General features: G+C 53.9%; 4 protein-coding genes across 11 annotated transcripts; 2 read left to right on the top strand and 2 right to left on the bottom strand.

Annotated features, from left to right (window-relative positions):
* Positions 1-13,403: 13,403 nt before the first annotated feature.
* On the bottom strand, positions 13,404-70,904 carry PRRX2 (paired related homeobox 2). The gene is made up of 4 exons (XM_030919876.1): positions 70,418-70,904; positions 16,483-16,670; positions 15,292-15,470; positions 13,404-13,860 (listed from the first exon to the last, which is right to left on the bottom strand). The coding sequence occupies exons 1-4, from the start codon at positions 70,680-70,682 to the stop codon at positions 13,725-13,727; spliced, it is 768 nt and encodes a 255-aa protein (XP_030775736.1). The 5' UTR covers positions 70,683-70,904; the 3' UTR covers positions 13,404-13,724.
* A 24,430-nt stretch (positions 70,905-95,334) lies between these two features.
* Positions 95,335-103,155, top strand: ASB6 (ankyrin repeat and SOCS box containing 6). Of its 3 annotated transcripts, none has more exons than XM_030919648.1 (6): positions 95,335-95,906; positions 97,060-97,241; positions 98,278-98,384; positions 98,476-98,584; positions 99,120-99,206; positions 99,388-103,155. In XM_030919648.1, exons 1-6 carry the CDS (start codon positions 95,794-95,796, stop codon positions 99,987-99,989), a joined length of 1,200 nt encoding a protein of 399 aa, XP_030775508.1. In that variant the 5' UTR covers positions 95,335-95,793; the 3' UTR covers positions 99,990-103,155. The 3 variants fall into 3 exon arrangements, with proteins under 3 accessions (XP_030775508.1, XP_010359230.1, XP_030775509.1); XM_010360928.2 differs by having other exon boundaries at positions 99,322-103,155; XM_030919649.1 differs by lacking the exon at positions 97,060-97,241 and having other exon boundaries at positions 99,322-103,155.
* Positions 102,154-118,478, bottom strand: NTMT1 (N-terminal Xaa-Pro-Lys N-methyltransferase 1). 6 transcript variants are annotated; one of them, XM_030919652.1, is made up of 4 exons: positions 118,371-118,478; positions 104,916-105,131; positions 103,449-103,701; positions 102,154-102,546 (listed from the first exon to the last, which is right to left on the bottom strand). In XM_030919652.1, the coding sequence occupies exons 2-4, from the start codon at positions 105,075-105,077 to the stop codon at positions 102,290-102,292; spliced, it is 672 nt and encodes a 223-aa protein (XP_030775512.1). In that variant the 5' UTR covers positions 105,078-105,131; positions 118,371-118,478; the 3' UTR covers positions 102,154-102,289. The 6 variants fall into 6 exon arrangements, with proteins under 6 accessions (XP_030775512.1, XP_030775510.1, XP_010359231.1 ...); XM_030919650.1 differs by lacking the exon at positions 118,371-118,478 and adding an exon at positions 112,274-112,441; XM_010360929.2 differs by lacking the exon at positions 118,371-118,478 and adding an exon at positions 112,300-112,441.
* C16H9orf50 (chromosome 16 C9orf50 homolog) lies at positions 118,144-125,676 on the top strand. Its single transcript, XM_010360926.2, has 7 exons — positions 118,144-118,624; positions 118,884-118,974; positions 119,078-119,194; positions 122,369-122,532; positions 124,408-124,570; positions 124,754-124,902; positions 125,573-125,676. Exons 1-7 carry the CDS (start codon positions 118,144-118,146, stop codon positions 125,674-125,676), a joined length of 1,269 nt encoding a protein of 422 aa, XP_010359228.1.
* Positions 125,677-127,001: the final 1,325 nt, after the last annotated feature.

Raw genomic sequence — 127,001 nt, 5'->3', positions numbered from 1 at the left:
GTGGGCCTAGAAAGGAGGTGGAGGTGTGGGAGGGTTAAAGGGATCAGCAGTGTGGGGTCACTGGAGCCTCTGGCCCTTATCAGGGAGTCTGGGGCTGGCGCTGTGGGTCACGCTAGGGTGGGCTTCGCATGGCTGGCTTTGTTTCCTAAGGGGACCTCTGACTCTGCCATGGGAGGACGAGGGTGTGGACAGCCGAGCAGTGGACACAGTGGGCAGTGGCATGGCTGTTGCTTCCACAGTGGCTCGGACAGTGCCCTGGCTGCTCACCCAGGAGCTGGAGGACCCAGGTGGGAGGAAAGAAGGGAGAGGCAGTACCCAGGATGGTGTCTGGCCTGCTATCAGGAGCCCACTGAATTTTTTAAGGGAGAGAAGGAAGCCCTGGAGGCCTGTGCTGCTCCCACCCAAGATCAGACCCAACCCTCGGGGATGGAGAGGGCTGGGGAGAGGACTCCTGGCTCCACAGCCAGGGTTCCAGAGAGCCAGTGCCCATCTCCCGGGCAGCAGTGGAGCACAGTGGGCCAGCGAGGCAGGGAGGGCATCTCATGGTTTTTTCTTTTCTTTTTCTTTTTTTGAGACAACAGTCTAGCTCTAGCCCAGGCTAGAGTGCAGTGGCATGATCTCGGCTCACTGCAACCTCTGCCTCGCGGGTTCAAGCGATTCTTCTGCCTCAGCCTGCCAAGTAGCTGGGATTACAGGCGCCTGCCCCACCACCGCACCAGGCTAATTTTTGCATTTTTAGTAGAGACGGGGTTTCACCATCTTGGCCAGGCTGGTCTCGAACTCCTGAACTCAGATGATCCACTTGCCTCGGCCTCCCACAGTGCTGGGATTACAAGCATCTTTTTCTTTTTTTAACAGGTGGGGGCAGGGAGAGTCTTGCTCTGTCATCCGAGTTGGAAAGCAGTGGCACGATTGCAGCTCACTGCAGCCTTGAATTCCCAGGCTCCGGCAATCCTCCCACCTCAGCTTCCTGAGTAGCGGGGACCACAGGTGTGTGCACCACGCCTGGCTAAAGCACCTCATGGTTGATCGAATCTTCTGAACTGACCAGAGGTAGAGTGGGAATTGGCCCAGAATGCAAGATGACCTCAGGCACCAGCGGGGTTCTTCTTGACCTCATCCCCACTCCTGCAGCCCATCTTCCTCCCAACTGCCCCCAGATTTATCTCAACCCCTGGGGTTGGGGGGTCTGGGAAGGGGGGCCTCAGCTGTCTATGGCTAGGAGGCAGAGGGCACTGAGCAGAAGCCTGGTGGGCCCAGAGCCTCGATTCAAGGAGGTAGGCAAGGACTTTTTCCTCTTGGGGGCAGTGAATGGGGCCAAGGTCCAGGCCTGTGAACTGAAGCCGCCCTGGTTGGGGCCAGTGTCTGGGGCATCTTCTCCTAAGCTCTGAGTGAGCAGGGGTGCCAGAGCTGAGTTGCAATTCATGTACACCCAAGGCCCAGGGAACAGGATAGCAATCTGGGGGCCTCTTCATGATATGCCGATGAGATCTCATGTTACAGAAGCCTTCATTCCCACCCCACACGCCTTCTTAGGAGGAAGCCCAAGGCAGGTGACAGCGGCTGTGCCCTGCCCACCTGAGCTCCCGCATCTCCTGTGACACCCCACTGAGGACCTCTTGGGGCTCCGTAGTCAAACAGGTTAATAAGTCTAATGGCTTAAGGCGTCTGAGAACCTCCCTGGTGTGTGAGGACCTTGTGGGTATGAATAAGGGCAGGCAATGATGACAGTGGACAGAGGGGCCTGCTGTTCACAGCCTTGGATGCTGGTCTGCGAGGCAGGGACCGAACCTGGGGACCCCCTGGGGAAGCAGAGTCCACAGGATTGAGGGGATTCCTGGGCCTCTGTGAGTGTATCCCAGGAGGATGCTGCGGTTGGGAACAGGTTTCCAGGTAGGCCAGGCGGGAAGGTTGCACTGTTTCTAATTCAAGGCAGTCCAAAGAGGGGATTATCTGTTGGGGCTGCTGAGAATCCAGGCAGGAGAGGCATCCCAGGAGAGGCATCGCTTGAATTGGAACGATGGGATATTTAAAACTTGTTTACGTTTTTAGGCTGGGCGCGGTGGCTCACTCCTGTAAATCAATCCCAGCACGTTGGGAGGCCTGACCAGGCAGATCATTTGAAACCAGTTCGAGACCAGCCTGGCCACCATGGCAAAACTCCAGCTCTACTAAAAATACAAAGATTAGTTCGCGCACAGTGGCCCATGCCTGTAATCCTGACACTTTAGGAGGCCGAGGCGGGCGGATCACGAGGTCGGGAGATCGAGACCATCCTGGCTAACACGGTGAAACCTCATCTCTCCTAAAAATACAAAAATTAGCTGGGCATGGTGGTGCATGCCTGCAATCCCAGCTACTCGGGAGGCTGAGGCAGGGGAATCACTTGAACCCGGGAGGTGGAGGTTGAAGTGAGCCGAGATCGCACCACAGCACTCCAGCCTGGGCGACAGAGGAGACTGCCTCAAAAACAAAAGAAAGACTTGTTTAAGTTTCTGAACTTGTTAATTATATGTACTTGCAAGTCATGGTCGATGTCACAGGTTTAGAAACCACAGGAAAGCTCACAGAGGAAAATCTGCCCCTCCGGGACTCACCACGCGGAGGCTGACCCAGGCCGGGCTCCGGGCGCTCTGGGACTCCTGTTCAGGCATCTTGCGGTGAGGCCCTGGGTCACTGCAGTACCTCCCAGCTGGATCTCTGAGTCTACCCTGGGCCCTTACGGTCACTCCCCACCCAGAGTCAGAGGCTCCCATCACTCCTGTGTGCAAAGCCCTCAGGCGGCTTTGATCCCGCTTGGAGGGAGGCCAAGTTCTCAAGAGGCCAGCGAGGTCCCTTGAGGTCGTCAGTGTGCAGAACCCCTTTACCTTCTGTGTCTTTATCTCATTGCCTGTGTCCCCCTGGGATGTGCACTTGAGGAGTACCGGGATTTAGGTCTGTGCTGTTCTCTTGCCCGTGTCCCTGGCTCCCTAGGGCAGATCTGTTAAGTGAAGAAACGGATGTGAACAATGAGTATGTACACACACGTGTGTATGGATATAATCAGAGGGGCTACAGGGAGGTTCAGGTTGATTTTTCCCCCACCGGACCAAATTGAACACTAGAGGGTTGTTTACATTCAGAATGGAATTCCACAGCAAAAGATATTTACAGAGGGTTTCTCAGCACCGGGGAGACGCCACTGTGTCACAGAGGTGGGTGCTGTCTGTGCTCGGGGCTCACAGCCTTGAAGAGACACCTTGGACTTGCTTTTTTGTCATCGCTTGAGAATTTCCTCCGATCATACATCTGCACGTACTCCTAGGGGTCTCGATGGTCAGTAGCATGAACTGCGACAGTGCCCTGGCATGGTACGCCATCATCCTGGAGACCCTCATCATTTATTTAATCAGCCCTTGTTGTTGGATACTTAATTCATCGGGGTGCCTGAGCGCTCCATGCTTTCAATGGGCGTCTTCGCACATCAATCTCTGTGCAAAGCGGATGCAGGACAGGCGAGCCCCAAAGCAGGGCTCAGTCCGTCATGGTTCTTGGCTTTGCCCAGGAAATAATTCAAGGGCAAGCCATGGTACAGCAGAAGAAAACAGCTTTATTGAAGCAATGGTGTCACAGCTCCGTGACTGCTCCTGCAGAACAGGGCTACCCCCGTGGGTAGAGAGGGGCAGCTCAGGGCAGTTTTGCGGCCATATTTATACCTACTTTTAATTAGATTTTAATTAATGTAGATTAAGGGGTAGTTTATGCAGAAATTTCTAGGGAAGGGGTAGTCACTTTTGGGTTGTTGGGTCACTGCCATGGAAATGGGGTGTAACTCCTGGGTGTTGCCATGGCAATAGTAAACTGACATGGTACACTGGTGACCTGTGTTATGGAAAGCTGCTTCTGCCCCCGTCCCTGTTTTAGCTAGTCCTCAATTTGGTCCGGTGTCTGAGCCCCACCTCCAGAGTTGAGTTCCACTTCCTACCTCACAGCCATTTCATTAAAATATGTTTCTTTCTCTTCCTTCCTTCCTTCTTTCCTTCCTTTTCTTTCCTTCCTCCCCTCCCTCCCTCCCCATCTCTCTTTCCTTTCTTGCTTTCATTCGTTCTTTCATTCTTTCTTTCATTTTCTTTCGTTCTTTCTCTCCCCTTCCTTCCTTCCTTCCTTCCTTCCTCCCTCCCTCCCTCCCTCCCTCCCTCCCTTCCTTCCTTCCTTCCTTCCTTCCTTCCTTCAAGACAGGGTCTTGCTCTGTCATCCAGGCTATAGTGCAGTGGCACAATCATAGCTCACTGCAGCCTTGACCTCCTGGGCTCCAGTGATCCTTCCACCTCAGCCTTCCAAATAGCTGGGACCACAGGCATGCACCACCACACTTGGCCACGTTTTTGACTTTTTTTGTAGAGACAAGGTCTTGCTCTGTTGCCCAGGCTGGTCTCAAACTCCTGGACACAAGCGATCCTACTGCCTCAGCCTCCCAAAATGCTGCAGGCGTAAGCCACGTGCCCTACCTAAAATATGTTTCTAGAAGTAAAATTGCTGGGTCAAAAAGGCATGTCTGATTGTAAGACGTGTAGTACATATTGTCCTCCAAAAAGATGGTTCCAATTTGGACAGGATTTTTTAGAGTGTTGTCAATTTTCAGTACCCAAGTAGAGAAATTTACAAGCCTATATATAAAGAATAGGGACCACCCAGAATCCCACCTCCCTGAGAAAATCACTGGTCACATTATGGTTTATGACTTTCCAGATTCTTTTACTATACATGTTAAACATATATAATGTAATATGGATATATGTGGATATATATATCTAAAAGAGAGAGTGGGCCTGGGAGGTAGGCAATGTTTCTCCACCTCTAAGCCCCTTTTGATGATGTTATTGTGATGGTCCCTGGAGATGCGGGTTTGAGGCCACCCAGGTGATGGTAGCTGCCGCCTCAGTATCTACACCAGCCAAGAATACTTTGAGTAGCTTCACTTTTAGAAGTTTGAATTATTTGAACTAAGGCTTTTTTTTTTCCATTTTCCAAATATAAAATTATAACACAGTTATTTTTTTTTATTATATTTGCTGACTGTCCAGAATTGAACTTGTCCAGGCGCAGCGACTCACACCTGTAATCCCAGCAATTTGGGAGGCTGAGGTGGGTGGATCACTCGAGCCTGGAGTTCGTAATTAGACTGGGCAACATGGTGAAACCTCGTCTCAAAAAAATATATAGATAGATATAGATATAGATGATATAGATATAGATATGTAAAAATTAGCTGAGTGTGGTGTTGCATGCCTGTAATCCCAGGTATTTGGGAGGCTGAGGCAGGAGGCGGAGGTTGCAGTGAGCCCAGATCACACCACTGCACTTCAGCCTGGGTGACAGAGTGAGGTCATGTCTCAAAAAATAATAATAATAAATAAAAATAAATTTAAAAGGTGACACTACATTGCAACCTCATTGGAGTGGATTTTTGCTGGCAAAGGGGTTGGATGGGAAGGTGTTGCTGCAGGGGGACAGGGAGGAGGGACACAGTGGAAAGAGGGGACCGAATTGTTCGGACTGTCTGAAGAATCTGGCCAGGCGCAGCGGCTCACGCCTGTAATCCCAGCACTTTAAGAAGTTGAGGCGGGCGGATCACCTGAGGTCAGGAGTTTGTGACCAGCCTGGCCAACATGGTGAGACCTTGTCTCTTCGAAAAATACAAAATTAATCGGGCATGGTGGCATGCGCCTGTAGTCCCACCTACTCAGGAGGCTGAGACAGGTGAATCGCTTGAACTTGGGAGGTGGAGGTTGCAGTGAGCTGAGATTGTGCCGTTGCACTCCAACCTGGGCGACAAGAGCAAAACTCTGTCTCAAATAATAGTAATAATAATAATAATAATAATAATCGGGGTGGGGGACAAGGCGGGGTTAAGGTTGGATGGTGGCACTGTGGACACCTGGCCTGGGTGATTGATCTTTGCTGCAAGGGCCCTGGGGAGCCAAGGGAGGCTTTAGGCAGGGAAGAGATGTGATCAAGGCTGTGGTTTGACAGCTGGCCTGTTGACTGTGCAGAATGGCCAGGAAGGAGATAAATAAGACATGAGGCTGTGACTGTGGCCTGGCAAGTAATTAGAGCAGGGGCCTACCATCCAGTCTGCTCTGTGGCAGGTCTGGGGGTTATCTGGGTGTTCCGTGGGCCAAGGGAGGCCAAGCTCAAGGTGAACTTTCTTTTTTTTCTTTTTGGAGAGACAGTCTTGCCCTGTCAACCAGGGAGAATGCAGTGGGGCAGTCTTGGCTCACTACAACCTCTGCCTCCCGAGTTCAAGCAATTCTCCTGTCCCAGCCTCTAGAGAAGCTGGGATTACAGGTGTGCACCACCACGCCCGGCTAATTTTTGTATTTTTAGTAGAGACGGGATTTCACCTTATTGGCCAGGCTGGTCTCAAACTCCTGACCCTCAAGTGATCCTCCCGTCTTGGCCTCCCAAAGTGCTGAGATTACAGGTGTGAGCTATTGTGCCTGGCCAAGGTAAACTTTCAAGCTTCATTCTCACCTGTGTTAGTTTTTTTTATTGCTGTGTAACAAGTTACCAGCTTAAAACTACACACGCTTATGATCGTACAGTTTCTGTAGGTCAGGAGTCTGGGCAGGGCTCTGCTCAGGATCTCTCAGGGCTGCAATCAAGGTGTCATGCAGGCTGAGTCTCACTTGGAGCTCAGTGTCTTCTTCCAGGCTCGTTTGAATTGTAGGCAGAATTTGGCTACTTGTGGTTTTGAAGCTGAAGGCCTTAGCTCCTAGTGGCCTCCCCTTCTGCAGGCACTTCACAGCACAGCTGTTTGCGTCTTCCAGCTCAGCCGGAAAGTGGCTTTCTGCTTGGAATCTCTTCTTTCAGGGACAACCTGGATCTTTCAAAAGGCCCGCCTGATTAGGTCAGGCCTACCAGGGAGAATCTTCTTTTTGCTTACATCAAAGTCAACTGATTGGAGACCTTAATTACATCTGAAACATCCTTTCACCTTTGGCGTACTCTATTCATCAGAAACAAGCCACAGTTTTCCACTCAAGGAGAAGGGATTACACAAAGGTGGGGCCACCTGGGGTGGGGATCAGAGGGCCATCTTTTTTTTTTTTTTCTGTTTTGAGACGGAGTCTTGCTCTGCCACACAGGCTGGAGTTCAGTGGTGTGATCTCGGCTCACTGCAACCTCCACCTCCTGAGTTCAAGTGATTCTCCTGCCTCAGCCTCCTGAGTAGCTGGGATTACAGGTGTGCACCACCACGCCTGGCTAATTTTTTGTATTTTTAGTAGAGACGAGGTTTCACCATGTTGGCCAGGCTGACCTCAAACTCCTGACCTCACGCGATCCACCTACCTCGGCCTCCCAAAGTGCTGGGATTACAGGTGTGAGTCACCACGCCCGGCTGGCAAGGCCATGTTAGAATTCTATCTACCACACCGTCTCTCTTTTGAGTCCCCCTTCTGATTTCAAGGTGCACATTCCTGACTGCCTTATATCCCAAGCTCAATCCATTCCCACTTTTTCTAAGGTGTGAACTAAGAATTAGGAAGCTCTTGGAGAGGCATTACGCAGTGGCTCACATCCCAGCAGTTTGAGAGGCCAGAGCAGGAGAATCATTTGAGCCCAAGAATTTGAGGTTACAGTGAGCAAGGATCTCACCACTGCACTCCAGCCTGGGAGACAGATGTTCTCAAACACACTGTTTCCAGTACCTCCACTGACCAAGTATCCAGGGGACACGTCCAGCTCTGTGAGAGGCACCAGGGGGACACAAAACACGGGGAAGAAAGCATATATATATATATATATATATATTTTTTTTTTTTGAGATGGAGTCTCACTCTGTCGCCCAGGCTGGAGTGCAGTGGCATGATCTCAGCTCACTGCAACCTCCGCCTCCTGGGTTCAAGAAATTCTCCTGCCTCAGCCTCCTGAGTAGCTGGGACTACAGGTGTATACCACCACGCCCGGCTAATTTTTGTATTTTTAGTAGAGATGGGGTTTAACCATGCTGGCCAGGCTGGTCTCAAAATCCTGACCTTGTGATCAGCCTGCCTCAGCCTCCCAAAGTGTTGGGATTACAGGTGTGAGCCACCAGTCCCAGCTGAAAGCACATTTTTTTAACCTCTGAAGAGCTTATTACGTACTTGAGGCTGTTACATTGACCCGATTTCTTTTTAAAGATTGTTTATTTTTCTATAAAGTTATTTTAAAAATATGGAGACTGGTAGATTGTGAGTCACCATAAAATTTAAGCTATTTGGCCTGGCGGGGTAGCTCACCCCTATAATCCCAGCGCTTTGGGAGGCCCAGGCAGGTGGATGGCCTGAGGTCACGAGTTTGAGATCAGCCTGGCCAACATGATGAAACCTCGTCTCTACTAAAAATACAAAAAATTAGCCAGGCGTGGTGGTGCACACCTATAATCCCAGCTACTCAGGAGGCTGAGGCAGGAGAATCACTTGAACTCAGGAGGTGGAGGTTGCAGTGAGCCGAGATCACACCACTGAACTCCAGCCTGTGTGGCAGAGCAAGACTCGGTCTCAAAAAAGAAAAAAAAAAAAAGATGGCCCTGTGATCCCCACCCCAGGTGGCCCCACCTTTGTGTAATCCCTTCTCCTTGAGTGGAAAACTGTGGCTTGTTTCTGATGAATAGAGTACGGCAAAGGTGAAAGGATCTTTCCTGACCAACATGGTGAAACCCTGTCTCTACTAAAAATACAAAAAATTAGCCGGGTGTAGTGGTGCAGGCCTGTAGTTCCAGCTACTCGGGAGCCTGTGGCAGGAGAACCAATTGAACCAGGGAGGCGGAGGTTGCAGTGAGCCCAGATTGTGCCACACTCCAGCCTGGGCGAGAGAGTGAGACTCAGTTTAAAAAAAAAAAAAAAAAAAAAAAAAAAAAAAAAATTTAAGCTATTCACATTTTGGCTTGTGTCTTTCCAGATTTTTTACATTGCACATATAAAATATGTGATAAACATTGATGTGCACATTCCTTCCCCCGCCCCCCGATTTTAAGCTTTTGATTATTTTTCAAAGTAGAGCTTAGAGATGGGTTTGCTGGGTGAAACATGCGAAAGTCTTCACGGCTCTTGGTCCCTGTTCCCTAACGCTTATGCTGATCTTTACGCTGTAACCCCTGCTGGTGGTTTGGGATTTGCTTGTTTCTTTGTCTTTCCAGAGGAGGCTGGGTCAGCAGCCCGCTGCCAGCCCTGGAGATCTTCCAGGAGAGCAGAGAGGATGGGGTGTGTTCCGCCACATCGCGGGAATCCAGCCCAGGGCCCTGCAGCGGCCCCCACGGCGCCCTCCAGGGGCGAGAAGCAGAGGTGCAGGAGCCGGAGGTACCATGTTGATTTTGGTCCCCAACTGGGGCTCCTAAGGCGGGTGGGCATCAAAGGAACGAGGGAAGAGCCTCTGGACCGGGTGTGCCGCTTCTCTGGAGAGGGAAAGTGCCATTTCACCCCAGGAAGGGGAATACATACATTTTCTCAAACTCCATCCCTCACCCTGTGCTCCTCCACCGTAAACACTGAGGCACCCATTTATGGGCGGGAACTCTGTGCCAACAGCCCTGTGCAGTGGGTTCTGTAATTATCCCCATTTTACAGACAAGGAAACCAAGGCCCAGAGAAGTGCCTTGTCCAGGGTCACAGGACCAGAAACGCTAGTCTTTATGTCTCTGGTTTGGGTTTTTGCAAGAGCTGACTGTCTTTCCTTCAATCTCTCTCTCTCCTTCCCCCTCCCTTTCTCTCTTAAGTTCTTTTATTTCATATAAAAAAAATAAAAGCAGACACAGGCAATGCCGTCTCCCAAGCTCAAGCTCACTTAGCCAAATGGGCAAAGGCAGCAAGTTCTCCAGCCCAGGGCAGGGCCTTGGGTACCTTGTCCTCATGGAAAAATGATATCCTGGGACGGGTGCCCAGGAAGCTGCGCACACAGCCCTGCAATTAGGTCTACAATAGCGACAGCAGTGTTTGAATATTTTCTCTTTTATAGGGAGGGCCACCTCGACCCCTCCCTCAGCTTCCCGGAGCAGCATGTGTAAACGATTAAGCCGGTTTGTTTTCTCTAGAGCGCTGGGAGGAAGTGACATTGACATCCTCATGGTCCAACGGCAGGGCCAGCGCCTCCATGGGAAGGGCCCCGGCTTTTTCTGAAGCCAGCCTTCCTGGAACGGGCCTCCCAGGCCCCCACCTGGTGTGACCTCATCGCTGCACAGGTAGCCTCAGCCTGGCATTTCTTCAGGGTGGCCTCCCTTTGGGTTGAAAAGTAGAAAGGCATGAGATGCCTGCACCAGGCCTGGAGCACTGGCCAGGGGCCTGGGTTGGGGGTGGTGCTGTCCACTCATGAGCTCCCAGGTTAGTGCTTCTTGGGGGAAACAGCCTGCTCTTCCTGGCTGCCCATGAGTGCTCTGCTCTGGGCCCCCATGCTCTGGACCAATTGCAGGTACAGATCCCCCAGATGGGGAAAGGGAGCAAGCTTTGTGCCTAGGAGGACGCTCAAGCCAGGTTGGACCCCAGCGCTTGTCTGGGTGGGAAGACAGGCCTGCATCTTCCAGAGGCTTCCACCAGGCAGGTCCCATGGCCAGGGTCCGCTCTTCTTGGGCACTTCTGTGTTTCTAAGCCCAAACCGGCTTTTTTTTTTTTTTTTTAAGACAAAGTCTCGCTCTATCAGGCTGGAATGCAGTGGCCTGATCTTGGCTCACTACAACTTTTGCCTCCCGGGTTCAAGTGATTCTCCTGCCTCAGCCTCTCAAGTAGCTGGGATTATAGGTGTGCCCCACCATGCCCCGCTTTTTTGTGTTTTTAGCAGAGACGGGGTTTCATCATATTGGCCAGGCTGGTCTTGAACTCCTGATCTCAAGTGATCTGCCCGCCTCAGCCTCCCAAAGTGCTGGGATTACAGACGTGAGCCAACATGCCCGGTCCCCAAACTGGCTTTGAAGGCTCCCAGTCTCCCCAGCCCATCACCAAGTCACCAATTCCTGTTTTTTGTTTTTGTTTTTGTTTTTTTGCTGCATCTGGAACATCTCCCAGGTTCACCAACTCTGTCCCCATCTGGCTCAGGCCACAGCCCCTCCCACCTGGACACCTGCCCTGGCCTCCTCAAGGGGCTCTCTCCTTCACTCTCAGCCCGCAGTCCCTCTTCCACATGGAGGCTCAGGGCACGGTCCTCCACCAAGCAAATCCCCTCCATGGCTCCCCACAGACAGGGTGACATCCAAACATCTAGTCCCGGCCACACAGACCTCGTTTGAGCCAGCTCCTGTTCCCCTGTTCCTTTCCACCTTCGCCCGGCACCAGGAGATCCAGCCGGGGAACAGCTCTCACTTGTCCAAAGAGACAGCTTCTGGCCTGCCCCAGGGCTACACTCACACAGTCCCCTCAGCCAGAAACAGAAACACTGTTGCCCCTCCCCCTCTGTCTGTTGAACTCTTCATCCTCCCAGGCACACCTCCTCCAGGAAGCCTGCCCAGATGCCTTCAACAAGGTTTGGGGCCCCCTTTCTGTCCTCCCTGGGCCCCTGCAGCATCCCCTCATAGCCTTAGTGGTGCTGTAATTATTCCTTTGCCTTTGCTTACTCGTAGCATGATGCAGCCTCTGTGGCCAGGAACCTTGTGTTTCATAATATTTTTTCAGTGCAAGAATGGCAAATGGAAGTCCAGAAAGCACTTACCTGAGGCAAAGGTCAAACTGAGTCAGAAAACACAAATCTGACTCCCTCTCCTCTCCCAGTCCAGGTCACAGGCCTGGCCCTCACAGTCGGGTGGGCCTGAGCAGCTGAAGACCTCAGTAGAATCCCCCTCCCCTCCACCCCAGCCCTCACTGGTGCCCCAGGCTCTCCTGCTGGTCAGAGTCCCTGATGCGGCCAGGGAGGAAGCCGTCCAGCCACCAAAGAAGAGAAGTTACACAGCGACCGGGCAGTCACTCTTCCCCAGGTGTGTCTGCACATCTGAAGGGGCCAGGTCCTGTGGTGGAAATCCGGATGGAGTACAGGGAAGAGTATTCAGGCGTGTACTGGGGGCAGGTGGGAGACGGTCCTCACTTTACTCACAAGCGTAGCTGCTGTACCTTCTAACTAAAGTTGGGGCCAGGCATGGTGACTCACACCTATAATCCCAGCACTTTGGGAGGCTGAGGTGGGTGGATCAGGATCACCTGAGGTCAGGAGTTCGAAACCAGCCTGGCCAACATGGTGAAATCCTATCTCTACTAAAAATACAAAAAAATTAGCTGGGTGTAGTGGCTGATGCCTGTAATCCCAGCTATTTGGGAGGCTGAGGCAGAAGAATCGCTTGAACCCCTGGAGGTGGAGGTTGCAGTGAGCTGAGCTCACGCCTGGGCAACAGAGCAACGCTCTGTCTCAAAAAAAAAAAAAAAAAAAAAAGATAAATAAATAAATAAAGGTGTGCCCGTGCGGGCTACTCATGTGTGGAGCCCCATGGCTGGTGCTTTAGGGGCACGGCGAAGCTGCGTGGGCAGGGCGGGATATGGGAGAATCAGCCCAGCTCATTGACTCCATTGAGATTCCTTGCTGTGCCACCTGCCACCCCACCACCCCAAGGGCCAGGGTTCTCACCCACCGCTGCCCAGGGCTGACCGTCTTTGTGCCCTCTGGGATGGGGGAGTGTTGTCCTGCCTCCTGGGGGCTGGACTGGGGTGACTCTGAGCGGAAAGGCTCTCCTGACTTCCCTGGTGGATGTGGGGACAGGTAGAGGGGCTGGCTTCAGACCTTCCCTCACCCTGTTTTCTGCAGACCCCTCGTAAGTGGTGTCATTGGCTGGTGGCACCCCCAGTTACTGGCTGCAAATGGGTGGGTTGAGGGACTTGGATCTTCTGCTGGCCTCAACTGTCATGGAGTACACCACTGTCCTGGGAGCCTGGCTGGGACCTGCAGTCTGCACCTCAGTTTTCCGGGCCATTTCCCCAGCCCCTCCGTGGTCAAATGATCAGAGATCCCACGTCTTCTGTGTGCCCAGAAGCAAGGGACTGAATGTCCTTGCATCTGTCCCACATACCGTCTGGCCAGTCTAGGAATCCATGATCACCGATCCTGCCCCGCAATAGGATGGGGAGACGCTCCCTGCCCAGGGTCACATAGCAAGGCTCTGCCCAAACATCTGGGTGTCCCCTTGGGCCTCAAGGTGGGAGATGGGGTCTAAAGTGGGTTTCTGTCCTCCTCTCCCAACCCGCACCCCCCAGCCCCCACTTCTGGGGGCTCTGCAGGGTGACCGAGGATTTTGTTCCCGGGAACAGTACAGATATGAGGGCGGTAGGCCTCCCATGGCTGCTGGTCTCAGCCAGGCCAGGGCAGTCCCCATGCCTGCTGCAGGGGGCCCAGGAAGGCCATCCAGCCCTGTGGGGTCCCAGCTGTCATCTCAGTCACCAACATTGTTTGCAGCCCTTACCCACCTTCCTGCAACCTTTTGGGTCTTAAAAAATGGTTTTATTTCTTAAAGACAAAAGCTTTTTGGTTTTAATACACAAACTAAATGAGGTCCTTGGCAGGCTCTTCCACCTTCCGGCCCAACCCCTCCAAGGGTTGTCGGCTGCAGTCTCTGGCGGCCGAGGACAGAAGAGCTGGGCCCGGCTGCGGGGGCCTCAACAGCCTCGTGGGCTCGGGAGTCCAGGCTGGAGAGACGGGCCAGGAGAGCCCATCCAGGAGAAGGTCACTTCCTGGGCGTCTGCCCCCTTTTCTGTTGCTGTCCACCCAGGGAGGTGGCTGGGTCCTGGTGGGACTGGACGTCAGTTCACCGTAGGCACCTGGCTGTGGTGCAGGCTGAACTCCTTGGCCTTGAGACGGAGGCTGGCGATGCTGTTGGCCATGTTGACCCCCGGGGTTGCGGGGCCTGAGCTCCCAGGGCTGTAGGGTGGCACTGTGCTGGGGGTGACATGAGACACAGGACACATGGGTGCGGGTGGCTTCTGGGTGTCAGTGCGCGACCCCAGCCTCTGGTCCTGCCACCCCCCTCCTTAGCTTGCTCTCCTGGGCAGACTTCACCCAGGATTGGGGGGGGTTTGGAGCTGCAGGGTTTGGGCAGGAGTCAGAAGTCCGCCCAGCTTGGTGCTGGGACACAGGAGTCTCCCTGTGAACCATGAGCTTCCTGAGGGTGGGGCCTGGGTGGGTCCTGTTGCTCCCCTCCATGAGTACCCTGGGCCTGGCTCACAGCAGGAGGGAGGTAGAATGAACAGGCACCTGAATTTAAGGATGCCCCTTGGGGCCCAGCATGGTAGCTCACGCCTGTAATCCCAACACTTTGGGAGGCCGAGGTGGATGGATCACCTGAGATCAGGAGTTCGAGACCAGCCTGGCCAACATGTTGAAACCCGGTCTCTACTAAAAATACAAACAATTAGCTGGGCGTGGTGATGGGCACTTGTAATCCCAGCTACCCGGGAGGCTGAGGCAGGAGAATTGCTTGAGCCTGGGAGGCGGAGGTTGCAGTGAGCCGAGATTACACCACTGCACTCCAGCCTGGGTGACAGAGTGAGACTCTGTCTCAAAAATAAATAAATAAATAAATAAATAAATAAATAAATAAATAAATAAGGATGCCCCTTGGTTTTCCTGCCCCATGTAAGGATGAACAGGGAGGGAAGTCAGGAGGGCGGTGAAGGCTAAGATCCCTTAAGCCGACCCACAAAATCCCTGTCCCCCTGCAGGACTATGGCTCCAGCAGAGCCACCCTCACAGCCCAAGGAGCAGATGGTGCTTCTGGAGCCGTGGGGTATGGTGGCCCGACTCTTGAGCACCTCCTGCCCACCTTGTCAGAGTCTTTCCAGCTTTGAGTCAGACAAAACTGCCCCAGAACTTGGCTCTGGGCCCCAGCCATGCCCACGGGCCAGGGAGACCATTTCCTCAGCCCTCCCAGCCTCAGTTTCTCTCCTGGAGGGTGGACACAGGGCACTGGGGCCCCCGTGCCAGCCTAGGAATCTTCCTGCAGGTTTTCTGTTCCCCCAGAGTGATGCCTGTACTTTGCTCCCCCTCCAGATAGGCCTGTTTTCTCCCGGCTCCAGGCACGCATGCTTGCACACTCCTTGGCACACGCAGGCACGTGCATGCACACTCACAGTCATGTGTGGACACATGCACATTGACACACACACGCAAACTTACAACATGCGCGTGCAGGTGCTCGTGAACACCCACTCACGGGCACACTTGCCACACATCACTTGGTGTGTACCCCAGATCCCAGGGGTCGTGGACAACATTCAAGCTCTCTCCAGACCCTCAGAATCCAGGCTGGAAAAGCCTCTCTGGAATTCCCCCAGCTGCCCCCTCCCGGCCTAAAGGTGTTCCCGCTCTCACCTGTAGGGGGAGGAGGCTGTCCAGGAGAGATAATCTGGACTCAGGGCAGTGGGCCGGGGAGCCACGGGCTGCTCGATGGCGGCCTCCTGGCTGTAGGACTTGAGCAGCGAGGCGGAGCGGCTGGCCAGCATGGCCCTTTCATTCCTGCGGAACTTGGCGCGGCGGTTCTGAAACCAGACCTGTGGGTGGGAGGGTGAGCAGGGTGCAGCATGGGCAGGGGGGACCCAAGTCCTTTTGGACCTGGGTGTGTGCCTGCTCTGTCACCAGCCCTGGGCTGGCAGCGTCACCTCTCTGAATCTCAGTGTTTTCATCTGTAGAATGGGGATGACAAATGACGCCTGCTGCTGGGTGTGTGTTGGAGAATGAGAACACCAATAAATGAAGGAACGAATGGAGGGGCACTCGGCCACTGGGAGTGAGGTGCTTGCTGAGCCCTCGGCGGGAGAGGTGCTTGCTGAGCCCTCGGCGGGAGAGGTGCTTGCTGAGCACTCGGCTCAGTGCTGGCACAGAGTAAGAACTTGAAACTGGAAAAGGACTTCTTTATCAGAACGCTTTGTGCCAGGCATTGCTCTAAGCACTTTACGAAAACTTATTTTTATTTATTTGTTTATTTATTGAAACAGGGTCTCGCTCTGTCACCCAGGCTGGAGTGCAGTGGCGCAATCTCGGCTTACTGCAACCTCTACCTCCCGAGTTCAAGTGATTCTCCTGCCTCAGCCACCCAAGTAGTTGGGATTACAGGTGCACGCCAGCGCACCCAGATAATTTTTGTACTTTTAGTAGAGATGGGGTTTCATCATGTTGGCCAGGCTAGTCTCAAACTCCTAGCCTCAAGTGATCCACCCGCCTCAGCCTCCCAAAGTGCTGGGATTACAGGCATGAGCCACTGTGCCTGGCTGCTTTATGAAAATTTTAACTCTAATTCTTGAAGGACCCCTATAGCAAAGACCTACGTGATCCTTATTTTCCAGGGAGGCAGGAGCCTGCAGCACAGAGAGCTTAAGTTACTTGCTCAAGGTCACACAGCCAATAAGTGACAGGGCGGGGATTTGAACCCCCATCCTCCTGGCCTCAGATGCTCCTGCTCTTAAACACCCCTCCTGGGCAATTGTGTAATCCTGGGAGAACAGTGTCTGTGCGCTCCCAGGCGCACGCTCCTACGGGAGGCCCTTCCCGGGACTGAGCGCTCACCTGGACACGCGCCTCGCTGAGGTTGACGCGCCGGGCAAGCTCCTCGCGCACAAAGGCGTCGGGGTAGTGCGTGCGCTCGAACACGCGCTCCAGCGCCTGCAGTTGGCTGCTGTTGAACGTGGTACGGTTCCGCCGCTGCTTCTTCTTCCGCTTGGCGGCGCTACCGCGCCCCGGGCTGGGACACTCACCTGTGGAGGTGGGGCGGGGGAGGATGGTCAGCAGGGTGGCCAGTGGCTACCTCACGGTTCAGCCCCCAACTCCGCAGTTTGCTCTGAGTGCTTTAGTGCCTTCCTCTGAAGAGGGATGGTCCAGCCCCGCAGCCCGGAATGCATCCCTTTAATTCACTCCCTCATTCCTTCCGGCATCCACCCATCCATTCACTCTTCAACACATACTTACTGAGCACCTACTATGTGGCAGGCCCAGTGCCAGACTCCGGGGAGATAATGGTGAACAAAAGCAGCCACACCCCTGCCCTGTGGAAACCCCAGTCTGAGCCAATTGAGATGGGACCACGGCAAGAGCCCTGGGGACAGGTGTCCCCTCCACCAGGGACAAGTGACCTGCTCAAGGAGGGCCCAGGAAACACCTGACTGTCCTCAGCACCCGGCCCAGGCTGTGGGGCATGGCACATTCTGCATGGACACCTGTTGCTGACGTGTAATAATAATAATATGTCATAAAGAGCAGTGGGAGTCAAGGCTCAGGACCCACAGATTCTAGGAAGCTCCCAGGAGCCCTAAAGATAGGTGTCGCGATCCTCATCTCTCCTAAGGAGGAAGAGTCAGAGAGGCTATGGTCTCGGGCCCAAGCCCAAGGGCCCAGTGGAGTCATTGTTGGGGGAGGGTTCTGAATCCACCAATCGGGTACCAGAGTCCTCATCCTCTCCTATTTAGCCAATCTGGCAGCTGTTGAGAGCAGCCTTCCTTTCCAGAGGGCCTACTAAGCCAGAGCTGTGCTGGGGCTGGGGAGAGACGAACCAGACAGATTCATCAGCAGGAGAGGCAGGCCCCGAATAAGCTTTGGTGGGGCCGTGAAGTGGGTCAGGGGCAGGTGTGGGCCAGGGCATGGGAGGATGCTCAGCTCTGGTGGGGATGAGGAGCTGGCCGCGAGGCCCCTCAGGAGAGGTGCAGCTTGCAGAGGGTTTGAAGGATCCCCAAGAGTTCTCCCATCCGCCAGAGAGTGAGGGAGGGTGTCCAGCCAAGGCCCAGCAGGGGTGGTGGAAGATCCCAGCAGCAGACCTGACCGAGGGTGGCACTGGCCTGTGGTACAGAACTAGCAGTTCTGGTAAGGAGGGTCCAGCAGAACCCTGGGGAGGTCCTGGGGTGGCAACCTCTGGGACCAGCCTGTACCTGGGGGGATGGGGTGGGGCATCCAGCTACCGTTTCCGCATTTAAACTTTATCCAGGGACCAAACCTCTGACCTTTCATCCTCTAGGGCCCAGCCCACTGGCCACTCCTCCAGGGCGCCCTCTCGATCCTGAGTCCACGTGGAACCCCCTTCCCTCCAGCACTTAGAATCAACCAATGCTGCCCGTTCAGCACCTCCCTGTGTATCTGATTTTCTCATTAAAAATGTCTATTTTAATAACCAGGTAACCACACTGGTTGTCACAGTAACAGATTCAAACAACACAGATGGGTATAAAGTAAAACAAAATACTTTCCCCTCCCCTATCCCACTCCCCACATTTTCTTTCTTTTTTATTTTTCAATTTATTTTTTGTTTTTTTGAGGTGGAGTCTTGTTCTGTCCTCCAGACCAGAGTACAGTGGCACGATCTTGGCTCACTGCAAACTCTGCCTCTGGGGTTCAGGTGATTCTCATGCCTCAGCCTCTCGAGTAGCTGGTATTACAGGCGCCCACCACCATACCTGGCTAATTTGTGTATTTTTAGTGGAAACAGAGTTTCACTATGTTGGCCAGGCTGGTCTCGAACTCTTGACCTCAAGCGATCTACCCGCCTCGGCCTCCCAAAGTGCTGGGATTACAGGTGTGAGCCACCATGCCCGGCCCCACTGCCCACATTTTCTAAGATTACAAATACAAGTTTAAAAAATGGCCAGGCGTGGTGGCTTACACCTGTAATCCCATCACTTTGGGACGCTGAGGCAGGTGGATCACTTGAAGCCAGGATTTTGAGACCAGCCTGGCCAACATAGTGAAACCCTATCTCTACTGAAAAAAAAAAAAGAAAAAAAGAAAAGAAATTAGCCAGGCATGGTCGCAAGTGTCTGAAATCCCAGCTACTCCAGAGGCTGAGGCACAAGAATCACTTAAATGCAGGAGGCGGAGGTTGCAGTGAGCCGAGATTACGCCACTGCACTCCAGCCTGGGTGACACAGCAATATTCTGTCTCAAAAATAAATCAATAGAAGTTTAAAATAAAATAAAAAAATTGACAAGCACACACTGGGGCTTCAACTTGCCTCTTTTTTTTTTTTTTTTTTTTCTTTGAGACGGAGTCTCGCTCTGTCACTCAGGCTGGAGTGCAGTGGCCGGATCTCTGCTCACTACAAGCTCTGCCTCCCGGGTTTATGTCATTCTCCTGCCTCAGCCTCCCGAGTAGCTGGGACTACAGGCGCCTGCCACCTCACCCAGCTAGTTTTTTTTGGTATTTTTTAGTAGAGACGGGGTTTCACCACTTTAGCCAGGATGGTCTCGATCTCCTGACCTCGTGATCCGCCCGTCTCGGCCTCCCAAAGTGCTGGGATTACAGACTTGAGCCACCACACCCGGCCACCTCTTTTTATTTAATAATATTCTGGATACTCTTCCATCTCAGTGAAACAAACCTAACCATCTTTATTGTGATTGTTTTTCCAAAATGTATTTTCCCTCTTGTTCCCTCTCCCCTACCTTCAGGAACCATTTTAAGAGTGAGTTTTTCTTTTATCCCTCCAGCATTGCTTTTTGCAAATATAACAAAATATGTGTAATATTTTCTCCCTTTCTTCTATCAAAAGAAAGCATAGCAGCCGGGCATGGTGGCTCATGCCTGTAATCCCAGCATTTTGGGAGGCCGAGGCAGGTGGATCACCTGAGGTCAGGAGTTCAAGACCAGCTCGGGCAACACGGCAAAACCCCATTTCTACTAAAAATACAAAAATTAGCCAAGTGTGGTGGCATATGTCTGCAATCCCAGCTACTTGGGAGGCTGAGGCAGAAGACTCACTTGAACCTGGGGGTTGTAAGTTGCTGTGAACCAATATCATACCACTGCACTCCAGCCTGGGCAACAGAGTGGGACTCTGTCAAGAAAAGGAAAGAAAGAAAGAGAGAGAGAGAGAAAGGAAGGAAGGAGAGAGAGAGAGAGAAAGAAAATAGCATGTACTGTTCACTTTTCGCCTCACCTAAAGATATTTCCCAGGGATTCTACCATTCAGCACACCGGAGCTCTCCATGTTCCTTTTCACAGCTGCATAGCAGTCTGCTGTGCGATTCTGCTGTTTATTCAACCAGAGCCCTATTGATGGGCATTTGGAGGGTTTCCAATCTCTTGGAACTAGAAGAATGCCACAGTGCATAACCTCATGCAAATATGGTTTTCTATTTTTGCCAGTGCATATTTAGGACAGATTCCTAGAAGTGGAATTTCTGGGCCAATGAGTGAATGCCAGATGTGGCCAAACTCCCCCGTATGTCTGGTCTTATTTTGCGTTCCTACGGCCAGGTTTGGGGCGACGTGTTTTGCCTACAGTTTAGCCAACAGAAGAGCTTTGCATTTTAGTCCATACCTTGTATTTTTGTTTCCCCAGTTACATGTTTCCATGTTACACCCGATGTTCTTTGCACAGTACTAGGCATTTGTTCAGTGAACTGTTACTGAGCTTCTGGAACATGCCAAGCCCAGTGATGGCTACTGCTTAATATCTGCTTTTAATCAGTTCCCAGGTTAGGGGGGTTTACTGACTCTTGAGCAACCAACTGATTTGATGTAAGGTTAAATTGTTCCATGAGACTGTAAATGAGTCTGTGTGTGTGTGTGTGTGTGTGTGTGTGTGTGTGTGTGTGTGTGTGTGTAGGGTTGTCAGACAGGAATCAAGGAGGTGTCTGGGAGAAAGATGACCCTGAAGCAGCGTTTGGAACACTGCTTCTCAACCAAGGGCTATTTTTCCCCATGAGACATTTATGATCGTTAGGACTGGGGAAGGGGTGCTAATAGGATCTAATGGTAAAGAGGCCAGGAACACTGCTAAATATTTTATTTTTTGAGACAGGGTCTCCCTCCATCGCCCAAACTGGAGTGCGGTGGTGCAATAGTAACACACTGCAGCCTCGACCTTCTGGGCTCAAGCAATTCCCCCACCTCAGCCTCCCAAGTAGCTGGGACTACAGGTGCCTGCCACCATGCCCAGCTAATTTTTCTTTTAATATAGAGATGAGGTCTTACTATGTTGCCAAGGCTGGTCTTAAACTCCTGACCACAATCCTCCTGCCTCAGCCTCCCAAAGTACTGGGATTACAGGCGTGAGCCACCACGCTTGGCCTTGCTAAATACCTTTCAATACAGGCTCCCATGTCAATGAATTATTTTGTCCAAAATGTCAATAGTACTGAGGATGAGAAACCCTGGTTTAGAGGGATGACTAGGAGGTTATGTTCAGCAGTTTCCCCCTTTGGGAAATACTTGCAAACACACGGGACCAGGTGGGGGCTGGGGGGCAGTGGTGAGGGAGCACGCGGTGGCCCTGCGCGAGCTGTTCTCATTGCCAGGACCGCTTCACTCTTCACTCCTCAAGCAAAGGTGAGGATGGATGAGAATGTCTGCTGCCTGTGGATGTCTTTCCACCCCCACCGCCTCGATGAGGAAGAAACTTTAAACCGAAACAAGAGCTCTTGCGCTGAAAACTGGGTGGTGATCAATAGCCTGAAAGCAGGGATGGAAGCCTCTGGAAAGCCCGTCATTGCAGGGATGATTTCCACCCCCTTTCAGGCAATTCCTCTTGGGCACACACCCAACACAGGAGGCATTTCAGCCAAAAAAGGAGACATTTTCGGGAAGTTTCTGAGCAATTCAAACCTGGGGGTGTTTAAATGAAAACCATTTTGCAGCCTTTGCCTCGCCCAGCGAGCGCCTGAAGAAACAGCTCCACTTTCACACCAGTTAAGCTGTGTGGCGACGTGGAGCCAAAACCCTCACGCAAAGGCATTTACCCCCACCCCAGCCAGCCCCAGACCGCCCCCAACACCGGCTGGCGTCCCCACTGCTTCCCAAGTCAGCTCTGCCCAGGGTCGTGCCAAGGCAGCTGTGATGTGATGCGCTCAGCCAGAGCCAGTTGGGCCAGGAGTGGTGCCAAGTGCTCCACGTGTGGCCACCCACCATCCCCCTGCATCCACCCTAGGAGGCACTGTGCCATTTTATTTTATTACTTTTTTAAATTTTATTTTTGAGACAGAGTATCTCTCTGTCCCCCAGGCTAGAGTGCAGTGGCGTGATCTTGGCTCACTGCAACCTCTGCCTCCTGGGTTGAAGCGATTCTCCTACCTCAGCCTCCCGAGCAGCTGGGATTATAGACTGGAGTGCAGTAGCACGATCTCGGCTCACTGCAACTTCCGGCTCCTGGGTTCAAGCGATTCTCCTACCTCAGCCTCCCGAGTAGCTGTGAGTACAGGCGTCCGCCACATGCCTGGCTACTTTTTTTGTATTTTTAGTAGAGATGCGGTTTCACCATGTTGGCCAGGCGGGTCTCGAAATCCTGACCTCAGGTGATCCACCGGCCTTGGCCTCCCAAAGCACTAGGGTTATAGGCGTGAGTGACCAACTGCATCATTTTACACACAGGGAAACTGAAGCTGGGAGAGTGTCTTGCCCAAAGTCATACATCTGGGATTGAAATCAATGTCTGTTGGCCATGCACAGTGGTGGGGACCTGTAATTCCAGCTACTTAGGAGGCCAAGGCAGGAGAATCACTTGAACCCAGGAGGCAGAGGTTGCAGTGAGCTGAGATCATGCCACTGCACTCCAGTCTGGGCAACAAGAGTGACATTCCGTCTAAAAAAGAAGAAATCAGTGTCTGCTAGGAGGCTTGGTGAAGCCAAGGCTGCGAACCCCTCTTCACAGGGTTTCCTCCCTCTTCTACCTCGCTCCCAGGCCCCGCAGCGTAGGGGGCCTGTCACACGCTTGGTCCCAGCTCTCTGAACCCATGGGTGGGTGGGGTCAGGAGATGCCACGGTGGGAGGCCTCCAGCCTCCCGTCACCCCTTCCATCTAAAGGAAGCCCTCACCCCTGGGAGGGTGTGGGAAGCAGCTTGCTGAAGGACACACCAAGCTGCTGTGAGGAGTTGAGTGCAGCTCAGTGCCAAGGACATAGTAATTGCTCAATAAATGTTCACTCCCCTTAACATGATTGCTTTTGTGCAGCCAGCTTTGTATGAGAAGACAAGGACCTTTCTCCCAGCCTACAGCAGAAAGATGGGGCTGCACCCTGCCGTGGGCTGAGGCTGGAAAGGAACGCTGACGGGGAGAAGGACCCAGGCAGCACCTCCCCGGGGACCAGAACTCGAACCCACAGCTCTGGACTTAGCCGGGGGCTCTGGTGCTAGCCTCCGCCTCCGAGCGGATGTGCCGGATATGTCGCCCTAAGTTCCTGAACCACCTCCTGAGAAATGCATTGTGGTGGGCGTCTGTGTGCCTCTGGGGACTCCGGGCTTGGGCTTAAAGCATTTAGGAAATAAAGAAAATAAATACTCTCGAAGCCTCAGGCCATTGGCGCCGGGTCCCTGCCTTTTCACAGGGCCCCTCTCCTCTGGCCAGCAAGTCCTGGGTCTGCACTCTCCAAGGAGGGCTGTGCCCAGAGTTTCTTTGTGTTCAGGAAAAGTTCTGCTTTTCCCTGAGACTGAAACAAAGCATGAAACCGCTTCCCTTTGACCAGGCTGTTGAGCTGCTTTTGTGGAGGCCTGGATCCCGGAGAAGAGAAACGAGCTCAGATGGGGGAGGCCTGCCTCGCGCTCTCTCCTCCTTAAAACCAAAACGACATCGTCCCCGATTACATTACAATGAAAAAATGACTGGTGCACAGTTTTCTGCCATTAAATTATTTCACACGTACCATTTATTTGGCTGACTGGGGGTTAAAGACATTTAAAAACTCTGCTCTCAGCCAAATGACCAAGTGTTCCCACCACCCTCCCCTGTGCCCTGGTTTTTCTTATTCCGTGTAATTTAAGGGTCTAAATAGTCTGGAGGGAATTAACTGCAAATTCTTCCTAAGACAAATAAACTCAGCCTCTTCGTTCCTGCCTTTCTCAAGCTGTTGAGAGACACACTCTGTTTGTTTTTGCTTCAAATAGTCAGTTTGCGCCTGACCCCAGGGCTGAGGTGAGCTCCAACCCAAATAAATAACTTTTATTAATTAGCATTTATTCTGACCAAATAAGCAGCCCTCCCCACCACCCCCAACGTGATCTCTGCCAACAGGATCGCAAAACAAACAACGGGTCCCTGGGACCTCGATGTGGATTTAACAAATTAACACTGGGCCTTCTCAGAGGAGCCTCAGAGCTGGAGAAATATTTACAGCTTGGAAACGTCTTAGGCAGGAAGTGGAGGTGGGGTAGGGTGGAGAGGCCGGGAGGCTTGTTTCCCCCTGGGATTTCTTGGTAGAGATTTGGGTTCCTTTGAAGGGCCCCTGGGAGAAGGGCTCAGGCAGGAACTCTGAAACCACATCCTTAGCCACTGCCTGGCAGCATCAGCAAGGACACAAGTGGCCCTGAGGGAGGCTTGAGGGATGATTCTCACCTCTCCCAGTAAGGAATGGAAGGCAGTACCGCCTAGTGGTTAAGGAGGTGGCCGGTCTGGGTCTGGCTCTCAGGCAGGTTCCCTTCAGGGAAGGGAGCACTCACCCCAGGCAGAGTGCTGGGGGTGAACCTTTAACCGCTCCCAGCCTCAAGAATCTCGCCTGAGGCCGGCACGGTGGCTCACGCCTGTAATTCCAGCACTTTGGGAGGCCGAGGCAGGCGGATTGCCTGAGGTTAGGAGTTTGAAACCAGCCTGGCCAACATGGTGAAACCCTGTCTCTACTAAAAGTACAAAAAATTTAGCCGGGTGTGGTGGTGTGTGCCAGCTACTCGGGAGGCTGGGGCATGAGAATTCCTTTAACCCGGGAGGCGGAGGTTGCAGTGAGCCAAGATCTTGTCACTGCACTCCAGCCTGGGCAACGAATCAAGACTGTCTCCAAAAAAAAAAAAAGAAAAAGAAAAAAAAAAGGGAGACAGAATCTCACCTGAAAAATGGGAATAACAGGAGCTACCTCATTTAACCCTCAAAACAATCCGACACAGTTGGTCCCTAGTTCAATTTTACGTAGGAGGCACAGAGAGTTAAATGATATGCTGATGCCACATGGCCAGGAAAGGCCAGAGCTGGGATTGAAACTCAGAGACCAGCACATAGTCCGGCGTCTTAGCCACTTCCCTACACTGCTGTCTGAGTCACCTCGGCATGGACAGCCAGCCCCAAGAGTCCCCCTGCCCTTGGCCGGGCGCGGTGGCTCAAGCCTGTAATCCCAGCACTTTGGGAGGCCAAGACGGGCGGATCACGAGGTCAGGAGATCGAGACCATCCTGGCTAACACGGTGAAACCCCGTCTCTACTAAAAAAAAAATACAAAAAAATTAGCCGGGCGAGATGGCGGGCGCCTGTAGTCCCAGCTACTTGGGAGGCTGAGGCGAGAGAATGGCGTAAACCCGGGAGGCGGAGCTTGCAGTGAGCTGAGATCTGGCCACTGCACTCCAGCCTGGGCGACAGAGCGAGACTCCGTCTCAAAAAAAAAAAAAAAAAAAAAAAAGAGTCCCCCTGCCCAAGATCCTCACGGTGCTGGGATTCTGGAGGGGTCTCCCTGGTGGCTTAAGGGTATATGGAACAACCAAAAGGAAGGAGGCTGAAGGCAACAGAAACATTCTTGGGGCTGCAGCACACGGCTTCAGGCATGCAGGCAGCAGGGCAGCGAGGATGAGAGACACATGCAGGCCTAGCCCCAAGTCCTTTGAGGGTGGGCCACAGTCAGGCTGGGCACAGAGAGGGCTCAACAACATTTGAAGACAGAAAAGAAGGAAGAGAAGAAGGGAGGATAGAGAAGAAACATGGTCCCTGGGGCCTTATGGAGAAGGATGCTGGGGCTGCTAGGCTATTCCAATCCCAGGAGTACAGCCCTGCCCCAGCCAGCACCCCGACCAAGGGGCCCAAGAGCTGACTTTCATTTTTTTTGTTTTGTTTTTTGAGATGGAGTGTCGCTCTGTTGCCAGGCTGGAGTGCAGTGGCGCGATCTCTGCTCACTGCAACCTCCCAGGTTCAAGCGATTCTCCTGCCTCAGCTCTCGAGTAGTTAGGACTACAGGTGTCCACCACCATGCTCAGCTAACTGTTTGTATTTTTAGTAGAGATGGGGTTTCACCACGTTGGCCAGGATTGTCTCGTTCTCTTGACCTTGTGGTCCACCCACCTCGGTTTCCCAAAGTGCTGGGATTACAAGTGTGAGCCACTGCACCCGGCCAAGCTGGCTTTCAATCAGGCCAAGCTGGCCTCAGCCCCAGAAATTCAGGGACCAGGGGTAAGGCACAAAGGAGGGTCTCAGGTCCTCTAGTGCGAGTTACAAGGCACAGGTCCATCTTCACCTCAATGGACCATTGCTGGATGGGGCCATCTAGGCCACTCCAGTAGGCAGAGCCAGGGCAGGTGGCCTCAGGGCTGCACAGCCACTGTTCCAGGTCCCTGCCTCTTTGGGGTCACTGCTCGAATCACACACACCACGCCCTCTCACCATAGACCCCTGCCTGAGCTGGCAACGTCTCCTCCCTCTGTTGCTCACTTTCAGGTCTCAGCAGAGATGCTTCCTCCTCCCAGAAGCCATCCTGGACCCACAGCTCCCAGAAAGCCCTGTGCCTCTCCCATTGTAACTCTGTCACACTGTAGGGTAAGTGTGGGGTCATCGGTCCAGTAGGGGCTGGGACTTACTGTTTTCTGTCTCCTTGGAATGCATCACAGGGGCCGGCACAGGGAACCTCTCATCAATCTGCATTGAGTGTTGAGTGTTGAGTGAAGGAGGAGACATGGGAAGGGCCAGCTGAGCCTGCAGAGCCCGCCCTCCTGTGCAGGGGTCTAGGTTCCTCCCTTGGAGCCATGGAGGCCTGGCGAGGACACGTCCTCCGAGTGAGGAAGGGGCTGGGGGAGGCCAGCCACCACCAGCCACTGCCCTGCCACACTTTTAAGAATGTTTCACCTCATTAATTTTGAACAAAAACCCGTGACGCTGACACATTTTTATAGCTACCAGCCTGGAGAAGGAGAAACACATCCCGGGAAGGAAGGTGATGATGGAAGCCGCAGTGGGGTCCGAGGACAGGTCCCCGGGGGGCCCCATCCTATGACTTCCCCAGGTCTCTGCACAGCACACAAGAGCAAGAGGCATGGGCCACCCCACCTGGGACTGCCATGCTCTGACCTGCTCCCAGCCCTGGGGGCCGGTGGCCAGTGTGGCTGCAAGAATGGTGGCTAGTGTGGCCTCCGCAGGCTCAGAATGACCCTGGAGTTTGGAGGAGTCTAGAGGAGGTTCCCTCATGTCCCCCATAAACCTCAGCAGAGCCTTGCTTGGAGACAGTTGTGCGGTATCTGGGTCTCTCTGGGATCGGGAGCCTCACCCCTAAATCCATGACATGCACACATTTCCATGGGGCCACCAGACCCGCAAGAAACCCTAGTGGAGGGGCCAGTGACCCAGCAGGAGCTGCCCCTGGCAGGGAGCACAAGCATCTTCCCACCTCTGGGCCTTGGTATCTGCTGTTCCCTCTAGCTAAGGCACCCTTCCCCCGTCCCCACTGCACCGGTTAAAGCTAACCCGGCCCTAGATTTCAGCCTACATGCTCTGCCCTGAGAGGCCTTCCCGGCTCCCAGACAAGCGCAGGTCTCCTTGTTACGGACTCCTAGGCCTTCTCCCTCTCCTGCACATCTGTAATTAACTAAAACAGAGAAATGACATGTTTTGGTTATCTGCTTCATGCCTGTCTATCCCACATTTGACTCCAAGATCAAGACGGGTAGCGACTGGGTTTTCCTTGTCAGTGCTGTATCCCCAGGACCAGGCAAGAAGTTTGATTTCAAAAATATTTCTGGCCGGGCGCGGTGGCTCAAGCCTGTAATCCCAGCACTTGGGGAGGCCGAGACGGGCGGATCACGAGGTCAGGAGATCGAGACCATCCTGGCTAACACTGTGAAACCCCGTCTCTACTAAAAAATACAAAAAACTAGCTGGGCGAGGTGGCGGGCGCCTGTAGTCCCAGCTACTCGGGAGGCTGAGGCAGGAGAATGGCGTAAACCCGGGAGGCGGAGCTTGTAGTGAGCTGAGATCCGGCCACTGCACTCCAGCCTGGGCCACAGAGCCAGACTCTGTCGCAAAAAAAAAATAAATAAAAAATAAAAAAATAAAAAATATTTCTGAATGAATGACTATGTAAATGACGGAGCGGCTCACTCCAGAAAAGGATCTGAAATCTCAACTTCCAAAGCCAGGTCCCTTTATCTTCAAAAGGGCCAGACGATGGCTGTTAGATGTGACACCAAAAACACAAGCAACTAAAGCAAAAAAGATAAATGGAACTTCATGAAAGTTAAACAGTTTTGTAACTTTTATAACCATTAAGAAACTGAAAAGACAGCCCACAGAATAGAAAGGTTATTTACACATTACATATTTGGTAAGGGACTTACGTTTAGAAAATATAAAGAACGCTTACAGCTCAATAAAAAGACAAATAATCCCATTTTAAAATGAGTGAAGGATTTGAAAAGACATTTCTCTGAAGAAAATACACAAATGGCCAATAGGCACAAAGATGCTCAAGATCATCAGCCAGCAGGGAAGTGCAAATCAAAACCATGATGAGATAGATTTCACACCCACTAGGATGGTTAGAATCAAAAGACAAGACAACAGCCGCACATGGCGGCTCAGGCCTGTAAGCCCAGCACTTTGGGAGGCCGAGGCAGGTGGATTGCTTGAGGTCAGGAGTTCGAGACCAGCCTGACCAACATGGTGAAACTCTGTCTCGACTAAAAATACAAAAATTAGCCAGGCATGGTGGCAGGCTCCTGAAATCCCAGTTACTTGGGAGGCTGAGGCAGGAGAATGGCTTGAACCTGGGAGGAGGAGGTTGCAGTGAGCCGAGATCATACCACTGCACTCCAGCCTGGGCAACAGAGCCTCCAGTAGGCAGAGCCAGGGCAGGTGGCCTGATAACACCAAATGTTGGCCAGGAAGTGGAGAAACTGGAACCCTCATACACTGCTGGTGGGAATGCAAGGTACAGCTGCTGTGGAAAACAGTTTGGGAGTTGCTCACAAGGTGAAACACAGACTTACCATCTGACTCAGCAATTCTACTCTAGGTACAGACGCAGGAGAAATGAAACATTTGTCCACACAAAAACCTGTACACAATGACATGTCCATAGCGGCATTTTTTTTTTTTTTTTTTTAGACATAGTCTCCCTCTGTCACCCAGGCTGGAGTGCAGTGGCACAATCTCGGCTCACTGCAACGTCCTCCTCCCATGTTCAAGCGATTCTCCTGCCTCAGCTTCCCTGGTAGCTGGGACTACAGGCGCATACCAACGTACCAGGTTAATTTTTATATTTTTAGTAGAGACGGGGTTTCATCATGTTGACCAGGCTGGTCTTGAACTTCTGACCTCAGGTGACCCACCTGCCTTGGCCTCCCAAAGTACTGGGATTACATGCATGAGCCACCGCGCCTGGCCATAACGGCATTATTTATTATAGCCAAAAAGTGAGAGCAACCCACATGTCCCTCAACTGGTGAATGAATAAATAAAATGTGGTCCATTCATACAATGGAATAGTATTCAGCATCAAAAATAAAAATAGTATTCAGCAATAAAAATAAATGAAACACTTAGAGAGGGTAACTGTGGATTAACCTTGAAAACATGATGCTAAATCAAAGAAGCCAGCCAGAAGGGAATACATGGTGCATGATTTCTTTTATTTATTTATTTATTTGAGACAGAATCTCACTCACTATGTCGCCCAGGCTGGAGTGCAGTGGCGCCATCTCAGCTCACTGCAACCTCTGCCTCCTGGGTTCAAGCCATTCTTCTGCCTCAGCCTCCCCATTAGCTGAGATTACAGGTGCCCGCCACCATGCCTGGTTAATTTTTGTATTTTTAGTAGAGATGAGGTTTCACCATGTTGGCCAGGCTAATCTCGAACTCTTGACCTCAAGTAATCTGCCTGCCTGCGCTTCCCAAAGTGCTGGGATTATAGGCTTGAGCCACCGCGCCAAGCCCTAGTGCATGATTTCTTTTATATGAAATGTCCAGAATAGGCAAATCCACAGAGATGGGAAGTAGACTGGCAGTTGCTGGAGCTGGGGGGACAGCAGTGAGGATGCTGGAGAGCAACAGCTAAAGAGTGCAGGGCTTCTTTTGGGGGTGTGAAAATGTTTTAACATCGATTGTGATGGTGGTTGTACAACTGAATATACTAAAAAATCACTGGACTGCACATTTTATCTTTTTAATTAAATTTTACTTTTTGAGAGGGTCTTGCTCTGCATCAGGTTGGAGTGCAGTGTTGCAATCATGGCTCACTGCAGCCTTGAACTCCTAAGCTCAAGTGATCCTACCACCTCAGCCTCCCCAGTAGCTGAAACTACAGGCATGCGCCACCATGCTCAGTTAATTTTTTTTTTTTTTTTTAGATGGAGTTTCGCTCTAAAAAAGCCTGTTGCCCAGGCTGGAGTGCAGTGGCGTGATCTCAGCTCACTGCAACCTCCGCCTCCCAGGTTCAAGCGATTCTCCTGCCTCAGCCTCCCAAGTAGCTGGGATTACAGGCACATGCCACCACACCCGGCTAATCTTTGTATTTTTAGTAGCGACAGGGTTTCACCATGTTGGCCAGGCTGGTCTTGAACTCCTGACCTCAAGCGATCTGCCCACCTCAGCCTCCCAAAGTGCTGGGATTACAGATGTGAGCCACCGCATCCGGCCCTGGACTGCGCACTTTAAATGGGTGATTGTATAGTATGTGAAATACACGAAATAAAATCATTCCTAAGAACACACAGAAAAAGGAGGGAGGGTTGAGAGAAGCATTGAGATTGGAGAGAATGGCAAACAAAGGATATCTCCTGAGTCTCTGGGGGTGCCACAGGTAGTGGAGTGACAGGGGGTGAGGAGTGAGGTGGGCTGGGGTGCCAGGGAGGCCCCAAGAGACTAGGGGCCTCTGGGTTAGGGTCTTTGGGGAACCCTCAGTGACAGAGCCAGCAGGAGTGGCTCTTGAACTCCTGACCTCAGGTGATCCACCTGCCTCAGCCTCCCAAAGTGCTGGGATTATAGGCATCAGCCACCGCGCCCAGCCAGGAGTGGCTCTCGCACAGAGTGTCCCCATGTGGCTCTGTCACAGCAGCAGGCTCACGGTAGAGGGGAGGCAGAGTTGGGGACAGGTGAGGCCAAAAGTTCTTCTGAGCCCAGGAGCCTTGAGAAAAGGGGTCTTCAGGGCCAGGCACAGTGGCTTGCGCTTGTAATCTCAGCATTTTGGGAAGCCGAAGCGGGCAGATCACCTGAGGTCAGAAGTTCAAGACCAGCCTGGCCAACATGGTGAAACCCTGTCTCCACTAAAGATAGCCAGGTGTGGTGGCACCTGCCTGTAATCCCATACTTGGGAAGCTGAGGCAGGAGAATCGCTTGAACCCGGGAGACGGAGGTTGCCATGGGCCGGGATCGAGCCAGTGTACTCCATTTGCCTCCTGTTCACAGGCAATCAAAGGGTCAGGGGGGCTAAGGCCAGACGCAGCCAAGCGACTCTGAGGCCCTGGCTCCCCAGTGTGGCCCTAACAGGAGCCTCCCCTCATATCCCTCAGTCCCTGAGTTTTGGTGCCTGACTACCTCCCTCTGCACTAGGAGCCAGGGGTCCTAAGTCCAGCTCGGTCTCTCCTCTACTCCTGAGACCCCAACACCAAGCTCCAGAGAGTGGGGGCACCTGCTGGAATGGGGTGCGGGGTGGGTGGGAGGCACGGAGTCAACCAGAAGGAAGGGGAGCAGCCCTCGGCTCGCGATTTGGTCTAAGAGAGGGGTTCGTGTCTGTTCTGTCTGGTTTTAATCTAAGGTTGATGGCCAAATGCCAGGTTTATTGTAAAGCCTACATTTTAATAAGGGGCTGGTATCGGGAGGAAAGCTGCCCTCGTTAACTGTTTCCAGACCACGATGAAGTTTTCTGCTTAGGGCCCAAGGTGGGTTTTTCTCTCCCATTTAAGAGCTCCTGGGCCTCCCAAAGCCTGGAGCCAGTTGGGAACCTGGGGTGAGGGCTGAGGCCCGGGCACAAAGACGTTCTGATTTCGTGTGGCTTGGTTTTGCAACAAACCTGCAAACAGCTCTGCGGTCTCAAACTTGTCATTCTTGTCCTCTCAAGGACTCAGGGTCTGAAGGGATCTTAGAGATCATCTGTCAAGGCCCCTCATTTTGCTGATAGGAAAACTGAGGCCTGCAGGAGCAGTGACTTGGCCATGCGCTCACAACAAGGCAGTAGGTCCCCAAGATCTGACAGCTGAGATGTGATGCCTACACATGCCCTTCCTTCCTGCTCCCATCTCTGTTCCCAGGTTTCCTGGGAGGATGCAGGAGAGAATATTCCCGATGTAGCAACTGGGTTACAGGGGCTACCAGCAGCCCACCCAGACAGCAAACTCCTGCCTTCCCTGAGCATCTGAGAATGAGAAAAACTGCCCCATGTGTCCTCAGACAAGAGGTGTCTCCTCTTGCATTCTTGGTTTCACCATTTGTATTAGGACAAAACAGTATCTCTCCCTCCCTCTCAGGTGGCGCAGCGAGGATGGCACGGCCCAGGGCTCTCCCAAGGACATGCTCAAAGTGGTGCTTCAGAAATGACAGCTAACCCCACTGTTATTTGTCCCACATGAAGGCTAGGCCTGGCCTGGTGGTTCTTCCCCATTTTAATCATGAATCCCCCTTGAGAACTCTGAGGAACTCTACAAACCCTTCCCGAGAAAAACACAGGCGTGCAGAAAAGTTTGCATGCAATGTTGTGGGGAGAGGTGGTTCACACACTTTGAATCCTGTCCACAGACCCCACCCTAAAGCACCAGCTCCATGGAAGAGTTCTCTCTGCCCTGGAAGAACCTGCCCTTCGGCCCCATCTTGGGGTCCCCTGGCCAGCCCTTCATGGCAAGCAGCCCAGACAAGGGCAGTGCCTGAGAGGCTGACGGGACCTGCTGTGACCCTGGCTCTGGGCAGTGCTGCGCTCCCAGAGAGGCCCAACTTTAAACATCACTGGAGGTTTCTATGACCCATTTGTGAGTTCCGGGCAGTGCTGGAAAATGTGAGTCTGAGCCTCGCTCGGCGAAGCTCCAAGGGCGTCCTGAGTGTTTCTGCCGCGCCCCTCACCGCAGCGTGGGACTGTGGTGAGGCGAGAAGGGCTTCTTCTTCCACACCCTTAATTTTTTTTCTTTTTTGGTTTCCATTTATCCCACTTTATTATGCGCCTGGCACTGGGTTATGGAGCCCTGCCTCCTACAATGCGGAGGGCGCTGTTATTAAGCCCTGTTCACAGTCAGGGGCAATGAGATTCAGAGAGGTAAAGTACCGAACCCAGGTCACACTGCCAGTGATCAGGGCGATTTATGTCCAGACTGTCTGTCCTCAAAGTGGCTGGTATCTGGATGAAAGGTGCCCTTGGAAAAGTTAACCATTTCCAGACCAGGCGAAGTTGCTGCTAAGGGTCCCGTGTGGGAGATGAGCTCTTCCCCATTTAAGAGCTCCTGGGCTGCTCAAAGTCTGCAGCCAGGACCTGCAGGGAAGCCAGGGCGAGTGCTGGTGGCCAGGCACAGAGACCGTTCAGACTTCTGTGGCTTAATTGGCCACGCCTCTCTACCTGAACAAGTCGGAATGCTCGGCCCACACCCACCCACCTGGCTCCCCTGCTGTCTCAGCCTCCACCGGGTACCCACCAGCTGCTGTGCCCCACCCAGGACAGCCTCACCAGTGGGGTGCACGTCAGAGTCTGGGCACAGGGCCATCTTCGACATCTCCAACATGTTTCCAATCACATCGTTGCACAACAGCCAACCCTGGCTCTAGAAAATTCTCCATTACAGTGGGTCCTAGTCCATCTCCCTGTGGTCCCCACGATATGCTGTGCTTACACTCTGAGGGGCAGCATACAGGACTCTCTTCCTGAAGACCACCTTGCTAACCTCTGAGGGCAGCTGTTCCGGCGCCTTCAGCCACAGCTCTGGGAGCTGACCTGCCCCCCTTGCCACACTTTGCCACGTGGAGACGTTGGCGCCAGATCTTCCGCATTTCTTAAAGGGGAGTCCACTGACAATTTGCCTGGGAATTCCCCGGGAAATTTGTTAAAGACAGACATTCCCAACCCAAGGGTCCAGCTGGGAATCTGCAGTAGACACTCCCTTACCCGAAAGTTTAGGAACCACAAGCTTCACAGAAGACATCTGGGAATGACATGGCTCAGAATGAAAAGACACCAGTCCACACTCTAGCTCTGTACCATCCAACATGGAAGCAACGAGCTGCATGTGGCCATCTCAATGAAATTCTCATGGATTAAAATGAAATAAAAATACAAATTCCATTCCTCAGTTGAACAGGCCGCATTTCAAGGGCTTAATATCCACACATGGCCAGCGGCCGCCACATTGGACAGCACAGATAGGAAACATTTCCATCATTGCAGAAAGTTCCAGAAAGTTTTGAGACGGAGTTTCACTCTGTCACCCAGGCTGGAGTGCAGTGGTGCGATCTTGGCTCACGGCAGCCTCTGCCTCCCAGGTTCAAGCGATTCTCCTGCCTCAGCCTCCTGAGTAGCTGGGATTACAGGCGCCCGTCACCAGGCCTGACTAATCTTTTTGTATTTTTAGTACGGATGGGGTTTCACCATGTTGGCCTGGCTGGTCTCGAACTCCTGACCTCAAGTGATCCACCCACCTTGGCATCCCAAAGTGCTGGAATTACAGGCGTGAGCCACCTCGCCCGGCCTAAGGATATTTCAAAGGAAAAAATCTCCTATAAATCCCACAACACCAGCATATCTGTTTCATTCTTTGCATACTTTTTGTTGCATGTCCACATGTATCTAGCTATCACATGAACCCATTTACAGTGTGCATGAATATTATTTTCTGTTTTGGATGGGGCATGGATTAAGAGCCTAGGATTGTGATCAGACACACCCAGGCATGCTGCATATGGTTGCACAGGTTGTGCACTGCACAACTTCAGGAGTGCCATTCCCACAGACTCCACAGACTCCAGTGTGACTGGTGTCCTCTGCAGTTATGCAGTGGACAACCTGCCCAACCATATCCCACTTTCCTGGAAATAGCTGCATTCCAGTTCTGGCTTTCCATGCCAGCTCTGTAAGCTCTGTGAGGCTCAGGGTCGCCACTATAAGTGGGAACAGCGATACTAAAGTGCTTCGACAACACCTGGCACCCAGTCAGTGGTCAAGTAACATCAGCTATCGTGTTGGTGACTGCCATGACCTCACCATTTTATGGAGCAAAGTCAATGTGATGGTGCAGGTAGAGTGCTTCCCGCTGTGAGTGACACACAGTGAACGATGGTCCCTCAAGCCCCATCCTAAACCCTCTGCTCTATTTCCCATCTTCTTCCTTACGTCAGCGTGAGTGGCTGCATCACTTCCCCTAGTGGGGATGCCAAAACGGCCTTACCAGCCCTTCCCCTCTTGTGGGATATTTAGGTCTCTTGCGATTTTCCTCTATTGTAAACACTGTGAAAAACGTCTCATTTATTTGTGCTTCCGCTAGATTTCAAGACCCCAAATACTTCACAGACATTCTTCTAACAGTGCTCTCCTCTCCAGAAGGAACCTTCTTGCCACCAAGTTGGTCAGAACAGGCCAGTCCACAAAAGAATACAAGGTGACACACTGGCTAAGCACTGTGGCTCATGCCTGTAATCCCAGCACTTTGGGAGGCTGAGGCAGGTGGATCGCTTCAGGACAGGAGTTTGGGACCAGCCTGGACAACATGGTAAAACCCCCATCTTTTTACAAAAAAATACAAAATTAGCCAGGCATGGTGGCACGCACCTGTAGTCCCAGCTACTCAGGAGGCTGAAGTGGGAGGATCACTTGAGCCTGGGAGGTGGAGGTCACAGTGAGCCACAATTGTGCCACTGCACTCCAGCCTAGGTGACAGGTTGAGACCCTGTCTCAAAACAACAATACTGGCCAGGTGTAGTGGCTCTGAGATTATGGGAACATAATCTCAATTCTCTGTAATCCCAGCACTTTGGGAGGCTGAGGTAGGCAGATCACTTGAGGTCAGGAGTTCAAGACCAGCCTGGCCAACATGGTGAAACCCCGTCACTACTAAAAATACAAAAATTACCCAGGCTTGGTGGTGTGTGCCTGTAATCCCAGCTACTCGGGAGGCTGAGGCTGGAGAATCGCTTGAACCTGGGAGGTGGAGAGCCGAGATTGCGCCACTGCACTCCAGCCTGGGCGACAGAGTAAGGCTCCATCTTAAAAAAAAAAAAAAAAGACGCCAACAATAACAAACCAAAAAAAAAAAAAGATACAGCGCTGCAGTGAGGAAGAGCTGGATTCTGGCGGCAGGCGGCCCGAGTTCAAATCCCATCTTCACTGCTGTGTGACCCTGAGGAAGTTACAACCTCTCCGTGCTTCAGTTGTCCCATTTAGAAAATGGGGATAATAAGATCTTCCTCCCAGGGTTGTTGTGAAAATGAAATGAATGAATATATATATAAGGTTCCTAAAGCAGCGCGTGGCACACAGTAAGTGCTAAATCACGTTAGCCATTAGTATATTTATCTGGAGTTAGATGCATTTGCGTTCCCATCCCACACTTGCCATGTATTGACTGTGCAGCCTTGGGGCAATGGACTTAACCTCTCTAGACTTCAGTTTGTAACCATCTAGTGGAGACTTGGGATGCTGAGAGGAAGAAGCAACCGTATGCCTGGCATGATGAGGTCTCTCTGCTGAACAGCTGCTGTCGGTGCCTCAGAGACCAAGTTCTCTGCTCCCTGGGACACTTCCTCCCCAAAGCTCGCACTGACACACACAGAGCAGAGGCTGCCCTGAAGGTGCCCAAGGAAACAGTTCATCCTTCAAGGATGCTTCCCAGAAAGCTGGGCTGGACCAGGCAGAAACCCATGGCACAGTCACACACTGGATTTTTTTATTCTGGGCGGATGCATAGCAGGTCCTCGATAAATACTGAATGAATATGTAAGTGAATGAATGAATGAATGGATTCTGGCTCCTGATGGGAACATAATCTCAATTATCTGCTTGCCCAAACACCTGAAAGTCTGTATGCACTGTACACCATTACAAGCCTTCTCACTTCTGGACCCTCCTATCTGCAGAAACCAATATATTGATGTATATATGTACATACACACTACACACACACACACACACATATTTTTGTTTATTTGTTTTGAGACAGAGTCTTGCCCTGTTGCCCAGGCTGGAGTGCAGTGGCGTGATCTGGGCTCACTGCAACCTCCACCTCCTGGGTTCAAGTGTTTCTCCTACCTCAGCCTCCCAAGCAACTGAGATTACAGGCGCGCACCACCACGCCCAGCTAATTTTGTGTGTGTATATTTTAGACGAGATTTCACCATGTTGGCCAGGCTGGTCTAGAACCCCTGACCTCAAGTGATCCGCCCGCCTCGGCCTCCAAGTTCTGGGATGATGGGCGTGAGCCACTGCGCCCGGCCTATTGATGGCTTTTTGAAATGGACAGGCCAGAGCATGGGCTAGGGAACTCGCCTCCCACAGGGAGAGGCTTCAGCCTGGCTTTGCTGGTGCTCATAGAGGAACAGACACAGCGGCCTTCCTGTGGGGAGGGGCCTCCAGCATGCCCTGGGAGGGAAGGGACAGTCAGGCTATCCTGATGGCCCTCCAGCTGGGCCAGTGTCCTCCCTCTACTTCCTAGAGTTTAGGGACGAACCACCTTGCTTCCTGAGCCCCCAGACGCCATAAGATTTGGTCCCAAGCCCAAGGTTTCATTTCTGGAGTCCAGCAGGCAGGGTGGACATCCTACCTTCTCCACATCCCAGCTCTGTGACTTTGAGCCAGTGACCGCTCCTCTCTGGGCCTGCTTCCCTGTGAAGTGGGCCCATGGGGCCTCAGATGGGATGGTAGTGACATGAGGGGGTGTCCACCCGGTTCTGACAAAAGGCCAAAGCCTTGGCTGCCCAGTCTGGGTTGTCTCAACCTCTGCCCACACGCGCCTAGCAGGGATCAGTCTCTGCGTTGATGTGCATGGCTGACATCCCCCACCACCACCACCACCCAGCATCCCAGCTGCCCTTTTCCGGAACAAGGAAAGCAGGCGTGGCGGGAAAAACCCGCTCTTGCCACGTGTGTTTTACCAAACACTCTCCTCCCAAGCATGAGGAAGGGCTCCATACCAGGGGGAACTCGGTGAACTGCTGAGTCCCAAGCCCTGGGCAGGCCCTCTCCTCTGCAGCCAGACTGCGTTGGCCTGGCCCAGCCCAGCCTGGCAGCACCACTGCCTGGTCCTACGCTTCCTTTTGGTGGAGAACCATGGAGGCAGAACCTAAGTGCCCCCTCCCCATCCAACCACCCTTTTTTCTTTTTCTAAGCTCCCCTGCTGGGAGCTCCCAGCTCCACTGCTCACTTTATAGGCCCTGGGAGGGGGCCCAGAGAGCTGAAGGGGCTGGTCCGGAGAGGCAGTGCTCCCAGAGGCTGCCTGGGGACCGGAAGGGTCGGTGCTGACAGCAGCCAGGGCCAGGGACCACCTTGTGGTTGAGGCAGACTTGGTGCGGAGCTGGGACCGGCCTCAATGAAGCCCTTGTACTCACCCAGTGGGTGAAAAGCCCCCTTCCGAATCCCGGCGCTTAAAAACCCTCCAACCCCCACGCTCCCCTCCCCCACCCACATTTTGGCGTTTCTCGCATGCCCCAAAGGCCTCATCTTAGGGGAAGCTCTGACTCAGAACTTTGAAAAATCTTACGCACAAACTTAGGAAAACAAACTTCGGGGGGCGGGGAAGCGTCCCCAGCCCTTTGTGGGGTGGAGACAGCGGGGGCGCTAGCAGGGGGGCAGGTTTCTGAGAAGCCATCTTTCCCTCCCCGGGGACAGGACCGAGGGGCGAGGCGGACCCCACCCGTCTCGTGGGTGGCTTTCCCATCTGGGCGGGGCGCTGGCTTGCTGGGCGGGGGTCTCCCCTCCGCACGCGCAGGTCTGGGGTCGGTCCGAAATCCGGGGGGTGCCGGGGCCGGCGCGCCAGCCGCCGCCGCCCAGCCCGGCCATGTGCGCGCCAGCCCGTGCGTGCGAGCGCGCCGCGCCGGTGGCGGCCAGAGCGGCGCCGCGGCACATCTGGTTCCAGGCGAGCCCCTGGCGCCTGCCTCGCCGCAGTCCCGCGGCCCAGACACACAGACGTTAATAGATCCCGCGCCCAGCCCCGCGCTGCCCGCGCCGCCGCCGCCCAGCTGCTCCGAGGGTGCGCGCCCCGACGGGGCGGGAGGGGGCGCGGCTTGGGGGAGGGGGAGCGGGGTGCAGCTCTCCCCTCAAGCCCAGCCCGCTCCCTCCTCGCCTTCCTTGCAGCTCAAACACCTCCCCCTCCACCCCCGCTCTCCAGGCAGGTCCCGGGTGGGAGCCAGGACTGGCTGCTCTTTCCCATCCTGGCACCGAGTGCAGGGGAATCCAACCCCCGATTAGTGACAAAGGCAGTGCCCACGTGTCCAGCGCCGGCCAAGGCCAAGGCTAAAGGCCAGGCCGGGCCGGGCGCCTATAGGCGTGTCTTCACACACGGTAACCCTATGAGGCAGGTACTGCTGCTACCGTCCCCATTTCACAGCCGGGAAAATCGAGACTGGGGAGGGAGGTCAGTCGCCCAAGGTCACACAGCGAGAAAGCTGCAGAGCAGAAATTCAGCTAGTCTACCGGATTCCGGCCCCAGGAGGGTCCGCGCTGCGCTCCCTCCTCAACTGCTAACGCACACACCTGGAACTCAAGGTCACCTTCACCCGGGGCGCCCCTCTCCCCTGCCCGCCCTCTGTCAGGGAGCCCCTCTGCACCTGCAACCCTGATCCCTTAGTGAGGGTCCTCCTACTCAAGCATCTGGGGGAAGTGAGGCTTTGTGGGGACTCTGCAGGAATTTGGGCAACTCCTTTCCTTTGGCAAGGCGGCAAGACAGCTGCTTATTTGGAATCCACCCCTTATAAAACCGGGAACCGTGGTTAGCTTTGCTTTTTAAAACATATATATATATATATATATTATTACTATTTTTGTTTTCGAGACGGGGTCTAACTCTGTGGCACAGGCTGGAGTGCAGCGGCGCGATCTGGGCTCCACTGCAGCCTTGAACTCTCAGGCTCAAGCGATCCTCCCAACTGAGCCTCTAGAGTAGCTGGGATGACAGGCGCCTGCTACCACGCCTGGCCAATTTTTGTATTTTTTGTAGAGATGGGGTTTCACCAAGTTGCCCAGGCTGGTCCCCAACCCCTGGGCTCAAGCGATCCATCTGCCTCGGCCTCCCAAAGTGCTGGGATTCCAGGCGTGAGCCACCATGCGCAACCAAGCTGCCCTGCTTTAGAAGTACCATTCTACTATTCAGGGGTGTGTGGCTTGTTTGGTTTTGAAAAGGGGGCTGTGAGCATTAGGACCCCCCACACTAGATTCCATGATAATACATCTTAGTCTTAGCCAGTTGGTGAGTGGAGGTGGGTTTTGTCTTCCTCCCTCTCTTTCTGAGCCCCCTACCCCACTTTTTTTTTTTTTTTTTTTCCTGTTTTCTTTCTTTTACTGTGGACTTTAGCCCCTATGGGCTAAGCATGTGTGCTTGCAAATTGCAAGTAATTTGTTGGCTCCAGATTAAACTTCAGCTTTCCGCCTTCTCAGAGGGGGCTTTATAAGGAAATGGGGCCACATCAAAGTGCCATGCTCACCCTTAAAATGGGAGAAGAGTATTTTTTCTGAGCTGCTTACAATGACAGCAGAGGTCCTGTTTAGAACTTTCCTATTAATGCTCTCTGAATTCACTTGGGGGGGCTTGTTAACTTGGGCTGTCAGAAATTCTGGATTTTAGGAAAAAAAAAAAACAACTCACTTTAAAAAAGTTCTCAGCTTAAAGGTAATAAGGCCCATCATGGCCTAGTGAATGTGCCCAGGCATCTGAAAGCAGCAGGAAAGTCCTTTTGACTTTCCAGCCACGTCTCCTGTTAAAGGTTTGGGGTGGCGGGGGCCTGGAGGAAGAGCAGCGTGGGGCAGGAAAGGGAGGTGCCTGCCAACTGGGGGCTCCCGGTCCAGCTCCCAGCTCTGTGCCAGGCTAAGACTGGGCCCTTCCCCAGCAGGCCTGAAAAGGGGGTAAACCAACAAGGCTGTGGGGTGTAGAAAAACCAAACCAAACAAGCACATTGGTCAAGTGAAGCCCAGAGCAAGAGACCGGGAATTTGGAGGCAACCTGATTCTCCAAGGCATCTGCCACTTCCGCAGCCTGTCTCTTTGAAAAGACAGTTTCCACTGGGGCTAAAGAGAGCTGGTGGTAATTTCGGGTCACAGAACTCTGTCCTCGTACCTTTCCTTCTCCTCCATGGCCTCTCCTCTGTCCCCCTTAGCCAGAAACCTCTGGAGGGGGTGTTGATTACAGGCCACCGATCCACACTCACGGACTGTGGGGTGGAGAAGGGAATAATCCTCCTAGAACTTCTAGAATGACCCTGAATCTTCATGAGGCCCTGGCCTTGGCCAGGTCTGGCCACCTGCCTGTGGGCTGTTGGGGTTCTCCCTGGACTGCTAGGTGACCCCAAAAGATTCATCAGTGGGTACTGGGACCCTGTCCCCAGACCTCTCTGAGCCAGCCTGCAGCTCGCCCCGTTCCTGCTCCATGGTGAGCCCTTTCATCTGGAAGCTGTAGGCAGGTGGGGCTTGGGGGGCTGGTGAGAGGGGAGCCGGTGGCTGAATCTCCCAGGCCAGAGGCCTGGCCCAGCCATGAAGCCTTCATTGGACTACCAGGGTAATGGCACACACCACAGTGTTTATCACTATTCTGAATGGGGCTCCCTCCACTGCCCCCCATGGACTCCCCTATGTGCCAGGCACTTTAAACACACACACACACACACACACACACACGCGCGCGCACACACACACACACAGCTTGGAGGAATCCTCACTCCTGCAAACCCAGGAAGCAAGTATCAACAAGAGGAAGAAACAGGATCTGTGGGGTCAAGTGACTTCTCTAAGGCCACACAGCCAGTTGGTGAAAGAACTGGGACTCATCCACATCCTGAAGCACCAGATTCCAGCACCCAAGCTCCTAACCCCTGAACCACGCTGCCTCCCTGCTGAGCATACCAGTCTGCCTTCACCTCCTCCCCAGGAGGCAGCCGGCACAGAATGTCAAAGTCAGAAGGGACTTCTGAAGGGCTGGACACAGTGGCTCATGCCCATAATCCCAGCACTTTGGGAGGCTGAGGCAGGCGGATCACTTGAGGTCAGGAGTTCGAGACCGGCCTGGCCAACATGGCAAAACCCCACCTCTACTAAAAATACACCAATTAGCCAGGCATAGTGGTGCACACCTGTAGTCCCGGCTACTTGGGAGGCTGAGGACAGGAGAATGGCTTGAATCCAGGAGGTGGAGGTTGCAGTGAGCCAAGATTGGGCCACTGCACTCCAGGCTGGGTGACAGACGGAGACTATGTCTTAAAAAATTAAAGGGGTGAGGTGGGGTGTTTTCGAGCACACTCAGGCCAGGGCTGGTTCACGGTGTCATCTCCCTGCCACTCCTGATCGCCTGCTAGTAGCTGCCTGGAACCCTGTGTTACAGAGGATTGGGAGGGTCTCTGGTTGGTGAGCTCTGTCTGCCATGGGCTCAGGAAGAGCTCCAGAAAAAGCCCAAGTGGGGACTCTGCCTTCACTCCCTGCTGGGGGCCCTTTCCACCTCCAAGGACACAGCAAACTATGTCACGTGTGGCATCGCCTTACCATCCCTTGTCCCTCGACATGCTCATTTTGGGAAGTTCCACATAGACCACAGAAGGACATTTGAAGAGAATGATGTTCAATTCTGCCTTTTAAAATAAACAAGGAGCAATCTGGCATTGCCGGGAGGCAAACCCTCGTCCCTCTTCCAAGGCCTTGGTGGTGGCAGGAAAAATTATCCAACCTCTCTGGACATATTTCCAATAGGGACAATATTCTGCCCCCTGCACATAAATACTGAATTAGCCAGTAATGATGGCAAGGTGAGTTTTGCCCCAAAAGAACAATCTTCTTTTTTTGTTGTTGTTTGAGACAGAGTTTTGCTCCTGTTGCCCAGGCTGGAGTGCAATGGCGCAATCTCGGCTTACTGCAACCTCTGCCTCCCAGGTTAAAGCGATTCTCCGGCCTCAGCCTCCCAAGTAGCTGGGATTACAGGCGCCCGCCACCATGCTCAGCTAATTTTTGTATTTTTAGTAGAGAAGGGGTTTCATCATGTTGGTCAGGCTGGGCTTGAAGTCTTGACCTCAGGTGATCCGCTCGCCTCGGCCTCCCAAAGTGCTGGGATTACAGGCATGAGCCACTGTGCCCAGCTGAGAACAATCTTATTTTTTTAAAGACTCTTTACCATGAGAAACCTTTTTTAGCAAATTAAATTATAAACAACCTGATTTTAAAATGGACGGAAGCCCTGAGCAGACACCTCATCAAAAAGGCAGACGGATGGCAAGTAAGCATATGAAAGATACACCGTATCGTGTTATCACTTGGGAAATGCAAATTAAAACTACAGTGAGATACCACTATACGGCTATTAGAATACCCAGAATCCAGAACACTGACAACCAGATGCTGGCAAGGACGTGGGGCAACAGCAATTCTCATCCACTGCTGGCGAGAATGCAAAATGGTACAGCCACTTTGGAAGCCAGTTTGGCAGTTTCTTACAAAACTAAACACTTTGACCGTACGATGTGGCAATCACACTCCTGGGTTCCTACTCAAATGAGATGGAAACTTCTGTCCACAAAAAGGCCTGCCCAGGGATGTTTATAGCAGCCAAAACTTAGAAGCAACTAACACGTCCTTCAGTAGGTGAATGGATAAACTGTGGTACATCCAGACAAAGGAATATTACTCAGCACTAAAAAAAAAAAAAAAAAAAAAAAAAAAAAAAAAGAGCTATCAAGCCATGAAAAAATGTGGAGGAAACTTACATGCATATTTACTAAGGGAAAGACGCCAACCTCAAGAGGCTATATACTGTATGATTCCAACTATGTGACATTCTGAAAAAGGCAAACCTTTGGAGATAGTAAAAGGATCAGTGGTTTTCAGGGCTGCGGGAGGGAGGGATGAAGAGGCAGAACCCAGGGGATTATTAGGGCAGTGAAGCTACTCTGGGTGGTTTTGCATGGCGGATCCATGTCACTATGCATTTCTCCAAACCCACAGAATGAACAGCACCGAGAGGGAACCCCAGTGTAAACTATGGACTTTGAGTGATGACCGTGTGCACTGTAGGCTCATTGACTGTAACAAATGTACCACTCTGGTGGGGGATGGTGGGGGTGGAGGCGGGGACAGAAGGTGGATGGGGAATCTCTGTACTTTCCACTCAATTTTGCTGTGAATCTAAAACTGCTTAAAAAATAAAGTCTAGGCTAGGCGTGGTGGCTCATGCCCAGCACTTTAGGAGGCAGAGGAGAGTAGATCACTTTAGGTCAGGAGTTTGAGACCAGCCTGGTCAACAGAGCAAAATCTTGTCACTTCTAAAAACAAAAATACAAAAACTAGCCAGGCATGGTGGTGTGTACCTGTATAGTCCCAGCTACTTGGGAGGCTAAGGTGGGAGAATCGCTCGAACCTGGGAGGCGGAGATTGCAGTGAGCCGAGATCGCGCCACCGCACTCCAGCCTGGGCAAGAGCGAGTCTCTGTCTCAAAAAAAAAAGAGCTGGGACCGTAGTTGTGGTGCTAGTCATGTCTATCCAAGGGCTAGCAGCCCCCAGAGCTGCTGCCTTTGGGAGGGCCCTCTCAGGCCCCCAGATCCTGGGTACCTTGATCAGGGTTCAGATCCTATCCATCGGTGTGATACAACTTGTGTGTCAACTCCATCACCCGTGCTGGGCAGCAGGGGCCTTTCTAAAGTTAGTTGTTACCCTCAAAATTGTGCGCAGAGGGCTGGAAAATCACATTGGAGAAAACTTGGGCCCCAACAACTAGGCCAACTCTCAGGGAGAGAATGATGCAGCCCTGAAAACAGAGGATCCCAGCGGAGAGGAGGACAGACTGGGTGAGGTGGGAGGGATGGAGGCAGCAGCATAGGATGGGGCCTCAGCCCTAGGTGCACAGGGCATCACTGGGTAGCAGTAGAGGGTGGACTCTTTAAAAATAAGATGCCATTGACCGGGCGCAGTGGCTCACGTCTGTAATCCCAACACTTTGGGAGGCTGAGGCGGGCGGATCATGAGGTCAAGAGACTGAGACCACCCTGGCCAACGTGGTAAAACCCCGTCTCTATTAAAAATACAAAAAACAGCCAGGCGTGGTGGTGCGCACCTGTAATCCCAGCTACTTGGGAGGCTGAGGCAGGAGAATCACTTGAACCCGGGAGATGGAGGTTGCAGTGAGCCAGGATCACGCTACTGACTCTAGCCTGGTGACAGAGCAAGACTTTGTCTCAAAAAAAAAGGCCGAGTGCGGTGGCTCACATTTGTAATCCCAGCACTTTGGGAGGCTGAGGCGGGTGGATCACGAGGTCAGGAGATCGAGACCATCCTGGCTAACACGGTGAAACCCCGTCTCTACTAAAAATACAAAAAATTAGCCAGGCGTGGCGGCGGGCGCCTGTAATCCCAGCTACTCGGGAGGCTGAGGCAGGAAAATGGCATGAACCCAAGAGGTGGAGCTCGCAGTGAGCCGAGATTGCGCCACTGCACTCCAGCCTGGGCGACAGAGCAAGACTCCATCTCAAAAAAAAAAAAAAAAAAAAAAAGCCATTAGCTGGACGAAGTGGCTCATGCCTATAATTCCAACACTTTGGGAGGCTAAGACAGGTGGATCGCCTGAGGTCAGCAGTTTGAGACCAGCCTGACTGACATGGCGAAACCCTGTCTGTAATAAAAGTACAAAAGTTAACTGGGTGCAGTGGCGCATGTCTGTAATCCCAGCTACTCTGGAGGCTGAGGCAGGAGATCGCTTGAAGCCAGGAGACAGAGGTTGCAGTGAGCCGAGACTGTGCCACTGCACTCCAGCCTGGGCGACACAGTGAGACTCCGTCTCAATAAATAAATAAATACATAAATAAGCAAAATAAGATGCCAAGTCCCCGACCCCACCCTGGAGAGTCCGACTCCACAGGTTCAGGGTGAGGCCTGGCCATCAGCATTCACTGAAAGCTCCCCAGCTCAGGCTACCGTGCAGCCAGGGCTGAGGGTCACTCACTGGTGACAACAAGAGCAAGGTCTCTGGGCATCAGACCAGCCTAGAGTTGAGGCCCAGCCCTATGGCCAGGGACCACTTATCCCAAATAAGCCTCGGTTTCTTCATCTGCAAAAGCGATACCTACTTACAGGGTTGGTACTGGTGATAACTCAAGCAACCACACACAGTGGGAGGTGGGAGGATGGGAAATGACGACGGATGCCGCTAACTCACATGGAGTGATTCCTTCAAGCAGGGCACTGAGCCAAATGCCTGGTCACACCGAAATCTGGCAGTCCTGGGAGACAAGCATTATCACTTATTCCCCTTTTCCAGACGAGGAAGCCCTGGCTCAGGGAGCATGGTGACTTGCGCAAGTGGCAGAGGCAGGATTCCAGCCGAAGCAGGCAGGCTTCTTACTGAAGACCCCTGTGCTCTGGGAGCTCAGAGAAGAGCTTAGGAGTGGAGAAGGCAGGGAAGCTTGAAGGAGGAGAGAAGTGCAGAGAAGACAGGAGTGTGTTCAGGAGCACAGGAGTGTCTCTCTGCGCCATGAAGTCAAACCAGCACCCCTAAGCCATATGAGCCTACTTGCAGCCAACGACACAGAACATTCCTGGCCTCATGCACACTTCACCTCTTTTCTGTGAGACCCAACCTGAAAAGATTCTATTCTGTATGATTCCAGCAACAGGGCAGGCACTTTCCTTTCTATTCTATGAATGAGAAGCCTGAGGCTGCAGAGGGGAGGATGCTAGGCCTAGAGTCACCCAACCAGAGGGTGGTGCTGCGTGAACTGGTGAAGAGAGTAAACAATGGGCTCCTATTCATCCTACAAGACCCAACTGGAAAAGCCCTCTCCTTTTTTTTTTTTTTTTTTTTTGAGACGGAGTCTTGCTCTGTCGCCCAGGCTGGAGTGCAGTGGCCAGATCTCAGCTCACTGCAAGCTCCGCCTCCCGGGTTCACGCTATTCTCCTGCCTCAGCCTCCGGAGTAGCTGGGACTACAGGCGCCCGCCACCTCACCCGGCTAGTTTTTTTGTATTTTTTTTTAGTAGAGACGGGGTTTCACCGTGTTAGCCAGGATGGTCTCAATCTCCTGACCTCGTGATCCGCCCGTCTCGGCCTCCCAAAGTGCTGGGACTACAGGCTTGAGCCACCGCGCCCGGCCGGAAAAGCCCTCTCCTGATGCCCAGAACCCCTATGCACGTCTGCTTCAGCCTCCTCACACTGGGTTCCAGGCTTGGTCTCCTGTCCTAGCTCTGTTAGGATCCCAGGTTTAAGGTATTTTTTTGGGGCCCATGCCATTGAAAGGCAGGAGACAGAGTGACAGAAATGTGGACCCAGTGAGCCCTCCTGGCCATTCTCGCTCGGGTCAAGAGACCTTGACCTGACATGGATGATGCTTCTTGGGAGAAACATGAGGTCGATACGCTACTGCGTGTGTTTGGGGGGGAGGGAAAAGAAGTCACCCAGGGCAGAGACTGTGGGAGGGAGATCATGGTCAGAGACCACACGGTAGACACAGGTCCAGAGTCACTCTTCAAACAACCCCCATTACATCATGGGGCTCTTCCCAGTCCTCAAAGCCATTTCCTGACCAGGCACAGTGACTCACACCTGTAATCCCAGCACTTTTAGGAGGCTGAGGTGGGAGGATCGCTTGAGCCCAGGAGTTCAAGACCAGCTTGGGCAACGGAGTGAGATTCCCATCTCTACAAAATAGACAAAAATTACCCAGGCGTGGTAGTGGTATGCCTGTAGTCCCAGTTACTTGGAAGGCTGAGGTGGGAGGATGGCTTGAGCCCAGAGGCAGAGACTGCCGTGAGCACCAGCCTGGGTGACAGAGAGAGACCCTCTCCCCGCTACCTCCAGCAAAGCCCTTTCTCATCCACCCTCGGTCACTGTGCAAGGGAGGTACTGTCATCAGGTTGCTTTAGAAAAGGAGAAACTGAGGCTCAGAGAGCTGATGCTGCCTGCCTAGGCCTGCCCGGCGAGGGTCTGAGCCAGTCTGTCTGCCTGCCCTTGTCTCCCGGGCCATGCTACCTTTCTGTTCTCCAAATCTCGGGTGTGATGAGTTCCCGCGCCAACCAGGCTGCTAGGATTCCACGGAGTTGGCACAGTGACCAAAAGGGTGTAGTTTGTAAGTCACTCATTCATCCAGGCAGCGTTTAGTGAGCACCGCCCTCGTGCCAGGTGCCACTGCTGACACAGCCCTGAGCGTGCAGAGGGAAGCCGGTTGGTGCCGCACAAGCAAGTTAAGTTAGTGATGGTGGAGTGGCTGCGGGCCCTCCCTCTGGCATGCGGCTCCTCCCCTCCATGCCTCAGTTTCCCAGCCACTCATGGATCATTGTAAGGATTCTGAGATGATGCCTGGAAGGTGGTCAGGTGGTGGGACTCACAGGGATCCCTGGGGCCTTCCACACCCCTCACCAACCCCGAGGGACCCGCTAAACAGGCCAACACTCCTGCCAGGCCTCGAGGCCACTTTTGCCCCTTTCCTTCCACGAAGCATCTGTGCATACTGAATGCAGCCCACTTCCACTTCTTTTCTTTTTTAATGTTTTATAGAGTCAGCAGTCTCATTTTGTGGCCCAGGCTGGTCTTGAACTCCTGGCCTCAAGTGATCCTCCCACCTAGGCCTCCCGATGTGCTGGGATTACACCGTGTGGCCTGCAGCCTGCCTCTGCCAAGGAGGAGGAGGGCACCTGAAGAAGCAGATCTGACCCCTTCACTACTCCCCCACCCCCTCTGCAGCGGGCTGCCCTGTGGATGGCTGTCCCTCAGCCAGCGCCAATCAAATATGGAAAAGAGCCTGCCTGCAACTGCTTAATTCTCCCCTGCCCAGGGCCTACCCCACCCGGGCTCCTCTGATTTCATTAGCATTCTGCCCAGACCCCACTCCCCTGCTGGACCCATCAAGGCCCTCCCCCGAAAAAATCAGGACATTGGAGTTTTTTCAGAAGGGAGGGAAAGGGCCTGGTTGGAGGAGGGGTGGCAGGTGAGGGTGAATCCAGAGGCTGCAGATGACCAGGGAACCCCATTCTGAGCATGTCCTGGTGTGGGGCTAGGCGAGGGAGGCACCCAGGCTGCAAAAGTAAGAGGGTCAGCTGGGCATGGTGGCTGTCGCCTGTAATCCCAGTGCCTTAGGAGGCTGAGGTGGGAGGCTCATGCCTATGATCCCAGTGCTTTAGGAGGATGATGTGGGAGGATCACTTGAGCCCAGGAGCTCAAGAACAGCCTGGGCAGCCCAGTAAGACTCCTTTTTAAAAAATTAGCCAGTGTGCACCTGTGGCCAGCTACTTGGGAGGCTGAGGCGGAAGGATCACTTGAGCCCAGGACATGCAGACTGCAGTGAGCTGAGATCGCACCACTGCACTCCAGCCTGGGTGACAGAGTGAGACCCCGTCTCAAAAACAAAACTAAAGTAAGGAGGCCTGCGTCCAGATACCTGCACTGCATGGGCCCAGCCCTGACAGCGGACGCCTCCTTGCCTCTGCTCCTGAGGCATCTCACGGTTCCTCCAGGCTGGAAGACTTTTCCCACCTCTTCACAAAGTCCAACCCAGCCCTTACCTCTCTTCTTAGACAACACTTCCCGTAGAAACCCTTCCCTCACTGGCCCAGAAAGGCGCAGGGGTCTGGCTGCGTCTCCACCTTCACTAACTCAACCTGTTTACACTGCACCAAGAACCACCCTCTGCACCCTCAGGGCTGTGTCACCAGTGGCGCCTGGCACATGGTAGGTGCTCAGCAAACACTGCATGGATGAATGAATGAATGACTCACAAACTACACCCTTAAGTCTTTGGGTGCACAATACCTAAGGCGCTGCGGCTTTTTAAAGGCCCAGGAAAATGGCAGACTGGGAATTGTTTTTAACTTAGCTCCCAAGTACAGTGAAGAAGGGAAACTGGCCGGGTGCAGTGAATCATGCCTGTAATCCAGCACTTTGGGAGGCTGAGGTGGGAGGATTGCTTAAGTCCGGGAGTTCGAGACCCCCATCTCTACAAAAAATTTAAAGAATTAGCCAGGTAGGGGTGGTGGGACATGTCACCCAGCTACTCAGGAGGCTGAGGTGGGAGGATCAACAGCCCAGGAGGTCGAGGCTGTAGTGAGCCGTGATCGTGCCACTGCACTCCAGCCTGGGCAACAGAGACCCTGTCTCTAAATAAATAAATAAATAAATAAATAAATAAAATAAATAAAATGAACAAAGTGAGTGAAACGTGGACTGCCTGTGATGGCGCAGCAAGCGGACAACCACAGTCCACCCTGTTTTTGGCTCCAGCGTACTTGCCACAGTAACAAGTACTGTGTTAATGTAACATGAGGGGGATGCTGCCACTGGTAGGGGGCCCTGGGCCCAGCCAGACCCCAACTTGCCCTGCTCCCTGGTCTGGGCAGTCCCTCCCAGGCCTGTGCTTGGGACCAGGTAGGGTGATGATGACCCCTCCACAGCTTCCTGAGCACCACTCAGCCCACAGGGCCCACCCTGGCCAGAGGGATGCCCTGAGCCCAGGGAGAGGGCAGGAGGGGCGTCAGTGGCACACTGCCTGCCCTGGTAGAGGGGACAAGATGGTGGAAGAGTGGCCCAGTGCCAGCTGTCCAGGCCTCCTGGTTGCTTTGAGAGTCATGATTGACACAGGAACCCTGGAATGAGTTCCCTCAACTTCACCCCCAAGCTGGGTGACCTTGGGAAAGCTTCTTGACCTCTCCGAGCCTTGGCTGCCTCGTCTATAAAGCAAGCACAATAACGGTCCCTCCGTGATTAGGTGAGACAATACATGAGATGTACTTGAAGCACTGCCTGCGCTGTTTAGAGAACTCTTTCTTTATAAACGTGAGCTCTGTTACACCCAGGAGCACCATGTGGAGAGCAGCCTCCCTCCATTCTCTGTCCAAGGGGTGCCAGTGAGGCCCCACCCCACACAGCCCAGCCCTCGGCCAATCAGCCCTCCGCTTCTCTTGGCCACTATGATTGGTTCAAAAGTGGGCAGGGACCTAATCATGGCACAGCCAGACTTTTTCGGAGATTTCTGGTTTCTTTTCTGTTGGCTGTGTGTGTGTGTTGTAACTGTGTCTGTGTGTGTCTGTGTGTGTGTGTGTGTGTGTGTTGTAACTGTGTCTGTGTGTCTCTGTGTGTGTGTTGTAACTGTGTCTGTGTGTGTGTTGTAACTGTGTCTGTCTCTGTGTGTGTGTTGTAACTGTGTCTGTGTGTGTGTGTTGTAACCGTGTCTGTGTCTCTGTGTGTGTGTGTTGTAACTGTGTCTGTGTGTCTCTGTTGTAACTGTGTGTGTCTGTGTAACTGTGTCTGTGTGTGTCTGTGTGTGTGTAACTGTGTCTGTGTGTGTCTCTGTGTGTGTTGTAACGGTGTCTGTGTCTCTGTGTGTTGTAATTGTGTGTGTGTGTGTGTGTGTGTAACTGTGCCTGTGTGTGTCTGTGTGTGTGTGTAACTGTGCCTGTGTGTGTCTGTGTGTGTGTGTGTTGTAACTGTGTCTGTGTGTGTCTCTGTGTGTGTGTGTCTCCTCTACAGGAAAGGGTGAAGCCAGAGAGAGAGAGAACCGAGGGCCCAGTGTCATTGCTTAAGCCTGGATCCAGCAGTGCCTGAAGTCCCACCCTGGAGTTCTAAATTAGGCTAATGAATATATCCTAGTTTTGCTTAAGCTAGCTGGGACCAGTCTTCTACCCACCATAGGTGACAGCCTTGACTGATACAATGCCAAAGCCCAACTATACCCGTACCCTTGTCCTCACCCTGGCAGAACTAGAGTAGTGTCACTCCCACTCTGGGAACCCCTCACTCTCAGGTCTGCGGACAGCACAGTGGCAGAGGGACTTGTGGACCTGCCTCAGGAACCTTCTCTCCTCTCCTCCCATCGCTGTCTCCACCACACGGGGTCCAGGGTCATCGGTCCCTCTCTGGGCGAATTTGGGATCTGAGTCTCTGCAGCCTTTTCGGAGGGGGCTCCCGTTAGCCACAGCCTTGTACAGTAAGAGGGTAAGGATGGGAGGGCTCTGAAGTCTGATCCTGGGCTTTAGCCTTACCTCTGCAGGTGCTGGCTGTGCAGCCTGGGGGTGGCGCTCCTGTCTCTGAGCCCCAGAGGCCCCTGTGCTTCTCTTCGGTGGAACTTACCAGCACTGTAGTAAATTACCTGCCTGTGTATTTGTCAGTTACCTGCAAGCTCCCTAAGGGCTGGCAGGTGGATGTCTGCCCAGTGCCTGCACAGAGCAGGGGCTCTCAAGAAATACGTGCTGCAGGAAGGAGCCTCCGTTTCTCATATGTAAAATGGAAATGCCAATATCCGTCTACAAAGATGAGGGGAGATCATGTGTGTCATATGCTTAGTCCATAGTGGGGGTCTCCTAAAAGGGAGATGATTAATTACCGCTATGAAGGGGGTCAGGAGGCGTTCCTGGTGGGCAGTGACTTCACCCAAATAAGACTTAATGGTGGCCTGGCAGGAACTGGCATAGCCAGTGGAGGGAAAGATTTTTTATTTTTAATATTTTTTTTAGACAGAGTCTCACTCTGTCACCCAGGCTGGAGTATAGTGGCACCATCTCAGCTCACTGCAACCTTCATCTCCCGGGTTCTAGCAATTCTCCCGCCTCAGCCTCCCGAGTAGCTGGTACTACAGGTGCATGCCACCATGCCGGATTAATTTTTGTATTTTTAGTAGAGACGGGGGTTTCACCATGTTGCATCAGGCTGGGCTCGAACTCCTGACCTCAGGTGATCCGCCCACCTCGGCCTCCTAAAGTGCTGGGATTACAGGCGTGAGCCACCGCGCCTGGCTGAGGAGGGGAGGATCAAGGGATGGGTCTGGGGTTTCCATGGTGGCGCTGGAAGACCTCTGACCCCGCCACAGGCCCAGGCTTTTGTCTGCTGTGCCAAAGACTGGGTAGGGCCAAAGATACCTGAGCTGTTTCCAGGATGTGGCGAAGCCATTGCTGAGAGGGGGTGGAGACACTCCCTGCCCTCCTCCCTCCAGCTTCACCCTGGACCAGTCAAGAGACAAGGGAATAAACAAGTCCCTACTCTCACCGCCCCGCCCCAGGGTGGGGCTAGGGACGGAGGGATGGAGCTTTTGCCTTAATATGGAGCTAGTTTGGGTTGGGACAATTCTCCAACCCCATGCTAGAGAGATGAGGGTCCTCGGGGGCCTGCGGTTGCCAGGGGTATGGCTGGATCCTCAGCACCTCCTCTCTCAGGGGTCCTCACAGGAGTCACGAATAATAGCGATGGCAGTAATAATAACATCGGGACCACAGCGGCAGCAGCTTTGTGAAGTGCTTCCCGTGTCTCTGCATCCTCATCACCCACGCCTCTGAGTAGGTGCTGTCACTGTCCCCACCTCAAAGACGAAGAAACTGAGGTTGAGAGAAAAGAAGTCCCTTGCCCCAGGGAGCCAAGTGGGATCCATGTGACATCCTGGCCCCACTCTGGACCTCCTCTCCCTGGGGTACCTCGGGCACAGGAGGAGGCTACGGGCGTTTGGCCAACAGCTCCCCAGAGCTGCTTTCCTCCTAAGACCCACGCCGCCTCCTCAGGGACCAGCCTGTACCGTGGGAAGGTGGAGGGAGGACAATTCTCGGCGCCACAGGCAGCCCTAAGCTTCCAGTCACTGCTGTGGTTCCCCATTTTGAATAAAGCAGCAAACACGTGCCCATGATCCCCAGGGAGCCCAGAAGCCACCAGAACCTGGAGTTTCTTCTGCAGTGGGCTCCAAGCTGTCCCTGTGCTGAAGGAGACACATTGGCCTTTAGTGTTTCTGGAATGGGGTGCACTCCCCACACCGGGGCTCCCATCCCACACCATCTGCCCCCCTGCTCAGACCCATATTCACTTGGGTTTCCATCTGGTTCTGGTTTTGGGGGGTGGAGGGAGGGCGGGTTTAGGGAGGAGCAGAGAGGGGGCACCGGATGGAGGCAAAACCAAGACATTCACAACTTTTCTGGGTGCCCAGACACTGGCATCTCCCCACCTGCTGCCACATCCACAACCCTCAGGGCTGCTTTATCATCAGGGAACCTTTCTTTTTTATTGAAACGGAGTCTTGCTCTGTCGCCTAGGCTGGAGTGCAGTGGCATGATCCTGGCTCACTGCAACCTCCACCTCCCGGGTTCAAGCAATTCTCCTGCCTCAGCCTCCCGAGTAGCTGGGAATACAGGTGCACACCACCATGCCTGGCTAATTTTTGTATTTTTAGTAGAGATGGGGTTTTGCCATGTTGGCCAGGCTGGTCTTGAACTCCTGACCTCAGGTGATCCACCTGCCTCGGCCTCCCAAAGTGCTGGGATTACAGGCACGAGCCACCACACCCGACCAGGGAACCTGCTCTCTGATGGTTGCTTGGACCTCAGTGTCCTAGGCAGAAAGAGCCAGCACTGAAGCCAGCTCTCCCAGGGATGCCAATGCCACATCGAACTCAGCTTTGCCGGAGCCCGGGGACTGGCTCAGAGAGTGGGTGCGAGTGCGTGTACATGCTCTAGGCACGCAGGGAGAACCCACCTGCAGTGCTCCAGGCTGCAAATCTGAACGTGTCAGCCTTCCTCCCCAAAGTCGTCTTAGCCACAGACCTTCTAGACGTTGTAATTAATCTCTAATTTGAATTTTTAACCTCAAACACCACATTATAAAAATAGTTGTTTTATAGATGGTATCTGCCATTATGTATGGTTACAATTTGTGCTGTGGAAAATAAAGCAAGATGCCTCCTTCTGCACAGGAGTGGCGGTCACATCCAGCCAGAAGCTAGGTTCAGTGCAGTGGATCAGCACTGTCCTTCCAGAGAGGGGGTCCCAGGTCGCCAGGTAGGGCTGGGCAGGGGAGAGGGATCTGGGTCCTGTGTGTGGGCTGGGGGCGGGTTGCTGGGCTGGGTAACTTACCTCCCTTTTGGAAAGCATAGTTAGGTACCAACAAAGCCATGAGGCAAGCTCCTGATGCCCAGAACTCTGTTCCTAATCTCAGCTCTCCTTCCTGTGGGGCTTGGGGAAACCTCTCCCTCAGTTTTTCCATCTGTGAAGGGAACGTGATGGTCCTAAATGGGACATCTGCCCTTCCTCCCAGGTGTCAAGGAGAGAGAGGGAGGGAGGGAGGGGGACAGAGAGAGAATTTTTTTTTTTCTTTTTTTTTTGAGACGGAGTCTCGCTCTGTCACCCAGGCTGGAGTGCAGTGGCATGATCTCAGCTCTCTGCAACCTCCGCCTCCCAGGTTCAAGCGATTCTCCTGCGTCAGCCTCCTGAGTAGCTGGGATTACAGGTGCACGCCACCACGCCCAGCTAATTTTCGTATTTTTAGTAGAGACGGGGTTTCATCATGTTGGCCAGCTGGTCTCGATCTCCTGACCTCAGGTGATCCCCCCTTCTTGACCTCCCAAAGTGCTGAGATTACAGGCATGAGCCACCGTGCCTGGCTAAATTGGTGTTTACTAAGCACTCTTCAGGGGCGAGGCAGGCGTAAAGCTAAGCCCCTACCTGCCTGGTCTCATCAACTCCTCTGCGCAGCCCAAACCCCAGGTACTATGATGATGATCATTTTGCAGGTGAGGAATTTGAGGCTCAGAGACATGAGTGCTTTGCCAAGATCACTCAGCAAGTGGAGCTGAGGTTGGGGCCAGAATCTCCACAGCAGAGCTGGGCCATTCCCCAGCACGTCCTGTCCCTGGAAAGAGGAGGCCCTGGAGGGGTGCCCTTGGGAGCTCTCTGGAGCTGGCTCTACGTTTCTCTGCCTGCATCACCACTGAGCGGCATGGGGGACAACAGGGGCTGCCCCGGCCCTAGCCTGCCTGTCTGGGTCAGGGAGCAGCTGTGGTTTCGTTCAGCAGCTCCTGCTCCAGCATTATGGAACCTTCTTACCTTTCCCTTCCTAAACTGGCCTGGAGTAGCTGGGTGAGGTCGCAGTCAGCCCAGTCCAGGGACTCCAGGTCAGCAGGGGTGGGGAACAGACCACAGTCAAGGGCCCAAGGCCTGGTGCCCCCATGTACTCACTGTGCAACTTGCTTTCCTGCGCCTCAGTTTTCTCAACTGGAAAATTGGGTCATAAAACTGCCTGCCTTTGAGAGTGTTTGGGAGGATTTAATGAGATGATCCATGCAGAGGGTGTAGCACTTAGCAGGTGCACCATAAATGGTCCTGTTGGATCATGGGGCTGACGATGATGGAGGTGCGCCATCACAGCCACCTCCCCGCTGCCACCATCACCCAACTTAACTATCCCGACTCTGCGGCAGCACCCCCGACTCCCTCCATTTCTTGTGGAATACGGGATTCAAGGTCAGATAGCCTGGGATGGCCTTCCTTCCTCATCTTGTGAACAAAGCTTCCGCCCCAGGGTCATCATGTGCCGGGACACACAGCCCTGGTTCTGGGTCCCTGACACCATGAATTCATCATCAGCCATGGCTGCCCAGTGCCTGGCTGCCTGCACCCCCTTCCCCACCTCCCCGATTGGTGCTGCCATCCTGCACGCAGTGGACTACGACATGGGGCATGGCCACCTGCCCCGCCTCTGGCTCTAAATGGCTCCTGGAGCTTTCCCCCGCTGGCTCAGGATCTGGGCTTCTCAGGCAGTGCAGGTCTCACAGCAGCTGGGCCAGGGGCAGCCAGTCAGGGGCTTGTGGTCAGCTCCTTTGGAGACTGGGGCAGCCCAGTGAGCTCTGGGCAACTGAGACACAACTGTCATCCCCATGTCAGACACTGGCTTCCCATGTGACCGAAGAGATGCTCACTGAGAGAGCCCCCAGAGAGGGCTGGAGTCAGTGGCCACTCTGGACACTCACACACAGAACGCATCCCCACTGCTCTTAATACGAAAGTCACAAATCTCAAACGAGGTCTGCCAGATCGCAGGCCCCCACCGTGCTCTCTCCCACCCTTTCTGCTCCAGAACAGCCATGCTCTTTCCAACTCGGAGCCTTTCCGTCTGCTGTTTCCTCCACCCGGCGTGCCCTCCCTGACCTCCTCTTCTGGACAACTCCACTCATTCTTGAGGTCCTTTCTGAAATTCTGCTTCCTCCAGGAAGCCTTCCCTGAACCTCCAGACAATGTAGGGGCCCATCGTCTGTTGTCATAGCATCCAGCATGTCTCCTTCATACCAAGGACCACAGCTCCCTTGTTTCCTACAGGGGCCCCTGTGCCTGGCCAGGGCCTGGCGTGCCAGGTGCTCAACAATACTTGTGGAAGGAGAGAAGCGTTCACAGAATGCCTCCCCAACTTTTCCTCCCTTGACAGAGAAACCAGACCCTTGAAAAAGCCGTCCCCTAGCCTGGGGGCAGTGGCTCACATCTGTAACCCCAGCATTTTGGGAGGCCTTGGCAGGAGGATCACCTGAGGTCAGGAGTTCGAGTCCAGCCTGGCCAACATGACAAAATCCCATCTCTACTAAAAATACAAAAATTTGCCGGGTGTGGTGGTGCGTGCCTGTAATTCCAGCTACTCAAGAGGCTGAGGCAGGACAATCACCTGAACCCTGGAGGCGGAGGTTGCAGTGAGCCGAGATTACACCACTGCACTCCAGCCTGGGTGACGGAGTGAGACTCCATCTCAAAAAAAAGAAAAAAAGAAAAAAAATTGAAAAAAAAAAAAAAAAAAGAAAGAAAAGAAAAAGCAGCCCTAGCCTTGCATTTGCTGCAACAGCAACAGTTTTATTTAAACAGCAACCCTGCTTTCGGCTGGTATTAGATCTTTGCCTTTTCTTTCTTCCTTCCCAGTGAAACCAGAGTAGTCCGTTTTTACTTCTTGTCTCTAGCAATTTCCCGCTTTGAGCCCTGATACTCTCCTCCCCCAGGGATGTGGTGGTGGGGCGGTCGGCTCTGCGGGAGAGGCTGGCCTTCCAATTAAAACACGATGTCTCTAGGAAACATGAGCTTCCCTAAGGCAAGGGCCCCTCCCTGGCCACCCCCTCCCCATCACAGCAAGGCCTGGAGCCTCCCTGCCTGACCATGCCACGGACCAGTGTCTGCATGGGTGTGTTCCTGGAAATGGGGGGCCTGGAGGGGGGCCTTTCTCAGGACACTGCAGAGGTCTCCAGGTGGGAACCAGGAGCTGGGAAGGAATCCCCTATCCCTCCTGGGCCTCCCCCAGGGGAAGAGCCTAGGCTGCTTTTAGCAAGAGAACCCCGCACGGCTCCTTGGCCATCTGAGGCACCGGCGTGGGGTGGCCAGTGTGATATCCTGGGCTCTAGGGGATCACTGCATATTTCCTAGGTCAAGTCACTTTATCCTTCATGAGCCTCGGTTTCCTCGCCTGTAAGATGAGGATGAAGCTTCACCTCTCTCGTGAGGCTGCTGAGTGATTCAGTGGGAGGCTCTGCATAAATCCTAGAGCTCAGAGACTGGCAGATGGTAAGAATGGGATAGCTGGGGGCACTTTGTGCTGAGATTATGCCCTTTGGGACCAGGGCTGGCCTGTTCACTGGGATTTTCCCAGCACCATGCCTCAAAACAACACGCATGCGCGCTGAACAAACGCACAAACGAGGAGAATCCTATGCAGTTTCCTTGCAATCAAAATGCAGAGCAGGATCTTGGTGGGGAGTGTGGAGGCACAGAGTTTAACATACATCTCTTAGGAGGAAGGCAAAGGGGTCTCTTTTCTGTGGCTTCATCATGAGGGGAAATGAAATAAAATGCCCGTTTGTCTTTCTTCCCAACTTACGGAGGTTTTCTCTGGATTTTTCTCCCTAGCCTAGGATGCAGCCCTTCCTTCTCCAGGTTTGAGGACAGAGCCCCTCTGAGCTGCGGGGATCACGCTTCGGGTTCTGGGGAGGCCCTGAGTCTCCCAGCACCCACACTTGGAATGATGTCTGCATCTGGAGGCCCCTCTGGCTTCCAAGCCCGCAGGGTTAGTGGTGGGGGCCTCGAGGGGTTGCCTGGCCACAGTGAGGGCTGGGGAGCTCACCCTCTGCGTCATCTGTGGACTAGAAGCCCTCTGAGGGCAGGGGCTGGTTCACACCCACTTCTGAATGCCTCAGTCCCTGCTTCACAGTGTCCTGAAAGCACATGGGCTCTGGCTTCTCCACCCCTTGTGTGACCTTGGGCAAGTCACTTAGCTTCTCTGAGCACTGGGTTCCCCAGCTGTAACCACGATTGCAGATACTCTTTATTCTGAGCACTGTCTGGCTGTCTGCTGAGCACTCCACTTCCATCATCTCCCAAATCCTTAAAACCTCCCTGCAAGAAGGTGTGACTCTTGTCCTCCCCAGATGACAAATGAGGAGCTTGGAGAGAAACTGGCCACAGTCCCTCAGCGGGCCAGAGGCGGGGCTGGAGCTCAAGATCCGGCCATTGCTTCCCATGTTCTTGGCTATGTCACCCCTGATTCCCACTGTCCCAGGGCCCAACCCCTTGCAAACAGACCCTCAGACACAGGGTCTCAACAAGGAGCGGGGTGAATGACTGGAGCAGGAGGAAGGACAGAAGGAGAAGGAGGCTCCCAGGTCCGAGAGGGTCCAGTCCGTTTTTCCGTGAGGCCTGGAAAAACGGGAGGGTGCCAGGCATTCCACATCCACCTGGGCTGGGGGTAGCCTCCACCTGAGGCTGGGTTGCCCACCGGCTGCCCACTGGCTGGACCGGCTGCCTGAAGCACCATCTTGAGAGCATTAGGGGCTGCTGTTAACAGCTGTTTTCTGTTACGTGTTATTTGTTAGTCTAATGAAAGGAGGTGCACTGGCTTTCAAGACCTTGGCGTTCTGCGGGGTTTTATATGGGAGGCCCGCGCAGAGCTCTGGCGGCGAGAGAGGCCGCGAGGCCCCTGCCAGGCGCGCCCGCCCGGCGGCTCCTGCTTTGATTCTGAGGTTTGCAGCCATCCGCGTGGTAATTCCAGCTCTGGTTAAATGTCATTTTTAATAACGCCATCTCTGGCGTGTAAACGTCTGCGCCCACGGCAAGAGGGGAGGCCAGCGAGGGGGAGACCAGCAGTGGGGGAGGACAGACAGGGAGGCGGGGGTGGAGGCAGGAGGACAAAGTCTGGGGCAAGGCAGCTGCCCCCTAGGGGCAGTGGATCCCCATCCCCAAGGGAGCCCTTTGAGGGGAGCCCATGGAGGAGGGAGGGTAGCAGGGGGCAGGAGGGGTTGGGAGGATGCCAGGAGGGGGCTTGTCCAGTGGCTCCAGCTCAGCAGGGGGGCTTTTGACTGCCCCCCCCCCCCCACACACCCTGACCCTGGCCACCGAAGCTAGAGGGGGTCAGGATGCTGGTGAGGAAGAGACAGGAATTGTCCCTATCACATCACCCCTGCATTCCAATCCCCTGGGCTGCCTTGGGCTGGTACTCAGTAGGTGCTCAATGGATGCTGGTGGATGGTCAACAGCAAATGCTTCCTCCTAGACCCGGCAGTGCAGCTTCGGCACAAAATCCAGTCCCTGGGGATGCTGGGGCTCAGCCTCAGTGCAGCCCCCTCCCTCTCCTGTATACCAGATACTTCCGAGCCCTTCCAGGTCCAGAGCCAGCCTTATACATCCTGCGGCAGCTCTGCCCAGCCTCTCCACCCCCTCGAGAGGTCCGCTTTCCACCGGGTAAACTGAGGAGGGTGATGGAGGTAGAGTCAGCTCTGGAGGAAGCCCACAGCAGGGTGCAAGAATCACTAGGCAGGGGTGCTATCGAATGCAGATGCACAGGCCCAGGCTCCGAGTCCCATCCGGTGGGTCAGGGTGGGGCCTAGGAACACGCACCAGCTCCCTGCGTGATTCTAACATAGTGACTCCTGGGACCACACGAAATATGCCTGTAAACAAATATCCAACCTTCTTTTGCAGATGGGGACATGGAGGCTCAGACTAGTGACAGGGTGTGTCTCAAGCTATAGAGCTGGGCGAGGCGAGGCCGGAACCCCATGTCCTGACTCCTAGGCTGGGGCCCCCCTCACTGCCTCTTGGGCAGCAGAGTTACGGGAGGTCACCTGCCCTCACCTTGTCAAATCTCAAGCAACTGAGGTGTTTGCTCAGCTCTGAGGGGAGGGTCCCTCTGTGGAGGTTTCCAGGCCTGACAGCCTGGGCCTCCTTCTCTGTCACTGTCTCACTCCCAAGCCTTCTCCAAAGACCGTGAGTTTTGCAGCTCGCAGCCTGTTGCCCGGTCTCCAATTCTACAGGCCTCAGCTCCTTGGCTGCTCCATGACCTGTCGCCCCATTCACTCCTAGCCCCTCCTACCACCCCCAAACCGGAAGGTCCAGGCTGCCCATCCCATGCATAGAAAAGCAGAATCGATCACAGAGATAAACCAAAATAATATCTACCAGGGCCTGCTTCATTTTTAGGACACAAGAAAAGATATCATTAGCCATCAAGGGCCCCATGTGGACCCATCCTGTCATCTTGGTGGCCCCCCAGAGCCTGGCTGGGCACAAACAGCTTCCGTGATGTGGAAGGCAGGGCGGTTGGAGCCGGGCTCAGGGCAGCGAGAGCAACTGGGGACCCAGTGCTTTCTGGGTCTCCTAACAAGCTTTACTTCCAGGACTTGGTGTGATTCCGTGGCTCCAGGGTGCTGGCCACAGCAGGGTGTCCCGGCAAGCCCATGCTCCTTGGGAGGGTCAGCGTGGCCAGCTCTGCCTCTCCCAGGCTGGGGATGCTCTGCCACCTGCCCCGCTGCCCGTGTCACCTCCCTACCTGCCAGATGCTAACCACCGGGCGCCCCATCTCTTCGTCTGTTCAGTGTGAGAGCCAGCGAGGTAACTTCCCCAACCTCCCTCTGTCTAAACAGGAAGCTCCCACAGCTCTCTCCTACTCACCACCTCGCAAAAGGCACTTAACCCTTGGCCCATATGGATGCAGATGCGTCTGCCTATCTACTCTCCAGCCGCTGTGACCGCCCTGACCACTAACAGCCAGGGCTCCACCAGGAGGCCAGGCTGGAGCCTTCATGATGGCAGGGGGGTGTGCCTGTTGTGTGTGTGTGTGTGTGGCATGGGGGGTGTGGGTCTGTGTGTGTCTTTGTGTCTGGGAGTCCGGGAAAGCCAGACCATGTGGTTCCCAAATGCCAGCCTAGGACAAAGTTTTCACTGACAAAATGAGAAAAATAGGGGCAACGAGTGAGCTTTTTGTGAAGCTAAATGAAGTCAATTTTGGGAACTTTTGTTTGTTTAGTATTTTTTATTTTTTTGAGACAGGGTCTTGTTCTGTTGCCCAGGCTGGAGTGCAGTGGTGTGCAGCTGACTGCAGCCTCGAAATCCTGGGCTCAAGGGATCCACCTGTCTCAGCATCCCGAGTAGCTGGGGCTACAGGTGCATACTACCATGCTCAGCTAATTGTTTTTAATTTGTATTATTTGTAGAGACAAGGTCTTGCTACATTGCTCAAGCTGGTCTTGAACTTTTGGTCTTAAGTAATCCTCCGGCCTCAGCCTCCCAAAGTGCTAGGATTACAGGCCTGAGCCACCTTGCCCAGCCAAGAACCTTTCTTTACTCAGAGATGAAGATACTAAAAGGTTCTTTCTTGGATGAAAGGGTGGGGACATAAGGCCTGCGAGTAAATGGCTTTTCTTGGCAAACCTTTAACACTGTCCACTGTCTGCCAGTTCCTCTCAGTTACTGGGAATTTTACTGGACTTGAAAACTGGAAGTCTGGGAACCACAGGCCGGCAGTGGAACTCAAGGATTGACACATTATAGGTGTTCGTAAAATGACTGTAGAATGAATGAGTGAATGAATGACCAAGTGCGGGATCTGGGGATGGAGGGGGAAGGGAACCTGTCCTATTGCTGTTCCACAGAGACAGGGACCCTCCACAGCTCTCGTGCATCCGGGCAGCTGGAGACAGGTGAGGGAGGCCATTCCAGTTGTTTCTGGGCAGGAGGGGAAGGGCATCCCCCCTACACTCCCACTTCAAACACCCCAGCCCCGGGCAGTCCCCACTCTCCAGGCCTGACCCATCTCCCTCACGCCTGAGACGTGGCCCAGGCCAGGTTGCTGGAAATATTGAGGAGAACCCCAGCCAACCCCGGGCCACCCCACGACCCCCTGAATGCAGCCCGCGCCTGCCTGGCGGTGGACATCCCCGGTCAGGCCACCCCAGCATTCCTGGGAGCCAGGGGCAGCTTTGGGCAGTGGTGGTGATCAGGGGCTTTGGACCAGGAAGGCCAGGCTGGAATCTTACAGGAATAGGAACAGTGACCTTGACTTCTCTGAGCCTCAGTTTCCCTCTTCATAAAATGGGGATAATCACAGGACCTTCTTCACACGGCTCGCAGGAGGACAACTCCAATGAGGCCTGTGACACCCCAGCTGACACGCAGAGCACACGGCTGCTGTGCCCATGAGGCTCCCCGGTCACTCCCCGGTCACTCTCACCACGTCCCCTCACGCCTTTCTTCAGCCCCACCATGGCCACCCACTTCTGCTCCACTGGTGCAGCCTCTGGCCCAGGTTGGCACATTGCTGTAGGGTGTGTTCAGGAAAGCACTGGGTCCCCTTAAATCACCCCCAAGGTCCCCTTCCACCCTGGGTGAGCCACTGTCCTTTAGGATCTAGGAAACCATGGAAGTGCCCCAAGTTCTGCCACGTCCAGCCTGACCCCACATCCTTGCCCAGGAGAAGCCACCCCAAACCTTCCTTCCTGCCCCTACCCACTCAGAAGCGCCTAACATATGCACAGGTCCGTCCCAGAGCCCTATTCTGTGCCGCCCCTCTGGGCCTGTCCCTCCCACCTGCTTTAGTCCACAACTAGCCTCAGCCAGAATCTCCCCAACAGCCAGGCGGGCTCCCCTTCCCTGATTCCTCCAGCCCAAGGACTGTGCAGGAGAGGGCAGCCTGGACTTGCCATCCAAAACCAAATCCCTCCCCCGCTTTCACAGCTGTGAGGCCTCAGACAGGTTGTTTTGCCTCTCTGGGCCTCCAAAATATAGGGATGACATCAGCAGTCTCGCCAGACTCACAGGCCCTCAGTGAGCATTTCCAGGAGCTGCGGTGGAGACACTTTACTGAGCAGATACTACGAACTAGGCATGGTACCCAGGACCCTCATCCACTCAGGGCTCACCACACCCTATGAGGGATACCACAGCCCTCGTTCCTATCCCACAGATGGCAACACTGACTCTCAGGGTTCTTTCCAGGCGTCAAGGGTGGTGTGTAAGCCGACACTGTCACTACTGCTCCCAAGCTACTTTTCTGGAGTTTTCTGGGAAGGGACAGTGGTGGCTCCAGCCTGTTGAGCTTCTGCCCACAGAGAAGGGCAAGCAGGTCTAAGCCTCCTGTGCCAGGCCCCCAAGCTCCACCCAGATGATCTACTGGACAGAGGAGCAAGATTGTTGCTCGTGGTCCCGGAACCACGAACAATTAACCAGCCCTCCCTGGCGAAAAGGAGGCCGAGATGCAGGCCACTGTCCCGCCCCAGCCACGCTGGGAGGCCCAGCAGCTCCCAAACGGAAAGCCCCCTGGACACTCAGCCTCTCGCTCACTCCTCCTCCCTCCCTGCTCCCGGGCTCCTGCTGAGACATGGTCACTTGTCTGAGGGTCCAGGCACCAGGCCCAGCTCAGACCCAGGCTCACAGACCCCACATCCTGGGGAGACATACCCATCATGGGGTTCCTAAGCCTGAGTCAAATCATCATTTGTCGGGAGGGCCCCCAACCCTTGTATGCCATCTCCCATTGTTCAGGTGGTGAACGAGGCACACAGAGGGGACATGACACCCCCACGGTCACACACGGAGAGGACGGCAAAAGCAAGGACCCCAACTGGAGCATCCCAGCCCCCCAACCAGTGCTCACTGACTGCATGACTCCCCTTGTCCCAGGAAATAGAGAAAGGGGAAGCAAGGGGAGAGGGGAGGGAAAGGAACGCAAGCTGTCTTTCAAAGGCTGGGCTCTGAACGGACCCCTCTGTCTCTTCCTCCGAAGCCTGGCTCTGGCCTTGTGATGATGCCGTTTCAGCATCAGTTACAGGGAGGCCAATTAAAAACCAAAGTCAGCCATAGAAAACAGTATTATGGTCCCTTACGGTGGCTCACGCCTGTAATCCCAACATTTTGGGAGGCCGAGGTGGGTGAATCACCTGAGGTCAGGAGTTCGAGACCAGCTTGGCCAACAGGGCGAAACCCTATCTCTACTAAAAATACAAAAATCAGGCTGGGCACGGTGGCTCACGCCTGTAATCCCAGCACTTTGGGAGGCCGAGTCCGGCGGATCAAGAGGTCAGGAGATCAAGACCATCCTGGCTAACAGAGTGAAACCCTGTCTCTACTAAAAATACAAAAAAATTAGCCAAGCATGGTGGCGGGCACCTGTAGTCCCAGCTACTCGGGAGGCTGAGGCAGCAGAATGGCGTGAACCCGGGAGGCGGAGGTTGCAGTGAGCCGACATCACGCCACTGCACTCCAGCCTGAACGACAGAGCAAGGCTCCATCTCAAAAAAGTAAATAAATAAATAAATAAAAATAAAAATACAAAAATTAGCCAGGTATGGTGGCAGGCGCCTGCAATCCTAGCTACTTGGGAGGCTGAGGCAGGAGAAGCACCTCAACCCAGGAGGTGGAGGTTGCAGTGAGCCAAGATCGCACCACTGCACTCTAGCCTGGTCGATGGAGCAAGACTAAGTCAAAAAATTAAAAATTAAAAAATTAAAGGTAGAACTACCATAGGATGTAGCCATTCCAATGCTGAGTAGATACCCCAAATCATTAAAAGCGGGGACTTGAACAGATAATTGTATACCCGTGTCTACAGCGGTGCCGTTCACAGTAGATGGGAACAACCCACATGTCTGTAGGTGGGTGAACGGATACAATGTGGTCCGGTCCATCCGTACACTGGAATGTGAGTCAGCCTTCAGAAGGAAGGAGACTCTGATGCATGCTACATGGGTGAGCCCCGTACATGTCACTTTAAGTGAAATAAGATGATCACAGAAGGGCAAATACTGTAGGATTCCACTTATATGCGAGATTCTTAGGGCAGTCAAATCCACAGAGACAGGAAGCGGACTGCTGGGTGCCAGGGGCTGGGGGAGGGGGAATGCATGTTCAAGGGGGTGCAGTTTCAGTTTGGGAAGATGAGAAAGTTCTGGAGATGGATGGTGGTGGCGGGTGCATGACAATGTGAACGGACTTAATGCCACCGGACAACATTCTTGTAAACGGTGAAAATGATCAATCTGATCTTAGGCATCTTTTACTGCAATAAAAAATAATTGAAGGTAGATCTGCCAGTCTCTTAACTCAGGGGTTAAGAAAGCCCTGGGGACCCCCACTACAAACCAGACTCACCCCTATTAACAGATGCACCGACAGCTCCCCGAGGGCTCCCACCTCACCCTGCCTTGTCCCGTGCCTTAGATGCAAGCACTTCATCTTCGCAAATCTATGGAAAGTGAATTCACGTGGGATCCCAAGGTTTCTCCTGCAGTGAATCCTGGGGTTTTCCAAAGCAGGTAGCAGCCCTGAGCACTGGCTGCCCAGCCTTCCCTGGCCAGATGCCTCACTCCTGCCTGGCTCTAGGGACTTTGTTTATTTTCCCAGTGTGTCCACGTCCCTGTTTCCGCCCTGCCCACAGGAGGGAATGCTTTAAAGAAAATCTCAGTTATTAATGTGGTTTCTTCTGTTGTAAGTCATTGCAAAGGCAGCAAACCAGGGTTTGTTTTCCTAATGTGCTTGGCATAGCTCAGCGCCTGGTGCAACCCTCAGCATTTGGCTGGGGAGGAAGGAACCCGCGACTCTGATTTGTTCTGAGTCACCGTCAAAGCCACAGTCTTCCCGGCCATTTCTGGAGGGAGCCTGGTCTTAGAAAGTCACCGGCAGCGGCGGGCTTTATCTACTGGTGGCTTTGTGCAAACAAAAAAATTTTAAATTAAAAAAAAAAGTTTGAGCCTGCTATCCCACATATTAATTCCTAACTCATTGGTGTCCCCCATTAACCCTCATTTTTCTTTCTTTCTTTTTTTTTTTTTTTTTTTTTGAGACGGAGTCTCACTCTATTGCCCAGGCTGGAGTGCAGTGGTGCAATCTCAGCTCACTGCAACCTCTGCCGCCCAGGTTCAAGCAATTCTCCTGCCTTAGCCTCCCAAGTAGCTGGGATTATAGGCACCTGCCATGGCACCTGGCTAATTTTTGTAGTTTTAGTAGAGACGGAGTTTCACTATCTTGGCCAGGCTGATCTTGAACTCCTGACTTTGGGATCCAACTGCCTCAGCTCCTCAAAGTGCTGGGATTACAGGCGTGAGCCACCATGCCTGGCTAACCATTATTTTTCTTTTCTTTCTTTCTAATTTTTTTTGAGAATGAGTCTCGCTCTGTGGCCCAGGCTGGAGTACAGTGGTGCGACCTTGGCTCACTGCAAGCTCTGCCTCCCAGGATCATGCCTTTCTCTTGCCTCAGCTTCCCAAGTAGCTGGGACTACAGGTGCCCATCACCACGCCCGGCTAATTTTTTGTATTTTTAGTAGAGACAGGGTTTCACTGTGTTGGTCAGTATGGTCTTAATCTCCTGACTTCGTGATCCACCATCTCGGCTTCCCAAAGTGTTGGGATTGCAAGTGTGAGCCACTGCACGCCCAGCCAAACCCTTATTTTTCTAATGGGACACTCTCTTTGGTGCAATCTCTTTCTTTTCTTTTCTTTCTTTTTTAGATGCAGTCTCATTCTGTTGCCCAGGCTGGAGTATGCAGTGGTGCAATCTTGGCTCACTGCAACCTCCACCTCCCGGGTTCAAGCGATTCTCCTGTCTCAGCTTCTCCAGTAGCTGAGATTACAGGCATGCACCACCACACCTGGCTAATTTTGTATTTTCAGTAGAGATGGGGTTTCACCATGTTAGCCAGACTGGTCTCAAACTCCTGACCTCTAGTGATCCACCCACCTCAGCCTCCAAAAGCACTGGGGTTATAGGTGTGAGCCACCACCACCGGCCAGACCAATTCTTTCTTTGGACCTGAAAACAACTCCAAGAGCCAGCGGAAAACCCACCTCCAAGCATGTCTGGATCCCTGGTGAGGGGCTGGGCTCTTCTTGTATGTCTGGGACTGGAGGATGATGCCGCAGCCCAAGACCCAGCCCACTGGCCTGGGGTTTGCAGTCCCGGCAAGCCTAGCGAGGTTTGGCTGCCCACTTTCTTTTTTTTTTTTTTTTTTGAGACGGAGTCTCGCTCTGTCGCCCAGGCTGGAATGCAGTGGCCGGATCTCAGCTCACTGCAAGCTCCGCCTCCTGGGTTCACGCCATTCTCCTGCCTCAGCCTCCCGAGCAGCTGGGACTACAGGCGCCCACCACCTTGCCTGGCTAGTTTTTTTGTATTTTTTAGTAGAGACGGGGTTTCACTGTGTTAGCCAGGATGGTCTCGATCTCCTGACCTCGTGATCCGCCCATCTCGGGCTCCCAAAGTGCTGGGATTACAGGCTTGAGCCACCGCGCCCGGCCTGGCTGCCCACTTTCAAAGGGTCCAGGATGGGGAAAGAGGGATCCCATCTCCCCCACCTTTGGAGCCTTCAGGACTTGGGAGTCCACAGCAAGTGGCAGTGGTGGGGTCGCCTGACCCAGAGGGATGAGTGGGAAACTGGCGCCTGCCCCGCAGTCCCCTCTCTCCACCTTCTGCCTGCAGACCCAGATCCAGACCACACCCCTGGTGGAGCCCAGGGACTCTCCCTGCCAGGGCTCCATCGTCCTCAGGGCAGAGCTAGGTAGCGTCCAAGACAGGGGCCAGCCCAAGAGCGCCTCCTGGAGCCTGGCTCAGATGCTATCCCACCTGATCCCACACCCAGTGTGTCCCAAGCATGCCTGAGTACTCCCAGTGTGCCCATGCCCCTTCTTAGGAGAAGGCCTGGAGGTCTCACAGGCTCTCCAGGAGAGTGGCTAGCCCCAGGTGGCTAACCCACTGCACACCCAGCTGCCCAGAGGCTGCCAAGGGCTTTGTCTAGGCGCCCACATCCCCAGTTGACACTAGCCGTTCTGGGATCCCCGGGGAAACCCGCCACCAGAGACCTTCTACACTGTGTCCGGGAAAATCACGGCCTTCCCTGTCTGTCCCCACAGCAGGGGTAGGGCAGAATGGGCATCCCGTCCCCTGGCCAGGACTGGAGTACAAGACACCCTTGGCCCCCTTCCTTCGCTCCTCACCCCTCTCTCCTCTCCTTTCCTTCCTCTTCCTCTGTCTCTCCTCTCTCTCTCCCTCCTTTCCTTGTCTTCTCCCTTCCTTCTTTCCCTTCACCTTCAAGTTGTTCCTCCTTCTCTTCCCAACCCCTGGAGTCTCCCTTCATCAGGGTAAAACTGGGACCTCTCCTCTGTCCTGGGGTTGCAGGGCCGGCTGAGAGCCGCTGAGGTCCTCAAATGACCTTGGGCCGGCAGGTCCATTCCCCCAGCACAAACCAGAGGGCACCTGCTTTCCTCCGGGCCAGAGTCGACATCCCCCTCCCCTTTTCCACTGGGGAGCTAAACCCCAACTCCTGGGAGGTCTGCTGGCTTCACACTCACCCCAGAGGGTGCAGCCAGCAGCCAGTCCACTGTGGCAGGTGAGTGGTGGCCACTGCCATGAGGGGGCCAGTGGCTTCATCTCAGCCACAGGCTGACAGCAGCTGGGTGCACTCAGAAGGTGCCCCGTGAAAGGCAGGCGTGTCGCAGGCGTCCTCGTGGACGCACATGGTTTCAGACTAGGTTGCAGCCACCTCTGTTTTCCCTGTGCCTCCTGTCTCTGAAAAGCTGAGGAACGCAGCCACCAGCCTGGACACCCTGAGACCTGGAGGCTGGTGCGGGGAACAGGGTCACCAGAAGCCGGTGGGAGGGCTGCTGGAATCAGGCCAGGGACCCAGAGCCCCCAGCAGGCCGGCCCAACCCAGAGCTAGGGGACAGGGGCCTGGTTTCATATCACCCGGCCCCCATCCTCAGTATGTGTTGAGCTGCCAGGACTTCGGTCCTCCCCTCCCCCGCTGAACCGTCCAGGGCTGGGGCCTTTGCTTTTTCTCCATCCTCCCCCGTCCCTCCCCTTCTTACCAAGGGCTCAGGACCCTGCCATCCTATGTCACTTTTTGAAAAAGGCCACTTGGGTGGGTTGTTTGTTTTTAAAGCTCCTTCCTGATGACCTTTGACCTCCGCAGGGGAAGAGAGGCCTGGCTGGGCCGTTCCACCGAGGCAGCTGCTCCCGGGGCAAACTGGAGGGTGGGGGTAGGCAGGCACCCTCGCCCCCCAAAGAGCCCGACTTAAGACCGAGGAGGAGCTGGGGCGGCGCTCGCTTGTGCCGGAGGGGGCGGGTTTGAAACCCCAACGTGCAGCTCAGCGGCTTTGCCCGACTCAGGTCGCGGTTTCCCTAGTTGTAACGCGGCAGCAGCCACACCCACTTCCCAGGCTGTTGGGGAGCCGAGCACTGGGGAGCGAAGGCAGCGCACTTCCCCGTGGGGACGCACCCCAAGACCAGAAGAGGGTCCCCCTCCCCCAGCCCCGAGTGCTGGTCAATCGCCGCCCACCGTCACTTACACGCGCCCCCGGAGGTCCCGCCGCCAACCACGCGCCTGCATCTTCGCCCGCCCCGCGCCGGCTCCCCGGGCCCCGCGCCCCGGCCCCACCGCCCCAGCCCCACCGCCCCGGTCCCTGGCCGGCCGCACTCACCGTCCTGCGGCGCCGCCTCGCTGCCGCTGCTGCCCCCGGACGGCTCCCGTGCTGCGCCCTCCCGCGCCTCGGCCCTGGCCCCGGGGCGTGCCGCCAACCGCCCGGCCGCCGCCACCTCCTCCAGGTCCAGGAGGTGGCTCACCGAGAAGTTCTTGCGCGCCTGGGCGCAGTCGCCCGGCCCCAGCGCGGGTGGCGGCGGCGGCGGCTGCGGCCCCGGGCCCAGCACCGGCTTGTCCAGGGCGAAGGCGGCGGCCGCGCTGTCCATGCCCGCGAGCGGCCCCGGGGGGGCCGGCGGGGGTCTAGGGCGCGGGTCCCAGGAAGCGTCGCGGGCGCGGGTCGGAGCGAGCGCCCCGGCCGCCCCGCGCTCTGCCCAGCTCCCGCCGCCTCCTGGCTCCGCGGCCCGCCCGGCGCTGACGTCGGGGAAACAAACTTTCCGCCCTCCCCTTCTTAGCCACGGCCGCTGGCTCGGGAGCCGCTGGTGCACGCGCTGCGCCGGCCACACGCCCCTTCTTGAAGCAAACCTCGCCCTCCGTCCTCTCCTCCGCCCCCTCCTCCCCGCGCGCCTCGCCCGCCCCCACCCCGGCTGCTGGCGCTGGGGGCGGGGAAGGGGTGTCCTCCCTTCACCCTCCCCACCCACTTTTTAGGGAGTGGGAGGTTCCGTATTTTGTCATTTTCCATCCCCTAAGTGTCTGGGAGGTGATGGCAGAGGGATTCCCCCCTCCCTTTACAATCGCCTCCACAGGTGGAGGGGGTGGCCCAGAGACAACGGGGAAGAGCCCCCAACTCCCAGCTCCAGCCTCACTCCCCCCAGCGCCCCCAACAACGGCCCCGCCCGCCCCCACTGGCCAAGAGAGCTCTGTGCACTCCACCCGCCCCAAGGCTGTCTCTCTCAGCAAGCAGCGCATCCTCAGGCTCCTGGGGTGTACGCGACGCCCCCCCCACCCCGCCTCTCCCCCGCTGCTCCCTGACAGGTCCCCCACACACCCACACAACCGGTGCCCACCCCCAGGAGGCCCCAGGCCCTTCCCCAAGGAAAACCAAGAGGGGAGGCAGGCGCTTCGCTGCAGATTCCTAGCGCACACACAGAGGACAGCCAGCTTGAGACGGGTGACAGGAAAGAAAGAGGCAGATTAGGTGTCCGCTCTTGTTTTTGTTTTGTTTTTCAGTGAAAGCACAGAAAAGATGTGCGGAGTGAGCAGAGCTGAGACCCTAAGCCCCCCGGATGCCACGGCTCTTTCTCCAGAGCAGCCGCTCACCGGCCCATCCCTCTGTCGCCCTCACTACCAGGCATAAAGTCACATCAGCCAAAGTCGCCACGGGAGGAAGCCTTCGGGACATCCCTTCCCGGCTCCCACATGGAAAACCGGCCCACACACATCCCTGAAAGCCTGAGGACCATTATGTTTTTATTTTTTATTTTTATTTATTATTTATTTATTTATTTATTTATTTATTTATTTATTTATTTTTGAGACAAGAGTCAGGCTCTGTCCCCCAGGCTGGAGTGCAGTGGCGCAATCTCGGCTCACTGCAACCTCCGCCTCCTGAGTTCAAGCGATTCTCCTGCCTCAGCCTCCCCGAGTAGCTGGGATTACAGGCGTGCATCACCATGGCCGGCTAATTTTTGTATTTTTAGTAGAGGAGGGGTTTCGCCCTGTTGGCCAGGCTGGTTTCCAACGTCTGACCTCAGGTGATGCACCTGCCTCGGCCTCCCACAGTGCTGGGATTACAGGCATGAGCCTCCGCGCCAGACCCAGAACACTATTTTTAAGGAAAGCCTAGCAATACATTAATCCTCACAGCGTGACTCGCTTGTGTTCCCCCCCGCCCCCCCATGCCGGAAAGGAAACGCCTTCAAAATGAGGCCGAGTAGGCCGGGCACAGTGGCTCACGCCTCTAATGCCAGCACTGTGGGAGGCCGAGGTGGGGGGGGGGTGGATCACCTGAGGTCAGGAGTTCGAGACCAGCCTTGACCAACATGATGAAACCCTGTCTTTTCTAAAGATAATAATTTTTAAAAATTAGCTGGGCATGGTGGCGGGCGCCTGTAATCCCAGCTGCTAGGGAGGTTGAGGTAGGAGAATCGCTTGAACCTGGGAGGTGAAGGTTGCAGTGAGCTGAGATCACGCCATTGCACTCCAGCCTGGGCAACAAGAGTGAAACTCCATCTCAAAAATATATATAAATTAATTAAATGAAAGAAAAAATAATAATTAAAAAAATGAGGCCGAGTGTCCCCAAAGTGTCTTTAGCCACAGCAATCCGTGCAGGCGCACACATGGGTAGGGAGGGTCTGGAGATGACGGGGTTCTCCTTCCTTGGACCTCTGCCCCAAGGAGGGTCCAGCAAGAAAGGCCAGCAAAGAGACACCAGTCTCCCTCATTCTAGGCGGCTGGCAGGAGCCCAGTCTGGGCTCCAGGACATACCCTGTGCTGCCCACAGTGTATGTGGCTGAACCACTTTCTGAGGAACTGAGCAGAGCAGGGCCACTACTGGGCTCAGGTGTCTGGGAGGACCCTGCCCCTGCACCCAGCAAAACATGCAGAGTGAAGGGGCCTTACCCAGGAAAAGGACAGCCCACTGATTGGAGGCTTCATCCCAGAGGCAGAACAGCTTTGTGTTGGAGATGGGGTTCCAGCCCCAGCTATGTCCCGTACTGCCATGTGGCCTCAAATTCAGCACCTTGGCCGGGCATGGTGGCTCACGTCTTTAAACCCAACACTTTGGGAGGCTGAGGTAGGTGGATCACCCGAGGTCAGGAGTTCAAGACCAGCCTGGCCAACATGGCAAAACCCCATCTCTACTAAAAGTACAAAAAACTAGCTGGGCATGGTGGCATGCACTTGTAATCCCAGCTACTCGGGAGGCTGAGGCAGGAGAATCGCTTGAACCCAGGAGGCGGAGGTTGCAGTTAGCCGAGATGGTGCCACTGCACTCCAGCCTGGGCAACAAGGGCAAAATTCCATCTCAAAAAACAAAACAAACAAACAAAAAAAAAGGCACCTCCCCTCTCCAAGCCCCAGCTCCCTACCAGTAGAAAAGGCATAACGAAGAGCCTGTCTCCTGGGCACAATGGGGACTCCATAGTAGGTGAACTCCTGGGTCCATGGCCTAGAACACACGGAGGATGACAGATGGGAAAACTGAGGCCAAAAAGAAGGTGAAAGCTCTTCTAGAGCTGGGAGAACCACGGAAATAGTTGGGTCTAAGCCCTTTTTTTTACAGATGGGCAATTCGAGGTCCAGAGCCAGGAAGTACAGTGTTTCCAGCTCTCGGCATGGCCAGTGGCCACAGTGGCTTCTTCCACTCACTCCTGCAGTTACTCATCCTACACATGTTAAGAGGTAACTCCATCTCTGAAGCATGATGGCTGTCTGGCACCAGTCTGCTGGGTGCAGATCAAGACCTTGCTTGATCTTTGAGCAATCTACTTAGCCTCTTTCTCTTAGGGGCCTCAAATGTAAAATGAGCTGACTGGGTGTGGTGGCTCAGGCCTATAATCCCAGCACTTTGGGAGGCCGAGGTAGGAGGATCATTTGAGCCCAGGAGTACAAGACCAGCCTGGGCAACATAGTGGGACCCTTATCTCTAGAAAAAAAAAAAAAAAATAGCTGGCATGTAGTCTCCAGCTACTTGGAGTCTGAGATCGGAGAATTGCTTGAGCCTGGGAGGTTGAGGCTACAGTGAGCTGTGATGGCACCACTGCACTCCAGCCTGGGCATCAGAGTGAGACCCTATCTCAAAAAAAGAAGAAAAAAAAAAGAAAATGAGCTGTTAGGAGGATTAAATAAGCTGATGTATAAATAAAGGACACCTGGTACCCAGTGAACATTGAATACATGTTAACAATGATTATTTTTTCAACATCTGGCTGGGTGTGGTGGCTCATGCCTGCAATCTCAGCACTTTGGGAGGCTGAGGCAGGCAGATCACCTGAGGTCAGGAGTTTGAGACCAGCCTGGCCAACATGGTGAAACCCCGTCTCTACTAAAAATATAAAAAATTAGCTGGGCATGGTGGCGGGTGCCTGTAATCCCAGCTACCCGGGAGACTGAGGCAGGAAAATCTCTTGAACCCGGGAGGCAGAGGTTGCAGTGATCCAAGCTCTCACCATTGCACTCCAGCCTGGGCAACAAGAGTGAAACTCTGTCTTAAAAAATAAATAAATACATACATACATATATAAGATAGATAAACATGTTCTGAGAAGTAGACAGGGCAGGGATGGTGAACTCAGACTCTGCAGCTGAGGGACATGGGTGTGAATCTACCCACTGCCATTTACTGGCTGCATGGCCTTGAGTATGTCACTTGCTCATCCTTTCTGAGTCTGTCCCATCGTCTGTAAAATAGGGATAGTAGAGGAATCAATCCAAAGCATTCTTGTGGATTGGATTTGCCATCATTATTGTTGCTGCCCACTCCCTTGCCCAGCCTGGGGATGAGAGCTGGGGTTGGAGCAGAGATGGCAGGATGGGGCAAGAGGCACAGGCTGCTGCACTATGCAATAAGACAAAGCAGTAAGACAAGAAAAATGAAGGAACTAAAAATAATTCAAATATATCTTTGTAGCTTGTCTCTATATATTTAGATAGATGAAGAAAGTGCTATAGTATACAGTCTTACATATAGTTTTATGTTTAGGATTGTATACTATAGTCCTATGTTATAAAGGTGGAAGTATGTTTACCATCTGTTTTATTTTTTTTAATTTTTTAAATTTTTTAAATATTTTTTTGAGACGGAGTCTCGCTCTGTCGCCCAGTCTGGAGTGCAGCGGCGCGATCTCGGCTCACTGCAAGCTCCGCCTCCCGGGTTCACGCCATTCTCCTGCCTCAGCCTCCTGAGTAGCTGGGACTACAGGGGCCCGCCACCTCGCCTGGCTAGTTTTTTTTTTTGTAATTTTTAGTAGAGACGGGGTTTCACCATGTTAGCCAGGATGGTCTCGATCTCCTGACCTCGTGATCCGCCCGTCTCAGCCTCCCAAAGTGCTGGGATTACAGGCTTGAGCCACCACGCCCGGCCTACCACCTGTTTTATAACCTGCTGAGCATGAGCATCAGCTCTGATCCAGCCTAGGAATACACCCAAGGAAACGTCAAAGAACCCCAGGAGGGCAGAACTCAGGGACTCATCACCCCAAAGGGATATGGCTAAAAATAAATCATTTAATGATGATTTTGATAAATCTGAGAGGCTAACACAGAAGAGGAAATGGAGGGCAAATAGGATTCCCATTCGGAACCCCTCAGATCAACTTGTGGTTACTGAGCTGAGCACTGCAGCCAGCCAGGGAGAAAGGGAAGGGAAACCAAGAGGGCCCCTGCTCACCAGACGGGATTCATGGAGAAGGAGCTGATTATTTACTGGTGGTTCCATCTGAGGCTAAGTTCTAGGTCTGACCTTCAGTGAAAATTCATATTTGCCTCAAAACCTCACATGTTAAAAATGAAAAGGTAACTTTTCTTATTGCAGAAGTAATATGTTATGGTTGAAATGTTAGAAAGCATCATTAGGATTAAGAGAATAAAAATCACCTATAACCCATTCCTAAAGGGCCTTGACACACACAGGAGGCATTCAAGACTTTTTCTTTCTTTTTTTTTTTTTTTTTGATATGGAGTTTTCTCTTGTTGCCCAGGCTGGAGTGCAGTGGCACAATCTCGGCAAACTGCAACCTCTGCCTCCCAGGTTCAAGCGATTCTCCTACCTCAGCCTCCCGAGTAGCTGAGATTATGGGCATACACCACCATGTCCAGCTAATTTTTGTATTTTTTACTAAAGACGGGGTTTCTCCATGTTGGTCAGGCTGGTCTTGAACTCCTGACCTCAGGTGATCCGCCCACCTCGTCTTCCCAAAGTGCTGAGATTACAGGTGTGAGCCACCACGCCCAGCCACTGTGGGCTTTCATTAAGGCTCCTAAACTCTTTAGACTTCAGTTTCCCCATTTTCTTTTTCCTTTTCTTTTCTTCTTCTTCTTTTTTTTTTTTTTTTTTTTTTTTTTGAGGCAGAGTCTCACTCTGTCGCCAGGGCTGGAGTGCAGTGGCCGGATCTCAGCTCACTGCAAGCTCCGCCTCCCGGGTTTACGCCATTCTCCTGCCTCAGCCTCCCGATTGGGACTACAGGCGTCCGCCACTTCGCCCGGCTAGTTTTTGTATTTTTAGTAGAGATGGGGTTTCACCGTGTTAGCCAGGATGGTCTCGATCTCCTGACCTCGTGATCCGCCCGTCTCGGCCTCCCAAAGTGCTGGGATTACAGGCTTGAGCCACCGCGCCCGGCCATCTTTTTTTTTTTTTTTTTTTTTTCCTTGAGCAGGGTCTCACTCTGTCTCTGTCATCCAGGCTGGAGTGCGATGGTGCCATCTCAGCTCACTGCAACATCTGCCTCCCCAGTTCAAGCGATTCTCCTGCCTCAGCCTCCCGAGTAGCTGAGATTATGGGCATACACTACCACGCGCAACTAATTTTTATACTTTTTAGTAGAGACAGGGTTTCTCCATGTTGGTCAGGCTGGTCTCAAACTCCTGACCTCAGGTGATCTGCCCACCTCGGCCACTCAAAGTGCTTGGATTACAGGCATGAGCCACCACGCCCAGCTTTAAGACATTTTTTTAAAGTTGGTTTAATGAAAGGGGTTGGAGATAATCATCTTATTTATTCAATATTGAATTGAAGGCCTAGAAAAAACAATAAGAAAAGAAAAAGGAATGAGCTAAAAGTAATTTGAGTCTAACTTTATAGTTTATCTCTATATATCTAGATAGATGAAGAAAGATAGTCCTATAGTATCAAGTCCTAAATATAGGATTGTGTACTACAGTCCTATATTATAAAAGTGGAAGTATGTTTACCTCCTGTTTTCTTTCCTTGTCCTCAAATAGTCCATTCACCACTATTTTTAGTGAAAGCCTAGCACTACATTATTCCTTATTGCTATACATGCACAGTTATTTTCTTAAGAATAAATACCTAGAATAGGGTGTGGTGGGCAAATAATGACCTTCCAAAGGTGTTTATATCATAATCCCTGGGACTCGTGAATGTGTTAAAGGGGAATTAAGGTAACAGATGGAATTAAGCCTGCCTATTGGCTGACTTTAACACTGGGAGATTGTTTTGGATTATCTAGCTGGGCCCCATGCAGTAATCACAAGTGGAAAAGGGAGGCAGCAGAGTTGGTGTCAGAGTGATGTAATGTGAGAAAGACTCTGTTGTCTATTGCTGGCTTTGAAGATGGAGGAAGGCAGCCACAAGCCAAGGAATGCAGGCAGCCTCCTGCAGCTGGAAAAAGTAGGAAACAGGATCCAGAAGGAGCAGCCCCGCTAGCACCTGCATTGTAGCCCGGGACTTCTGACCCCAAGAAAGTTACGATAATCAATATGTGATTTATTTATTTATTTATTTATTTATTTATTTATTTATTTATTTATTTTTGAGACAGAGCGAGCGCTCTATTGCCCAGACTTGAGTGCAGTGGCATGATCTTGGCTCACTGTAACCTCTGCCTCCCAGGTTCCAGGGATTCTTGTGCCTCAGCCTGCCCAGTAGCTGGGATTACAGGCGTGCGTCACCATGCCTGGATAATTTTTGTATTTTTAGTAGAGACGGGGTTTCACCATGTTGACCAGGCTGGTCTCGAACTCCTGACCTCAAGTGATCCACCCGCCTCGGCCTCCCAAAGTGCTGGGATTACATGCATGAGCCACCATGCCTGGCCCAATTTGTGTTTTTAAAATCATAGGTTTGTGATAAGTTGTTGTTTTGTTTTGTTTTGAGACAAAGTCTCATTTCATTGCTCAGGCTGGAGTGCAGTGGTGTGATCATACCTCACTGCAGCCTTGACTTCCCAGGGTCCAGGCCATCCTCCCACCTCAGCCTCCAGAGTAGCTGGGACTAAGGTGCAGGCCCCCACACCTGACTAATTTTTGTAGGGATAGGGTTTCACCACGTTGCCCAGGCTGATCTCAAGCTCCTGGTCTCAAGTAATGCACCCACCTCAGCCTCCCAAAGTGCTGAGATTACAGGTGTGAGCCACCTCGCCAGCCTGTGATAAGTTGTAACAACAAATAGAAAACTAACACACTGGGTTGGGTGCGGTGTCTCACGCCTGTAATCCCAGCACTTTGGGAGGCTAAGGTGGGCGGATTGCCTGAGCTCATGGTGAAACCCCATCTCCACTAAAAATACAAAAAATTAGCCGGGCGTGGAGGCGTGGACCTGTAGTCCCAGCTACTCAGGAGGCTGAGGCAGGAGAATTGCTTGAACCTGGGAGGCGGAGGTTGAAGTGAGCCAAGATTGCGCCACTGCACTCCAGTCTGGTGACAGAGCAAGATTCTATCTCAAAAAAAACAAAAAACAAACAAACAAACAAAAAAAGCACTAACACACTCGGTCAAGGATTCTGCACAGATTGAAGACTTTTGATAATATTACCACTTTGTCTTCAGAAAGGTTGTATCAACTTCTATTCCTGGCAGCTTCTCTGTATCCTTGCTAGCACGAGCTACTACAATTTACTTTAAATTTCTTTTTTTTTTTCTTTTTTTGAGACGGAGTCTTGCTGTGTGGCCCAGGCTGGAGTGCAGTGGCCGGATCTCAGCTCACTGCAAGCTCCGCCTCCTGGGTTTACGCCATTCTCCTGCCTCAGCCTCCCTAGTAGCTGGGACTACAGGTGCCGCCACCTCGCCCGGCTAGTTTTTTGTATTTTTTTAGTAGAGACGGGGTTTCACCGTGTTAGCCAGGATGGTCTCGATCTCCTAACCTCGTGATCCGCCTGTCTCAGCCTCCCAAAGTGCTGGGATTACAGGCTTGAGCCACTGCACCCGGCCAATTTACTTTAAATTTCAAAAGGTATTTCTCTGTTTCAGTCTGCATATCTGGAGTTATTGCTAAAGGTAAGTGTCTGATATTTAATGGCCACTTGCGTTTCTCACTTGTGAAATGTCTGTTTATATTCATTACCCATTTTATTTTATTTTATTTTATTTTATTTTATTTTATTTATTTTTTTTGAGACGGAGTCTCGCTCTGTCACCCAGGCTGGAGTGCAGTGGCCGGATCTCAGCTCACTGCAAGTTCTGCCTCCCGGGTTTACGCCATTCTCCTGCCTCAGCCTCCCGAGTAGCTGGGACTACAGGCGCCTGCCACCTCGCCCGGCTAGTTTTTTTTTTTGCATTTTTTAGTAGAGACGGGGTTTCACTGTGTTAGCCAGGATGGTCTCGATCTCCTGACCTCGTGATCCGCCTGTCTCGGCCTCCCAAAGTGCTGGGATTACGGGCTTGAGCCACCGCGCCCAGCCCATTTTATTTTATTTTATTGAGATGGAGTCTCACTCTGTTACCCAGGCTGGAGGGCAGAAGGGAAATCTCAGCTCCTGTAACCTCTGCCTCCGGGGTTCAAGCGACTATTGTGCCTCAGCCTCCTGAGTAGCTGGGATTACAGGCACACACCACCACCACGCCTGGCTTTTTTTTTTTTTTTTTTAGTACAGACAGGGTTTTGCCATGTTGGCCAGGCTGGTCTTGAACTCCTGACCTCAAGTGATCCATCTGCCTTGGCCTCCCAAAGTGCTAGGATTACAGGTGTGAGACACCACACCCGACCTCACTACTGATTTTCCACTGGAACAGTTCTCTATTTCTTTTTTTTTTTTTTTGAGATGGAGTCTCGCTTTGCCGCCCAGGCTGGAGTGCAGTGGCCAGATCTCAGTTCACTGCAAGCTCCGCCTCCTGAGTTTTCGCCATTCTCCTGCCTCAGCCTCCCGAGTAGCTGGGACTACAGGCGCCCGCCACCTCGCCCGGCTAGTTTTTTTTTTTTGCATTTTTTAGTAGAGACGGGGTTTCACTGTGTTAGCCAGGATGGTCTCGATCTCCTGACCTCGTGATCCGCCCGTCTCAGCCTCCCAAAGTGCTGGGATTACAGGCTTGAGCCACCGCGCCCGGCCCAGTTCTCTATTTCTTACTGAGTTATATTAGTGTCATTCTTTTTTTTTTTTTTTTTTTTTTTTTTTTTGAGACGGAGTCTTGCTCTGCCGCCCAGGCTGGAGTGCAGTGGCCAGCTCTCAGCTCACTGCAAGCTCCGCCTCCCGGGTTCACGCCATTCTCCTGTCTCAGCCTCCCCAGTAGCTGGGACTACAGGCGCCCGCCTCGTCGCCCGGCTAGTTTTTTGTATTTTTTAGTAGAGACGGGGTTTCACCATATTAGCCAGGATGGTCTCGATCTCCTGACCTCGTGATCCGCCCGTCTCGGCCTCCCAAAGTGCTGGGATTACAGGCTTGAGCCACCGCGCCCGGCCTAGTGTCATTCTTTAACCATCACAACCTCTGCAAGACACTTGATTGTCAATGACTCAAGGACTAGGCCTGTTTCACAGATGAGGAAACAGAGACCAAGGACAAGATGGAATCCTGCAGCCCTTCTGGTTCAGTTGATCAGCCCCTGCGGCCACAGACCTAAGATTCTGTTCTGAAGAAGGCAGTTGAGCAGGGATGGGGCACAAAGGCACACAGGCGAAGTCGTGCTCGCTGCTGTGTGTCTGGAGAATCGTAAACACTGCAGGCTGATGTGACTCAGACGTGACCAGGCGTGACCATGACAGATCACAGCGTTCTGTAAATATTGTGTCAGGCTGAGATTACAGCAGGGCTCCCTGCTCATCCCAGACCCCAGGCTACCCCCTGGGAAGTGGAGGCTGAGCCCAGTGGGGCAGAATATCTGGCTATCTCTCTTGGCTCGCTGCCCAACCTTTCCTAGCCTTGGTTTCCTTCCTGAGGATCTCCTGACTGGGATACCCTGCTGAAGTCAGTGACGGGCGCTCAGCTCTTGGTGAGATCAAAATAGTACAACCCTTTGGAAAAGGTTCTGACCTACTTGCAAATTCAAAGATAAAGATGTGCTCCATAATAGCAGCGTCCCACTTAAGGAGCCTTACTATAAGCCCGGCAATGTATTAATAGTAAGACACTTGATCGTCAATGACTCAAGGACCAGGCCTGTTTCACAGATGGGGAAACAGAGACCACTTGTCTCAAAGCCTCCTTATGACTCTCATGCAAGGAAGGGAAACTGAGGCTCAGAGAGCTTAAGTTCTGTGTCCCAGTAAGTTTGTCAGGCTCTCAACCATCACACCAAGTTGTCCCATGAGAATTTAGGACCAGGAAGTTATCTTTTTTCTTGAAGAATTACAGTCTCTCCTTTAAAAAAAAAAAAAAAAAACCAAATAATGAAACCTGGTTAACCTGGTGTATTCCCCTTTTTGCCTTGGCTACCAGGAAACCCAGAGCTAGTGTTACGACATAATCACAGTAGCTCTATCTGTCCAGATGGCAAGTCAGTATATTAGCCCCCCTTTTCTTCTCCTCTCACATGGTTCTTTGTTTTCCTGTTTTCGTTTTAAATCTTTTGTAGGTGCTGGCCCTGCATTCGACACTCTCCCACTGCCAGAGATTGAGTGGGTCACCTCACCTCTCTCGGTTTCAGTTTCCACCCCTGTGAAGCCATAGGTAATAATAGCACCTACCTGCTAGGATTCTGAGAATCAAATGAAATGATCCATGTAAATAAAAAGCCTAGCAGGAGCCCCTATGTTGAAAATACTCAGTGAACATCCCCTATGGATGGGAAGAAAGGCTTCGAGAAAGCCAACATAGAGAGAGAACCTGTCCTAAGTGGGAAGATCCTGCTGGGTTCAAGGCCGGTCCCACTGTGGGCTTGCTGTGTGACTTTGGATGACTCACTGACTTCTCTGAGCCTCAGCTTCCTCACTGTAAGCTGCTTGCTGTGCCCTCTTGCTGCTGTAGCTGAGAGTCCAGACACTTTGTGTGTCCTTTTCACCATGAAGTCCCCCAAGCCTTACACAGGAAAAGCCGCTACAGGAGGCGGGGGCAGTTGGCACATAGCAGGGCTCCCTACATGGCGAGCCCAAGAGCGGGCGTCTGGTTGAATGGTGGTGGTCAGAATCTCCACTGCCCACCTGGCAGGAAATGTCTGGCACCAGGGTGGTAGACTGTGCTTTGGCCAATGCTGTGGGGGCTGTTAGGTGGGTTGGAATCCTGAGGACCCAGCAGAGCAAGGACAGGCCCAGATCTGGGTGTGGAAACAAATGACAAGCTACTTTTAGGTGCCTACTTGGTGCAGGGCTCCAGGAGAGCATGGCTGTAGTCCAGGCAACCCCCTTGCTACCCCTTAGGGGCTGCAGGCTTCACAGGGAGCTCAATGGGAAACAATCCTGAATGATTCACACCACAGTGATTTATTGAGCACCTACTATACACTGAGGCATCCTGGGTGTGCACCGGGCCATGAACCCCAGTGGGCCTCTTGAGGAGACGCTATGACCCAGCTGCAGCAGCCTGGCTACTGCAGACTGAACTCGGACGGGCTTGACCACTCTTCCAACAAAGACGTCTTCCAAACTGTGGGCTTTGGGTTTCTGGGACAGACACAGCTCCCAGGATGACCCTTGCTGGAGAACTCCTTCCAGTTACAGATGGAGAAACTGAGGCTCAGAGAAGAAAGGACTAACCGCAAATCCAGGACCCACCCCCAGCTACTGTTCTCCAAACTATCTCCTGGCAAACCTTCCCCACTCTCCCCTGTCGTTTGTTCGCTGGGAGTCAGGAGAAGGATGCCTAAGGAGAGGCGCACAGGCCGAGGCCTGGGGGAGCCCCAAGCCTTCCCAAAGCCTTCCGGAGCCCTCAGGCCCTGCCCTCCTCCCTCCCTGGGCCCTGCAACATCTTGCTGTGATTACCCTGTGGTGCAGTGGAGCTGTGTGAGGCTGTCTGCTGCACACAGCATGGGGGGGCGTGTGATGATGGGGAGCCCAGCGGCTGAGGACTAGGCGGGGCTGAGGATTGGGACCAGGCTCTCAGCTCACCGGCTTAATTGGGGATATAATAGTTATTATTATTTATAACTTACTCTTGAACCCTCGCCAGGAGGGTGTGTTCACAGCCTGCACGATCCAGGCAGGCGTTAAATAATTAAACCAAGGGCCTAATCGGCGGCGAAACTCCCCGTGGGCTCCCACTTCCTTAGTCCACTGATTGCTGATATTTTGGGGGTGAAATATGACCATGTTTACGATCAAAGAGATCAGAGTTCCAAAGGAAAGAAACGGAAAAAAGGAGGAGGGGGTGCGGACTCTTCCAGTTTTCTTTTCCTCTGGCTTAGTGGTCTGGTAAAGTTTCTTTAGACATGCAAAGATTTACACACCTTTCTGCAGGGAGCCTTAAATTACTCCCCAATCCCTCACACATTTCCCCGAGCAGCGCAGGAACAGTAAGTCATTGAGAAAGGAACGGGCCTCCCCGTAATGACTCCGGCAGCCTTTGAGAAAGAGAATGTCTAATGACTTTTTTTGAAGTTGAGGTCAAGGTTTTTTAAATAAAACAATCTGTATTAATGCAATTTCCTTTTTAGCTGTGGCATTGGATTTTTTTTTTTTTTTTTTTTTTTTTTGGAAATGGGAGGCAAGGCGGGGAAGGACATCATTTTTCTCTCACCAGACAATGCGTCCCTAATGAGATACATTTATTTAAAAATCTGTATATCATCACCCTGTCAGGGCCTCCAAGCGGGACCCTGAGCCTCCCCCCTGGTTTGTTTCAGATTAGCGGGACGTGTGAATGGTCCTGCAGTCTGGCTGGCTGTCCCGGCCACTGGTCTTCCCTCTCCCTCTCCCTCCCGAGTTCAGTGCAGAGAGCTGTATTTTATGTCCCACCATACCCTGCCCCGTCAGATCACCCAGATCTCAGTACAGCAAGTTTGGCCTCCGGTCCCGGCCTCGGGTCTTCCACCCTCCCACCCACACCCCACCCGCCTCCCACTGCTCAGCCCTGAATCCTCAGATTCCTGGAGGCCTCCCTCCTTTGCCCCAGGAGGAAATAGTGCCAGTGACTCCGCCCCACACAGATCTGAGTTCAAGTCCCAGCTCTGCCTCTCACCAACCCACTCACTGAGCCAGCCCCCAGTTTCCTCAAACCTTCGTGTCTTGACAACAAGAGTGGGGTCCACTAAACAGCAGCAGCCACTATCTGGGACTGGGTGGGGCCCTGGGGATAGAGCTGTGATCAGATGGCCCAGACATGCGGGGAAGTCACTGAGCCAATATTGATAGAGAATGTAGGAGCAAGAAGATCAGGGACCATAAGGGAGGGCAAGAGAGGGGTATCAGGGAGGGCTTCCCTGAGGAAGAGGCATTCAGCCCACTGTTTTTGTTTGTTTGTTTTTTGAGACAGAGTCTCACTCTGTCACCCAGGCTAAAAGGCGGTGGTGCAATCTTGGCTCACTGCAACCTCCACCTCCCAGGTTCAAGCGATTCTTGTGCCTCAGCCTCCCGAGTAGCTGGGATTACAGACATGCGCCATCATGCCCAACTAATTTTTGTATTTTTAGTAGAGACGGGGTTTCACCATGTTGGCCAGGTTGGTCTCGAACTCCTGACCTCAGGTGATCCATGCACCTTGGTCTCCCAAAGTGCTAGAATTACAGGCAGGAGCCACTGTACCCGGCCTGTTTCTTCTTTTCTTTTCTTTCTTTCTTTCTTTTTTTTTTTTTTTTTCGAGACAGTCTCACTCAGTTACCCAGACTGGAGTGCAGTGGTACAATCACGGCTCACTGCAACCTCAATCTCCTGGACTCAAGCGATTCTCCCACCTCAGCCTCCCTAGTGGCTGGGAATACAGACACACACCACACCTGGCTAATATTTTTATATATTATTTTATTTTATTTTATTTTATTTTATGTTTTGAGACAGAGTCTGGCTCTTTCACCCAGGCTGGAGTGCAGTGGTCGGATCTCAGCTCACTGCAAGCTCCGCCTCCCGGTTTTACACCATTCTCCTGCTTCAGCCTCCCGAGTAGCTGGGACTACAGGCGCCCGCCACCTCGCCCGGCTAGTTTTTTGTATTTTTTAGTAGAGACGGGGTTTCACCGTGTTAGCCAGGATGGTCTCCATCTCCTGACCTCGTGATCCACCTGTCTCGGCCTCCCAAAGTGCTGGGATTACAGGCTTGAGCCACTGTGCCCGGCCTATTTTTTATTTTTAGTAGAGATGAAGTCTGCTGTGTTGCTCAGGCTGGTCTCCAACTCCTAAGCTCAAACAATCCTCCCACCTCAGCCTCCCAAAGTGCTGGGATTACAGGTGTGAGCCACCATGCCCATCCGAACCCACTCTTGCAGGTGGAGCTGCATTCAGTAGGTGTAGGAGGGCCAGGTCTAGAGGTGGCCAAGCAGGAGACCTAGCATGTGCAAAGGATCCTCAGAGCACCCGGTCTTACCTGTTTCCAGGGGCTGCAACTCACAGTAGCATTTTTGGTCACACTGTGCCTCACTTTCCCCTGCATGCCCAAGAGCTCAAGTTATATATATATATTATATATATATTTTTTTTTCTATAAAATTCTGTATTTTTTATATATAAATTTTATATAAAATATATACATATATTTTTTTGAGACAGAATCTCACTCTGTCACCCAGGCTGGAGTGCAGTGGTGTGATCTTGGCTCACTGCAACCTCTGCCTCTCAGGTTCAAGTGATTCTTCTGCCTCAGTCTCCCGAGTAGCTGGGACTACAGGTGTGCACCACCATGTCCCGCTAATTTTTGTATTTTTAGTAGAGACGGGGTTTCACCATGTTGGCCAGGCTGGTCTCAAACTCCTGACCTCATGTGATCTGCCCGCCTCAGCCTCCCAAAGTGCTGGAATTACAGTGAGCCACCGCGCCTGGCCTCAAGTTATATTTTTAAACTCTGCACACACCAAGGTTATGGGACATCCATTCCACAAATATGTACCAAGCGCCTTCTTCTGCTCACCCTGGGCTGGACACTGGGAACCAGGTGGAGTGGCCTCTGCCCTTGGGGCCACAGCCAAGAGAGGAAGACTGAAGTCGGCTGTTCCACTAGCACAGTGGAGGAAGAATGCAGGTGCCACGGTGGAAGCAGGATTGGACATCAGTCACCCTGGCAGGATGGGAGCAGGGAAGGGGCCCCTGGCTGTCTGGGGACGAGGGCTCCTCTTGGGGGAAGTCTCTGCAGGGGCTGAAGCCAGCTTTGAAGCAGGTAGCAGGGCGCTGGAGTTGGGTTTTAGGAGCCAGTGTTGGGTCTTAGAGGGGAGAAGGTTACCCCAGAGGTTGCTTGCCCAGGCCAGAGGCCACATTCTCCACCTGCAGGCCTGGCTGAAAGGCCTTTGGGAACCTCGTGTGGGCCTGGGCGCTCTGGAATCTGGGAGGAAACGGTAAGCTTGGAGACCAGGGACAGATGGCTCATGTCATATGCTGGAAACTGGCTGAAAGAAGGGACCAGGACAGTGTCAGATAGCTTGGCCTTGGGGGTTAAGGTGAGAAAACCATCTGCCTTTCCCAGGCCATGAACACCCACCCTGGCCCAGCCCAGTGCTGGGGCCTGGGGCCGGGAGGGTTCCTCCTCCAGCGGGGCAGAGAGAGAGGCCCCATTGCCTCTGCCCCCACCTCCTCTCTCAGTTCACTCCTGCCCAGGTGGAGGGCCCACTTCAACCACTGCAGACTGCCCAGGTGGAGCCGCCTTGCCCTGGCTCCCACTAGTACTTGGCACCTAGCACACCCCACACTTGCTGGGAGCTTCGGGCCCAACAACCACACTGCTGCCTCCCTAGAGCCTAGCCCAGTGCGTGGCACCAGCAAGCACAAGCCCCACAGCTGCCAGATGACATCATCACAATCCAAGCGACCCGTGCAGCATGTCTAGACAATACCCAGACAGACTGAGGACCAGATCCCCACACTGCCACTCCTGGGCCTTGTCATCTTGGGCTAGTCACATCCCCTCTCATCTGCAAACAGGGATAATGACAGTATCTACACCCTAGGTGTGTCGGAGGGTTCACCCCATGAGGCATGTACCAAGCAACATACGGGCTCGATCAGTGCTGGCCACCCAAGGGATTCTTGGTCTGGGATGTTGGTTTCTGCAGTTCTCCGGGACTTGACTTACTTTGTCTGTCTGTAAAATGGGTCTTTAACCCTTGTCATCACTTACACCTTCATAACCAAATCCCAAAGCCCAGCCTGGCCCACCTCCCCCTCCTTCCTGCCTCTGCCTGTCTCGGTCCTTCTTGATCTGTTTTTCTGCCTCTCTCTGTGTCCATCGCGGTTTCACTGTCTTTCATTTTTGGTTTCTGTCTGCCTCGTCTCTCTCCCTCTCAATCTGCTTGGAATTCTGCCCCAGAGAAACCAATACTCCAAGGCTCGACTACATTCCCTTTTACAGCAATGAGATGGGAAGAGGGAGAGAGAGAGAAAGAGAAGGGGAAAAAAAAATCAAAGCCCACATATTGGTTCCAGATGTGGCCCTCTCTCTCAGCCCTCTCCAGCAATTTAATTAAATTCCCCCAGACAGCCAGGAGGGTTTCTTAATGATCAAATTTCCCCAGTTCTCCTCCTTGAACAGCCCTCGTTCGGGCCCACTCCGTCTCCCTGACGGATGGCTGACCGGATTCTTCCTGCCGTCGGCTCTGCCAAGCAGGGCCAGTGGGGGTGGAGTGGGGGGCTTCCCAGGAGCACAAAGGACTCTGGCCCCCTGCCTCTGCCCTTGCCATTTCCAAAGGGGTCTGAGTGCTTCTGAACCCGCCCTGGGTCAGGCTGCAGTGGCTGGAGGGGGCCCCAGCGGCCCCTGCCACAGAGCTCTGACCTTGGGGCTGGACGGCCAGCGACTGATGCCAAGTGGGTGCCAGCAGGGGTGAGATAGGGGACTCTTCGGGATCAGGACTCTGGGCCCACTTACCAGCCAGAGCTGGGGCAGGCTCAGACCTACCGGGCACCCTCCCCGGCCTCCACGGGGCAGAATAGGCAAGGTTTAGAGAAGGCGGGCCCGAGCTAGGATCACACAGATCTACTCGCCGGGCTGGGGAGAAGCGGGGGCAGGCTGACCCGCGTTTAGAAGGCGAAGATCTGCCCCCCGGATAGGCCAAGGTGATATTTCTTGGAAGGCTTCCTGCTAGGCTCTCAGTAGGACCCTTGACTTCCAGGGTGGAAGAAATGTAGGGGAACCCTGAGCCCACCCCTTCGTGTGCAGATGGGCAGTGAGCCTGAGAGAGAGCTAGGCCAGAGCCCAGGCCCCAGACTCCCTCCAGACGCAGGGCGAGACCCCCGAGGCGCTCAGCACCTTCCCATCCTGCCCTGGGCTGCTGACTTACCTCACCTGGGAGAGGTGGGTTCCATGTGGGCACAGGGGAAGAGCAGAGAAAGCGGGGTCCCGTGGCATCCCGTCCCAGGTTCTGGGCTGCCCACCTGGGGGCTTCCCCAGGGCCTGGCTCCACCCTTACATGGCTGTCACAGGCCCCACCCTCGGACTAAGCACCAGGAACCGCCTGGCAGTGTCTGCGCCAGGCGTAGGGGCCTCTGGTCAGCAGGGTGGGCTTCCTGGTGGCGGCGGGTAGGGAGGGGAAAGCAAGTCCGGCCATCAGAAGTACAGAGGTCTCTGGGGCTTGTCGCCCTGGGGGTTGGGGCCCCGAAATGCTTCTTGGTGCTTCTTAGGATAGTAAACAGAATAAGGGAGGGGACAGAAAAGCCCTTCGCTGGCCTAGCCACTGTCCTGCCACACAGTCCCTGCTCCAGCCTCTGCTACCTCAGTTTCTCCCCTGAGCCGACAGACACTGAGGCCTCTGGGAGCCCAGGAATCCGGCCCTGCCCCTCCAGCCTGAGGACTGTGGCAGGAACAGGCAGGCTGGGCCTCCTGCAGGGACACTCCTGGGTCATGAGGGTCGGGGGTCAGGGTGGGGTCAGGGTGTGGGGGGAGGAGGAAAGGAAAGGAGGGGGGAGCCAGGCAGGAGGAGAAGGGCAGAAGCGAGGGAAGCGGAGGGCGGCACTTCCATGACCACACTTCAGAAATATGCCCGGCCCTCGTCTATCCTGGTGCCCTGGGGACCTGCCCGGGGGCTGAAGTTGGAGGCTCTGAAATGGTCCTTGTGGTGATGGTTACGTTTCTGAATATCTCACTTTATGGAAATGCCACCAATCAAAAAAAGAGAGAAGAAATAAAAGGGGGCTTTCCCTAATTCTCCCCCTCCAGGGCCTTCTAAGGGACAGGACTGGCGGCCGACAGCCCCTCCTGGGGAGACAGCAGGCACCGTGGAGGGTGAACATGCTGGCATGGGGCCAGACCACTTCTCCCCGGAGCTGCCCAGCCTGGCACGTACAAGTGTGTGTGAGTGAATTGTATGATGACGTGCCTGAGAAAGTGGGTGTGTGAGAGTATGTGTGAGAGAGACGGTGTGTATTTGTGAGGGTGTCAGAGTGTGTGTGTGTGAGAATATCTGAGTGTGAATGTGTGTGCAGCAGTGTGTGTGCAACTGAGAGTGTGTATGTGTTTATGAGCAAACATGAAAGGGTGAGAGCCAGGATATGTGTGAGTGTGTGTGTGTGTATGTGTGTGTGAGTGTGTGTGTGGGTATGTGTGTGTGGGTATGTGTGTGAGTGGTGTGTGTGTGGTGAGTGGTGCGTATGAGTGGTGTGTGTGCTAGTGTGTGAGTGACGTATGTGTGTGAGTGGTGTGCATGGTGAGTGTGAGCGTGTGTGAGTGTATCTGAGTGGTGTGTGTGCTGTGTGTGAGTGGTGTGTGTGGAAGTGTGGGTGAGTATGACAGACACACGCAGGCAGGACAGGGGCCGGGCAGGGGGTGGGTGCCCTTCTTCAAGGGGCTCCAGTAGGGGTTGGAAGCCAGGCCCTGGGTGTGAAGCCCCCTCCCTGGGCCCCTCACTCGCTGACCTTGGCTTGGTCAGCTGTCTCTCCTGGACCATGACACAGGAGTCCTGGGGTCACTTCCTGGGGTGTCGTGATGAGCTGATGAGACTTGTTGAGCTTCTTATTGAATGCATGGGACTGGGACACACTCGGGCAGAGGCCACAGTTGCTGCCGATTGGCCATTCCTGCAGCCAGCCTGGGCGGGCGGGCGGGCGGACTCACAGCCACTCGGGAGGGAAGTGAGTGAAGCGCTAGGACAGGCTGGGGGACCTCCAGGGTGAGTGGCCTTCATGCTGAGGAGGAGGCTGTCACTCCATGGGCTGGGAGAGGGAGAAAGCTTTATGGACAGGCCTGGGTCCCCCCGCTGGTATTCAGGGCCTGCCTTCAATCCCAGGAGGGGTATCAGGGCCTGATTCTCTGCCCTGGGCTTACATAATAAGTCTCAGGTAAGACACACTCATTGGAGAAAAAAGAGGAAATATATCCATGCACAAAGAGTAAAAAGTCTCAGATCCCAACACCCAAAACAATCACCATTAACATCTCAGCATGGGACCTTCAAGAATGATTCCTACACACACACGCGCACACACACACGTTTTCCTAAATGGGACCATATGGTACCTGCTATTCTGTAATGGGCTCTGTTGGATTGCTATAGAGAAGGACCCCAGGTGTTACCAGCTACCATCATTGTTGGACCCACAGGAGAGGCTGAGGGTCTATCCCTGTTTTTTGACCATTTTTCATCCTTTGTGACTCACCTGTGCATGTCCTTTGCCTATGTTTCTATTGGTGTTTTTGCCTTCTTGTTGTTGATTTTTAGCAGCTTTTTATATATTAAGGTCATCCCCCTCTGTATATTGGCGAGTCAGAGTGACTCCCAAACTCCCTGAGGACTAGGAGGCAGGGATAAGGCTGAGCTCTGGGTCCTTGTCCCCAGGACCCTCATCCTGCTGAAGATCCCTGGAGGTGGGTGGCAGGAAGGGGCTGGCCTGGCCAGGCAGTGAGCGGCAGTGGCAAGGAAAAGAGAGAGAAGCAGAGAGCTGGAACCAGAGGCTCTGAGTGACAGAGCCCTAATGGGAGGCAGATGGAGGAAACAAGGCTGCCCCTGCTGACAGCAGGGAGGTCAGGGGGCACGAAGCCCTCTAACGTTAGGAGCCTGGGCGGCGGGCAGGCAGCAGGGCCAGCTCCACAGGGTGGTGCCCCAGGGCTGTGAGAGGGCAGGGGTCAGCTCCCCCTCCTGCATGTCCAGACTCGTGAGCCCAGAGCTGAAGGAACTGTGAGGACACTCAAGTCCTGGAGGCCAGAAGCGTGGAAAGGTTGCACAGACCAGGGCTGGAGGGCCAACCTTGCAGTGCAGCCTGGGACAAGCACCCAAACCTCTCTGAGCCCGTTTCTTGATAAATGGGGTGATAGTATCACCACAGGATTTAGGGAGATCAGTGCACCAAATATTCAGCATATCTGGTGCCTGGCATACACAAGGGTCTCTGCAAATACAAGCGGACTCGTGTTATTGTTATTATAATGGTCCCCCTCACTCCTTCTCTGTCAGCGGAGCCCACCAGCCTTGTCAAGGAGTTTGTTATTGGCTCTAAGACTGTCAGAGCTGGGAGGGCCCTCAGGTTATAGGTGAGGAAACTGAGGCCCAGAGACCAGAGGGTCATGCCTGGGGTCACTCGTGATAGTGGGTTTACGTGTGCTCCCCAAAAAGATATGTTCCAGTCCTAGCCCTGGCACCTAGACTGTGACCTTGTTCAGAAAAAGGGGTTTTGCAGATGTAATCAAATTAAGACATGGCTATAATGGATTTGGGTAGGCCCTATAAATCTGGGGACCCATGCCCGCTTAGAAAGGAGAGGGGGAGGCTGGGTGCAGTGGCTCATGCCTGAATTTGACCTTTCAGCCTCCAGAACTGTAAAGAAGTGAATTTCTGTTGTTTTAAGCCATCAGGTTTGTAGCCCCTTGTTACAGCGGCCCCGGGACAAAAGCAGGGCTCAGACGAAGTCATCCCACCCAGCTCTGCCGGGACCCCACGAGACTACACCTCCCCGAGTTGCTCACCATGTGCCCTTGGGTAGCCCCTTGTTACAGCGGCCCCGGGACAAAAGCAGGGCTCAGACGAAGTCATCCCACCCAGCTCTGCCGGGACCCCACGAGACTACACCTCCCCGAGTTGCTCACCATGTGCCCAGGTCTCCGTCTCCTGAGGGGTGAGGCCATCACACAGGTGAGGAGACCAAGTCCTGACAACACAGGCACGGTGTCATGTGATCAAATGTGTTGTGTGATCAAACAAGAGAGGGGCTGTGAAGACCTGGGTCGCCTGAGAGCGGCTGTACTGTTCAGGGCCTTGTGATCCATTGAGAGGGTGGGGGACCCTTCAAACAGGGGGCAGACACTTCCAAACCCTCAGAGTCATGCCAAGGCAGGTGCAACCAGGGCAAGCGTCCCATCCAGATGCTCATTGCTGTCTGGTGAGAATTTGGGCCCTTCTGATTTTTACAAGGCAAGTTGGAAATCTCCATTTCCGTGTGAGCAAAACGTCCCGATTTCACTCAGGAAGATACTTCTTTCCCTCAGCAAGAATCAAGGCAGACGTGTGTGGGGAGCCGTGGACCCTTGTAGTCTGCAGTTGCTTCTGGGAGGCCCAAGCTAGTGGGTCTTGAACCCAGCTGCCCACCCCCACCCTTCCTTCCTGCTCCTTTAGGTAATGGAAGAGGAAGAAACTGAGGCATTCTGAATGCCTGGCGTCAGGGGCGGTTTTCCAAGAGCCTGTCATTGGATCTGACAACAGCTTCAACGGCCAGAGCCAGCAGTTACTAGCCACTGCTGCCGCACCCTCAACCTTGCCTGTCAAGGCTCGTTGCTGGACCTGCACATGCTTTGGGTTTCCTTGTACAGGTAGAGGGCTTTACTCTGCCCATTTAAAAATGTTTCATCTGGCTGGGTGTGGTGGTTCACGTCCGTAAGCCCAGTATTTTGGGAGGCTGAGGCGGGTGGATCACCTGAGGTCAGGAGTTCGAGAACAGCCTGGCCAACATGGTGAAATCCTGTCTCTACTAAAAATACAAAAATTAGCCTGGCGTGGTGGCATATGCCTGTAATTCCAGCTACCTGGTAGGCTTGAACCCAGGGGGTGGAGGTTGCAGTGAGCTGAGATCCTGCCACTGCACTCCAGCCTGGACAACAGAGTGAGACTCCATCTGAAAAATAATAATAATAATAAATAAATAAATATAAAAATGTTTACTCCTGGCCGGGCGCGGTGGCTCAAGCCTGTAATCCCAGCACTTTGGGAGGCCGAGACAGGCGGATCACGAGGTCAGGAGATCAAGACCATCCTGGCTAACACGGTGAAACCCCGTCTCTACTTAAAAATACAAAAAAAACTAGCTGGGCGAGGTGGTGGGCACCTGTTGTCCCAGCTACTCGGGAGGCTGAGGCAGGAGAATGGCATAAACCTGAAAGGCGGAGCTTGCAGTGAGCTGAGATCCGGCCACTGCACTCCAGCCTGGGTGACAGAGAGAGACTCCATCTCAAAAATAAAAAATAAAAAGTTTACTCCTAAGATCCATCGGATTGTCTTGAAATGTGCCTTTAAATGTTTTTTCCTGGGCTGGGCAACTCTCGCTGTCTGGCGGGTGCCAGGGAGAGGGGCCCAACTTGGCAGAGCGAGGCCCGGGAGGCCAATGCTGTGATGTGGACTGCTGGGGTGGGAAACCCCTCTTCACCGGCTTCCCAGAACCAAGAAAGGCATCAAGGCTCCCCCTCCAGGTGGGAGAGGAGGCTCAAATGCATGGCCCAAGGGGAGGTGCCTCGACTCCAGAAAAGTGTGGTTTTTCCAAGGCAAGCTGGAAATGTCCATTTCTGTCTGAGCAGAATTTCCCGATTTCACTCAGGGAGAAGATATTTCTTTCCTGCAGCGAGAACCAAGGCAGAAATGTGCTGGCAGCTGTGAACTCTGTGGCCTGGAGCTGCTTCTAGGCAGCCCAAGTTGGTGTTGCCCTAAAGGGGCTTAAATCTGGCTGCCCACTCCGCCCCTCCTTCCTGAACCAGAGGGTTTTGGTTCCTTCCCACTGAATTCCACTTCCACCGACACAGCACGCTGGCTCCAGCGTCTCAGGTAAGTATGATTATACATTTCTTGTTTGTTTGTTTTTGAGACAGAGTTTTGTTCTTATCACCCAGGCTGGAGTGCAATGGTGCGATCTCCACTCACTGCAACCTCCGCCTCCTGGGTTCAAGCGATTCTCCTGCCTCAGCCTCCCAAGTAGCTGGGATTACAGGTGCCCGCCACCACGCCCGGCTAATTTTTGTATTTTTAGTAGAGATGGGGTTTCATCATACTGGCCAGGCTGGTCTGCAGCTTCGAACTCTTGACCTCAGGTGATCTGCCTGCCTCAGCCTCCCAAAGTGCTGGGGATTATACCCATTTTACAGATGAGGAAATCCAAGTTCAGAGCCAGGCAGTAGCACACTCCTATGTTCCCATCTTCTTGGGAGGCTGAGGCGGGAGGATCACCTGAGCCCAGGAGTTCAAAGCTGCGGTGAGTTGTGATCACTACACTCCAGCCTGGGAAACAGAGTGAGACCCTGTCTCTAAAAAATACACAAGATTCGGGCCAGGCGCGGTGGCTGGCCTATAATCCTAGCACTTTGGGAGGCCGAGGTGGGAGGATCACGAGGTCAGGAGTTCGAGACCAGCCTGGCCAATATGGTGAAACTCCGCTCTAATAAAAATACAAAAATTAGCCGGGCGTGGTGGCCGGCACCTGTAGTCCCAGCTACTCGGGAGGTTGAGGTAGGAGAATCACTTGAACCCAGGAGGCGGAGGTTGCAGTGAGCCAAGATCACTCCACTGCACTCCAGCCTGGGCGACAGAGTGAGACTACGTCTCAAAAAAAATAAAATTAAATAAAAAAATACACAAGATTCATTGAGTCCATCAAGGCAGAGGTGGAGAGGGCTGGCAGCCGTCCTGGCCAGGTGCTCCCTGGGACAGAGAATAAGAAACTGAGGAGGGGACGTGCGAGGACCCTGGTCCTCATCATTCCAGTCAGCGGGCTGGGTGGTGACAGAGGTGGCCCAGCCCCTCTTCAGGGAAGGCGAGGGCCAGGCCGAGCCGGAAGGGGCAGTTGTCTGATGAGCTCAGCGCTCAGGGGCGCCCAGCGCGAGTGGGGCAGCGACAGAGCCGGGGAGCACGACCGGCGGAACTCGGATGGCGCCCAGCGGTTACGGGCGGGATCGCAGGGCGAAGCCAAGCCGGGCCGGGCCCTGGCAGGAAAGGACGGGCCCGCCTGAGTCTCGGATCTGGCTGGCTCGATCCCCGACTCCCCCACTCCGCTGGGACCGCCTACTGGCCATCGCCCGAGTCGGCCTGGCGGTCGTGCCCTGGGACGCGCCGAGGTCCTCCGAGCCCGCAGGGGGCGTTGTCGCCATGCGGGCCACCCTCTGTCGGCGCGGGCAGGAAGTACGAGGGTCACTTCCGGCGGGGGCGCGGCTTGGGCTGAGGAGCTGACCCGGCCTGGCGCAGGGGCTGCACCAAGGGAGCAGGTAGGTTCAGCGGCCGCCGGAGCCCTCCGGTCGGCTTCTGGGCATCTCGGCCTCGGCGAAAAGCGCGACCGCCCTGCTGCGCGGGGCCCGCGGCGATGCCGTTCCTGCACGGCTTCCGGAGGATCATCTTCGAGTACCAGCCGCTGGTGGATGCGATTCTGGGCTCCCTGGGGATCCAGGACCCCGAGCGACAGGAGTCTCTGGACCGGTAAGTCGCCCCCTCCCGTGAGCTGGCCGAGGCCGCTCCGACCCTGCGGCGTCCCACTTTATCACCACAAGCCGGGCGGGGTGGATGCGTGCCCCTTGACAGAGGAAGGGACGGGCGGAAACCGGGGTTGCGTGGCTCGGAGCGCGCGCTGCCCCGCGCGGATCGCACTCCCGCCCCTTGCATGGCGGAGGCGAAGGGCAGGGAGGGCCCGAGGGCGGAGGCTCGCGGGGTGTCGCAGGGCCTCCGCCTCAGCCCCACCCTGTCGCCTGCCTGTGCTGTGCCACCCCCCGGCGTGGCAGGGGAGCAGGCTGGAATCCGTAAGGCCTCAGATGTTACCCCAGAGCAGTGTGAAGGTGGGCTTTTGTAGCAGAGTTTGCGTTTTTATAGACAAGAGCTGGTCTGTCGTGGACCTGCAGGAAAGGTGTCGGGAGCGAATCCGCATTCACTGCCCATGGTACTAGGCGCCTGGGGTCCATCACTGGCTCAGCAAAATCCCCGCCTTGGTGCGTGTGCTCCAGAGGAGAGACTGACAAGTAATTGCGCGGCGGCACGCGAGGTGGAAGGGAGGAGAGAGCACAGGGAAGGGGCTCAGGTGTTTGCGGGGGTTGTCAGTTGGAATTTACAACACGTGGTGATGATGAGTCTCCGCATCCGGGGACTCGCGTGGAAACGTAGGCTTTCTTCGTCAATATCAGCTAAAGGCCTCAATGGGAGAGGAGGGAGGAGGCTGTGTTGCTGTCCTGGCTGCAGGGGTTGCCGGGGCCGGGGTCCTACAGCTTTGAGGGTGAAGGGCTTTCTGAGGAAGCAGCATCAAAGTCGGGCGTGGGCTCTTGGCCTCCAGGGTTCCCTTCAGTCCCAGCAGCCCAGGTGTGTGAGGCTTTGTACCCAAGTCTGCGACCACACTCGGGGCCACGCGGGAGGAGAGCGCAGACAGACCCAGCCCATTCTCCGCAAATCCGAGTCTGCTCCCGTCTTAAGAGATGCAGCCTGACCCTCTCTCTAGTTCAGAGCTTCTCCCAAGCCACTGTGACCCACAGAGCCAGGGCCCTGCTTGCTGATGATTCTAGCAGGACACTAAAGCCCACCAACCCACAGGCTGCCCGATCAGCCGGTCCCACAGCTGTGCCTACCCTCAGCCTGTCTTCTGCCCCAGGCCCAGTTATGTCGCCAGCGAGGAGAACCGAATCCTTGTTCTCACTGAGCTGCTGGAGAGGAAAGCCCACTCTCCCTTTTACCAGGAAGGTGTGAGCAACGCCCTGCTCAAGATGGCTGAGCTGGGGCTGACCCAGGCGGCCGACGTTCTCTTGCGGCATGGGGCCAATCTCAACTTTGAAGGTCAGCGAGAGCCCCCGGGGGTGGGCAGGTGACTTAAACGTGGCTCTGCGCTGGGTGGGCGTCCATGTCTTCAGCCTTGGCTTTTACCATCCTCTGAGGAGTGACTTCCCCCCTTTTATTTCCTGGGTGGCTGTGACTAAAGAATCTCCGATTGGGTGGCCTCCCAAATCCTGCGGGTTTTCAGATGGCTCTCCCCACCTCTGTTCCAAGGGCGGGCGAGTGTTGCTGCTTCTACCATGTGATTGATTAGCAAACTTTCCCCAGCTCCCAGAGTAATCCCCACTTCCATTAATGCGAAAATGCAGCTACTGGCATTGTGCCCAGAGCTAAGGGAAGATAATTTTCTGCCACTTACTCTGAGCCAATTTGTGTTTTTTTTTCTCATGCCATAGGGAGAGGGGAAAACAGGCCGCATTAGGCATAAATCACCACAGAACATGCTGGCTTCCAGCTCCTGAGTGCGAGGGATGGAGATGGAGCCATGCTCCTTTCTCTGTTTTTCACCCAGGGGAGGGCAAGTTTAGCTGGGAGACAGGCAGGGCTGCCTTGTGACCTAATGGGGGCCTGAGACAGCCAGGCACGTCTCCTTTCCCCATCCAAAGACAGGCTTGGAGGCTGCTGGGCTCCTGGAGGGTCAAGGAGCTGAGACGGGAGGGCCAGTTCTGAAGCCAGTGACTTGGAGACCAGCTTGGAGAACCTGGCTGTTACCACCAGGCCTACAGAGCGGAGCAGCCATGGAGTTGCTGCATAGTGCGGCCTCCCAGCCATTCTGAGAGAGTGCGCCCTGTTTTACGGTCCCTTCTTACAGAAGAGGAAACTAAAGCCCCAACAGCTTCAGTAGCGTGCCCACCAGAACACCCCGAGGGCCCTCTAGTATCTGGTGAGGACAGCTCTGTCCTAACCCTTGATGGTGACAGGAGGCTGGGCCTGTGCTTCTGGACACTTTAGGTGGGAGTTTGGGGCTGGGCTCTGCGTCCAGGGGCCCCATGAGAATGCGGATAGGCAGGACCCCCACGAGCTGCGTCTGTGCCTTCAGACCCAGTCACCTACTACACGGCCTTGCACATCGCCGTCCTGCGGAACCAGCCGGACATGGTGGAGCTGCTGGTGCATCACGGCGCCGACATTAATCGGAGGGACCGGGTAAGTGCCAGGTCCAGCTTGTTTTGAAGCAGGGTTGGGCAGGGGCCTGAGCAGCTTCCCAAGCCAACCTGGCTGTGCTTGTTTGGCTCAGATCCACGAGAGTAGCCCCTTGGACCTGGCCAGTGAGGAGCCTGAGCGCCTGCCCTGCCTGCAACGCCTCCTGGATCTTGGAGCTGACGTCAATGCCGCTGACAAGCATGGTGGGTGCTTCCTGCAGGAAAGCAGGACAGCTGGGCCCCCGGGCAGCTTGTGGGGGACACCCAGGGTGCGCCAGGACAACAGCTAGGTGGGCTGACTGGATGCTGGCCCTGGCTGGTGGCACAGCATGGCTGGGCACACAGGGATTCTGCTGACTTGCTGAGCTCAGAGGCTTGAGAGAGACAGTGCAGTCATTGTCCCCGTGCTGGCCCTCAAGGGCCTTCCATAGGAAGAAATAGGGCACGTATGCACTCAGCTTCCAAGAAACAATGGCTTCCCATTGGGAGAGGCCTAGCTAACATTTCAGGTAGCATCCTGGGGTCCAGAAAAATCCTACTTTTCTGCTGGGGGCCTTTCTGCTCCCAGTTCTGTGGGTGGAAAGGCAATGACCAGAAGCCCATCACCCTTAGCCCTCACCCGAGCTGAGAGCTGTCTCTGAAAGTTCATCTTCTGATCCGGAGTGTCTGGATTTCTGCCACCTCCTCTGGGTTGCCCTGACCTGGGCTTCCTGGCCTCCTGCTCCTCCTCCCTCCCTAGGAAAGACTGCTCTGCTCCATGCTCTGGCCAGCAGCGACGGGGTACAGATCCACAATACTGAGAACATCCGGCTCCTGCTGGAAGGAGGTGAGGCTGGCGCGCTCCTAGGCCTTGTCCTCTCCCCCGCCCCTTCAATGTGTGCTGTTGCTTTGCCGGGGTTGAAGACCTTCTCCCAGTGTCTCTTGTTCTATGGCTCTTCTAGGGGCAGACGTCAAGGCCACCACCAAGGATGGGGACACAGTGTTCACCTGCATCATCTTCCTACTAGGTGAGACCGTGGGAGGGGACAAAGAGGAGGCCCAGATGATCAACCGCTTCTGCTTCCAAGTCACACGGCTGCTGCTGGCACATGGGGCCGACCCCAGCGAGTGCCCGGCCCATGAGTCCCTCACCCACATCTGCCTCAAGAGCTTTAAACTGCATTTCCCTCTCCTGCGCTTCCTGCTGGAGTCCGGAGCCGCCTACAACTGCTCCCTGCATGGCGCGTCCTGCTGGTCTGGCTTTCACATCATCTTTGAGAGGCTCTGTTCCCACCCAGGCTGCACAGAAGACGAGAGCCATGCGGACCTCCTGCGCAAAGCCGAGACCGTCCTGGATCTCATGGTGACCAACTCTCAGAAACTCCAGCTGCCCGAAAACTTCGATATCCACCCTGTGGGCAGCCTGGCGGAAAAGATCCAGGCCCTCCACTTCTCCTTGAGGCAGCTGGAGAGCTATCCCCCGCCCCTCAAGCACCTGTGCCGTGTGTCCATCAGGCTCTACCTTCAGCCGTGGCCTGTGGATGTGAAGGTCAAAGCCCTGCCTCTGCCTGACAGGCTGAAGTGGTACCTCCTTAGTGAGCACAGTGGCTCCATGGAAGATGACATTTGACAGGTCTCAGGCTACAGAACAGGGGACATGGGCAGCCTTAGGTCAGCCTGTTGGTAGAACCTGGGACAGCCTTAGAGGGTCTTTTTGATCTGGGAGATGAGACGGGATCCTTCATGAGAAAAGCCAGCCAGGTAGAGCCTGAAACTGTGATCACTCCAGTGGTGAAGGGTGTGGCTCTGTCTTCCAGAGAGACTGCTCCCTTCCCTCCAGCAGCACTCCAAGTCCCACCCATGTTAGACAAAGGAACAGGGCTTGGACTGAAGTCATGTTTATACCCTCTGAACTGGAGGGCAGTGCCAGGGCATTTACAGAAGCTGGGAAGGACCAAGCCTCCACATCCCCAGGGCTGCGGGGGTCTTGTTTGCGGCACGTGGCAGTACAGCTGGAGAGGAAGCCTGGGGCGCGTCCTGTGCGGTGCCAAGGCCCCACCTCTGCCCCTTTTCCTTCCAGGTTCTGTTGCAGCAGTGTTTCTGGTGGGCTAGTGGGGAGGAGACACTAAGGGCCCCACAGGCTTGTCTTCATGGTGTTGCAAGCCAGGCTGGCCCCTGCCTGTTCCTGTAGCTTTGGGGCCAGGTCAGCCGTGGCCCCACCTACCAGAACTGTGCTCTGCTGGCAGCTGTGCTTGTGCCAAACCCAGGGCCTCAGCGACCATGACCTCTGCTAAAAAGCAATCATGAGTGTGCGGCTGGGGACAGACCTCTCTGTTGTCTCCTGTTGAGGGGCTCTCTTTGGAGCAACCCAAGAGCCGACTGTACCACCCAACTGGGAGCCCTCAGTCCCTTCCAGGTTGCATCGGTCATTGGGAATTGTGGAAATGCCTCTGGGGATAAACTGAGGTGACTAAGTGATATATTTATAAGATTAAACTGACTTTCTTGGCCTTAACGGTCCTTGTACAATATTTCTGCCCCGCCCCTCCACAGTTCAGGATAGAGGCTCCCACAGCAGCTGGTAAGGAAGGGGGTGGCAGGTGTGAGGAGATGCTGTGTTTGGGGAATTGTTTCCAAGTCCCTGCAAAGAAGCACCACTACAGACTGGCGAGGGCCTCCACAGTGTTGAGGTCCCATTTTATTATTTTTTTCGAAACAGTCTGTCACCCAGGTTGGAGTGCGATGGTGCAATCTCGGCTCACTGGGACCTCTGCCTCCCAGGTTCAAGCAGTTCTGCCTCAGCCTCCTGAGTAGGTGGCATTACAGGTGCCCGCCACCATGCCTGACTGATCTTTGTATTTTAGTAGAGACGGGGTTTCACCATGTTGGCCAGGCTGGTCTCAAATTCCTGACTTCAGGTGATTCACCTGCCTCTGCCTTCCAAAGTGCTGGGATTACAAAGGCATGAGCCACTGTGCCCGGCCCCCATTTTATTTTATTTATTTTTTGGGATGGAGTCTCGCTCTGTCACCTAGGGTGCAGTGCAGTGGTGCAGTGTCGGCTCACTGCAAGCTCCGCCTCCCGGGTTCACACCATTCTCCTGCCTCAGCCTTCCAAGTAGCTAGCTGGGACTACAGGCGCCCACCACCAAGCCCGGCTTTTTTTTTTTTTTTTGTATTTTTAGTAGAGACGGGGTTTCACCATGTTAGCCAGGATGGTCTCGAACTCCTGACCTCGTGATCTGCCCACCTCAGCCTCCCAAAGCGCTGGGATTACAGGCGTGAGCCACCGCGCCTGCCCCATTTTATTTTTCACTTTAAATGCCTGCCAAGGAGCAGCCTCAAACCCAGAGAAGAACGAGGCTTCAGGGAACTTCCCTGCTGCAGGCTGTTGTCACGCTTTAAGGGTCCCAGGCTTCCACTGCCAAGCAGGACTTGGCACGTGAGCACCCCCAACCACAGCACCATCAGGCAGCACCCATGGGTTCCACCAGCCCAGCTCTGTCCCTCCCCTAGGTAAAGACCACACTGAAGTCTTCAAGTCCCCAACAACCAGGTTGGGGGTGGTTTCCTTCCTCTTCAGGCAGCCAGGCCCATGGCTGGAAGGCTAGGCTGGAGGCCCAGGGAATCGGCTACTGATGTGACCACCGTATTCCCACATGGGGAGCCCTGGAGCCCCTTCCACCCAATCCCATCTCACAGGGCAGCAAGGCCTGGGCTCCTGCCTCACCGCTGGTTCAGCAGCACCCTCCCCCCACTGGGTCCCACCTTGCCTTTTGAAGAAGAATCCGCATAATGAGTGGACGGCAGACAGCTATATTTAGTGATGCCTCGACACTCACGAACCGCCAGTGTGGCGCCTGGATCTTGCCCAGCTGCCAGCTCCCCCCACCCGGACTGTGGTTCCTCAGTTTCTCCTGCCAGCCCTGGCTCATCTCAGGGCAAAGCTATAGACGTGGTAGATCTCATCGGGGAGGTCCTCCTGCCTCTCCTCAGCCAGGAGGCTGAGGCCTGCGCTGCAGATGATCCTGCGGACCACATCCAGGTCCCGGCACACACTGCTGTCCACGTCATCCAGAATCACGCCCTCCTGGGCCATGTTGTCTTTGATGACGATGATACCGTTGGGGCGGAGGCTGCCCTTGCAGCGCCGCAGGAACTCGGCCAGGTGTTGATCGGTCAGGTGGCCTGGGGAGGGCAGAAGCAAGGTTACCAGTGCACAATGCAAGGGGATGCTGGCCACCAGATGGGATGTATTTCTCAGCCCTCCTGAGCCCTTCATTTGTGCCCAGCATTTTGTGTGCACACATGGCCTCCCTGGCTCTCAGCAGTCCCGACAGATTTACTAAACCCCATTTCATAGAAGAGGAAACTGTGGCTCAGAGATCTTCTACCTAGAGACACATTAAGCCAGAATTTAACTTGACGGGGTGACGTCCAAGTCCTGCCTGATACCTACACGCCATGATGCCCCACCCCTGCCAGGCTTGGATCAGAAGAGTGAACCTCAGCTAAGAGTTTGGCATTGCAGGAGCTTCTGGACAGACTGCCTTCCCTACACTAGAAGTCCCCACAGAGGCTTCTGAGACCACAAAATACAAGGCCAGACCTAGCGTGTCCACAGCAGGCCTGTGCTGCCCACCTCAGGAGGTGGCCGACTGCTGCTAGTGGCCTGCCACGCCAGGTCAGCAGCCCAGGGCACAGCGCTTGAGGTGTACTGTTAGGCTAAGAGGGTGCAGGGCTAGACACAAAGCTTAAACTTTTCATCTTATTAAAAATAAAACCCTTATAAAACTCTCACTTTGAGTGCAGTAAGTTATTGGCCATTAAAATTTAACAAAAAACTGCACCCAAATGGATGGTAGCAGGTCTTCAACTGAAACAAAACCTAGAAAGAAGAAATCTACCTTTTAGGCTGAGCCTGTCCCTCAGTCCTGGGAAGCATGGGGTGGGGGTGGGCATGGGGGGATTGGAGAATCCTCACTGGCTTACTTGCTGCAGGAGCGCAAAGTCCTGGTCCTGACACCTTATGGGGAACCCGAGTGGCAGGAGATGTACAGGTGGGCAGGGAAGGGCGGTGGGACCCTCACCTATCACCCACTGGATCCAGATCACGTCGTAAGAGTCCGGCTCTGGGGTGAAGTCCTGGAGCCCACAACAGAAGTAGTTCCTCACCCTCTTGCCCTCCTCCCCCAGGTAGGTCTTGGCTTGAACCAGGAAGTCCTCCGTTACGTCGACCATATCCACCTCTCTGAACAGCGGCAGGAGCAGCCGCTTGGTGATCCTCCCAATGCCAGCTCCACAGTCCAGGGCGCAGGACGTTCCTGTCTTGTTCGGGCCTTCCTGAAAAGCAGAGGCATGTAACCTATCGGAGAGACCCTGTCGCCGCACGTGGGGGCCCTTCCTCATGAGCCCTGGGACTCAGACTCCAGTCAGGATTCCAGGACTCCGCACAAGCTGAGCACTGGCGGGGAGGTCTGTGCTGGCTGCCAGCTTGTACAGAGTCCTGATTCAAGGGGATAAGCGTGGAAGGCCACCCTGCTGGGCCACATATTCCTTTATCTTTGCAAGTTTTTTTGTAGAGACAGGATCTCATTCTGTTGCCCAGGCTGGAATGCAGTAGTGGGATCATGGCTCACTGCAGCCTCAGACCCCTGGGCTCAAGCCATCCTCCATCTTCCCGCCTCAGCCTCCCAAGTAGCTGGGACTACAGGCATGTGCCACCATGCCCAACTCTTTATTTTTATTTTTATTTTTTATTTTTTGTAGAGACAGGGCCTCGGTCTGTTGCCCAAGCTGGTCTCAAACTCCTGGGCTCAAGCAGTCCTCCCACCTTGAAATCCCAAAGAGCTGGGATTACAGGAGTGAGCCGCTGCCCCAGCCCTGGGCCACACATTTCTAAAATGAAAGCTAATTTCCACGTAAAGGTGGTAACTTGAACAGGTACACTAATCTCTCCTGAGTCTCCAGGTAAACAACGGCAGAGAGGAGCGGGGAGAATGGAAGTAGGACAACGGGTGAACGAGGGTGCGGAGAGGGAACGCGGAGGGAGGGGAGGCGCTGGATGGAGCAGGTGGCCAACAGCAGCCTCCAGTACCAGCCATGAGAGAGACAAGAAGGTGGGGGGCTCCAGGCCCGGGCGTCCCAGCCTAGTACAGAAAAGGCTGGGGTTGCAGCAGAGGGTAGAAACCATGGCATGTAACTAGGAGTCTTCGTCCAGAATGGCCAACACCCTCAGCCCAAATACCCATGGGCATGGCAGGAGAGCAAGGGTTTTGTCCCTGGCAAAACCCAACAGTTGAAGAGAAGTTTGCCCAATTCGGGCACCTCAGTTCTGCCTAACAGCCAGCTCCTGTCTGGTAACCTTGAGGCTAAGTCCACAGTCTAGAAGTTACCCCACTGTGCCCACCCAGCCCAGCTCCTCAAGGCTTTGGGGTAGGTACCAAGAGACAGCCAACGACCCTGCAGTGTTACATGTAAAAGGTGGCACCCCACATGGATTCGGCAGTGCCACCAGAGCCACAGCCTCTCCTGGAGAGCACGCCAGACCTGCCTACCCTCAAAAACCTCTGCAGAAACTTCCGGGAGCTGTTGATGTCGATGCTGGAGATGTGGCCATACCCCCCAAGCATGCCGTCCACCGTGGGTGGGATTTGTTTCCAGTAGGTCTTGGCCTTGGAATAGAATTGCTTCTCGTCTTCTATCACCTCGCTCGTCATGCTGTCACCAACCACGGCTCTGCTCAAGCACCACGATCAGCACCCGCAACTCTCCTGGGTAAGGAAGTGGGTGTGAGTCAGCGGGCCAGGGACCTGGCAGAAAGGCCCCCGGGGCAGAGGGCCAGTCTCACGCCAGGCTTCACAAGTCACACATGTTGCTGAGTGCAGAGGGAAGTCCAGGGTCCCCAAATCTGCTTCTACCCCTTGGATAACAGCATCTTCTGTCTTTTGCACTCGGAGCACCCGCCCTAATTCCTAGCTTCACGTTCTTTTACGTTTTCATTTTTTCTGGAGTGCAGTGGTGTGATCACAGCTCAATGCAGCCTCCAATTCCAGAGCTCAAGAGACCCTCCCAACTCACCCTCCGGAGCAGCCAGGACTACAGTTGTGTGCCACCATGCCTGGCTAATTATTTTTTGTAGAGATGGGGTCTCACTACATTACAAAGGTTGGTCTTGAACTCCTGACCTCAAGAGATTCTCCCACCTTGGCCTCCCAAAGTGCTGGGATTACGGGTGTGAGCCACTGTGCCTGGACTGGCTTCAAGTTCTTGACATGCTTTATATGACACCTGACGCAGTGGCTTCCGGGCACAGAAAACCCTGATCAATAAAGAGAAAAGACCGCAAAGCAGAGAGCACCAACAGACCCTGGAGGGCCAGGGAAGTTTCCACGCCTCCCTTCCTCTGGCTCAGAGCACAGCAACAACTCACGGTGGGGTCCAGTCCTCCGTTAATGAGGAGTGCGGACTCTGTGCCAGGCACCAGGCTGTGAACCAGGCAGACAGCCAGGCAGAAAACAATTCTACAGACACAACCACACCTGTAGGGAGGGCTGCAGAGGAGAAGCACCAGTGCCAGCAGAGCACGGAGAGAGGAAGTGGACTCAGATGGGAGGACCAGGGAAGGCATCCCTGAGGAGGGGACGCATAAGCTGAAACCAATGGATGGGCAAGAATAAATGCAGCCGGTGGAGGGTGACAGCTCTGCTCCCAGAGGCAAGGACAGACAGCCCTTGTGGCTGCCGGTTCCTGGTCTCACAGTCAACTCCAGCAGTTTCGACTGCATCCTACAGAGCAAGGAGTGTGAACCACCCTGAGGCCCAGCAGAGAGTGGCCCGGGAAGACCGGTGCTTCTGAAGACTGCTGGCAGCAATGGAGACGGCAGGGGGATGAGGAGACCGCTGCCACAGCAGGAGAGGGAACTAGAAAGCCTCAGCTGGGTCCTGGCAGCAGAGCCCAGGCCCACCTTGCCCTTCAGGACAGGGATGACAGTTCAGTGGCTCCACGCTCCAAGGGCGGTCAGCCTGCCATAAGCTTCCCATAGGCACAGTGCTGTTACCAAGGCACACCACGCTTAGGGGCTGTTCTAGTTGCTGTGAGGCTTGCCAAGACCTCAGAGAGCTCTAGTCCAGGAGGACAGGCAAAGAGCAAAGGGAACGAAAATACGCAGCAGAAAAATAAGATTCTCATGGAACCATAAAGTGCTGAGGAAACTCAAAGGGCAGAGGAATCCTTTCTGAACAGCAGACAGGGGCAGTGGCCTGGAGGAGGCAGCCCGAGCTGGGCATCCAAGGACAGGGAGTGCTGGAGGGGTGGGGCACAGACAGAGGGAGCAGCTGTGGGACAGCATGGGCCATCAGAGGCAGAGAGTGGAGGTGGGGAACACAGTGTGGAAGGTGAGCTGGGAAAGGCAGACGGGGCCTGGATGAGGGCGGCCCCAAGTGCATGCTGGGCACCAACTCTCAGCTGATGGGCTTCCCACGCTGCCAGGGCCTAACCTGAAGGGAGGCAGAGTGAGAATGGCAGTGGCCGTGCTGGCTGTCACAGGACAAACAGCAACAGCGGGAGGCAGGAATCCCAGCAGCAGCAGCAGCTGCTACATCCTGATAAACCCATGATAAAGGGAAAATCTCCTCGGTGGAAAACGCGCAGCTGACTGGGAGCTGCAGCTCACCACCTCGCACGTGCTGCTTCCACACAGGAGAGCAGGGGGCTTCTAGCAAATGCCTGTCACCAAAGTTGACAAATCGTAGGTCCAAATCCGTCTGCCTGACCCCTGGAGCTACAGGGTCAACACGGAAGAGTCCACATGGGGAACTCGGGCACAGTTCTCAAACACAACTCAAAGCTTAAAACCCTAAGACCCAGGAACGCTCTAGGGGCTTCAAGAGAAGTGGTCAGAGGGAAACGGGAAAACGCCCTGAGAAGGAGCACAAGGCCTTCGGTAAGCAACTATGAGGAAAGAGAAGGGAAACTAAACCCAAGACAAGCTGGAGAATATTTTTCTTCTTTGTTTTTCGAGAAAGGGTCTCAGTGTCGCCAGACTAGAGTATGGCTCAGGTGACCCTCCCATCTCGGCCTCCAGGGTAGCTGGGACTACAGGCACACACCGCCACACCTGTCTAACTTTTGTATTTTCTGTAGAGACGGAGTTTTGCCATGTTGCCCAGGCTGGTCTCAAACACCTGGCTGCAAGTGATCTACCTGCCTCGGCTTCCCAAGGTGTTGGGGTTACAGGCGGAAGTCACTGCACCCAGCCAAGATTTTTCATTGGTCAAATTTGTTACTGGCCCCCAGTACTATCTTCTGCACTACTATATTCTGAACCTGTCCTGAAAGAGAAGGATCTTTCCAGAAGCAGCAGGCCCACCCCAGCCAGTAAGCTCAAGAATACTTCTAACCAGGCCGGGCGCCGTGGCTCACACCTGTAATCCCAGCACTTTGGGAGGCCGAGGCAGGCGGATCATGAGGTCAGGAGATCGAGATCCTCCTGGCTAACACAGTGAAACTCTGTTTCTACTAAAAATACAAAAAAATTAGCCGGGCACGGTGGCGCGCACCTGTAGTCCCAGCTACTCGGGAGGCTGAGGCAGGAGAATGGCCTGAACACAGGAGGTAGAGCTTGCTGTGAGCCAAGATCGTGCCACTGCATTCCAGCCTGGGCGACAGAGCAAGACTCTGTATCAAAAAAAAAAAAAGAATACTTCTAACGGATGCAATTCTCCTTCTGTTACTGGTCAGCCTTTTCCAGAGACCCAGCCAGCCAGTGGGGGCAACAGGGAAAGGCCTGTTGTGGCTGCTGAGAACAGAGGGGATGGGGTCCCTCCTCTCCAACCCCATGCCTGACTCCTTCAGCAGATTTGAGCTTTCTTCACAGACAAAGTCACACACCAGCTTTCTGAGGGTCCAGAGAGAGCTGACAAGACCCATGTGCTCTACCGGGGCCCGGTTCTTCTTAGATCCGTGATTGGGTCTTTTCACCCTTAGCAGAACCCTTTGGCTGTGCCTAAAGAGAAGCCTGCTTAAACCTCTCTTCAGATTCTTGTTTTTTTGAGATGGGGGTCTTGCTATCTGGCCCAGGCTGGCCTCAAACTCCCGGGCTCAGGCCATCCTCCCTATTCAGCCTCCCAAGTAGCTGAGATTACAGGCGTATGACACTGCGCCTGGCTTCCCTCTTCAGATTATTGAATCCACTCGCAGACTGACCCCTCACTTTACCGTTCACGCACCAGGGTTTGGGCCACAATGAAGAAAGGCAGCAATCACTGCACCAATCAGGGAGCCCTTTGGGGTAACAGGCTGGGGAGGACCTTAGTTCTAATTACTGCACATAACACCCTCCCTGCAAGCTGACCACAAAGCTCCCACACTGGTGTCCCAGCACTGGGAACAACACTGCTGGAAAGAGAAAGCAGCCCATGGCTCAGAAACCCCGTCTCTATCAAAAATACACACATTCTAGTACCTCCCAGCTACTAGGGAGGCTGAGGTGGGAGGATCACTTGAACCTGGGAGGTCAAGGCTGCAGTGAGCCATGATCCTCCCTCTGCATTCCAGTAAGGGCAACAGAGTGAGACAGTGTGTCAAAAAAAGAAGAAGAACGAATTCTTGTTCCCACCGGACCTGCCAATCCTCAAGACTGCTAGATGTGCCATGGTGGCTGACAGGGAAAAGGGCCACCAATCTGAATGTCACCATGTAGCTGGGTTTGGTGGCTGCTATGGTCTGACGGGGTAAGGACCAGGTCAGGTGGGCTGCCTGCCCCTCTGCCAGCAGGCACCAGAGCAACCATGTCACAGCCCTCCATCAGTCACTCGGAGAGGACGGCATTTGAAACTACAGCCGGGTGCAGTGGCTCATGCCTATCATCTGAGCACTTTGGGAGGCTGAGGTGGGAAGACTGCTTGAACCCAGGAGTTTGAGTCCAGCCTGGATAAGAGCGAGACCCTGTCTCAAAAAACAAAAAACACTTGGTGGCTGGGAAAATTAAAGACAAAGGTTAAAAAACGAAATACTACTCTTCCACACCATGCTAGCACAACTCCCATTCAGACTGGAGCACGGCGAGAGCCAGCCTGTCTCCCTCTCACTGCCCACCAGTCTTGGCAAACTGAAGGTTTTGTATTCAGTTCTATCTCTCACCTGGCCTGGGAGCTCCCAGAGCAGTGGCAACATTTGAGATTTATCACTATGCTTCTCTTGCATCCCACGAAACATAGATATTCAACAGAAAGTTCATCTCTGATCAAATGAACAGAATAAATCTGAGGGCAAACGCGTACCGATTAGATCAGTGCCTGATACCAGGTGGGCACTGACTAATTGGTTGCCAAATAATACAAGAATGGGCTTTGTGCAGCTATAGCCATTTTCCACTTCTAAGAAAATCCTACAGACCAAAAGTCCAACCATTCAAAACTGGTAATACTGAACGCTGTTACCGACAACATAATTTTGTGCTTTACCAAAAGCCTTGTAACATGATTCCTTTAAATGTCAGGGTCCCCTGAATAATCTAATTTACAAGAATTCCACCTACACACAAATTCTAGGAAAAAGCCAGGGGAGGCACATATTGGCCAGGAAATAGCGAGCCTGACTTTGACATTTGTCCTAACAGCTGATTCATTAATAAATGGGATTCCTAGGGTCCTGGCTACATTCTGTCCAGATTGGAGTGGGGCAGGAGGAGGTCCCTAAGAGTCCGAGGGCACAGCAAGGTCGGTCAGCCAACAGCAGGAGGTCCTGCTACACTCTGCTCCAGAGGACAGATGCCATGTGGCTGCAGGGCCTGGGAGGAGGCCAGGAGCACCCTGGTTTTGTGTGAACTCTAGGCTAGCTCAGAGAGGAAGAGAAACCCCTCACACCTGGTAAATGCCTGCTCGGCCAGTAAATGTGATCCTACATCCTTCACGGTCACCTAGCTGCTGCCTCCTCCTCCCAGCCAAGGTGTTCAGACCCACGCAGCTGCCCCAGCCACTGCATCTCTTCTCCCACAACCCATGGAAGAAAACAGTGCTGAAACTGTCACCGGCAGACTTTTGCAGTCATCTCATCCTACTCATGTTAAGTCTCTACGGAAAAGCCTGCCTAAAAGTGACCTCCACCCTCTAGCAGCCTACTGGACAGAATCCATCCTCCCTGGATCTTTGTGGACAGCAGCAGGCCACATGCAAATGGCAGAGTGCTCTAAGAAAAGGAAAGAAGGGAGAAAGGGAGGGAAGAAGACAAAACAGGGGATACATTTAAAAATTAACAAAAACTCTGATGGAGTCGGATGAACCAGATCTGAATCTTGGCTCTGCTCACCAGCTGTGTAAGCTCAGAGAAGACATCAAACCTCACCATTCCTCAGTTCATCTATAAAATGGAGCAGTAATACCGACTTTACAGAAAGCCTGTGATTAAAAGTGCACATGAGGCCGGGCGCGGTGGCTCAAGCCTGTAATCCCAGCACTTTGGGAGGCCGAGATGGGCGGATCACGAGGTCAGGAGATCGAGACCATCCTGGCTAACATGGTGAAACCCTGTCTCTACTAAAAAATACAGAAAACTAGCCGGGCGAGGTGGCGGGCGCCTGTAGTCCCAGCTACTACGGAGGCTGAGGCAGGAGAATGGCGTAAACCCGGGAGGCGGAGCTTGCAGTGAGCTGAGATCCGGCCACTGTACTCCAGCCTGGGTGACAGAGCAAGACTCCGTCTCCAAAAAAAAAAAAAAAAAGTGCACATGAAAAGCTTAAAGTGCTTTGCACAGTGCCAGGCACATATTCTCTTGAGCTTAGAAATTCTCTGTCAAATGAGATTCTTGTCAACTCTGCCCACTATGATGATCAAATGGGAAAACTGCCTTAGAATGCCATAGAAGCTGTACTGTTGGACACACCTAAGGGACTGTTACTGGTATGCTGGGCGGCCAATCCAGCAGACTCAAACAGCTCTGCAAATCAGCCAGAGTGGGGAGCGAGCTTCCTCTGCTTACAAGCACAGAACCCCCACCGAGATTTTTTAGATGCTATCCTTGTGATCCCTGGGCTTCCGGCCTCCACCAAAACACTCCATGCGTACTTCCAACCCCCACGCAGTCCTCAGTTTACAGAGAGAAAAACCAGCACACTAAAGGAAATGATGTGTCTTTAAACATACAAACAAACAGGAAGCCGAGAACAGAATTAAGGAGGGATTCCAGGCTCCTTATCCCAGCCCTGGTTCCTCCCAGAGGCTCATCCCATCTCACTGGGCAATCATTCTACACACCACAACCACAGGTTACACTGTCCCTCCCCGCTGTCAGGGTCTCTGACACCAGCTGTGGCAATCACTTAATAGTACAGAGGAGAAACCGAAGTCCAGAGAGAGAGAGATCACAGTTGATGGGCAGCAAAGCCTGGGCTTTTCGATATGGCAGCCTCCCTGCAGACAGGCTGACCTTGGCCGCAAGGGCTCTGGGGGTGTCTTTTTTGAGCTGCACCTGTGTCGGGTTGGCGCTGGGGCGGGACCTAAGGTTAAATACGACAGCAACTTCTATGCAACGGGCACTTCACTGTGCCAGGCTCTGAACTGGGCATTTTACCGATTTTACCGATTCCTCCCATCCATCCTCCGAGTGGGCGCTCTCCATATCCCTGTTTCTCGGAGGGGAAACAAGCTCAGAGAAAGGGATTTGCTGCGGTCTGGGGACCCGGGTAGGGGAGTGCCCTGCCTGGGCTTTGAGTGCCTTGACTTTCCTCCTGTACCCCAACCCATGGACTGACTGCTCCGTAGTCCCTGCCCAGGTCCGGCCCGTGGACCGCTTGGGGACGCGCACGTGGGGCCCGTGCAGGCCCGCGCGCACGCGCCGGGTCACGTGACGAGCCGGGGACCTCAGGGCGCCGAAGCAGTTAGGGGTCGCGGCCTCCCCTCTCCCGGCTTCTGCCTACCCTTCGCACCGCCTCGCGCTACTCACTCCGCGCGGGGGCTCCCGGGACCGAGAGAAGAAGATGGGGAAGAGGAAGGTAGGGCGGCGGCGGCGGAGACCCCACAAGGTAACCGCAGCTCCAACACACCACGACCAGACGCGACAGCTCGCGGCGCGCGCTCCCTTTGTCCGCTAACGTCACTTCCGGGCTTTAGGGGCGGGGCCACGGCTGGCCCCACCCCCTCGTTCAGCTCGCCCCACCCCCTCGTTCAGCTCGCCCCTCCCCCCCCCCTTGTTCGGCTCCTCCCCCTCCCGCGGGCTCCGGATTTAACCTGACTTCGTTTGAAAAATAATTTAACTTACTTTTTTTTTTTTAAATTGAGACAGAATCTTGCTCTGTCAACCAGGCTGGAGTTCAGTGGCGCGATCTCGGCTCACTGCAACCTCTGCCTCCCAGGTTCCAGCGATTCTCCTGCGTCCGCCTCCAGAGTAGCTGGGACTACAGGCGTGAGCTACCACACCCAGCTAATTTTTGTATTTTTAGTAGAGGCGGGTTTTCACCATGTTGGCCAGGCTGGTCGCGAACTCCTGACCTCAAGTGATCCTTCCGCCTCTGCCTTCCAAAGTGTTGGGATTATAGGCGTGAGCCACTGCGCCCAGCCTAATTTGACTTCTTTATTTATTTATTTATCTATTTATTTATTTATTTTTGAGACGGAGGCTCGCTCTGTCGCCCAGGCTGGAGTGCAGTGGCCTATCTCAGCTCACTGCAAGCTCAGTCTCCCGGGTTCCCACCATTCTCCTGCCTCAGCCTCCCAAGTAGCTGGGACTACAGGCGCCCGCCACCACCCCAGCTAATTTTTTTTGTATTTTTAAAGTAGAGATGGGGTTTCACCGTGTTAGTCAGAATGGTCTCGATCTTCTGACCTCGTGATCCGCCCGCCTCGGCCTCCCAGAATGCTGGGATTATAGGCGTGACCCACCGCGCCCGGCCTAATTTGACTTCTTTTAAAAAAAAATTAGAGTCGAGGTCTCACCCTGTTGCCCAGGCTGATCTTGAACTCCTGGCCTCAAGCAAGGCTTCCACCTTGGCCTCCCAGACTGCTGGGATTACAAGCGTGAGCCACCGCGCCCAACACAGGTTACAGCTCAAAACTTGACTAAATTGACTTTTGGGAATCTGGAAGGACCTCCCGAACTGAAAAGAGCCGCAGCGTTGCCCTCTCTCCATCCCCAGCACGAACAACAGTTCGTTTGGAGGCTGCAGGCTGTGCTTTGAGTAAGAAGGGAAAAAAAGCCATTGGTCTTCAAATCCACCCATCTCCATTAGCATCTTAAAATAATACCGACCCCCAAAAATAAATAAAATAAAAAGAAATACTCTTGGCAGTGCCATGGGATTCCCACCCAAATAAGCAGAACAAGCCCATAAAGTTTCCATTCCAAAAGCATGGCCCTTCCCTCAGCTCCTCCCGTGCAAAGAAATTCTGGAGCTATCTCAGAGGCAGCAGTGATGGAAACACGAGCTTGCAGATGGGTAGAGCCTGTTAACATCTCCGAGCTTCAGTCTCCTGCCAGAAGAAGTTGAGCAATGTAATAATTACTCAACCTCTGAAGCTCTGAGAGGATTAAACTTGTGGGACACTGCACGTCAGACCTTCAGCTCAGCACCTGCAGTGGGTTCTCAGGAAATGGAAGCTATTATAATGACAATATTCACCCTAAGGTCATTTTTCCTAAACTATTAATAATATCCTGGTGTTGGCAGGGTGCAGTGGTGCACAACTGTAATCCCAGCATTCTGGGATGCCAAGGCGGGCGGATCACCTGAGGTCAGGAGTTTGAGACCAGCCTGGCCAACATGGCAAAACCCCGTCTCTACTAAAAATACAAAATTAGCCAGACATGGTGGTGCATGCCTGCAGTCCCAGCTACTCGGGAGGCTGAGGCAGGAGAATCGCCTGAACTTGGGAGGTGGAGGTTGCAATGAGCCTAGATCACACCATTGCTTTCCAACCTGGGTGACAAGAGCAAAACTCCGTCTCAAAAATAAATAAATAAAATAATATTCTGGCGTTAGGTTTCCAATGCCTTCCTCTGAGCGGTGCACACAGAAGGTGCTTAAACTGTGTTTGCTCTAAATGTACTGAAAGCTACGGGAAAAAGGGGATGCCAAAAAGCCCCATCTGCATTGAGTCCGCAGAATGTGTGTACGTGCATATTATTTGGCATCCCCGCTAGACTATTCTAGGTCCCAACTGCTACCCCTGGTCTGAGCAAGCTTCATTTTCTGTGTCTCTATGCAAAGGGATTGATCCTGGGCAATTTAAATTGCTGGGGGTGTCTGGAATCCTCCGCCAGGGGGCAGCTCTGGTCCAAACTCTGCATGCCTAAAAATCCAGCCCTATCTTACTTCCTGTCAACAGAAGAGAAAGCTCCTTCCCCACACCCAGACTCCAAGGCCTTCCCAGGGCTGGCCAGCTCCCTGACCTCAAAGCCTCTGGCATCTCTGAATTCCCAAGCCTAGCACATAGTAGTTGCTTGATAAATGATTGCAGAGTGCAAGGTCTGGAGGTCTCTTTAGAAACATCTAGTTAGGCCGGGCGTGGTGGCTCACGCCTGTAATCCCAGCACTTTGGGAGACCGAGGCGGGTGGATCACGAGGTCAGGAGATCGAGACCATCCTGACTAACACAGTGAAACCCCATCTCTACTAAAAATACAAAAAAATTAGCTGGGCTTGGTGGCGAGCACCTGTAATCCCAGCTACTCAGGAGGCTGAGGCAGGAGAATGGCGTGAACCCGGGAGGCGGAGCTTGCAGTGAGCCAAGATCACGCCACTGCGCTCCAGCCTGGACAATGGAGTGAGACTCCGCCTCAAAAAAAAAAAAAAAAAAAAAAAAAAAAAACCATCTAGTTAATCTGGTGTTTCTCAGCCATTAAAAAAAAGTCACATACCCTTTAAATAAATATAAAAATATCTCCCTCCCCCACTCAATATTGTAGCTTTCCAAGAAAGTATGTCCCTCCATCCCTGGTGAGAAGCATTGACAGAAAATAGAATACATCTTTGGCGATGTGTCCTCTAGTGAGTCACTCTGTTATTTGAATTACAAAGTCGTTTCTTCATTTTCAAATTATGAAACTATGCCATGCCAGTGAAATACTCATGTAAATGACCTTTGTCTCCCACCCCAGCTTCACAATACTCTATGAGCTTCCTCTTGGCCCTCTCCCAGCCAAGACTCAGAGATATAAGGCCCAGGGAGTCCTGAGAAAAAAGACACTTCTCTAGTATCACACAGCAAAACAGCAGACCATGGACTTGAAAGTGGGTATGTTAATTTCTTTCCTTCTCTCTCTCTCTCTCTTTCTTTCTTTTCTTTTCTTTTCTTTTTTTTTTCTTTTCTTTTCTTTTCTTTCTTTCTTTCTGGAGATGGAGTCTCACTCTGTAGGCTGGAGTGCAGTGGCGCGATCTCAGCTCACTGCAACCTCTGCCTCCCGGGTTCAAGCAATTCTCCTGCCTCAGCCCCCCAAGTAGCTGGGACTACAGGCACATGCTGCCACACCTGGCTAATTTTTTTGTATTTTAGTAGAGACGGGGTTTCACCATGTGGCCCAGGCTGGTTACGAACTCCTGAGCTCAGGCAATCCGCCTGCCTCGGCCTCCCAAAGTGCTAGGATTACAGGCATTAGGCACTGCAACCTGGCCTTTTTTTTTTTTTTTTGAGACAGAGTCTCAAATGATCCGTGTAATGGATTAGAGTTGGAGATGTCAGCATGAGCTCGTGTTTAGCTTAATATAAATACAGATGGTTACCTATAGAAATATTTATAGATCTGTGTGTGTATAATAGTAAACACACACATTTCTTTGTCTGCCAGCTGAGACTGCCTGAAAGGAATGACATCTCAATGGCAAGAGGCACACCTAGCACCCAGGCCTTGAATCATTATTATTATTACTATTTTTGAGATGGAGTCTCACTCTGTCACCCAGGCTGGAGTGCAGTGGCATGATCTCAGCTCACTGTAATCTCCGCCTCCCAGGGTCAAGCGATTCTCCTGTCTCAGCCTCCCAAGTAGCTGGGATTATAGGCGCACACCACCACGCCCGGCAAATTTTTGTATTTTTAGTAGAGACGAGGTTTCATCATGTTGGCTGGGCTGGTCTTGAACTCCTGACCTCAGGTGATCCGCCCGCCTCGGCCTCCCAAAGTGCTGGGATTACAGGCGTGAGCCACTGTGCCCATAATCCCTGCCCCGCAGGGTGTGGTAATTTCTAGGTCCATTGTATTCTGACTGCCTGCTCTTGGGGTGAAAGTTCTACTTTGAGAGCCACCCAGCCTGAGCCTCCCAGATCTGGAAGGCCTGGCTGCCCTGGTCAGAGTCCCAGTGCCCTGGGCGATTACGGCCAGGGCATCCAGGACACAATAGCCTCATCCTCAGTCCCCAGGCCTTGGTACCCACTGCTCTTCAGGTGCCCAGGGGTGAGGCGCGGATCACAATGACCCTGAAACAGCCCAGAGGCAGCAGGGAGGGGCTGGGAGAGGCACCAGGCAGGGATGATGGGCTCTCCCAAAGGCTAGCCTGCCTGTAGAGAGCTCTAAACTCACAGGACCTTCTCAGGCCCTGCCCAGAAGCCCACCAGGGTGAGTGTGACACTGCCCAGGAACCAGCTCAGAGCTGACAACAATCTGGGAGTGGGGTATAGTGGGGAGGAAGCAGGCTCAGAGACCTCTCAGTGTCAGAGCTGGGAGTAGGACTGGGGCTCTGCCTCCCAAAGAGGAGTTTGTTAGAAGTCTGTGTCTTGGCCAGAAGTGGGAGCTCATGCCTGTGATCCTAGCACTTTGGGAGGCCAAGGCAGGTGGATCACTTGAGCCCAGGAGTTCAACACCAGCTCGCGCAACATAAATACAAAAAATTTCTACCCCATTTCTACAAAAAAATACAAAAATTAGCCGACTGTGGTGGTGTGTGCCTGTAGTCCCAACTACTCAGGAGGCTGAGGCGGGAGGATCGCTTGAGCCTAAGAATTTGAGGCTGCAGTGAGCTATGATGGTGCCACTGCACTCCAGCATGGGCGACAGCAGGACTCCATCTCTTAGCAAGACCCCATCTCTTTAACAACAACAACAAAAGTGTCTTGGCTCCAGCAGAGACTTACTGAATCAGAATGGGGGCTGGGGGTAAGTCATCTGTACTTTCAACAGGCTCCCCACCCAGGGGTCTCTGAGGCACCACCAGGGCTGGGAGGCTGCTGGTCAGGTCTTTCTTCCCTCAAGCTGGTTCCAGGTTTCCTAATTCCCAGTAGAGCGTTAATGACGGTAACAGCTTCCACGATTTGAACACTGCAAGGCAGGCTAAATGCTCTCTCTACCAGCGGTGATGCCATTTCACGGCTGCAAAGAGGCAGGTGCTGCTATTATCCCCATTCTGCAGACCAGAGCCCCCAGGGAAGGCAGAGGGAAAGTTAATTGGCTTGGCCAAGGTTACAAAGCTAATAAGTGGTGGAGCTGGGACTAAATCCTAAATAATAAGAACTTTTAAATACTAAGAACGGCAGCTAGTCTATGTGTAAGCTTGGCCAGCGTGCCTGGCACTGTTCCGAGCTCACTGTTCAAAGACTGGCATGTCGTGCTCATTTAAACGTCACAGCAACCCCAAAGTTGGCCACTCTTGCTGTCACCATTTTTCAGGTGAGGAAACAGGGGCTCTGGGAGCTCTCGCCTGAAGCCACTCGCTGTCCGCTGGGCCGGTGGCGCTCACCCTGCACCGCGCTGCCCTGCCCGGGGCACTATGGCCTGGGGCTGGACTATACCCTCCCCACCTCACCCGGCGCCCCCCACCCACGCGCGCTGAGGGTGCGGTGAGCTGAGCGCGGGGCCAAGCATGTTCCGGCGTCGACCTCGCCCAGGGACCCAGGAGGTGGCGCCCAAGGGGCTACCTGGCGACGGCGACTTCAAGCTGACCCCGCCCGCGCTCCGAGCGGCCCCGGGCGCGCGGGGCTCCGGGGGCTCGAGGATCCCGTGGGGCGGCGCCGCGTGGTGGCCGGAAGGGGACACCGAGCCCGGGATGGGCTTCGGACGCCTCCCGCCGCGCCTGCCCGCCCTGCTCACCGCGACCCGGCGGGCGGTGGGGAAGCGGGGGCTGCTGCGGTCCCTGCTGCTACCTCCCCTGCTCTCGGCCGGCGCGTCCCGGGAATCGGCACCCAGGAAGCCCGGGCCTGGAGAGCGCGAGCGCCCCCGGAGGGGCGTGGCCAGGGAGGACCCCGACTTCTTGGGCGCCTTCCTAGGAGAGCTCCTCCCCAGCAGGTTCCGTGAGTTCCTGCACCAGCTCCAGGAGAAGTGCGCCGAGGAGCCGGAACCACTGAGTGAGGCCCCGCAGGGCCCCGGGGGACGGGCCCGAGTCATTCCTGGTGGGGGGTGGTCTCTTGTGTCCCCGCACCCGACACCCTCACCACGCACCCAACACCCTCACCACGCAGGCTCAGAAGGATGCTAATGTTAGCTGAGTATCTCAGAGCCCTCCCAACCCCTCCTTGAAGGCTGACCTGCCATCACCCCGAGGCCATATGACTAGGAAGGACCGTCCCCCAGCCAAGGCTAACAACTGTTTACTCCTGGCTCCAGCATCCCCAGCACCACAACATCAAAGGGGTGTGTTAGAGCACTGCCCAGGGTCTCCGCAGTGTCCCAACTGTTCATTCCTCCCAGACCTGTGGTAAGTGTCAGTTCCTTTCTTGGTGGGGACGGGGTTGCCATCGATGTTTCCAGAGAGGGACAGCCTGGCCACTCATGCCAGATGTGGCCTGTTTGTCTTTAAGGGGCCAGTCATCGCACCTCCAGGATAGTCTTACGAAGATTTCGCTCCATCAGACACCTACTCTGGGGCCCCTGAAGGGTGATCACTCACAATTCACCACTGTCAGAAAGGCCAACCAGTGAGTGATGGGAGGGATAGGGTAGGGTAGTGGAGGAAAGGGGCATTTCTTTCCTCCTTTCTTTCCTCTTTTGCCCGTGAATATATTCATCCATCCTTACATACATCTGTCCATGAATCAGATCTTCTATCAACCCATTCAAGATTCATTCGCCAGTTCATGTATGAATCAACCCATCCATTAATGAGGTCTTCTACCAACACATAATTCATCCATAAATCCATTCATATATTCATTTTCCCATTCACCCATCCATCCTTGCATCCATCTTATCCATGAACCAGATCTTCTACAACCTGTTCATGAATCTCTCCATCTATCCATCTATCTTTCTATCCACCCATTCATCTATCATGAACCCATGACTCCATCCATACATACATTCACTCACCCACCCACCCATGAATCAGGTGTCTTGTGGATCCATTCATCTACCTGGCCAACCAGCTAGCCAGTCATCCATCTAAAACTCCCACACTTCTATCCATCCATCCATTGATCAATCATGCATCCATCGATCATTCATCCATTGATCAACCATCTACAAATCCTTCTATCCACTTGTAAACCCAGGACACTGTCCATCACTAATCTAGTCATAAAACCATCCACAAACCTACATACCCATCTACATAAAAAGCCAGCCACCCATCTGTCCATCTACCCATACATTCATAGTTCAGTTCTATTCAGATCCTTTCATTAACTCACTCCACAGTCCATCCACCCATCAACCCACCCACCCAGTCTTCCATCTTTTTACCCATCCCACCATCATTTGTCCATTTCTTACTCTAACTTTTATTAGGTTTTACTATATGTTGAATATTGGGAGAAAAATAAGGGATGGAGGTAAAAGAAGAGCCTAGGCATTGGAACCTACCTGGGCCTAGATACCACAGTTTTAACAGAGGGGGAAAAGAAGACAGAAACAGTTCTTCCAGGTTAAAATTCCTCCAGGCCTAAGCAGGAGTGAAGGGTGAGTGGCACTGCCCATGAGTTGAAAGACCAGGGAGAGTAAAGATACCACATACATATCATTCCTCCTCATCTGATACCCACAGCAGACAAAACTAATGGATCATATTTCCCCACTGAGCCTCAGAACCCTTCCTTGCACAGTACTCCAGGTAGACACTACTGATGGATCAGAGTAGGAACTAGAAATGGATCACATGGCCAAGCATGGTGGCTCATGCCTGTAATCCCAGTGCTTTGGGAGGCTGAGGCAGGAGGATCGCTTGAGCCCAGGAGTTTGAGATCAGCCTGAGTAACATGGTGAAACCCTGTCTCTACAAAACTTACAAACATTAGCTGGGCATGGTGGTGCATACCTGTGGTTCCAGCTCCTCGGGAGGCTGAGGTGGAAGGATTGATTGAGTCTGGGAGGTTGAGGCTGCAGTGAGCCAAGATTGTGCCACTGCACTCCAGCCTGGGTGACACAGCAAGACCCTGTCTCAAAAAAAAAAAAAAAAAAAGTGAAACACATTTATCAACCTCAGAACTTTCAACCAATCAGGCCAAATATATGCATGACTTCTCACAAGATATAATAAATAAAAGTTTGGAATTCATTTTCTCAAATGTGAGCAAAAGCAGAGACAGACACAGTTACAGACTTTCATATTCAAGAGCAAATACTTGAGCACCTTACTGTGTGTGAGATTCCCTGGTAGGCCCTGCAGGGGACACTGGGGTGCCTCAGAACAGGCTCCAGTGGCCCTCAAGGGGAGATGCGGAGATTTCAGGCAGGCAGGCAGAGCTGGCTTATGCCTTTGCGTGGCCCTGCAGCCAGCAGAGAGCAGGGGTTCCTGAGCACACAACTGTTGGATGACTAGGTCCCAAGGGGGAGGCTGAGGCAGGAGAATGGCGTGAACCCCGGAGGCGGAGCTTGCAGTGAGCTGAGATCATGCCACTGCACTCCAGCCTGGGCAACAGAGTGAGACTCCGTCTCAAAAAACAAACAAACAAACAAACAAAAAAACCCAGCTCCCAGTTAGTGATGTTTCCTCTGGGCCCCACAGACCCTGGGCTGGACACTTCTACGGCCCATTTCCTTTCTTCACAACCCTGTAGAGTGGGCACAATATTCCCATTTTACAGATAAGAAAACTGAGGCTCAAAGGGTCAGGACTGAAACCCAGGACTGCATGACTCCTGGGCTGGCATTCTTATTCTCTCTGCTAAATTGCTTTACGTGCGAGGGTGCCAGCTCTGGAACCAGGATGCAGGTCTTGGCTCCATGCCTTACAACTGCATGACTTTGGAATAGTCTCTGTGCCTCTGTTTCCTCAACTATAAAATGAGAATGATAACAGTATTTCGTGGGGGCTGTGTGCAGTTGGTGTGATGGTGTACCTCCGTGCTCAAGCCTGCCTGGCAGGTAGGAAATGCTCCATTAAGGCTGGCTTCTGTGATAGGCGTTATCCATTCTTTTTTTTATAATTTTTTTTTTTTTTTTGAGACGGAGTCTCGCTCTGTCACCCAGGCTGGAGTTCAGTGGCCGGATCTCAGCTCACTGCAAGCTCCGCCGCCCGGGTTTATGCCATTCTCCTGCCTCAGCCTCCCGAGTAGCTGGGACTACAGGCGCCCGCCACCTCGCCCGGCTAGTTTTTGTATTTTTAGTAGAGACGGGGTTTCACTGTGTTAGCCAGGATGGTCTCGATCTCCTGACCTCGTGATCCGCCCGTCTCGGCCTCCCAAAGTGCTGGGATTACAGGCTTGAGCCACCGCGCCCGGCCAATTTTTTTTTTTTTTTTTTTTTGAGACGGAGTCTCGCTCTGTCACCCAGGCTGGAGTTCAGTGGCCGGATCTCAGCTCACTGCAAGCTCCGCCGCCCGGGTTTACGCCATTCTCCTGCCTCAGCCTCCCGAGTAGCTGGGACTACAGGCACCCGCCACCTCGCCCGGCTAGTTTTTTGTACTTTTTAGTAGAGACGGGGTTTCACCGTATTAGCCAGGATGGTCTCGATCTCCTGACCTCGTGATCCACCCGCCTCGGCCTCCCAAAGTGCTGGGATTACAGGCTTGAGCCACCGCGCCCGGCCGGCGTTATTCATTCTTACAGACCAGTGTAGGGCACTTGTCCAGAATCTCACAGCGAGTCTGGGGTTGGTGGGTGTGTCCTGGGGTACGGCAGGGGGCTGTGAGCACAGGCTCCTTTCCCCTCTCTCAGCAGGCCCCACGGTGCACAGGTCCCCACGCTCAAGGCTACACTGACCCACAACCCCTCGGGGGAAGGCTCTAAGGCCCACAGGCGGCGTTGCCCTTTCCGGGTGCGGTTCGCTGACGAGACCCTGCAGGACACAACGCTCCGCTACTGGGAGCGCAGATGCTCAGGTAAGCAGACGGGATGGGGAGCCTCGAGACTCCAGAAAGTTCCAGCCAGGAAGGCAGAGAGGCTGTAGCTCTGGGCCCCCGGAGTGAGGAACCAGCTTGCAAAGGCCAAGAGATCAGTGACCCTGCAGAGGATGTGCCTGAACTGGCCACCTGGAGGATGTCAGGGTGATGTTCGAGGACCAAGTAGAGGGTCCGAAGTCCAGTGGAGGTGTTCCAACGTGGGCGGCACTTTGGACTGCTTGCTGCCAAGGGGTCCTCATACGCTGTATCTGCCCACCTTGAAACCCGTAGCCAGAGCCTCTGGAGCCTACACTTGCTCCCCTCCCCAGCCCCCATGGCCTACAGGGGCTGGAGGAGGTCCAGGTGCCATTGGAAGCATCTTCCTTCGACATCCATGAAGGCAGACCTCGAAGGCTGCCTGAGGAGGTGCCCGGAAAAGCCGGGAAGAGGAAACTTTCTGTCTCCTGGAGACAGCTGGCACTGCCTGGTCCAGCAAAGAAGCTAAGAGCCACCAGGCCCTGGATGTAATGGTGTCTGTTTTGCAGTTCCCAGTGCGCTTTCTGAAGTGTGTTTCGAGAAGCAGGCGAGAAGTCCCTGTTCTTTTTTTTTTTTGAGACGGGGTCTCGCTCTGTGGCCCAGGCTGGAGTGCAGTGGCCAGATCTCAGCTCACTGCAAGCTCCGCCTCCCGGGTTTACGCCATTCTCCTGCCTCAGCCTCCCGAGTAGCTGGGACTACAGGCGCCCACCACCTCGCCCGGCTAGTTTTTTGTATTTTTTAGTAGAGACGGGGTTTCACCATGTTAGCCAGGATGGTCTCGATCTCCTGACCTCGTGATCCACCCGTCTTGGCCTCCCAAAGTGCTGGGTGGCTTGAGCCACCGTGCCCGGCCGAAGTCCCTGTTCTTACTCTGGTATAACCTTGACCAGGCTCTATCTTTTCCTATGTACCCAGCCTCTTCTCTTCTCAGGATCCAGCAGCCCCCAGGGCCCCCAACAGTCAACTTCCTCTAGCTATTTATTGAGCACCTACTATGTGCAGTTTCAGGAAATGTCTGCCTCAAGGTCTAGCTGTGGGCTATGCCCTACAAACCTAGGACCTTCACTGATCTGGGAGGGATCTGACACAGTCCCCTTAGCATCACAGGAAGCTGGAGTTAGAAGCTGTGATTTTTGCCCAACTTCTATGTGTTTGGTGGGGAAACCAAGGCCCCAGAACCAGAATGGGCTTGTGTGGGTGACACAGAGCCACAAATAGAAGCCAGAGTGCCCCTGGGCCCCTCTTGGGAATATAAGGCCAGGACAAGCCCAGGAGAAACAATTTCATGTGAATGGCAGCTGGTGCATACGGGAGATGATTCCGTGTCAGCCACTGGCCATAAGGAGCTATCATGGTGTCCAGGGCAGCAGAGTGCCCAGGATATGTGGGGGCCAGCCTGCTGCTTCCCAGCCCTTTCCATCCTGCGGCAGCCATTGGGGAATTCAGGGTCCTTGGACCATCTCACGTGGCTGCTGTTGGACGGGAAGAGCCCCCAGCCCTGAGACAGCCCTCCCTGAAGCCCTCAGCACTCTCAGCATGGTTTGTGGGATTTCTATGATGGGGTAAGCAGTCTCCCCGCTGCGAGAAAGGGGGCACGCTTCTGGCTGCAGCACGAGTGGGGATGCGCAGGGGCACAGCTTGGGTATAACAGAAACAGTCACGCAAGGTGGTTTTAAAACCCAAGCCTTCTCCGGAGGCAGCCAGAAGGCGCTGGGGAGCCTGGGGTTGCCATGGAGACAGGGCTCTGACCGGCCTTGCCTGCCAGAGGGAGGAAAAGAGGGTGGGGGCACCAGTGCCCTCCTCCCGGGCAGGGATCTCACCCTGCCCTCTCTCCTGCAGTCCAACAGAGCGTCATTGTGAACCAGAAGGCCGCCCTGCCAGTGGCGTCGGAGCGGGTGTTTGGGAGTGTCGGAAAACGGCTGGAGAGTTTGCCCAAAGCCCTGTACCCTGAGGCCAAGGAGGAGACCCTGGCCAGCTCCTGGTGCTGGGACTGTGCTGGCCTGTGTGGCTCTGGGGAAGGGGATGGGACTCGCGGACATTGCAAGGGCTCCCCACCCGGCTTGCTTACAGACCTCCCCACCAGGCAGCAGGCGGGTTGTCAGTGTGGGTCCTCAAGGGCCCTGCCAGCCATGGGTGGGCTGGGGACTCAGAGTCCAGGAAGCTCATGGGGTCCTGTCTCCCCCAGGTCCACCCAGAAGACACAGGGCTATCTTTCTGAGGACACCTCCATGAACAGCAGCGTGCCCTTCTGTTCAGGGAAGAAGGCCGCTGCTCAGAGACCGCGAAGCGGCCTCCGAGCCTTCTTGGACCCCTACGGCAACCTGGAGCAGGTGGGCAAATGGTCTTGCTCCTGGAGCCAGAAGGTAGTGAGCCCCTGCTGGCAGCTGGCCCCGGGAGCAGCCCTGTTTGGTGGGGTGGCTGGGGCTGGGAGTGGATCCTCCCTGCGAGCCAAGTCACCATGGGGGCTTGCAGTGGCCACACGGTGTTCCTGCATTTCCCTCAAAGTGCAGCAGTCAAGGGGCGGCTGTAAGCCAGGTGCCTGGGTTCTGATCACAGTTCCTTTCTGCATCTCCCCTCCCCTACCCCACCCTACCCTACCCTACCCTACCCTACCCTACCCTACCCTACCCTACCCTACCCTTTCTTTGCTTTTTTGAGACAGAGTGTTGCTCTGTGGCCCAGGCTGGAGTGCAGTGGCGCAATCTTGGCTCACTGCAACCTCCGCAATGGGGACACCCACCACCACTCCCAGCTAATTTTTGTATTTTTAGTAGAGACGGGGTTTCACTATGCTGCCCAGGCTGGTCTGGAACTCCTGATCTCAGGTGATCCGCCCGCCTTGGCCTCCCAAAGCGCTAGGATGACAGGCGTGAGCCACCGTGCTCGACCTTGCATCTGTTTCCTCATCTTTTAAAATGAGGCTGGCAGCACTATCTGCCCAACAGGGCTTCAGCATAGAATCCCGCTGGGAGCCCAGTCCCCTGCCCTGAGGTCCCAGTAGCAGCCAGCTGGTCCTCTGTCTCACTGCAGTCGGTCCTGAAGCAAGGCCACCCTAAGGGGTACCATCTCCTCCTGGCCTCCGCAACACTGCAGCCAGATCAGAGGTGAACACCTGCGAGCCCAAGGCCAGGGACACACACAGGGGCCAGGCAATGAGGAGCGTCCTTCCTTGCCCACAAATAAAGGCACATCTTAGGTGGCTGGGACCTGCCAGTAGGTCTCACACAAGCCTTTCTGGGTACCTGATGGCTGGTCTCTGGGGGTTCCTGAAAGGAAGGGGATCGAGACACAGCCAGGATGAGGCTGAGGGGTGGGGACAGGGTATCCCTGGGGTTCAGGACTTGTACCAAGTGAACCCCTCTTCTGGAAGGTGGGAGACCCTGCCACACACCTCAAACCTGGGAACATGCTGGGCATGATGGTCCACACCTGTAATCCCAGCACTTTGGAAGGCCAAGGTAGGAGGATGGCTTGAGCCCAGGAGTTTGAGACCAGCATGAGCAACACAGACCCTGCCTCTTAAAAAAAAAAAAAAAAAAAAAAAAAAGCTGGGTGTGGTGGTCCATGCCTCTAGCCTCAGGTACTTGGGAGGCTGAGGCGGGCAGATCACTTGAGCGCAGGAGGTTGAGGCTGCAGTGAGCTGTGATCGTGCCACTGTGCTCCAGCCTGGGCGAGAGAGTGAGACCTTGTCTCAAAAATCAAACAACAGGCCGGGCGCGGTGGCTCAAGCCTGTAATCCCAGCACTTGGGGAGGCCGAGACGGGCGGATCACGAGGTCAGCAGATCGAGACCATCCTGGCGAACACGGTGAAACCCCGTCTCTACTAAAAAATACAAAAAACTAGCCGGGCGAGGCGGCGGGCGCCTGTAGTCCCATCCACTCTGGAGGCTGAGGCAGGAGAATGGCGTGAACCCGAGAGGCGGAGCTTGCAGTGAGCTGAGATCCAGCCAGTGCACTCCAGCCTGGGCGACAGAGCAAGACTCTGTCTCAAAAAAAAAAAAAAAAAAAAAAAATCAAACAACAACAACAACAAAACCCAAAAAACTTGGGACCAAGCCTTTGTCGACCTAGATCAGCCCACACCTGAAGCAGGCACCTGCTGGAAACAGCCTAGGGGTGGAGAACCCCCACCCCAAGCTTCTGTCCTCCCCCTCCAAGCCTCCATCTTGACATCCACTACGGAGTGAGGGCGTCCAGACTCCAGCCCAGGGAAAAGAGCCCTGTGTTAGTGTCCCCGGCCAGGTTGGTACCCTCTGGTCCTGGAAGGCAAAGCAACTGGGTGGGACGGGCTGGAGCCCGCTGTTTCTCTCCTAGTCTGGGGGACGAGGGGGTGGATGTTCAAATCTGTATCAGGAGGTGGCGAAAGACAAGGTGGCAGGCACTGACCCAGCACCCCCAGGCCACCGCCAAGCCCCTGCCCACCAGGTTTGCC

This window comes from Rhinopithecus roxellana, chromosome 16 (assembly GCF_007565055.1).
Source record: "Rhinopithecus roxellana isolate Shanxi Qingling chromosome 16, ASM756505v1, whole genome shotgun sequence".
In the NCBI taxonomy this organism is placed as follows: Eukaryota; Metazoa; Chordata; class Mammalia; order Primates; family Cercopithecidae; genus Rhinopithecus; species Rhinopithecus roxellana.
The sequence above is the reverse complement of the archived record's forward strand: the minus strand, read 5'-3'. Positions and strand labels throughout refer to the sequence as shown.

Coding starts and splice junctions, on each gene's coding strand:
- ASB6 (XM_010360928.2), top strand. CDS start 95,794: ATGCCGTTCCTGCACGGCTTCCGGAGGATCATCTTCGAGTACCAGCCG. Junction 98,385..98,475: donor ACATTAATCGGAGGGACCGG/GTAAGTGCCAGG, acceptor TGTTTGGCTCAG/ATCCACGAGAGTAGCCCCTT. Junction 99,207..99,321: donor CCGGCTCCTGCTGGAAGGAG/GTGAGGCTGGCG, acceptor TGGCTCTTCTAG/GGGCAGACGTCAAGGCCACC.
- NTMT1 (XM_030919652.1), bottom strand. CDS start 105,077: ATGACGAGCGAGGTGATAGAAGACGAGAAGCAATTCTATTCCAAGGCC. Junction 103,702..104,915: donor TTCTGCAGAGGTTTTTGAGG/GTAGGCAGGTCT, acceptor TCTGCTTTTCAG/GAAGGCCCGAACAAGACAGG. Junction 102,547..103,448: donor CTGGATCCAGTGGGTGATAG/GTGAGGGTCCCA, acceptor TGCCCTCCCCAG/GCCACCTGACCGATCAACAC.
- PRRX2 (XM_030919876.1), bottom strand. CDS start 70,682: ATGGACAGCGCGGCCGCCGCCTTCGCCCTGGACAAGCCGGTGCTGGGC. Junction 16,671..70,417: donor CGAGGCGGCGCCGCAGGACG/GTGAGTGCGGCC, acceptor CCACCTCCACAG/GTGAGTGTCCCAGCCCGGGG. Junction 15,471..16,482: donor TCAGCGAGGCGCGTGTCCAG/GTGAGCGCTCAG, acceptor TCCCACCCACAG/GTCTGGTTTCAGAACCGCCG.
- C16H9orf50 (XM_010360926.2), top strand. CDS start 118,144: ATGTTCCGGCGTCGACCTCGCCCAGGGACCCAGGAGGTGGCGCCCAAG. Junction 118,975..119,077: donor TCATTCCTCCCAGACCTGTG/GTAAGTGTCAGT, acceptor TTTGTCTTTAAG/GGGCCAGTCATCGCACCTCC. Junction 119,195..122,368: donor ACTGTCAGAAAGGCCAACCA/GTGAGTGATGGG, acceptor CCCCTCTCTCAG/CAGGCCCCACGGTGCACAGG.